The sequence below is a fragment of the Dermacentor albipictus genome, chromosome 5, assembly GCF_038994185.2.
Source record: "Dermacentor albipictus isolate Rhodes 1998 colony chromosome 5, USDA_Dalb.pri_finalv2, whole genome shotgun sequence".
NCBI lineage: Eukaryota > Metazoa > Arthropoda > Arachnida > Ixodida > Ixodidae > Dermacentor > Dermacentor albipictus.
Window position 1 is genome coordinate 91109219 of NC_091825.1, and position 144179 is coordinate 91253397.

Sequence of the window (144179 nt, forward strand, 5' to 3'; positions counted from 1 at the left end):
GTCTAGTGCGATGGTGCATGGCCTACGGGCTTCTTTGACACCTACTGAGCACAAATTCATGATCACCGCTCATATACACGCTTCCCATGGCACTAGCTGTCGTGTTTTCGAGAATACGTGCCCACATCTTGAATTGGTGAGACCATATTTCCTCTTAGCGTCCGGTATTAGAAGCAATTTTTTTCTATGAACATTGTACTATCATCTGTTACTAGGAAGTTGATTAAAAATTAGGAAAACAGTTACTGTGCAAAAAAACATTTTTTTTAATGCAGCCAGTCTTTGCATATTCATTCATAGTTCAGATGCTGTTATATGTTCATTTTTCACTAAATCATTTTTAACAACTTTGTAGTAACCAGTGTTACTAGAAAGTTGATTGCAAATTGTGGAAAGTTACACCTGTCCATGAAACAACACTGTCTTGCACCAGCCATGTTCACTGAATAATTATAACCTTATTGAATAATATTCATGCATGTTTTGTAGCTTGGGTTATGTACTTTAAGAACATAATTATTTTTATTACCTTCCTGTTGAATCGTGTTTCTAAAAAGTTACAATAGTGTGTCTTAACTTTCTAGTAACTTTCTTTTTACATACTGAAGTTAGAAAAGAAGTAACCAACTTACTTTTGACTAGCGTTACTAAAAGTAAAAGTCAATAGGATGTTACTAAAGTTGATAGGATGTTGATAAAAGTTCTAAAGAAAGTAAGGAAGCATTTTTGTATGGGCGTGCTTCACTGTTCAAGTTTCATTTGATGCTGATAGTACGTCTCTCGAGTCTCGTCAAAAAAAGAAGCAATGAACACGTTAGACATGCTTTGCGCCTTGCAAAATTCAGCCCTTTGTTCACCTACGCTGTAGAAAACAGAGTAACAGTGCTAGACAACGCATCGAGACTTAGGTGAAGCGCTGTGACGCAGTGTCTAAAAGGTTTATACATAAAAGATGTGCCTTTCAGCCTCTGCGTCGCAGCGCTTCGTCTGTCTCAGTCACGACCCGTTGTTCAGCGCTGTTAATGCGCTTTCTTCAGACATGTACCAACCAGCACAATTCAGCACGTTGTTGCAGTTTATCACCTACGCTTTACGGTCCCACAAATAAACGCGACACGAATTTGGAATGACGCAATGATTCCTTTACAAGAAAGTTCAAAGTGGCACTCTTTAGCAGCACGAGTAAGGAATAAAAATATTCAATACTCACCCAGCAATGCAAAAAGCTTGAACAACACATGTCACCTTTTACTAGCAGAGGGCAACAATTTGTCTGTGGCTCCCGTGGGGGAGCCGAAACGTAAATAACTCTTTTAAACCATTTTTGGTCGGTGTCCAGACCTCTTCCTTTTAAGTTTGTCTGTAATGTCCAGGTTTCATTGAGCAGAAGCATATGCTCCTTACGATATGAAGCTCACATCCAGCAAGGTGGCGAGTAGAACATTTAAACCGGCGAACGTACTTCTCTTGTTTAGACTTCTAACCCTTATGCAGCCCACCGTTCGTAGATGTGCCGCAATGGGCTTCAATGGCACGGTCATCCACAGGCGGCACATGGGTCAGGTCGGCAGTCCACGAGCCGCCAGAACCTAAAGATGGCTTCACCTCGTTAGCAGAAAAGTTTATGTTCATGCTTAGCTTCACCTACGACTGGATAGCTTACCACAAGATTACCGCTATTTTCCAATAATGCCTCTGACACAAGTAACACAAAACACGACAGCGCGAAAGCGCGAAAGCGCGAAAGCGCACGCATTCACAGCCGAGAAAAGCGGACGAAAAAAGCGCTGGTAGAGCCACAAGTCGTAATTCCCGCAGTCGCCGGTAGAGGCACGCCACTGTTCCGGAAAAGGCCAATTATCCACTCATGTGGGTGTTACCCTTATTCTCAAAGGTGTTGAAGTACGTACTAAAATCAAGACTAGCCAAGTTTCTCGATTAATATGAATTGCTTGCCGATGAACAATTCCGCTGTCGTGAAAAAAAAAATCTACAGAAACAGTTTTACTTATTATCAAAAATAGCCCAGACTATTGACAGGAAGGAGTTAACTCTAGGAATTTTTGTTAGATTTATGAAAAGCATCCGACTCGGTCCAACACGACATATTGTCTTAAAAATTACCCCATTATGTTATTCGAGGGGTAGCTCTACAGTGAATACGCAGTTACTTAACAGATAGGCTGCAGTATACGTATCTTCACGGGTGTAAATATCAGTTACAACCATTAAAATTTGATGCAACACAAAGTTCTATATTGGTCCACCTTTTTGCATAATCTACATGAATAATATCGTGCCCATTACCACGAGCTTCCTCTCTAGTTTTGTAGACGATACCAGCTTGCTTTTTTTCTGGCAGCCGTTTTGGCAACCATTTTGAGCGGACAAGCGCAGAGCATACAATGCGCGATAACGATCGTGTCTGCAAAGTATCACATCGCTACGCGCCGCGGAAACGTATGAAATTTCAAACCGAACGCCGTTTTCCAATTCTCCTCGCGGCCGCCGCGCTCCAAGCCGGAGGTTGATGTTTACGTGCTAGCGACTGTGACTGCGAATGTGACTTCGCTCATGGTGACACGTGATTTTGATTATTATTCAAGGCAACATCTGTTATCTGAGTAATATGTTGCTAGAATAGACGACATAAAAATACATTATAGGCTTTTACGTGCAAAAACCGCTTTCTGATGATGAGGCACGCCGTAGGGGGGGGGGGGGGGGAGGTTCCGAAAATTTGGACCACGTGGGGTTCTTTAACGGGCACCTAAATCTAAGTACACGGGTGTTCTCAAATCACGCCCCCATCAAAAAAATTGGAGGACGCTTAAGCTTCGCCTTCAAGAGTGGGACGCGACAGCGTTCCCGTCGACCCGCCAAGGGGTATAAAACAATGCGCTACGGCACAGCGATCACTTACGATGCGCCCCGCATCGGACTTAGCGCCCACCTATCACGCGGTGAGCGTCGAGCAACGCAGCGTTCGGCGCGGCAACGAAACGTGCGCCTGAGCGAACGGAACGAACCAAAGAACTCGGTGTCTCGGAGGGGAAACGATCTACGCCAGCCAAACGTCGTGATCGGCACGGGCAGAGAGATAGATAGTAATCTAAACCGGGAGCACTGCGAAGCGTCGTCAGGGGAGAGGGAGTCCCGCGACGCGCCTGGCAGCGGTCCCAATGCGCGCGCGGCGCGCCTCCTGTCGGGGCAGCGCCGTACATTGAGAGGAGGGGGTCTTCTGTGTTTGCCGCAAGATGGCTCTGCGTGTGCGGAAAGCGCAGAAGAAATGCAGCGGAAGCGCACTTCGCAACTCGTGTAATTGTGACTTCTGTACGTTACATGTTCATAATTACCGATATACACCGCAGTATAACTTTCCACGGCTCGTTTCGAAGGCAACACCGCATTCACTAGAGGCGCGTTTGCACCGCTTGGAAGCATCGAACTCGTGGCTGAGTGGTAGCGTCTCCGTCTCACACTCCGGAGACCCTGGTTCGATTCCCACCGGGCCAATCTTGGAAGTTGCTTTTTATTTATGAAGCGCCTGCCATGATTTATCGCTCACGGTCAACGCCGCAAACGCCGACACCGACGCCGACGACACCGGCTTTTCTGCGACACGAGCTCCTTAACGCTATCGCGTTAAAAGCTGCCGCCGTGGCCGGGATGCGGTCCCGCGACCTCGTGCTTAGCAGCTCAACACCATAGCCACTAAGCAACCACAGCGGGTACGAATTAAAGATTAGAGCAATTACAAAACTCACAAACCGAATGTCTGAATGTTTTTGGTTTACTTCGCACCGCAGCAAGAGAGATGCACTTCCGTTTCGTCTGCTTGTTCCCACGTCGTGCAGTCATTCGCGCACACACCGAAACTGTGTCATTTTCTACCGTGTTCCAGCGCGGGATCATGCTCTGTAATCAGCTTGCGTCTGCCTAAGTGTTCGTGTAGCACTGGCTTATACCGCTAGTGAGGTGTTCTCGTGCACAGCGCGCAAAATCGTGCGCTTGCCGAGACAACACAATAGCAACCGCTCGAGCGCAATGCCGTCAGCGGAAGTGCGCCGTGCCGCAAAAAAGCGAGGAGAAAAAAATAAAGGCGGGGCCTGGGATGTATGCGTCACGCGGTTCTCGAGGTCCGGTATGGGAGAACGCAGGGAAAGAATTTCGCCTGCGCAGGCTGGACGGGGCAAGTGGAGAGAGTGTCTTGCTTCGCAGTGGAGCTCACCTCCTGAAATCATGGGTTCGCGGCACTGAAATATTTCTATCTCGGCTATTAACCAGCAGATTTGAAAACTTCTTGCAGCAGAACGCTCCCAAGAGGACAAGTAATGACTTCCAACGTATAACCGAAGTTTGCTGTGTGGCCTGGTGAGGCGCCCTATAAGAGATTTGGAAGAAGCAGCAAACGAATGGCTGATTTCTCTTTCATACTGGCTTGACTCTAACGAGCCTCAGTTAAATGATACTAAAACTAAAGACATTTTATTCAAGAGTAGTAATAAGCGCGAAGGTAACACCATTTCGGTTAAATTTAAAAATAATCACCTCGAGCGCGTCCCTTTGTTTAACTTTTTGGGTGTGCTTCATGAACACGTCAGTTGGACACCACAAGTAAGCAGAGTACATGACAGCATGTATAGGTCAATTTCTGTCTCCTTACGAATTTACATCTCTGGTAACAAACTGGCTGAGCTCCAGTTATACTATAGAGTAGTTCATTCTAATCTCAATTATCTCTTAATCTGGGGTACGACTTCAAGAACGAACCTTGAATTGTTATTAATTCTACCAAAGAATTCGCTGCATGGAAAATCTACGACCAACTGAGCATGCTGCTCCGATTTTACAGCGAAGCTGTATATGATTGGCTGACTCGTCAGCCCGTCCGTCTGTCAGTCCGTCCGTCTGTCAGTCGCATGTACGCCCAAAACTCCTGCGGCGCCACCCCATGCGCATGAGCGAAAAAAAAGCGATAACGAGAAGCCCGTGCTAAGCCATCACCACCTAGATAGCACGACGCCCGTTTACTCCGATCCATGACGTCACGCTACCTAACCCAAGATATCCACTCACAAGGTTGGCGTGATGAAAGAGGTGACGTCTAAATCAAAGTCCCCTACTCGGGGGCATTCCCATTACATTATATGGCAACTGGGCCAGGTAACATGACGTGATGGATTGGAGTGAAAGGGCCTTGTGAAATCTAGGTGGTGTTGCATTAGCCTCGCCAGTATATTGACGTCGTTGATCTCCGTCGCAGCCGAGCATGCGCGTCACTTTCTCTCCGGTTCCGAAATGGGTAGGCCGGGCGTCACACGTACTTCTGAGGAGTAGGCAGCCTGCGATCAGGAACGCCGCGAGCAGAACCGGTAACGAGCCCATCTACGCCGTTCAGATGCTGCTGCCCGGGAAAAAGAACAGGCTCGTGCAGCCAATCACACGCAGCAATTGTGAACCGAGGATAAGGTAGTCTCCCAAGCCGTCGTTTAATTAACTGTCGGGATTAAGCCAGTTATAAACATCGAGGCCACACGTCTCAGCTTCGCTGGTTATCCACCTGTACGGAGTGCTTGGGTGGTGATTTTTAACAAGCTTAAGTTACTGACTGTGAACCAACTTTACAACCTTAAACTCGCCCTATATATTCGCAAGGAAATTAGTAATGACGTGGGAAGTTATACGGCTCATTGCAGCCCTCCTGATGCTCCCTATGATCTCCGACACGAGCGATTTAGAATTCGTTTATTCAGAGCCATCGACGGAAATCAAACGTTATTCTACCGAATGTGTTTCTGTACAACAATAGTTATATCCATGAACTTATCGAACAATGTAGTTATAAACTCAGAATAAAGAAAACTGTTAAAATGCACTTAGTCTCTGTTACTGTTCATAAAATAAGATGAGTTAAAAAATACCTTTTATCGTCCTATTATCTTTGTACTTTGCTATATTCTCTAGAGGTTATACGCTGCTACAAATGGTTATGCTACATTCTGTATAGGGCTTGCATCACCTTGTTCTTTTTGTTGTGTCACCGGTTAGATCTATTTCTTTTTTCTTGCGTGTTTTTGTTCCTGAGATGAGTTATTGCTGTTGCATTCTTGTGTGATTCTGTGACATAATTTAAGGATGCCTGATGACGATGTTACTTCAGCATCTAACAATTTTTTGTCATGTTCCAATGTGAAACATCCATTGTTGTTTTTATGACTATTTTTCACCGCTTCTGAACAAATGTATGGGTGGAGAGACCTAGTGAGGCAGACTTGATCATCTTTTCGTACTTTCAAGCCAGGCAATGCCTGTCTCAATAAGCTGAAACTGAAACTACGTAAAAGCCTAGACAGCGAAGCAGTAGAGAGGTCATATGAGTTCGACAAATGCTGTGGCGGCTGTAGAGGCATATTTCGCATTTCGTGCATGCATGCAGACGGCAACTGCTAGGCGTCACGCTGAGATGCGCTGAGCTCGCGCGTGTAATTGTGGTCGCTAAATTGATGAAATGCGGGCTTTCGTACTTGCACGGCGACATTCTATAATCTACGAACGAAACCTTTATGCCTTTTTGTTCCCTGCGCCCATGTCTCTCTTGCTTTACGTTCATCTGCCTACAGGATAGCATTTCCTGACCCGCAATATACGGGCATATGTTATTAACGGGAAAATTGGAGATCCACGCAATCGTAGAGCGGGCAACAAAGGAAACCCATACGGGTTCCTCGAAAGAAATCTTATTTTGTTATAACGCAAGCTTGACAAGGACAACCACAACTCTGTTGTCCTTGTCAAGCTTGCGCTATAACAAAATAAGATATGCCGTATGAACAAGCCCGCATTGCTATCCTCCTCGAAAGAAAAAGCTTCGCACTTGAAGGAGAATTCGTCCTGGTGCGGGACGAATTTCAAGCTATATATGTCGATCATTTCGTTTTTTTTTAATCTGTACCACGACAGCTCTCTGAACTGCTCTCCTCATGTTTGAACTGCAGACAACCGGGAGACGCTTCAGCAAATATTTTCATGTGACGCTTCACTAAACCGTTTCTCTACTCGCCTCGATCAAAAGAACTGTATAATGTTTTGTCCGGCTGTTCGTTCTTGACTTGCGAGTCCGAATAAGGACATGCTTCTTCTCCATAAACACATACTTGAAAATGTGCACAATTTTTTTTATTGTGTTGAATAGACACATCCTGAAACCAGCAAACACTAACTTTCTTTGCAACTACACCATCTTAAAAGAGCGCGATGAGGGTAACGCCTCCTGCGGTGAAGCTGTAGCCACCGACAAGTCTATGGCTTGACAATACGTCACCCTTCGGACGTCCCTTGAGATGTCTTGATAGTTGAGACGTACTTGCGAGTTGAAGTGTCAGTTCGGGCACTCCTTTTTATTAAAGTGGTCGCTATATGTTCTATATACGTACCCTCTATCATCTGAAGGAAAACGATTTCCATAACCTCATTAATCAGCTTCCTGACCCCTACATACTCGTGGGTGATTTTAATGCCCACAACACGATGTGAGGAAAGTCGCGATGCGACACGAGCGATTGATTCATTGAAAATTTTTTTGTGACCTCTAGCGCCTGCCTGTACAATAAGAAGGATCCGACGTATTACAGTGTCCAACACAGCACGTATTCAGCGATGCATCTAGCAATCGGCTAACATTGTCTTCTGCCTCACTTGGTATGGAACGTCACCAATAAACTTTATGGAAGTGACCGTTTTGCTGTAACCTTAAATCAGATAACGCTGCACAAAAAATCTCCTCGTATTCCTTGATGGAAGTTAGCATCGGCGGACTGGGCGCATTTTAATGAATAAACTTATCCACCACAGATTTTATAAATAATCTTCATATAGATGATGCTGTTGTACATTTTATCGCTTTTGTTATTGATGCAGCCGAAACGTTTGCCCGCAAGCGAATGGTGGTTCACTTACAAGACGTGTGCCCTGGTGAAACGAAGACTGTACAGAGGCGCGAAAAAGGCAGAATAAGGCAGGGGCGTATTGCGCAGATCGCGAAATGCCGAAAACCAAATTCAATTTTAAAAAATGAAATCACAGGGAAGGCGGACACGACGCTAGGCAAAGTCAGAAAGCTGGGTGAGGTTCCTCTCGGGAATTAATTCATACACGCATGAGGCGAAAGTGTGAAATGGCTTAAGAAAGCAAAAAGGGCAACAAATCCATCTGTTGCCTCTAGTGAACGACCAAGGTATTCTTGCAAGACCAGGCAGACTCTCTTGGGGAGCATTTGAGCATGTGTCGAGCTCAGTCCGTTATTCTCAATCCATCCTTAAATACAAAAAACTAGAAGAACGTAAGCCAGTCGTACGTTTATGCAGGGAGAACGAACCGTATAACCGGTCTTTCAGTATTGTCGAGTTGAGATCTTGATCACATACAAGAGCTCTGCACCGGGACCTAACAGAGTCATGTATGACATGATCAAAAACTTACACACTGACACACAAGTTACACTACTCGCACTTTTCAACACTATTTGGGCTGGCGGATACCTTCCATCAACACTCCGCAGGGGCGTCTGCGTCAGCAGGCGTTTGGTGTGTTGCGACACCACGTACCCGAGCACACGAGGGTTGGCCCCTCCCGCGTGTAGCCGTGCGCGGCTTAGCTGTCTGGGAAAAGGGTGATCCTGGGTGTTGAGCCGATGCCGGGTGTTAGGACCTTTAAGTCCCCCGGCGGAGGCAACACACCTCTTTGGCCTCTGCATCGCATAGACGGCACCTCCAGACTGACCCACCTGGAGGTGGGTCAGTCTGGAGGTGCCGTCTTTCGTCTTTCTTCGTCTTTCTCTCCCAGTTTTCCATCTTCCCTATCTTCTCTTCACTTCTTATTGCTACCGAATTTCCTGGCGGCAAGGGTTAGCCAGGTGTGCCATATCTACCTTGATTACAACATATGTTGTTATAGTAACAATGTACAGTTGGCATGGCAGGGCTTGCTTCACAACAATCTCTTCCGTGTCCCCTCGTTGGGCTCGGTGGTGGGTGACTGGCATTGATACCGAAGAAACAATTCATTTCATGGGATCCACGTCACCCTTCCTACCTGATCGCCCTCCGAAAAGGAGGCGCACCGATGCAACGTTTTAATTCTTTCTCAAGAAACGAGACACATTCCCGAAGTATATGTAATTCACTGTGAAAACACTAACAAAAAAGCGACAAACATTTCTCTCTTCTTGGTGTCAGAATGCCTCACGGAGGTCATTGGAAGTGACTACAAAGCCACCAAGATGGCCAGTGGGGACCTTCTGATTGAAGTGAAAGACAAACCGCAGTACGAGAAACTAAGAAACCTGGTGGCATTTGGCGATAAAACCATATCTGTTAGTCCACATCGAACAATGAACACCATCAACGGTGTGGTCTCAGAAGACGACCTCAGGGATTTGACTGATGAGGAACTCCTGAATGGTTCGAAAGAAGAAAACGTTGTACATCTACAACGTATAAAAATCAGGCGCGACAACAAAGAACTACCAACCAAACACCTAATACTTACTTTTGGCTCTAGCACACTCCCGGATGCAATAGAAACAGGCTACCTCAAACTTCGTGTAAGACCTTACATTCCGAATCCTCGACGTTGCTACAAGTGTCAGAGGTTTGGTCATGCCTCTCAAAGCTGCCGAGGACGACTAACTTGTGCGAAATGTGCTACAAAAGACCACTCTGCTGACCATTGTACTGCTGAGGCCCACTGTGCGAACTGCGATGGCAACCACCCGGCATATTCCAGATCTTGCGCAGCCTGAAAGAAAGAAAAAGAGATCATTACTATCAAAGCCAAAGAGAGTGTCAGTTTCCGGGAAGCACGCAACGTATTTCACCTTCATTTGCAAGGAAAACGTTGTTTAATGAAGTGGTGCAACAGGAGGCAGCACCGCGACGGACCCTGGCGGCCGCCCAAGGCACGCGCGGCCTACTGAGGCGATCACCACCCGCCCCCACGGTAGGAGCAGCTGAAGCTGCCCTGCCCTCCTTGAAATCGGTCACACCGGAGACCTGTACTAGCGCTATAGCATAACCCTTCGCAGCGCAGAGGCTAAGGAGGATCCATCACCCTCCAGGCACGTGAGGCCACAGCCTTCGTCCCACGAGGCGAAGGCAACGCGACGTACACATCGCTCGTTAGAGCAATTGCCCAGCGCTTCGCAAGAAGCTATGGACACTACCCCAAGCAAACTGGTGCAGCAACCACCTAAGGAGCGGCGAAATTCTTCGGACCACTCCAGAAAAGACAAAACCAAAATTACAGGGCCACAAACGACTCTGTAGGCTAAACACATTCTTTTTATACGCACAGCACCAAATTAACTTCATTATGGACGCGCTGATTATGCAGCAGAACGTCAGAGGTCTCCTCAGAAACCTTGATGATGCTCAAGAACTTCTCTGCAAACTCACTCCAAAAGTGCTGTGTGTACAGGAAACCCACCTTAAATCTAAACACACTAACTTTCTTCGTCATTATGTTATTTTTAGGTAAAGATCGTGATGACGCCATCGCATCATCTGGCGGTGTTGCCATTATACTTAACAAAGGTATAGCGTGTCAACATCTACAACTACAAACGCCCCTGGAGGCAGTGGCCCTTCGAGCCATACTTCTAAACAAACTTACTACCGTCTGCTCTCTGTGCATACCCCCGCATTATCAGCTCCATAAACATGAATTCCAAACATTAATAGATCAATTACCCCAACCCAATTTGGTTCTAGGAGATTTAGAGAGAGAGAGAGAGAGAGAGAGAAAATAATGCAGAGAAAGGCAGGGAGGTTAACCAGAGGTAGTTCCGGTTGGCTACCCTGCGCAGGGGGAAGGGTTAAGAGGGATAAAAAGAGAAACAAAGTAGAATGGGGAGATAGAAAGAAAGGGAGACAAGCACGAACAAAGCGCGTACACTACAGAGCAGTAGGCGGCGGCATTCTTAGAGTCTCTCGTGAAGCCCCGTGGACCGCAAGAACCTTACTAGCGCGAGTACGGCCATCAACGCGGATGTTCTTTCGGAGCATTGGCCTGAAGCTTTTAATTCTGAAAGTGGACGATTGTCCAACTGGTCCAGTACTCTGCACATCACTTGTCTCTCAGCACTGTATCGCGGGCAGACACAGATAATGTGTGCGAGCGTCTCGTCGATGTTACATGTGTCGCACGTGGGGCTGTTGGCCATTCCTATGAGGAAAGCATAGGCGTTTGTAAAGGCAACGCCTAGCCACAGACGGTAGAGCATAGTCTGTTCACGTCGGGGTAATCCAGGCGGGAGGTGCATCCGTATGTCCGGAGACAACGAACGCAACCGACACATTGTGAAAACATTCGAGTCCCACAGGGGCAAAGTACACTCAGAAAAGGCACACAGGCACACAGGCACACAGAAGCCTATGGGGTGACTCTCACTGCGATGTGCGAGGTCGACTGATTGAGCAGTTTCTCTTTTCTTCTGGCGCATGTCTTTTGAATAGCAAGGTACCTACCGATTATAATATTGCACATAAAACCTATTCCTCTATAGACCTCAGTATTGCATCTCTGACCCTCTTACCTGATCTTAAGTGGAATATTATTAGAAATCCGTATGGGAGCGACCATTTCCCGATGGTTCTGTGTACACCGAAGGTGAATTAAGGTCCCCCACAGTTTCCTCGGTGGAAAACTGATTCAGCCGACTGGGAACATTTCCGAAAAATTACTCTCATCTCGTGTGCTGACATTTCTGCTCTAAGCCTGGATGCTGCAGTTGAATACTTCACAGTTTTTCTGATTGATGCCGCGACGAAATGTATCCTAGAAACAAAGGGATCATCTAACAAGCGCCGTGTTCCGTGGTGGAACGAGGAATGTCGTAATGCGCGTAAAAAGCAGCACAAAGCATGTGGTTTACTCCGCGATTCTCCCACACCAGAAAACCTGCTTAATTTCAAGCATATGAAATCTCAGGGTAGGAGAATACGCCGACAAGCTAGAAGAGAGAGTTGACAAAAATGTATATCGGGAATTAACTCTCACAGAGACGAGACAAAGGTTTGGAAAAAGAGTGAACAGAATATAGGTTCGACAACCTTACTCGCTACCCTTAATAAATACTCAGGGAGATAGTATGGAAGACCAGGCGAACTTTCTATGCGCACATTTTGAACGCATATTCAGTTCGTTGCACTACTCTGACACGTTTCAAAGACACAAAACACGAATAGAACGGCAGCCATTAGAACGAAAAAGTGCAAAAGGTGACGTATACAATGGACCATTTTGCATAGCAGAGCTTCAAGCAGCACCAAACGGCTGCAACAAATCTACCCCAGGTTCTGACCGCATAATATATGAAATGTTAAAGCACTTGCCATCTGAAACACACAAAAAAAACTTATTTTTCGTTACAATAATATATGGTCCTCTGGCCAGATTCCCTCAGCCTGGAAAGAGGCCATTATAATTCCCATTCTGAAACAGGGTGAGGACCCTTTCTTGGCATACAGTTATAGGTCCATAGCGTTGAAAGCTGCCTATGCAAACTCTTCGAAAAGATGGTGAACAAACGCTTGCTCCATTATCTTGAAACCAACAAAATATTAGACCCCATGCCAATGCGGTTTCAGGGAAGGTAGATCGACGACAGACCAGCTTCTACGCATGGAAATGTACGTCCGGGAAGCCTTTATCCGCAAATAGCTTGTCGTATCTGTATTCCTTGATATGAAAAAGGCGTATGATGCTACGTGGCACTTTGGGATCCTTCGGTATCTTTCTGGAGTGGGTATACGTGGCAACTTGCTGAACATTATTGAGAGCTACCTGTCTGACAGAACGTTTCGTGTTAGAGTTGGCAATGTGCACTATCGGTCATTCCTACAGGAGACAGATGTACCGCAGGGTGGAGTGCTGAGCTGTACGCTCTTTATTGTGAAAATGAACTCCTTACATACCATCATACCTCGCACGCTCTTTTACTCGGTTTATGTAGACGATGTACAGATAGCTGTTAGGTCGTGCAATCTTAGCATCTGCGAGAGACAGCTACAGCTTGGCCTAAACAAACTCTCAAAGTGGTCTGAAGAAGATGGTTTTACATTTAACCCTCAAAAAGCATATGTGTTCTTTTCTCAAGCAAGAGAAGTGTATCACCAGAACCAGCTATTCAATTTAATTGAGAACGACTATCGGTCAGCCTTGAAAACAAATTTTTAGGTATTATCTTGGACACAAAATTTAATTTCATTCTCCACTTGAAATATCTTAAAGCGAAGTGCCTGAAGACAATGAACCTGCTGAAGCTACTTTCTCGAACAACTGGGGCAGTGACAGGAGGTGTTTGCTTATCCTATATAAGAGCTTTGTACGATGACGCCTCGACTACGGAGCCGTGGTCTACCAATTCGCATCGGATAGTGCTCTCAGAATTCTCGACGCAGTCCACAATCTAGGTATACGGCTGGCAATAGGGGCATTTAGGAAAAGTCCTGTGGAAAGTCTGTATGTCTAGGCGAACGAATGGTCCTTACATCTGCGCAGAACAAATCTAAGCTTCTCCTACTTTTTAAAATGTAAATCGAATAACGGGCATCCCTGTCACTCAACTGTACTTGACTTGTCTTCTGCAAGACTTCACCGTAACCGCCCATCTGTACGAGCTCCTCTGTCTGTTCGCTTAGAACAACTGGCTCATGAAGCCGGTATTCCACATCGAGAAACAGTCCTAATGACTCCCACTAACATTGCACCACCTTGGGAATGGCAGAATATCCAGTGTGATATGTCTTTCGGCGCATTAACAAAACATGCGCCTGAGGTATACATACATTCTCATTTCCGTGAACTCCAGGCCAAGTACTCCTGCGCGGAGTTTTATACAGACGTTTCAAAGTATACTCATGGTGTAGCTTATGCAGCTCTCGGACCGTCATTTTCAACGTCCGGTACATTAAATCCAAACACCAGTATTTTCACAGCGGAGGCATACGCGATCCTCTCTGCTGTGAAACACATAAAACAAACAATCATAATAAAGGCTGTCATATTCACAGATTCATTAAGCGTTGTTAGTGGCATATCTAGTCTACGAAAACACAAGAACCCTATCCTTCATGAAGTCTAGAACCTCCTATGCTCAGCATACATGTCGAGCCAAATAATTGTTCTTTGTTGGGTCCCTGGACATAGAGGCCTAGAGGGCAACATAGCTGCTGACGAAAGGGATACATCTTTAACTTTTTGTGATGCAAACATCAATATACCTGTACCCTACACATACCTTAAGCCATTTTTTACAATATAAACTACGGAAATATTGGCGAAGGCAATGGGACACTTAGGTATCCAACAAACTGCACCTAATCAAACCAAAGATAGGGAACTGGATCTCTGAGAAAACAAGACACCAGGAAGTACTGCTCTGTAGATTAAGAATTGGGCACACCTATAGCACTCACTCGTATATTCTAACTGTAACTAACCCTCCGGCATGCACTAGGTGTGGCAGTAGACTTAGTCATTTATGTTCTCGTTCAGTGCCCATTATTAGAAAAGGAGAGAAGAAAGTTTTTCCCTTTCTTATGTCGTCATAATGTGCCTTCACACCCAGCCTTCTTTTTAGGCAATTACCCTCTACTTAATTTTAAATTAGTACTAAAGTTTTTAGAAGAAACGAATACCATAGAAAATATTTGGCCAGGCTATTTGTAGCACAGCCTTTGCCTAGAGGCTGGAGCTGCAATGAAATCACTTACAGAGCACATGCCTCGCAGCCCTTGCCTTGAAGGGCTCCGGAGAGGCACTGGTGCTGCTATAAATTAACACGGTTTAGTATCTAATCCTTCACAACGTACTTTTAGAACCATAGGACTCACTTCTCATTGACAATACTTTAATGGATACATATTTTACACCATTAACAGCAAATATTTTAGGCCAATATATACAGCCACTCGATTTCCACCATCTTCAACTATCCTCATTGACATTCATCACCAATTGTCATGGCGCTCTTTGGCCATTTCTGGCCCTTGCGCCAAAAAACAATAACCATCAATCAAATACCTTCCGTCAACATGGAAAGAAGCGATTGGGGTCCCTGTTTTGAAGCAGGGTAACGACCCTTATTAGGCGGCAAGTTATCGCCCGATAGCTCTTACAAGTTGCCTGTGTAAGTTTTTTTGAAAAAATGATTAATTGTAGACTCATACATTTTCTTGAACACTATGCTTGATTCCTATCCGTGTGACTTCAGAGAAGAACGGTGCACAACTGATCATCTTGTGTGCACTGAAGGATATATCCGCGATGCATATGTATATAAACAGTTTTTCTTACCGTTACTCTATTTTCTCTGCTACTCTTTATGTCCCTTTCCCCTCACCAGTACAGCCCTGTGGAGGTGTCCTCGCACGAGGGGCAGTAACAGCGCTCTACTTATCTGTTCATTTTCTCTTTTAAAACAACTCTCTCTCTCTTACCGATATTCCTCGATATAGAAAAGGCGTATGACACAACGTGGCCTCACGGGATCTTGCGAGACTGGTAGGGAATGGGCATTCGTGGAAATATGCTAAGCATAATAGAAAGCTATTTGTCGAATCGTACCTTCCGCGTAAGAATCGGCATCGTATTCTTGCGACCTTTTATACAGGAAACTGGTGTGTCCCCGGGAGGTGTGCTCAGCTGTACGTTCTTTATCGTGAAGATGAACACGCTTCGTGCTTCATTACCACCAATCATTTTTTTATTCCGTCTACGTGGACGACATTGAAATAGGCTTCAAATTCGGTAACCTCGCAATATTCGAGAGAGAGGTAGAGCGGGGCTTGAGCAAGGTGTCCAAGTACGCAGACAAAAATGGATATAAAATCAACCCCCACAAAAGTTACTCTTTTATTCTGTTCTCACAAGAAAGAAAGGCCTGGTTCCAGATTCTTCTACAGAGCTGTGTGGACAACAAATGCCTCTCAACAAAGCGCACTAGTTTCTAGGTATTATACATCACTCCAGGCTTACTTTCATTCCACACATAAAATATCTTAAAGCAAAATGTCTAAAAACGATGAAGTTACTGAAAAGTCTAGCCCGCACAACATGGGGTAGCGACAGGAAGTGTTCGATGAATCTTTATAAGAGCCTAATTCGATCACGATTAGACTATGGTGCTGTCGTATATAACTCTAAAGATTCTAGCGCTAAAGATTCTATATCCTGCCCACAATTTAGGTATCCGCTTGGCCACTGGCACTCTTAGAATAAGCCCTATTGAAAGCTGATACGTCGAATCAAATGAGTGGTCCCTCCATCTACAGGGAACGTACATCATTCTCACATATTTCCTCAAAATGCACTCTAACTATGAACATCCAACTTTTAACGCCATTAACTGCATGACATGCGCTACACTTTTCCGTAGCCGTGCCTCTGTAAGGCAGCCTTTCTCGGTGCGGGTGAGGTAGCCTAGCGATGAAATGCATGTCTCACTCCTCAAACATCGATCAATTCATCCAACCAAACTGCTACCTCTTTGGGCGCGGCAGGTATTAGAACGGCGGATATCCTTTTTAGAAGTTACAAAGCACGCTGGAGAGCATGCCTCGAGGTCGCTGCTCATGCCTGTTGAAGCACGTGTCTAAGCACACCATATTGAGAAAGCCGCAGCGTGAACTACAGTTGCTCGCGTGCAGAAAGCACGCTTGGGCGTGTATAGTCACCGGCCACGGGATGAGTTTGGACCGGTAGCACTTTCATGCGGTGGCGCCACGAGTGTAATGGCATGTGACGGCCGGGCCAGACTCAGCAGGCGCTGCCACCAGCTACGTTGATTTAATATGTCCCGTTGTTTTTTATGTTTTGCGTTGCCAAAACGTCACTTGAAACCAAACCTGATGAAATCTGTGCTTTTGGGTGCACAAACAGGTACCGAAACAAGACTGAAGCTGGTTAGGCCTTTCACTTCAGTCATTTTTCATCGCGGCCTCGCCAGATGAAGCGACGTAAAGACTGGATACGCGCGGTCTGTTGGCAACAGTACGTACAGTGCTCAGCAATTGAGACGCGATACTCGAAGCACATGGTCGCTGGCGCTTTTTGCACCGACTCTATGCGCTCAGGACACCAAGCTGATACATCGTGGTACACAGTGAGAGCGAGACAGTGGCAGCCACGCGCTTCGAATATTGCGTTTCAATCGCTGAGCACTGTACATTTCCGATGCTGCTTTGCCATGATCTAGTAGTTCTATCATTAACAAAGAAGCCCTTCATACGCAAGAGCTTCGTGTCCCATGGGAATTGCCTGTCTTCTCCGCAGCTGTAACAGCTCCGTAGCTTATGCTAGGCGAACACACCAATTTTTAGTCGCCATTTTGCCGTTTTATCCGTGCATCAGTCTTCCTTTTAGGGTATATTTTCCTTCCTCGCGTTTCCCAAATCTAGGCCGCTATTTTGTAGCGATGCCTTATGCCTTATTCTATGCTATTCTTATCATCCACCACACACGGCGGCCTGATCCCGTTGATAGTGGGGGCAGACCGTCGCTCTGACCACTGGCTTAGCGCAAAAAGCCTGAAAAAGCATAGAATCGGAAAAGGCATCGCTACAAAATACCGGCCGTAGTTGCATCCGGAACATGACTGCTGTGTATCGACGGCGAACGCAAATGCACCGGCGCGTTCACACTTGCCGGCACCGGCGGCTCTCGTCGCGCTAAGCTGTGTGAAATGAAACATGGTTGAAGATTGGGCTAGTTTGTGAGAGAGTAAGAATGACAAAGCATTGCAAAGATAAAAGTAATTGCAACGGACAGAGAACGGAAACTTGCCGACACATGTGCCATCGGTGAAGCAGCTCACGAAACAAAAACAAAGGAGATGTACGCTTCCCTTTTTTGTCCACAATTTTAGAGCGCAGCTCCTATGCGCCTGTTTGTGCGCTGACCGTCGGCATCGGCGTAGCCGAGTGAACAAGCACAGTGAAGAATAAAAGAGCGAGCGCGCTGCGCAGCGGGGCATGGAAGACGGCTATAGCGAAGAAAGTGCGAGAAAGAAAGCGGAGGAGGGTACAGCGGAACCAAGAGGCGGAAAGCGGAGGAGGACGGCACATGGTGAAAGCGCGAGAAGAAAAGCGTAGTGCAGCGCCGGGCCATCTCTGCGGCGATGGCCGCTACGAGATAGATGGCTCCAGAGTAGTGCGTCGTCGTCTGTTGACCGATGACATTCGAAGAGCGCGTTGACAAATACCATTTCTGGAAACAAAGCGCTTCATGAGTGGAGTTCTGTCTGTGGCGGCTACTACCCCCGTCCCTCTCTCACGCACTGCCTCTTGTGATCTCCCGATTATCGAGGCAGTTGTGCTACACCTTGTTCCGTTTGCAATGGGCCGCACGAGACAGATAGCCCGCACCAGCTAATACATCGCGAGATGAAAACACGCATAAATTTCGCGTTAGGGAGTATCGTAAACGTCGGCGAAACTCCAGAAAGAAACGATACAACCTGGGGCGAAACCGAAGACCGTACAATGTCTCGCAGCATGTTCGCAGCGTTCTGCTACGAGGTAAGGACTGGGCAATGAGAGCCGACCCCGAAGGCGGGGGAGCAGTTTAATGCAGTGTCCCAAAGCGTTAGCTGCCACAAGGCGAGAATGGGACGCACTGACACGCTCCTGTTCGTGACGCAAGGAAGAAAGTCATTAGTCCAATACCCGCGGACACCTTTCTGTGGCAATGAAGGAAAAGCTACGGGCGCGTGGCTGCTGCAGATGTGTTACGGCACCAGGTAGTCCGGCAGCGTTCCCAGTGCTTTTAGTTGCTCGGAACAGACGCTGAATCAACGCAGCTCCCACGTGCCACGGCTTCGCGTTTGCCCAGATGCGGAAGAGAAACGCCACAAAATAAGTAAACTTTTACACTCGGAGGTATGTGCTGTCTTATTTAACTGTTACTAATAAGTTGCTTATGTTTTCTCTTCCCCAGCCTAAACTAACGTGGATTAAAACACCTGACTCGTTTTAGAAGCGCTGTCACTTGTGCGCGCTTTGCCTCCGTAGCTTTCCGTTCATTGCCACAGAAGGCTATCCGCGAGTACAGTGGCCCAATCGGAGAAGGGGGGGGGGGGGAGCAAGAGCGCACACGAGTGCTCTAGATCGTACTATGTGGAATTATTGTAGAAAGCTCTATGCTATGTGGGAGGCGACGTATTCGTGTCAGTCGTGTCAAAGAAGCGTAAAGCTGGAACCGCATGGCGCGTTTCTCGCTCGCGTACACATGACGCGCGGTGAACGCCTACGTCACCTCTGACGCGTCAGCACCAGCATGAGCACGGTGATTGCGCGCCGGCCGCACCGCGTTTTGCCAGGTGTCCCGCCGACCTGTTCGGCCAAAAAGATGATGCTGATGGTGAAGATGTGGCTCACCCCTTTGTATCGGGTGTTCGCAAGTTTCGCATCCTAGCCGATGCGCGGAGATGCGCGGAGAGCAGCACTATCTGGTGGCATTGAGGGAACTGAAGCGTGATGTGTAGCGTGACGTGCCACTCGCGCTGCACCTTCGTTGGTGGGCACGGGTGCGGCAACGCCATGTGGCCTTGTTCTTTTAAATGCGAAGCATTTCTTGGCGAACATTTTCCACGCTGAGAGTATCTATCTAGCCGCGCAAGTCTTGGTACTCTCGTGATCGTTTCGTTAACTTGGTATGTACTAAAATTGGCATGGTATGACAAGAGCGTGCGACAAACATAAGTGACAGGTCATGACATGAATGTCATGACATGCCTGACACGTAGGTCGTGGAACAGCCGCCTACGTCTTGGTGCTTCCATGGTCGTTTCGTTAGCTCGGTAGGCAGTGTCTACTGCTTCGCATAACATCGATTCTTACACTGCGTGGGGTCTGCCCGTTTTTTCTACGCCCGACAGTACCACGCGGCTACACGATTTCCGTGCGCGCGTTCGTCGAAACGACGCCCATTCACCTCCGCCGCACGTTAATCGCGACATAATATCTCGCCATGCGTTCCCAGTTTTATGCAGTCGAACGCCTTTAAGACGAAGTATTTGGGGCGTCCAAAATCCTTCCTTATACAGGTCACTTCATTGAAAAGTCCCGCAGCACACAGCTCCCGCTAGAACAGGTCATTCCGTTTTATAAAGCGGTGTTCGACTGTAGTTAGCGTCGGCATGTGAGAAGCATGCGTGCATGCGTACGCCTTGAACATCGCGTTTCAATCCCACCGGTAACCGCTAGCAGGGTCATTTGCTGTCGAACAATGCACGCGCAAGCCTAAGTGTCATTGCTCATAACCACTGCAGTCACTCTGGCAATCTCTGTAGGCTTCTTATGAATATTTTCTCATTGCGCGATTAACGAGAACATCAGAGCAGTCATCACTCACCGCATCGATAGCAGCGAACGCATCTTAGCTCAATATCTCCCAAAGAAAGTACTTTAGAGTCCGAACGCGATGTTCAAGGTCATATTTGGCAAGAACGCACCTTGTGAAAGTCGGGGGGAAAGAACCCAAAGCGTCGACGCCGACCCCTATTTGCAAGAAACATCGCATTACGTGAAGGTCACCGTGTGGGTGTGATGTGATACTCGCGCAGACCCAAGCTGATGTAGAAGAAGGTTCACTGAAGAGCGGCAGAGGCCTGTTGGCACACGGGGCACGTACCCAGTAGCAGACACCCAGAGGCCGCATGATGTTATGTGTTTATAAATTTTTCATACATCGTCTGTGAATTTTCTTTTCGATCTCTTCCTCTATTTACATGATTAATTGCGCGACATTGTTAACATGCACAGCAAAATAACATCCAGAATACACACGCTGGAGCTCCACATCATAGTTTACCGCGCAGACCTCTGTTGGCCGGGTGCATATGCATCGCAATTTGCACTATTTTTCTGGTTTAAAGATTACCTGGTGCCATGAATATGGCCTGCCTCGGGCAAGTGGCGACCTTTCTCAAAAGCAGACGCATGAAAATGCATTTTCCGGTACGTCAGGCCTTAAAACTTGCAATGTGAAATCACTGGAAGCACCGTGAGCGCCTTGGTCCCGTCGTCTGCTTCACGTGCCATTGCTCTGACTTCGACCATTCGCAGCGGCTTTCCCCACCACGTCGCTGGCGCGTGACGACGGCCGCCCGGAGCCTATTTTGGGAACGAGTGGCCACTATTCCCGAAGAACATTGCGAACTAAAGCGGCACATGCCTTCGGCACTTCCGCTCATTTGTTTTGGAAGCTGCCACCGCTTATAGATGTCGTCCGCAGCACCAACAAATTGAAGATTTCTGAGAGCATGAACACATCGAACGTATGGAAGTATAAGTATGATCTACTTATCTTGATCACTTATATGATTTTATATGATCATATAAGTCATATATATTATGATCATATAACTTATATGATCAAGTTTATTCTTGCGTTGGTACTTTCTTTTGCAACTTTTTGACAGATTTTCAGGTAGACACCATTCAATATTTTCATTCTTACCTCCTTCGCTCTTTTTCCGTTCTATTGGTTATGCATAAATTTGAGTTTCCTGAGCTAAGCATTTAGATGTTTTACAAGTGTATTGTGTCTGTGCAGGCTTGCTGCACCTGATGCCCTTTGCATGCAGAAGAAGTGTAATTTTATTACCAAGTTGTTGCATCATGGCAATTGTACGCAACAGCAGGATCACGGCGACAGGCTTGTAGACCACAACGCAGCTTGTTATGCATCCTGTCGAGGGCATTGAAAACTTGCCAAGTTATTCTGATTTGGGAAGCGCTTATTTATAATGGCTATCTTCGCCTCCACAATGCCTTACCTGCAGCTCTCGGGGCCTTTTTTCTAAACACCTAACTATTCAGTCTCTAGTTCTTGTGCCAATGTTGTTAAAATGTTTAGTTTTTCTCAGTGACTTGTTGGCCAAATAATGCCTGACGGGTAGGGCAATGCAGCTCAAAATTTCAAGTAGGGGTATCTGCAGCGGGTCGCTTAAACAATATATTGCTTGAATTTTGAAACAGCTGGTATATACTAAGTTGGTTCATCTTCTCTGTGCGACGAGCTCCTGTATCTCGTACATCTGCAGTGTCTCATAACTTGTCTTATTCGCCAGTAAACAGGAATTTATGTAATTTTCTCATACACTTAAATATCCAGCGTTGTCATCATGCCGGAAACGAACTATACACATTTTAGTAGGTTTTCATTTAAAAGTGAGCAGAAGCTACTCTCATCTCTCTTACGACAAAAGTAAGAATCTCTCACAGCACTGATTCTTGCTGTAGTGTCTGCATGCGCTTCACTTAATTCCCGCACTTGGCCTTGGTACTCTTGCACTTGGGTGCTCTTGCACATCTTTTTACTGTGGGTAGTCACGTGAACTCCTTGCAAGTTGTAGAACCAGCGGTAGTTAGCTTTTAGGGGCATTTTTGTATTTAAGGTGAATAATCTAAACCTGCCCCTGTGACAGCATTAGTGGATTGCTGTTCTTCTTCCATTGTAGTATTGCTGAAGGGCCTTCGCGTATAGACGCCTGAACAATAATTTTTCTGTCAACTGCGTATTACATCAAGTGTGGTTTAGATGAAATTGCTTAGCTCAAAGAAAGGTGTTTTTGTCGGCTGTGCCACAAACTTCTCAGGTAGAAGAAGAAAGGGTACGGCAAGTCTTTCGAATTTTTGGGAAATAATGTGAGCTCTTAGAATTGTGCCACGGTTGCAGTTAGAACTACCAGTTTTGTGCTTGGAATGCACCATACTGCCTTCGTGCAAGTGCTGTAAAACAGCGAGCTCACGTGTTCCTTTCCTAATAATGCACCGCTTCAGATGTTGCTTGTGGACACAATACATGCTATTACTAAGTAATTATATTTCATGTACTGCTTTTGTGAAGGAGGAAGGAAAAGCGGCCCGTATGTCGTCATGTAGTATGTGAAAAGGCCTTTGCAATTTTTGCTATTTTACGCAGTGTAGCTATATCTTTCCTCTGAGAGAAAAAAACATTTTACTATTCACTACACTACCACGAAAGGTTACTCTTTCAAACGCAAGCGTCAAAAGGCACATACTAAAATGACATGGTGCCTGTTGGTAAGTGAGTGCTAGGTCTACACCAAATCTGAAGTTGTACTAGAGTTTAAATGTGAATAGTGGGACGTTGATTCATTAGTAAAATGTCCCTATAGGACCTGAATGTTGAGAGCTTTGGAACATTACTAAGTACAGACTTCGTTATATTCAATACTGTTTTCTGACCTTCATTGAAAAATCAAATCAAATCAAAACTTTATTTCATATCTCAAGGGAGAAAGGGGGTGGCGCGAAAAAGCTGCATTACTGCAGCTTGACGAAGCCCGGCCCCCTATGGTACGATTCGACAGTGTGCAGCAGTAGTATAGGTACATAACAACAGAAGTCTAGGCACTTTACAGGAAATTTGAAGGAAAAAAAAGTTAACATGGACGTACAGGCAGTAAATTTGTTTTTTTTTGGGGGGGGGGGTGCAGAACAACAACAACAAATGAAGAAAAGAGAGGTGCATACGAAATAATTTTAGAAAATAAGCTTTGACAATGCTGCTAAAAAGAAAATGAAAACAAAGTTGAATACATCAGACGCCTCAAACTCGATATACACAGACGACATACGCATATGTGCATACATACACATATAGATACACTAATGCTAATGTATAATAATATCAATATGCGCAATAATATGTATACAATAATCAAATACAAGTACAGGAATCACACAGCCCGATTTTGCGAGAGGAAATCAGTGAAAAAAGAACGAGGAGACATAGTATTCCGGTTTAATCCAATTGTAGTTAGGGTGTTTAGTAGATCAGCCATGCGGTAGGATACAGATTGCTGTCCATAATTAGTACGACAAAAGCTTGTTAAACAAATATCGGCATGTCTCGTATTATAGGGAATTTCGCGACAATTCAGGTTAAACAAATTTACATAATCAACATTTCCCTTTCTCAATGTTGTTCTGTGCATGCATCCTAGACGAAATGAATAAGGACATTCAAGCGGCGCTATTTTGTATTCGTAAAAATATTTAGACGTGTGTTCTTTTGAGGAAAGATTAGCTACAGCAGGAATTGCTAGTTTTTGACATAATTTCAGTTTAGCGATGTTTTGTTTGGATGTTGTTGCCCAGACTTAGTGACAATAATTTAGTGTAGAAAGAAAAAGTGAGTTATATACAGTTAATTTCACAGTGGTAGGCAAGACATGCCAGTGTCTATGCAACAGTCCAGTTATCCTGTTTAACTTTCCGCAAAGAGATTTCACATGTTTATTCCAAAGCAGATTTTCCGAAAATATAATTCCTAGTGTTTTAACATTGTTTCAAATTTTTAATTGCCTCACTTTATAGTACAACCTGTCTTCAAGATTTAGGGCCATATGCTTTGGGCGACACATGATTGCCTGCGTTTTCTTAGCATTAATTCTTAAATAGTTTCTAACGCACCAGTTTGCGATATCCTGGAGCACAATGTTCGCATAATTGATGAGAGTGTCCGAATTTGTGCTCCTGAAAAAAAAAAGGTGATATCATCTGCATAGCCTGTCCATCTAGTTCTATCTATCCATATTTGACATATCCATCTATCCATATTTTGATCTAGCTCACTAGATCAAAATATTTGGATATGTTGTACCGTGATCGTATGATCGTATGAAGTGCACACTTTCTTTCCCTGTAAATCACATTGGGTTTTTATTGCTTAAAAGTTCTTGGTCTTGCAGATCAGCGTTTCTATCGCACCAGTTTGCGATATCCTGGAGCACAATGTTCGCATAATTGATGAGAGTGTCCGGATTTGTGCTCCTGAAAAAAAAAGGTGGTATCGTCTGCATAGCCTATCCATCTAGCTCTATCTATCCATATTTGACATATCCATCTATCCATATTTTGATTTAGCTCACTAGATCAAAATATCTGGATATGTTGTGCCGTGATCATGTGATCGTATGAAGTGCACACTTTCTTTCCCTGTAAATCGCATTGGGGCTTTATTGCTTAAAAGTTCTTGGTCTTGCAGATCAGCGCTTTTTCGTTCACAGGTTAGAACAGAACACTGCGCTGCTCTCATTTATCTCTGTTGATACAAAATCTGAATGCAAAGCAGTTTCTGAGCAAAGATAACATATGTTACAATGATGGTTTTCTGCTTACCTCCGATGCCAACGTTTATCTAGCTTTGAATGAACTTCAGTTTATGTTAAAGCTTAGACCGTCCTTGTGATGTAGCTTTCACTCCGAACTTATTGCAGGATATGCTGGCTCGGTAACATAACATTATCAGCAAATTCTTTCAGATTGGTCGGAATGCGATCGAACGTGACCGTCGAGATTAATGAAAGCTGCATTTGCCCGGTGTATCTAGAATACTTAGCTTGCCGTCAAGTTATCAGGTGAAAAGTTTGGTGATGGCACACAGTCGAATCACCTGCGAGCGCATGTTTTTCACAAAGTGCAAGTACAAAAAATGTCAGTGCCCTTCCACTCTGTGAAGAACGATGAGCAGCAAAGCTGTGTATGTGGGCCCCTTAGTGGCGAACTGCACCTTATTTCCAATTAATGGAAATTAACTTTTCCAATTTAGACTAATTGGAATAATCTAATTTCAAAATAATAATTTCCAATTAATGGAAATTAAAGTGGATTAAAAATTCAACTTGGCGCAGGTGGGAACCGAACCCATAACCTTCGCATTTCACGAAAATGCGAAGGTTGTGAGTTCAGTTCCCACCTGCGGCAAGTTTTTTTTTTCATCCACTTTAATTTCCAATAATTTATCGTTCCTTTATTTCATTTATTACGCACAAGTAATTTTCCCTATGTTGCCGTTGGTGTGAGTGTTTGTTGGCTTCTTATGATATGACTAACAAAAAACGGGCCCCTCGGTTAACCCCCTTTCTTCTCGTTTATTACATAACGAGGGTCTCGAATCCGGCAACATTGATGCTTTCAGGTAGCATGTGTGGTGAAGGCAACTGGTCAGTTGCCTTCACCCAAAAACATCACGTTCTCTTGACGCCTGCGGCAACAAGGACGTTCCACGTCCGCTGCCAAGGTCTGTTAGTGGTGGCGCTGGCTAACACTCTCAGGGTTCTTTACGAGGAATCATAAATACCCGAGAAAGTGGATGGGGAAACGGCGCCGTGGTAGCTCAATTGGTAGAGCATCGCACGTGAAATGCGAAGGTTGTGGGTTCGGCTCCCACCTGCGTCAAGTTGTTTCTTCATCCACTTCAATTTCCACTAAGTTATCGTTTCCTTATTTCAGTTATTAAGCACAAGCAATTTCCCGTATGTGGTCCTTGGTGTCATTGTTTGTTTTGTGGGATTCCTATGGTATGACCACATATATATATATATATATATATATATATATAGATATAGATATATATATAAATATATATATATTAATATCATCAGTCTAGTTACGCCCACTACAGGGCGAAGGCCTCTCCCATACTTCTCCAACTACCCCGGTCATGTACTAATTGTGGCCATGTTGTCCCTGCAAACATCCGAACGTGTCCGTGGCTAGTCACGCAAAATCTCACTAAATTGAAAGTACGAGCGAAAGTGACCATGCGAGCATACCGCTCCTCGATTCTTTCACGGCCGTTGATGTCGGTTGTAGTCAAGGGGTCTCAAGTTATACGCGGGCTTATTTCAGTAGGGATACAACCCAGAAACGTCAGCAAAATATGTCAAAAGAATAATTAGCATCAGGCAATGCAAGTAAACGCAAAGGATAAAATGGCAGGGAGAAGAAAAAGGTGATCTGGAAATTCAAAGACACGACGGTTCAGGTTTTCATTTCGTTCCTGCGATGCACCTGGTGATGCGGTTTTGTTGCCATTCGTAGAATGGCTCGTGCAGGAAGCCTCATAATGGTTTCTCCTGCGAGTGAAAGAAAGAAAAAAACAACACCGTCAGGATTTAGTGGTTTCGTGGGAAATTAGCAATTAGATAAGTTTCTCCAGAAAGCGCATTCATCGTTTTCTGGCTCGTTCCACTCGTATTTATTGTGTGTACCTTTCTCGCACATATTTACCCGCGTCCCCATGAAATGTATTTCGTTGTTTTTTCTTCCTACGACCTTTCTTCTCATTTTCTAGAGCCATTTCACGCATTAGGAACGCAAACAACGTACATTATAAAATTTAGAAATGCGTTCTTTTCACATCACGCGTTAATTGTTGTTAATGTGCAAACATGTAAGAGTGGAACGCAAGCCTCGATAAAATATAAGAATGTACACTTAAGCAGAAACACGCCCACATTTCTCGGTTCATTATTTCGGTGGCAGGTAGTAGGTGGCGTGTGATTTTCGAACACCAGTCGTGATATATCAGGGTCTACGCAATCTGCTGCTAAGCATAGAGTCCCGAGTACAATTCCCGGTCGCTCGCCGAAAGCCGCTCATGCACGTAGAATCCAGGTACACGTCATAAAACTCAGGCGGTGGAGGTTTATTTGGCGACACCCGTCCTCCTCCTCCTCCTCCTCCTCTTCCCAAGTGCGGCGTGTGTCATAGTCCGCACGTTGTTCCGGAAGGCTAAACTCCATCAAAGAAACATTAGGTGTGCACCTCCGTTCCTCTACAAAAGAGAAAATAAGCGCGGGAAAAAAAGCATTTGATATGATCCAACTAGTATATCGAAAAACAAATGTTATTCGTACACAACTTCTCCAAAGGTGCACGACCACTTGGGCTCATTTTCTGCTCCCAAGCATAAAAAACGGAACGTGAATGCCTTAGTTGTAAAACCTTTCATATTATCGTGGTAATGTGGAAATTATTTGGGAAAGCCCCCTAGGGCTGCGTAATAATATTACTTTCAGCAGAATTGAGCCCTTGTTGAGAAACTTTTTTTTTTTACGCAAGTGTTGTACGCATATGAAGACAACCATGGCAATTGTGTAGTGCTCCGCGCAGATCGCCATCATGAGTTGCAAGAATCTCAACAGCGAAAAAAAAATTGGGAAACGTCTTTACGCAACAGATCTTTTATGAATATGGGACTCTGTCTGATATATAGTGCAATACTCTGCTGACGTTCTCAAAGCGCTCAGAAGCTGCTGAAATTTGACAAGAATACAAGCTCGCATGTACAATGCCACAAACAAGCCATGTCGCAGTTCTTGTTTCAGTGGAAACATTCTTTGCGAAAAATTAAGTTTATATGGGGCCCCATAACGGAAAACTATTCCAATATGTTTTTATTTCAATCTCCTTACCTCAAACTTGCGTAATCATCGACACAAGCACCGGGCGGTCACCCACACAGTTGTCTGAACAGACCAATTAAACGCTCTCCACGTTCATAGGAGGTCAACTTTTCTTTACTTGAAAAACGAATAACACTGCCTACACTGAGCGGCTTGTCCTATCTAATTGGCTGACAAGGGACGAGGAGAACGCTGAAGTGGAGAGGGGTTCAATGGGGCAGAGCCAGTGCATTGAAAATCGATAACTGGATGAAAAGGCCAGTGCTGCCGTCTGCGATTGGTCCGCTTTCCCTTACTTAGCTTGCGGTGGCTGGTCGAAAATCGCGGCGGCATGCAACGGAAGCTTAAGAATAACGCTAAAACGTATCCTCAGCAAACAAAAGTTGGTAGAATGAGGTCGTAAACGTACAGATTCTTTTACTCTATCAGAATAATGGTTACCGGATCAACGCACAACTACCTTCCCTTCCCTCGATCCTATCTAGAATACCAGCTAACCGTCTTTACTATGTCATTTATCTAGCGCACTGCCATCACTTAACGCTCCTTGGCAGAACTAAACACCACTTTGTTCGATAGAGGCGCTGAAATCTGTGGCGGACACATGTTACATGGCCACCTTCTTGTAGCGGTGCACTTCTTCACCGCATTTTTTTCACCCTACGGTTCGCGTTGATCACGCGTGTCCGTTCCTAGCACAAACCTTGTGTTTTTGTGCCTGTGAAATTTTTGCCGCTTTTTACGAGCAAAAAAAGATTAGCGTCCACTACACTGAAGCCTGTCAAGCGTGTGTTTTACTTCCCGGACTTTCAGACTTTGTTCGGGTTGCCCCGTGAACCAAGCGCGCCGCAAACGCGTCCGGCCTTTTCAACCTCTGTCTGCTGTCACTGGCATGTTAAAAACAGCGCTACTAATAACACACTAGCTACAAGGTTCATTAGTGGCGCATACGAAAAGGGCACCAGGTGGTTCTTCGACGGTTGACAGTTTGACACACAAAAAAAGTAATTTCAAGCAGTCGGGGCACCTAAGGGCAAAATACTTTGCTTTAACAACCCAACAGCAGATTATAATGTCATGGGTGCATGGTGACTTGTCGAAGGAAAGTTCTAAAACATTCTGCTGAACTTAGTTTTAATGATGGGAGAGTGCTCCAAATAAAGGGACAAGAAAGAACGTACAAAAGTTCTGACTACCAAGAGAAACGTTTAACGTGCGTGCAAAATATGCACCAGTAAAAATTTTACAGCATACAGGGCAAAAAGTTTACCCAATAAACAAATCAAAAAGACTCTTAAAGGAGCAAAAGTATATAATCCACTATTCAGGATGCTTTCCTTGCTGGTTTTAGTGGTTAAGGGTGCTTTTGCTTATTCCCTTAACATTAAGAGTGTAAACGCTTTTTTTTTGTACGTGCATGTGTAAGGTGGAGCAGAAAGAAAGGAAGGCAGCGAAAAAACGTAATTCAAAGGACAGCGAAAGGTCGCGCGTGTTTGCGAAAGACTTAACGAGGCAACAACGTCGTACTCCTGCTTTTCACTTTTGTGTTCTATACGAAGGCGTGCTAACAAGCTAAAGCTGAAAGGCTTTTGTAGTTTCAAATGCTTCATGCATTTCATTTCAGAATCTTAGCAAACAAGAAGACGTACAAATCTCTGCACCTCTATCATCAAATAAGCGAAATTCGATGATTACTCTCCTGCGAAAAGCTTTTAAACGCGTCTGCGAAATAGTGCTCACGTTATGTTCATGATGCATCTAGAGTCCATAGAGTCAGTCCATAACGCATCAGCGATATGGACTGACAACATTCAGTTGTGTTTCAGTTCTGAAAGTTCTGAAAATTCAACAACAATCTGCTATACTGTCTCGAAGACGTGTGGTGCAAGCATGGTTCACACTAAAGTCTTGACATAAGTTAGGCATGGATCGCACAGAGTTTGCTGATGCATTTTCAAGTTTACTAAAGTAATTTGATTTGACGTCCTATGTTTTTCGCCCCCCCCCCCCACAGTTTCCGAAACAAATCATATCTTGAAGTAATGAAGGCCCCTATACAGTGCAGCACAATGGGAGGCTTTGGTACGCTGAACAGTGGCAACGTTTCCATTTCCAAGTTTCCCCATTTAATGTTCAAAAGTGTGTTGCGACATGTGGCCTTACTACTACTTCCTGGACCGCTTGTGTCCGTGGTGCTTTTTGTAGTTGTAATGACCTGCTAGTGTTTCCTATAAATTGCAGTAAGTTTAGCGGGTGGTAGGTGTTATATAGTCAAACGCCGAACTTATAGTCGTGGGGAATATGACAGGCGACACGCTACTATGCACAGAAACGCGGATGGGGACCAAAAGGCTTTAGAGGAGAGTGAGAAGATAAAGAAAAAGGAAATGGCCATGGCTTAGCTCGGCTATGCCAGGATATACGTAGCGAAAGCTAAGGCATAGCATGGTTAGCCTTAGTTATTCTTGATTGCACGTCCAAGTTAGTCTGGTTGTCTAGCTATGTTGCGGCTTTAGCCAGTCGTTCGGCGCGCTGTTCGTCTGTTTCCTGGGCGATTCGTTTCCTCTTCATCTCGTTCCGATGCCGATTCCAGGTCTCCTTCTGCCTATCAGAATTGTCACCGTCCGTACTGCCGCCTTAACTTTTGTTCCGGCGCATGCGAGCTCTCCTTTTCAATCCTCCGACATGTTATCAGGCATGCGACGCAGCTGGCCAGGCGAGCGAAGGCGAGCGCAACGACGAGGAACGCGGTGTGCTATCTGCCAAAGGCGAATTTTTAAAATTCTGATAACATTTAAAGATAACACATCGTATATATGAGGCATGTGCAGAATAGAAGTGCCCCGTGTATGGCGCTGTCAAGTGCGATTATTCAGCAGAACCAGATATGAAGTCATTTGATGCACACTTCATATTGCTAGCGCCTTCTCTTTGAATAGTTGAATTTTCTTCCGTTTGTCCGATACGAAATCCCTAACTTTGGTTTTTTCCCTCCGTTCATGCTGAGAACTACATATGTGGTCATGGTAAAATTGCCCATTCGTAAAAGTTAAAACCAGCGCCATACCTCTCTTTCTTCCAGTTTACTCTCTTTCTCTTACAAGTTGCCTTTAGCTTTGGAATGTAAGAAAGCTGAAGATATGAAGGTATCATCTATTTTTTGTCTAAAGTTACTCGACCTATACTCCATGCTTTAGCAACAAAGCTTTTTTTTCTTTTGTGATGCACACCAGCATACATTTGAGTGATTAGATGATGACATTTTCATCGATTTTGGGGACACATCGAGTGAACCAGTATTTCCGCATATCATATAGTCTTCATAGCTTTTATAGAATTTGCGCATATCATATAAATGGAATACAGGACATAAATATGTGTATTCATAAAGCCGATTCATATCTTTCCACATTACGATTCTGGTTGACGAATATTTGCCGCATTTCCCAAAGGTATAGCGATCTTCGAAAGGCAACTCATTGAAAGTTGGAACGAACAAGAGTTATACTAAAATTAAACGCGTAACGCATGTGTAAGCTTTCTAATGACCATGGCTACGCAGCATTTTCAAAACTAAATAATACTAATTAAAAAGGATGGCCTATTCGTTAGGTGTGTAAAGACTGCTTTGTTGATAATGTCGAAATTCTAGAATGCGATCCTCAGAACTACGAATACGAGTTATAGAGGGGGGGGGAGCAAAAAATAACGGCATGTCCCGAAAAGAAAGAATTACTTTCATTTACGACAAAACGGACTTATTTCCCTTTAAAATCAGCTCCAACAGAGTTAATACGATTGTCCATTTTTTTCTCTCCCACGGTTCGAAGCAACTTTCGAGCTCCTCAAGCATGTTGTTGTTGAGTAACCGGGGCGACCTTGTCAGCACTTCCTTCATAGTGTAGTGTATCTCCACATCTCCATAATTTGCGGAATGCTCTTCTTTAAATTTAAAATAAATCACAAGAAGCTCGTTATGATAAACAGAGTGAGTGGGAAATGCCGCTCTATTCCTCACAGAATAAGTACAACGTCTTAGCTGGCACAGTGTTAGCTACGGCAATCGCCATGGAGAAACTAATAACCAACATTCCACAATTTTGCTCTTCTACTCAAACATTGTTTTTAAATCTCCGTAATACACCCTAGTAAAATTGTTGACTGACACTCTGTCCAGATGAAGGAAATTTTCGCTGCATAGTTTTGCAAATGACGAAGAAAAAAGAATTAAAAAATAGGATAATCATGTTTGCGCGAGCGGACTTGTGCTTCTTTTTGCCTTCATGAAGAAGCCGTCTTCAAGGGGCAGGAAACTCGTTGGTTTCTTTCTCATGGCCGTAGCACCAGCTTTTGTCACCCTTTATGATCTTCTGAAGAAGGTGATGGTGACTTTGGATCTGATTTTTATATTCCGAACAAAACATGAAAGAACTAAGGGCCGCACGGCGGCTGGCGCGGCTTGCTGCGTGCCGAAAAACTCCTCAAGAATCCTCAAGAATCCTCAAGTTTGATAGGAACACTATCGCATTGTGTGGCATAATTTATGTACGCATATTGCGAAACTGTTGTCATCCAGAGAATTCATTCCATGAAGCCTAGTGAACTCACCCGCTAAATGTCATAAATTACAATTCCTAAAGTAAATAAATGAGGGTATTAAAATATTGCGAATTAGGTCATTACGCAGTTTTACTTCTTGTGAAAACCTCGGCCTGTACGGGTACTTCAACTCCATGAACAAAATTGTCTCATCGGCAACAGGCGATCTTTACGAGTTCTCTTAACCTTACCAAACACCATATGGGTAGCCTTCGCGTCACCAAGAAACATAGTTGAAAGCTTTTGCCGAGTGGGTCTTTCTGTGCTTAGTATTGTGCGTGATGCTTGGTATTGAAATTAATTACGAACTCACCCTTCCCTCCCTTATTCTCTTACACTAAGTTTAGAGAGGCAGTTGCTGAGTAACAGGTACTCAATGCTCCTCCGTGGCATGCAGTGCAGCTCTTGCCCGCCTAACTACAATATCACTATGTATTCTAACCAAATAAATTAATTTGCTACGTGATGAAAATTAACCCTATGTAGCTTTCCAGGTTGCTGCCATGCTAATGATTCACATACCATGGTTTTTTCCCTCTGTGGTTGATTTGGTTGCCATGAAATATGCTACGATGATGAGGCCGATGATGCTCAGCACTAGGACGGCGATGAGAAGCCCGTGGATACAAGGCACTGCGCTGTCGGTGGTGGAACTGGCAGGAAACAAAATAAGCATCCGCGTTTGTTGATAAATAAGAAAATTACAGGGCATCTTCCCAAAATCTGAGAGCATTAATAATATTGGCGATAAAGATGTGGCCGAAACCATCGAAGATGATCGTCAGAGTCGGTGACAACTTTTTTGTGTGTGTTTAACGTGCTGCATATTCTCACGCCTCACGCGAATCACAAAACCCTAAGTGCGCATCAGCGTGCACACGAAGCGGCAATCTTACTGCCAACTACAATGCCAAATCATACGACGATACGGTATCTCTTGGTGCAATCCGAGCACCGCAGTTTAAACTCCGTAGCAACCACTGATATCCCTAGCATGCTGTTGCCCTTCCCTTAACCCCTTCTACTATCCATACAGTTTGTGTCACTTTGGAACATGCATTCTGTGGTTTGGCTAGGAATTGGCCGACATGTATATCCCATACGTAGTGCGGAGGTAGTCTTCTTGGGTGCACACCGAGTGGAGCTATTCCCCCTGACCCAAGTTGTCCAATAAACCGGACGGCCGCCGGCAGCAAGTTGTCGGCTGTCGCACAAGCCCAGCGGCCCATGTTGTCCGCCCGGTAAGACAGTAGCCGTGTTCAACGGTGAGGTCTACCGGCCAATGAATAATGACACGTCGTTCCTACGATATTCGTTTAGTGTTCAACATTCAAATGTGTGCCGACAACAACACAACAACACAACACCACCACCAACAACAACAACAACAGCAATGTGTGCCGTTTTATTTTTCGCTTTTCCTTCATTATGTAGCGCTTTTTACTTGCAGTTTTTCATGTTTGTGCGTTTTCTATAACATTGTTCTATCACGCAGTTAAGAAACATTTTATTTCTACAGTACCTTATTCTCAATGTTATCGACAAGTTATTGCTGCATTAGTATTTATTATTTGTTTGTGGTTTTTATGTTGCCATGCGAAAAAGTGTTCGTTTCTTCTATGTTGTACTCTGGGGAGCTGGGAACTAGTCAAGCTGACTTGTCAGCTTTTTTCCCGCACTCCCTCACTTCATGAGTGAAATAAAGATTATTATTATTATTATTATTATTATTATTATTATTATTATTATTATTATTATTATTATTATTATTATTATTAAATGCACGTTGTACTGAGCTTCTTGCTCATTGTCTGGATGGCGCATACGCAGAGCGTGCTCATGTGGCACCGACTCCTCCCGCCGCTGGTTATGGTGTCACGGGCTGAGCGCCGAAGACGCGCCTCGAAGCGGCAAGCCTTCTTCGGAATACCTTTCACTGGGTGTTGCGCAAGAAAGTGGCAAAGTCAATTTTGAGTGTGGGCCACTCAAGTATTGGGGTTGTGCCAAGTCAATATTGGGAGGGGGCCAGGTCGGTTTTGAAAGGGGGTCAATTCAATTTTCAAATTAGACAGCCAACTTTTTTTGGTTGTTCAATGTGAGATTTCCCAGTGCGAGCCGCAGCAGGCCCAGTGCCGGGTACGTGACTTCCTCACTTGGTCACGTGGGTTTTGGCACTACCGGATGTTAACGCTGGACGTCAAATTTTCTGCTTTGTGGGGCACATAACAATTTCGCATTAAATAGAAATGACGCTTCGCTATTACAAACTCTGTAACACCACTATGATTCCGTTTGGATGGAAGAGGGAGGACAAAGTAAAGCACATCGTGGTCCTTGGTATTTAGGCAAACGCACATTTTCTCGAGGCGCGATTGCGGCAAGAACCATCAGCAAGAAGTCCCCACATTCCTCTTTGGGGACTTTGTCGGCAGGGCAAACGCGATAAAGAAGCTCTCGTCATTTGAGCCCACCACGGCCGCTGTGACACCACTAGTACAGTAAGCGGCAGTGATATCGCGGAGCTCGTGCTATCGGGGAGTACTTCACCATCGTATAGCGTGGCTAGAACGAAGAAATCAGATTCGGCAACCTCACTATGCATAGATCTATGCCATAACTGGACTTATACCATCAAATTATTGCCGTTTTTAAGCTCTCAACTTTTTATTTAGCGGTCGCCGGCTTACATTACTCTTTGAGGCAGGAAGCTGTTATGCTTCCATGCAGAAATTACTAACGATCAAATCTTGCCTCGTCTTTCAGCACATAATAAATGATGAGCCAATTATGCAAAAGTGGCGCGGACCCGACCACTCCAGCAAGGTAATATAGATAAATTTCGTAATTAAAGAGCATATTTTATCGTTCTCGCGTATAAAACTTGATCACCACGATGTAGCAGTTTCGTAAGCCAGCAAAAAGTGATTTCTATTTCAATACAGCAAAGCTGTCTATGGCCAGGATGCGGGATTTTATGGCATCCGCACGGAAAACCTCTAACCTAAGAACTTTTCCCTAAAAATTGAGAGTGAAAGAGCTAACAACAAAAGTAAACGCATATCGCCACTCGCGTTTCAACAGCCACCTGTGTCTAAAACGGCGCTCCGTTGCAGCTGTCTGTAAATTTATGACGTAGTGACTGATGTAGTGCGCTCCTGATAAGGCGACCAAGGGGAATTTTCGGTACCATTTCGCGGTCCGGTTGCTATGGGAAGGCCATGCATGATCCGTATACCTAGCTGAAGAGCAGCGTATCTGCGAGGAGCGACAGCGAGAGCAGCGCCGGGAGAAAGACCGTCGACGTCGTGCCAGCTCGGCTGCCTACGAAGAGCGTGGCCGCGATGCGGTACCTAAGTAAGGAGCAAGAGCCGACGACGCATATAGCGACGTCAAAAAGGCTGAAAAGAGACGTCGATGCCAGCGAGAACATGTGTTCGGGATTCAACGGCGCCAACGCAAGGTTCTAAGGAGACCTTCCGAATCGCAACTTAGGGTCAAGCTGCCGAGTATGTGAGCGCCTATTGTGCGATAACGACCTCTCGGAAATCGATGGCATACGTTCGGAAGAGCGACGGCAGAAGGCGGTTGGTGTGTTGACGCGGTGCATTCCCGGTGATCGTTGGGGAGTCTCGGTTCGGCGGCAAGTGTAAGGAAGCGCCGATAAAGGGTAACTCTGTTCAGTACAACGCGAGTACAGAGGCTTTGCCGATAGGTGCTGTTCAACGTTTCTCGGCGACGAACGGTTACGTGCACCCGCATGTGCCGGCACATCTTCCGAAGCTCAACGCCTATCCGATCAGCTTCGCTGGTCATTCACTTTCGCAGAGTGGAATGGCTCATATATTTTTGTTTCTTTTAAATAATTCCGGCATTTGCAAAGCTTGTCTATGTTTAAAGCGCTTTATACCGGATGCATGCAGAGAAACTGGAGCTAGTTAGGACGCATTAGTGAAGGGATTGCAGCAATCGATGTGTATATAATCAATAACGAGAATAAAAGGGCCGAATCACCAAGAGGTGGGCGTTTGGGGCAACAAATAGGTAAATGAATAACTGCCTTGAATAATTATTGCTTGCATGTCGTGTACACGGCGTCCGTGCAGACTGTAATCCAACAATAAAAGGAACATGCTTGGTGTAACTGGAAGAACCATTCGTTTATTAGGCAGAGCTCGGCTTTTACTGATGCAAGCGCTCGCGTTCTTTATTGCGATAGTAATATGTTTGCTTGTGGTATAAGAAGTAAACAAAAAGAGAAAAAAAAATCAGGCTATATTTGTGGAACGGATGCATTGTCAAAGGTCGGTCATGCTCATGACCTCAAAGGTGCAAGAAAAAAAAAAGGGAACCAAGAACAGTCATCAGGGGCAAGGCTTGCCGACACTCAGTGTCCATAGGCCATTCGTGATAGCCGAAATCAGGAACTGGGTGTTAGACGAAAACAACGATACGCAGCAATTTGTTGCAACACTCACATATCACAAATGTTGAATGATTCAGCCACCGTACCACCGTTTTAAAAAGCTTGCGATACAAGTCACGTTTGTGTATAGTGGAAATACACGCGTGCGCGTGTTGTTGCAAGGTCATGACCACTAGCGCCAATGCGGGCGGAACTATAAACACGGAGCATCCGCCTGCGCCCGTGTGTTACAGCGCGATGCAATAGGTCACACTTGTGCGTTTTCATTGGGCGACCGTGCCAGCACATACGCAATGTACCAAGTTGACTCTCCACCCCGTTTTGATTGTTTGAAAGCGACAGACTTCATCCAAAGTGGGCAAAGTGGCTAAAGAAGTGCAAAGCTGGCAGACATTCATCCAAAATGGGGAAAGTGGCTAAATAAGTTCAAAATTGGCAGACGTTCATGCAAAGTGGGGGAGGTAGCTAAAGAAGTTCGAAATTGGCAGACATCCAAAGTGGGCAAAGTAGCTAAAGTGCGAAATTGGCAGACGTTCAGCTAAAGTGGGCAAAGTGGCTAAAGAAGTTCGAAATTGGCAGACGTTCATCCAAAGTGGGCAAACTGGCTAAAGAAGTGCGAAATTAGCAGACGCTCACCCAAAGTGGACAAAGTAGCTAAAGCAGGCTAGCAGACTAATAAGAATTATAGAATATTTTAATAGACACTATAGGCATAGGAGACTTCGTAGTGACGTGTTATGCATTTATACTTATCACTAATACCGTGTCGGTCGCATATGTGATGTCTAAAACGTGGCGGTCATGATGTGTTTCCGGCTCTGAAATCACTTCCGGTGCATTCAGGCGGCAAAATCACAGCCTTCGACATCCATTTTTGCTTCTCCAAGGCAACCCTTTCGGGGTCTTGGAATTGGACACCACTTATTATGTCCGTTGTTGCCAGGAAGAAAGCCGACTACCTAATGTTATCATTTTGTGGTGCTGTGGCACGCAGCGCACAGCACGCACAGTGACACGCGAAATTAGGAACACCCATGCCGTCTGTTCCTTGTTTCCCACTGACGTCGTGTGTAATGTTAAGGACACCAACAGATACAAAATCATCCCAAAGACAACAAGTGTTGCAATCGCATAAATTTATGCAATGTAACTGTTTCTTATATATGCGTAAAGCACCACGTTCCCGCGTACGAATGTGACAAAAGTGGAACATAGCAAAAATGCTGCTATGGTATTCACACCATTGGCGGGAAGAAAGGATTTCAACGTGACAATTGATCACATTTCCTTTGTAGTGGGTGCCCTTCCGAACTTTGGATTACTTAGTCTAGTTTTCGCTCCATCGTTTCGTAGACACACTCTACAAGTATGCCTGTTCGATGCTAAAAAGAACCGAAGAAATAGTGAAAAGACAAGTGATTTTTTTATAATAGCAACCCTGGTGGTGTTACAAGAGTGAACTAGAACTTTTCTCACTGTATTGCTACCATCGCAAGTTGCCTTCATTTTTTTATTAGATCAATGAGACGAAAGCCATTCATGTTCAATACTTGGCCAATTTGCAATTCAGAGGTAACTGATAAAAGGTTTCTAGCAGTAGTGCGCAACATTTCTCAAGGCAAATCGGTCATGTGGCGCATATTCTTTGACGCTTCGTTTTGTGATTCCAATTTTCGTGTCAGTGGAGTTTGCTGCCGTAACAGCCTCCCGCAGTAATGTCACTATACAGGCCTTGTAGCTGCTAGCTCCTCCGCTACTGAGGTATTCAGGGCGACGAAGTGATGCAGAAATATTGAGTGGTAATGAAACAGGCAGATAACAACGGAGCAAGCTAGGCAGATTGTTATGAAACACTTGTCCCCTCAGGCACCACAATTTTTCAAAAACTAAACAAGCGGCGGCTATACCATCGAAAAATATTGATCCGTGATGCTGCTTCTCCTGAGAGTGTGAGACATTAGAGAGTGCTGTCTCACCTGCAACTTCCGTTTGATTAGAATGTTCGAAGGTTCATGCACAGTTTTCTAGTTACACCGCTTTGCTTAAATGACATGCTGTGCTCTTTCGATCGTTCGTATGTGATGCGGAGTTCCTAACAAGATTTAGTAACGGCTTTGACGCGGGCGCCAGAGTAATTTAAGCGAAAAGTGAAAATTCATTTTTTTTAATTGAGCACACGTTATCTATCACTATCAACTTATGAGCTGAGCATGCATGAACGCATTCATGTACCCTAAGTACAAGCAAGTTATTCGTTTTCTACAATTTATCGTAACAGGAAGCAGCATGTTGAAGTGGAAGCACCACTTATTAACTGTGTTTCCCATCAGTGCGTTCTTCAGTTATTACGAATAAACAAGCAAGTGTTATGACGAAGTCCATATCCACCATACCATACTTCGACACGGTTATTTGGTTATGTGGGAACACAAAGATTTTCATGAAACATTCAGTATCATCTCGTATGATTACAGAGAGACAAAGGGCAGACACAATTTTTCGATATGTAAAAAGTTTCTGAGTCATATGGTTTTTTTATTCCTGCTTTTCATTTCTGGGTTTTGATGGTTAGGCTAGGTGTAAGGTCAACAAACAGCTTGTTTACGCGACGCCCGGCAATCTCATTAGTTAAGAAAAGCACTAGTTGGTCAGATGTATGACCAAATACAAAACGAATGACCGCTTGAAATTTGCCAGGTGAGAAAAAAGTTCAGTTCCAAATGATATTTCTCTGCGCATCTTCAGGTAATATTTGTTTCTGGAGCGCCAATTAACACCACATATAACTTGAGCTCAGGCGGGTTAGAAACATACCTCACAAGATATAGCTGTAGTGTATTGCCGCGATGGCTTCAATCTTACGCCTCGAAGTCAGACACATACCTAATTCGTTAGAGCTCTCAATCGGGTACCTTAGTCACGGTAGCTTATATTTATGAATATTTTCGGTGTGCTTGAAGTTTATAAGATATATCAGTGCTCTCCGCGAAGGTCAAACTGACGCCCTGTCAACAGAGACATAAAGTTTCATGAAGTTTTGAGGCGCGTGAAAAAAAAAAAACGACTGCTTTCTCTCGCGTTTCGTTTTTTCAGAAGAATACGAAAAATTGAAAAAAAAGACGATTGCGCACGTAGCTATGAAAAACACGACACATTGATTTCTCCAACACTGAAAAGAATATAATTGTTACAATATTGCATCACAAAAGTCCCAGCGAAGCTTTCCGGTTCAATATATCAGCACGAATTCACGTCAAGGCATTCATTTCACATCAAAGCATCAAGCCTGACATTTGTATCAATCTGTGTCCGATTCATTTCAACTTGACGCGTCAGTGCGTCGCTGTGCAGTGGACGAAGCCTTCCGGACGTTGAGATTTGCGTGCACGTACGTAAGTTTTTGCACACGATCCCCTGCGAGCCTGTTGCGTAGCTTGGAGAACACATTTCCAAACTCGTAATACTTTCTTTCTCACGCCGCAGAATAAGGTGGAATTGGCAGTATGCGACAGATGAGGGGGCTTAAGGATCGGTTGAAGCAAAGTACTCGCCACCATGCCGACGTATACAGCTGCTTCGCAGACTCCCAAACGTCTTCTTTTGACCAAACTTTAGTTACTTCGAAAGGAGTTGCATCGCAATAGAAGAATTCTGCGGGAAATCTGTTTTCTTTCTTTTTTTCAGTTTTATTCTGGCTGAAAAAAAGTTGTTTTCCAAAATTTGAATGTCTTTTTAAACCGCTTACATTTCTACCTGTCAATTGCATATTCTTCGTTTTTACACTTCGTCATGTTTTACCTTCTGCCACCAAATATTTCCTGACTGATTAGTTGAGCAAACTGGTCCACATGCTGACCATTGCGTAAGGCTAAGCCGGCGCAAAACTGATGGTCACACCCTTAGGCTTTATTAAAGTGAAGGTTTCTTGTCCAATACCCTTCCCCTCTCATGTCCGTGACGTGAATTTTTTTTACGTCACTGAAAAATGGCGCAACTTTTTCCCCAAGGAAGGGCTAGAAAAATGAGCTTTGAACAAACGGTGACCCAAAGGCCTGTTTACTTTTACACCAATGCACCACTTCGCAGGCATCAATGTTTGCCAGTGCGCAACAAAAGTAATTCAGTTATATTCTTTTCAGTTCCTGTGCATGGTAAAGCATTGCAAGCTGTCTAACAATATCGTCAAGATGTTAATTATAGCTGAGGAGGCATTGGTGGGCTAGTTGCTTGGCCAGTATTGTTCTAAAGGCAGCGCAGTTGTTGAACTACGTCCAAACCGTGAATTACAAATTAGCGCTCGAGTTTGGTATGTTCATCCATGTATGCAGAAGTGCGCTGCCTTTAGGACAATAATCTTAAGTATAACGCTCGTGTGTATCTTCTTTAAAGATCTTGAATGGCGTTGGTGCTTGTCTTTATTCCTCGCCGTTTGCTGGATGTAGAGCTTTCGGCGATTGCAAAATACTCAATTTATCAAATAACTTCCAGCATGCAGCTCACACACCTTGAATCTCGTGGGATTCCATGGAGGCCGGACTGGTCCGGGCTGCTAGACAACTGAACGAGCGGCCCCAGAGACGAACTGAAAGTTACGAACAATTACATTAATGAAAGGCGTTCAGTTCCTGAAAGCATCCACCTACCGCTGGTTCATAAGGCAACATAACCATTTCATATCTTGATTCTCACTTCAACTTTAATGTAATTATCTCATTTACATTGCAACCGCAGAATTTATGTCCCTATAGTCACCGGTTTCCGGACATCATCTTCGCCAATGAGCAGCCTGGTCAAAAGCGTGGCAGTTTGGGTGAGTTGGTATGTCATGACACTTTTAGGCTTGTAGCGCAGCTCAGAAAGAGCAAAAAGGAAAGTGGAAGGGGTAATGAAAGGGAGCGGAAAGCAGAGTGAGCGCTGTTCTCTGTTACCTTTCATTACCCCTTCCACTTTCCTTTTTGCTTTTTCTGAGCTGCGCTGCAAGCCTAAAAAAGCCGGGTCATTACTTTCTCTCTGAAATGTATGATCTTGTCAGACCAGTTTTAATGAATCCACTTCTGCAGTTGAAGTGCAAATGGACAATGGTAGACAGGCAGTATTTTTGCTGCACGTCGTTAAAATGTGCTTCCAGAGTTCACCCTCTTCTACTTCTATAGATTGCATAATGTCGTAGTGCACAGAAATATGAGTCAACAGTCTTCGAAGGGGGCAAAATAGTTTTGAGCAAACGCAAATGCAAAAAATAGTTAACTTGTACATGATGTACAAATGAATTGCGCTGTTTTAGTAATGTGCCGCTACAGACGGACATCGTTGAAACAGCATTATAACCAAGAACAGAGAAAGACACACGAATAAGAGGAACAAGAAGCTGAACTTCAAATGACGTTTTCATTTATAACTTGAAAGAGCGTAGGTTAGGGCGTGTTGGTTCATAACTGAGGTTTTTTAGCGCACGAAAAGGGACGAAGGACAATGGCAAGACGCGGACATAGCGCTGTGTCCGCGTCTTGCCATTGTCCTTCGTCTCTTTTCGTGCGCTAAAAAACCTCAGTGTTCATTTATGTCATGGCCCCTTTCTAGTTTTTTTCTTTTTTTGCATTATATAGAGACGCATAAGAGTGTTTTGGTGCGCTCGTGAGTGTGCAGCGTGAAGGTTAAACGTGGACTACTCAAGTGGCAAGGACAGGGGCTGACTAGCAAGTGCAGTTTTATTAATATTTGCACCTAATTTATACAAGGGATTGAAATGGATATCTGAAATACAAGAACAAGTGAAGAAGGAAACCAGGAAAGAAAACCGGCAGTGAGTAGCAAAAAAAAATTGAACAAAGGAGAAAAAACGAGAGGTAGACAAGGCTATGTGTATATGATCTGGTGTTCGGCCCACACAAGCTGCGTCTGGTTTCAAAGAAGACGTGCTCTGGCAAAAATCCCTAAGTGTCCTGCAAGGTCAGGCACAGGACTATGTTGACTGTACACAGAACGGTGTGAACAAAATTCGTCTTTTAATGCTACGCTTGTTACGTGGGGCAGACTGGCTAATAAGTGCTTGCGTGGACAAGCTTGCATTGTGGGCAACGGCAAAAAAGGCTCTTTGGCACAGAATACTAGCACACGTGGCTATGCTGCTTGGTTCGAAAGAACCTCACAACTGGAATGGTAGAACTCGCATCGTAACTGAAGTGGGGCAAATGACGCGTGAACAAAGCGCATGCGTCAGCAAGCCATCCATTGCGCTATCAGATATAGAGCTAGAGTTTTCGGAAAACGTACAGTCGCGGACAGAATAAAATGGACCACGGGATCTCCGAAAACGTTCAATTCCCGAGCAGCCTGTAGCAGTAACCAACTAAACTGCCCACGACAACGTTGTTAGCATATTCTAGTCGAGGTCCAAAATGCAAATACCAGGTTGCGTTGTGAGGTTGCGGAGATATTCAGCTTTATCTTAGATTTCATGGTCCATAATATTCTGTCCGTGACTGTACGTGTACGGTAGGAGCACGTGATGCTACTTCACTCTGCTTTGTGTACGTTTTCTTTGTTCTGCTTCTCCCTTATTCTTTTCTTTGCTTCTCACTTGTAGGTTTTCCTGGCTTCCGTTTTCGCTACTTCTTGTTTTTCAGACAGCTCTTCCAACCCCTTGTATAAGTTGTGCGCACTGGCAATAAAGCTTCATTTGGTGGTCAGCGCATGTCCTCGCCACTTGGCTCGTTGGCGTTTAACCTTCGTGCTGTACACTCACGATTACGAATCCCCAACTTGCCCGGTAAGCCACCCTGCTTCGCCACGCACTCGATGAAACCCATATTGATCGACTTCGGTTTTTGAGCCGGTCGTCGGTCGCCTATTTTGGCTATTTTATTTTATTTTATTTTTTTCCCTTCTAACGGTGCATTCCGGCATTGTCAAGCAAAGCTGTTGTGCAGGCTTCCTGCATTGCTGGCGCGACTCGAAACCCTATTTTAATGATGTTCGCAAATTGCCAGTGGCGATAGCTCATTGGTCTGAGTGTTACACCATGAGCTGCAGCAAATATCTATTGCGTTTTATGGCACCGGCCATATAGAAAAGTGATCATTCCATGGCAATAAAAATAAAGCATTATTAGTTGCCGGAATTCTTTTCGCCGAAAGCTATGTCTGAATGAAATAATTTTCCATTGCTTTTTGTAATGCCACCGTAAGCATTTGAAAGGCATGCTTTCACGACTTCCGGTCAATATGGCTGAAAAAGATCAGTACATTTGTGCTATTCACTTCTTTGCCTGAAGCAACTGCATTTATATGGGATTTCGCTGCCATATATTTGCCATGAACTGGCCGACTAGGCAGAAGAAAAAAAATGAAACAAATAAAACGATACTATGGTTGGGACCGAATGCGCATGCAGTTCTGTTCAATTTCTTTTTCTGTGCATAATTTGTGCGTAACTCTCTGGATAAACGGGTTAGAAATGTCATTGTGCGTTCCTCATTCCAACTTGACTCCACATCAGAGAGCGCAAAGTGCATTAGTATTCTGTGACAGCATGGCTGAAGGTTCATGGCCGAGAGTAAGTGAAGTGTAGGAACGGATCTTATTGCAGGTTATGGCCATGATTTCGCAGGGTTTGCAAATTGCAGTTACTGGCCACGATTAGTTCCCCGCGTTCTCCGGTATTCATTTAGATGGAGTCGCGCGTAATACTGCATCAAGAATTGCAATGTCTTTCTTTTTATTAAAGCAATGCAAGCGTTGCCTACTCGCCTTCGATTCGACATTGCAGCAAGCGCTAAGCACGCCGCTCTCTTCGATTCGAAGCAGTACAATGATCGGTTGTGCTCGAGCTCTCGGCACTTTCACCTCCACTGTATGGGTCGAAAGTGCAGGAAATGCGCGCGGCCGTGCAAACACTTCGTAGCAGATGACTCGACACTGCGCCTCCTGATTCGTGGCATGGGGACGGCACTGTTTGCAGCATTTCTTTCATAAAAGAAACAAAATGGTACATTCGCCCGAAGGGCGATTCATTCAAAGCGGTAGCTTCGTTTAGCGTTGTGTTTAATCACTTCGAGGGATGATGAAGAATAGGTGGGGTGACTTGACTTAGCGCGACGTCTTGGCGCACCTTAACGACGTAGCACGCGAGCGAGCTACCAGCTATGCAGCTACCGGGTGCCTCGCAACAGTGGCGTGATGGGGAGTGTCGCCGGCGCTGTTGCAGGTATCGCTCGCCGATGGCTCATGAGATGCACACTAGCGTTTTCAGCAGCAATACTAGCGAGTGGACGCACAATGCTCCTGTCGCAACGGCGGCAGTGAAATCGAAGCCCTGGCTTCGCCGCAGAGCCGATTGAAGGGACCGTGCCAGTGTGTGCCAGAGGGCTGCTACGGCTTGCCTAATTGGCCCATAGTATTGCCCTTATAGAATTTGACGATCTGGCTTGGTTCAGCGATATACAGAATAGTACCCATTTTCACCTTCTACGCGCAGTCCACGCATGCGTCTAATACCGTGACAGCAAGGTGGGGCGGTGCCGACAGCGCGAACGCGCCTGGAGTGTTCGCATGACTGCTATCGCAATAAATCAGTCGTTATCGCTGCTCGCTGTAATTAGCAAAACGAGGTAGGACATAAAGAAAGGCTCGGCGAATGCAAGCACAGAACATGTTCCTCTATTTGCATTCGGATTTTTCTAGCGCTAATTACATTCGACAGTTATGTAAACACAACTAGCGCAACAGTTCGTTCATTCTGCCTAGCTTTTAGGAAGAAAATGAGCCCGTGTTCCCAACTTGGCAAAGCTGGCAGGACAGGCTTCTAAATAACGGCAGTATGCTAAATTGCTTTCGCTATGGCGGTGTTATTGGGTGCTTCATTTTCTGATGAGCGAGTCCCTAAAAACAATTACTTCTGGGTTTTGACGTGCCAAACATCTAATTATGAGGCATTCTATATTACGGGATGATAGAATAATTTTGACCAACTCGTGTAGTTTAACATGCACCCCACGCACGTTACTAGAGTTGTTTGCGTTCCCCTGGCATTCGAATGCCACCGCTGTGGCCGAGATTGAACCGGCAGCCTCGAGCTCACCAGCGCGGAACCATAGACGCTGGGTTATCGCCGCGGGTACTAGCAAATTAAGCCAATAAATTGTTGCCGCCGTACTACCGCCACATGGGCTGAAGCAACAACGAAATGTAAATGAGCTTCGCATTCCGTCGTGAGAGAGACACTATGTCCAAATTCCCCGCCATTAAGAAGCAGAATAGTAACCAAATTACCACCGAGCAAGTAGCCCGGCAACTTGAACGAGTAGACCACTCCCTCACGAGCGTTTAATAAAATTTGCTGGCTGCTTCTGCTGAGGGACATTAAGAATGTGCTGGGCCAGGTGGGATGCGTATACGACAGAGGCCCTGGGACTACGACAGAACCGTCGGACGGGGCTATATAGTTCCCATGGGAGTTATACGTGTTACTCCGTCCTCTTCCTCTTAGCTGTAGACAACCGATCTCGTTTGCCGCTATACTTTTATTCTACATTTGCGTGCGAAACGAGGCGTGCAGGTGCAACGTTGCACGAGCTTGACGTGCTCGTGCAACCCCATGCACGGTACAGTTGAGAACAAACAGCAGTTCATTCAAGACCTACAAGCTCGCTGGAATACTTCTGCGCGCGCGCAGAACATTAGGCCAAGACCATGGAAGCGTCTCATACCGTAACCAGTATTAGCCGTGAGAGCTTGGAGTGGCGCCCTCTTGCGAGTGACGTCACGGCCAGGACGCCGCTCGCTCCGGCTCGCTCGGCTGCCGCGCGCGCTCGTTCCCTTCGTGTAGGCTTGGGGTATGGGTTGCTCGAGCCGTACTTATTAAAGTATATGTCGGCTTCTTTCTGCTGTCATGCCTGATTGCCTGATTGGATATGACAAGCTGTGCAGCGTTGAAGGGGTCTACTGGTTTTGCAATGCATATATGCGCCGTGTCTGCCCATAAATATTGCGTAAAAAGAATGTCTGCAAATTCAAAACGCGAAGTTGTGTATGATGCTCGGCTAAACACTTAACGTTCCCTTAGTACTTAGCTATCAGAGACATTGCATTTTACATCGCAGAAAAATCGTGGTATTTGGGGTGAACATGTTATCCGTGTTAGAAAGACACTGCCCAGCCAAGCTGTCTTCATGATTCTTATTACCATGGTGAGTTGTTCTAGTCAAATATGACCACCCTATTAATGCGTGACAAAAATAGTTAGGCGCGCACTGCCCATGAAAAAGTTTGCTGCAGCTTTCCCCGCTCACTCAAACACGCCCTCATAAAAGGCATTGCTGATGGCTGCTAACAGACGGCGCGTCACGTAGAGTATTTACATAGTTGACTCACAAATGCCATCGTAGCAATCACCTGAAGCAAACGTTTCGTGGTTAAGATCGGGAGACAGGCAACAGCAAGCGATGAAAGGATTCATGGTGGCCCACAGTAGCCTTTATCGACAATATGGCACACCCCTCACGCAATGGTAGCAACCGACTGCTGTTATGGCGAGGCACGCATTGCATAGGAAACCCATCAGTTCACTACAACTTTGAATTTAAACCATAAAGCAGTTTTTTACAGCGACAGTTGCAATGTCTAAAGTATACTCGAGGTGCTGCAGCGCAACTTAATGTGCCTAGATAAGGAAAGTTCAAGCACCTTCTGCCTCACCATGGCTCGATGCAGCGTTGTTTAATTATACAAACGAAGAACATAAAAGTTATGTCAGTACATGAAAGAGAACGTCGCCAACTTTCGTAAGGAAGGCACCACAATTCTTACAAATTTGAGTTGATTGTTGACCCTCCGCCGGAGAATTATATCTTCAATATGTGTCATACCACTAATTAATGATGCTTCGGCTTATTTCTGGCTGCATCCATACGGTCCAAAAGGCACATTTCACTAAAAAATTTAAGCCAAGCAGCCTGTGTCAGTTCGCCAAACATATTCGTCATGTTTATTCCTCAAGCAACAAACACCAGTAAATTGCTCAAGTGACTTTAACGTGTAGCACGGAAAAGCGGATATATATTGGTAAATTCCTTTTCACATTCTGCAAACCGCTGTAAGCCTCACTTAGCCTTACTTCAAGTTTCCTCACTGAAAGTAAACACGTGAAGAACCGCCTAATTTTAAGAAGCAGTGAAAGAAGCAAGTGGTGCTAATAGGATCTAAACTGCAATGCTAGTTCAGCCCTCGTGTTACTACCGAGCGTTTCGGTGAACAAATGCAAAAGTTCGATATTATCCCATGAACTACTCGTCGCGAGCAAACCTGTTTTATCGGATTAAAATAAAGTTAACTCTTGAAGTCATACATAGCCAGTGTTTGTGATATACTTGTTACACCGCGGAAGGTATGGTAACATAAATGGATTCTTAGATGCTATGTTCTTGCGGTAATGGATCCGCGCATGAAAAAGAAAAATGCCGCCACCGTCTCGAAGACGTTCAAGTAACGAGAGTTAGGTGTTTGGTTTACTAGAATTGATATGAATGAGATTAAAGTTAGGCACACTAATAGAAATACGAGTTTGTACGTTTATTTTACCCTATGATAAACACATTCACAAACATTTCACTTGTACATATTGCAATCAACTATCACACACATCACTGCTCAACATCTTCTTCACTGGCACCTTCATCAAATTCTTCACTTGATTGGATAGACGAACTGTCTTATTCCATAACACTTTCGTCGTCAACCATGGATCCAAATTCTTCTTCTCGGCTGTTCTTGATTAGCACAAACACCGTCCTGTGATCAGTAAAGTCGTTAGGTATGAAACTTATTCGGTCCACGACGAATTCCGCCCCCTTTGCAACGAGGTCAGAGAAAACCAAGTCCAACACAGTTCCCCACTGGGTGATCGGTTCGTTAACGTCGGATTCTAGCTTCAGGCCAAACGTGTATTACATTCTAGCGTGAAAGGTACTTACGAGTAACCTACGAGTAACGTAGGCAGACTTCCATTCGTGTAAACACACTTCGATACGACGGCGATGGCATCTTGAATAGCCACGTTAGGTTTTTTACGGCTCTTTACATACGCCTGCACGCACGTCGCCTAGCGGAGAGATAGATGCCTAGCGCCATCTATCGGAGAAATTACGCTCATGTGATTAGCTTAAGCAACCCGTTTTCCCAATCGATCTCGTCAAGACAAGTCGATTGGCACCGGTCCCATTTACATACATCTACCCGCTGTCGAGTTAGAAACCCCTCAAGATATGTCCGAAATCGGAATTTGCTTCGTTTCGGGGGTCAAGGTATACCAAGTATTCGGCTTTCGGCGCGATCTGTGTACGTTTCAATTAGTAATTCTATGTATGCAATGTTTATCTAATATTTATTCGAGGCTTTATTTATATACCACCACCCATAGGGTTTCATTTACATACCAAATTGGAAATTGGATACGCAACTGTCCCAGGATATGTACCCCTTGTTGTATATATAGCGGAACGAATATATATATATATATATATATATATATATATATATATATATATATATATATATATATATATATATATATATATATATATATATTAAGGGGCAAATCAGACATCCACCCGTTCGTAGAAATTGCTGCAAAGGAAACCCGTACGGTTACCTCCAAAGAAAAGCCTCACAGTTGAAGAAAAATTCGTCGTGGTGCCAACCAGGGACGACCGCCTTTCCGGGGAAGCCGCTCTACCATCTGAGCTAACCAGGCGGCTAGCAGATGGCCGGGCAAAGTCGAATTTGTCGACAACACGAAGCAAAGGCAAGAGCTTGACGTAATAGTTCTGCGGAAACCCGCAAGGTGGAGAAAAGTAATTAATAAAGGGAAAATCAGACATCCACCCGTTCGTAGCAATTGCTACAAAGGAAACCCATGCAGGTTCCTCGAAAGAAAAGCCTCACAGTTGAAGAAAAATTCGTTCTTGTCCGGGACTCGAACGCGGGACCACCGCCTTTCTGGGGCAGCCGCTCTACCATCTGAGCTAACCAGGCAGCTAACAGATGGCAGGCTGAACGGGTGGATGTCAGAGCAGAAGGAACGAAAGAGAACAAACGAAAACACTGCAGGAGGCACCCAGACACCGCCCGAACTGCAGCAGACGACAGGTGCGAGTCCGTGCCCTGACGTCACGCGAGCGGCACTCGCAATGCCCTTGTAGTTCGTTCTTGGGGCTTATAGACAGTCATAGCCTGCTACAAAACTTACTAGAGAGAACTCTGGTTCTGCGATTGTTCAACTCAATGGGAACGCTCGTTAGTATACATGGATTTATATTTCTATTGACGTTGTCTCCAACTAGTAAAATGTTTTTAACAGAGCAAGACAATTACGATCTTCGTAAACACGTAATCATTGCGATGTGTCGCAATTATAACGTAACAGTTTGTTTAATATGGCCAGTTTGGGATATCAGAAGCACCTTGAAGCTGGCTCCTACAGTAACTTCTGCCAGAGTTTCCTACAATATACACACAGTATACAGCAAAATTAAATCGATAATCTGAAAGCCGCACTTTACCGCCTTCATCCTTGCCGAGAAAAATATACTACAGGCCAAGCTTTGTGAAGAAAGCCGCATTTCCTTTCGCACTTCGCAGTGGAGCCATCTCTACCGTGGCGGTGGGCGCATAGCCTGCCAACGTCGTCGCATCTAACAGCGATCTCGACAACTCGAGCATCGCGAGCAGGAGCCGGCTGCTCTTCTACGGAAGCAATATCGGAGCGAGTAGGCGCTCCTGTTCCCGCGCACACTGGAGAAAGGGCAAGTGGTTGTCAAGAGAGGAAAACTGCGGTGTCTCAGACTCTAACGGACGTCCCAACCGCGTTGTTGGGGCGAGGCAATTGGGAAACAATATGAGTAAAAGTAGAAGGGTAAAGCACTGCGGTGCATAGCCAGTGCAACGGCAGGGAACATCGCCGGTGGGAAAGTCAATCTTCACCTAGCACAGTTATTTGGCGTGTGTTTAGGAGCCACTGCGACAGATAGAGGAAAAACAATTGGGTTCGGGACCTTAGACGCGTCTTGGAGTGAGAATAAGTAATAGCATCTAAATCGACCCCATCCCGAGGGTTATGTTTTGCGACATGTAGTTCGTAGACTTCGTATTTCAGCGGCTCTATTTTGAAATCGTGCGTCGAGGTGCGTCCCTTCTTGAGCGTGTGTGGCTATATATTTGCACAACCACCGGCAGCTCGGAATTCCTTTCACTACGCGTCAGGATAGTCCACCACAAAACCACCTCCACCACTTCTGCTTTGTACCTGCGTGCTTTCGGTTCCTCTGGGAACAACCGAAGCTGACGGGACAGGGGCAAGACAATATCTGAGCCGTCCCGGCATCGTCTCGTAACACCTGGCATGCCATTATCAAAGTGGTGACATGTCCGTACTCCGGGTGAGTGAGTACCAGTCCTTCGCTGCTATTGCGTGGGCTACTTCTTTTTAGTTCTGCTGCGTAGGACACTGCACGAATTTGTTTCGCAAGACTTCTTAGTTTCTTTCTTGCCATCGTCTGCTCACCGGATCCATACCCACAGTCCCTTGGGATGACCGACGTTGCAGAAGCCACTGGATCGCGAAACTTTGAGCTTCGCAATAAAAAAAAATGTCTGAAGCGCTGCATTCGCACGACTATGTACCATTGTCTACGCCACTATTATTGATGATGCCTGCTCGCTCGTTTAGCATGATAACACGAGGGATCGATCTGACCACCGCGACCAAATTATAGATAATTCTTGCTACCGCGCTACTGCTTCTGACCGCCGCTACACTTAAGCTGTGGCTATGGCTATAGCAGCTCCACAGCCACCGTAGTCCTCCATAAAGAAAACAACCAAACCCCAATAACGAAGGGCGTCAGGAAGGGAGGTACGATCTCTCCAATGCTATTCACGGCGTGTTTACAGGAGGTATTCAGAGACCTGGATTGGCAAGAATTGGGGATAAGAGTTAATGGAGAATACCTTAGTAACTTGCGACTAGCCGATGATATGGCCATGCTTAGTAACTCAGGGGACCAATTGCAATGCATGCTCACTGACCTGGACAGGCAAAGCTGAAGGGTGGGTCTGAAAATAACCTGCAAAAAACTAAGGTAATGTTTAACAGCCTCGGAAGAGAGCAGCAGTTTTCGATAGGTAGTGAGGCACCGGACGTGGTAAGGGAATACATCTACTTGGGGCAGGTAGTGACCACGAATCCAGATCGTCAGATTGGAATAATCAGAGGAATGATAATGGGCTAGGGTGCGTTTGGCAGGCATTCTCAGATCTTGAACAGCAGGTTGCCATTATCCCTCAAGAAAAAAGGGTATAACAGCTACGTTTTACCAGTACTCACCTACGGGGCAGAAACCTGGAAGCTTACGAAAAGGGTTCTACTTAAATTGAGGACGACTCAACGAGCTATGGAACGAAGAATCATGAGTGCAACGTTAAGGAGGATAACAAAGGAGCAGATTGGCTGAGGGAACTTGCGTCCTCTAAACTAAACCTCTGTACTGTCCATAGATAGCGCCACTGCCTACGCAATACGGCGGCACCCGTGCAAGAAAAAAAAGGTCTATATGCTCAATCGCGATGGATTCATACGCAATGATGTTGCGCGTAAAACAGCATGCATAGCGGCACATCCACATTTAGCCAACCGGCTGGAAATGTTGAAGTCGAGAAAGAGTTCCATAGTTCTAAGACCCCAATAAAAAAACAAATCCGGCTCAACCTAATCAAACGTGAGAGTGATATTTGTATTTGAGACCTATTACCATGCAGTTGTGCAATATATCAAGCCAGTGCGAAGACCCAGCACACGGGACCTGGGTCTGTTTTTCCACCTTATTCGTCCCGTTATTCGTCGTTTTTGTTTTCGTTTTGTTCTGTGTTGTGCGCTGTTTAGCTTGAGCAAGGCATAAAGCTATCAAAGATGGCATGAGCCAGCTGCTTACAGGAACGACACTACTCCAGTAGTCACGCGGATAACTGGGTGTCACCTGTCATGTATCGTTCACCGTACTTCTCACTTGCAATGAGTATGCGCGTATCGCGCCTCCTTTTCCCTATACCGGCGTTTACATGGTTCCTGAGACAGATGACTACATACTGCCTTGCGGCTACGTTACAATGAGGGTGGAATGCAAGAGCGGTCGTGTACTTAGGCGAACGCTAGAGGACACCAGGTGGTCAACATTTTTCCTGAGCCCCTCCCCCCCCCCTCACAAATAGGCTTGACTCATAGCTTGTGTATTATTTAGATACGTTCCAACATAACTGCTGTTTCTTTAGGGTAAAAGCGGCCATTACTTGGTTAAGAAACTGACAGCTGTTTCTTGGTACGAGCTAAGAAACAAATGAATTGAAATGAACTGCATGCGATGCAACATAGTTCCCACGGTAATCAATAGTATGAGATACGTGCAATAGTTGAGGAATGAGGACAGTAGTTAATGGAGAATACCTTAGTAACTTGCGATTCGCTGATATTGCCTTGCTTAGTAACTCAGGGGACCAATTGCAATGCATGCTCACTGACCTGGAGAGGCAAAGCAGAAGAGTGGGTCTAAAAATTAATCTGCAGAAAATTAAAGTAATGCTTAACAGTCTTTTAATTTGCAGGCACGGCATGGCCACAATTAGTACATGACCGGGGTTGTTGGAGAAGCATGGGAGAGGCCTTTGCCCTGCAGTGGGCGCAACCAGGCTGATGATGATGATGATGAGGACAGTAGGAGTGCAATACGGGCTGACCTAATAACCTGTACAACATGATTCATTGGTGTCTAATTTTTGCAAGGGGAATCTAATAGATATGTGGAGATATCTCCCATACAACCTATACTTGCAGTTCTTTTGTGGTTAGAAAGGTATTAAAGGGCAAGAAATATTTTGACATATTCAAAGGGAAGTAATCAGAATGAATTGATATGTATTCCGAACAGCCAACCCATAATATATTTGTCTTTCATTATTGTCGTATAAAATAAAGGTTTCAGGGTGTTTTGAGCGAGAAACCATATCGGAAACAGCGACCCGGTGCAAAAGAAAGGAGTTGTTCAAGTTGGTACGGCAACATATCATTAGTTTATCGCGCAAACGAAAGAGACGAAGACTAGAAGCAGACAGGACGAGTGCTCGTACTGTCTGCTTCTAGTCTTCATCTGTGTCTCTTCACAATATAAACTAAAGAATATGTTACAGTAACCTAATGTGTGATTAGCATTGTTAATAATGTGACGAGGTCGAACGTTTCACGACAGCTTAGTCGTACGTTAGACACTAAAGTACTCGTATTAAGTTAAGATCCAATATTACATTCTTTATGGAAAGCAATCTAGCTAAAAGGCAACGTTAATTAAGATTGAATGTGGTGCTTCTCTATCAGGTCATTACAGGTCCTCAAAGCGTGCCCCTAATCGATTCCTCTCCTACGGACTCAACACCATTTGCCAAATGTAGTAATTAGACTGCTCCCGAAGACCTTGGCGGCGATTTCTCCACTTCCAATACTCTAGGCAGTAATTTAGGCGTCTTCTCGCAGACAATAGAGCGGCGTGGCGAATAGGCAGATAATTGCTGCCGTATAATTATTACCCTGGCAGCGTGCCAAGTGTGTTGGGGTACAAGGCTTTGTTTAACTTCCAGGTTATTTTGTGCGGAAAAAGAAATCGTTTACTTTCTTACCCCCTTCACAAAGTGCTTTACTGATTGGAGAAATATAAAACCTAAACAGCTAATTTTTTATCCTCTAGGAGGATTAGAGAATAAAACTTGTAAAATTCGGCATTCCCTTAAAGAAGGGATACAGTTGTCATCATAGTGTTGGTTTACCTCCCCCCCCCCCCGTCCCCATCCCCACCCACTCACACACACGCGCGCACACACACACCCACACTCACACGCGAAAAAAAAAAAACGCGTTTCTTTTTGTCTAACTGTGCCGCTTGCAGTTATGTCTCTTGAGCTGCGGGATCTTTGGGAATGAAGAAGTACGAACTCTCGTTGAAGGTGAAGGTGAAAGTTTAACAGTGCGAAAGACTAAGCACAACAGGAGAAGGCGACACAAATTATTACAGACAAGCGGCCACCGCAGGATTTCGACTGCATTTTTCTTCTAGACATTGACACCTAGAAATTGCTTCTCTGTTTCAATTAGTGGCAGAGTTGCCATGCTGACGCAGGCATGCGCCATTCGGTTTTGACATTTATGTTGCTTCGAAGATTACTCCAATCCGTTGTCAAAGGAGCGGCTAAGCATGTCTGTATTATATGACAAAATAAACAACCAATGAAGTTCGAAGACGTCCTCGACGGTAATTGTAAACGTGAACATGCCTCCCCCTCCCCCCCCCCCACCTTCAGGTGTCGCCTCGTTTCCCCCTCCGCAAGTGGTAAGCTCCGGTTCGGAGAATCTCTGCGACCAGCTGAACATGTAAAAACAAAATCGGTTGGAAAAATAAATGTACCAGGAAACATTGGCCTTGTCACACAACAGTACGTAGAATTAAACGGTGAATTAAATTAAGAGAATTAAAACGGTGCCGCCACTGCCTCATCTATTTTTTTCTTTTTTTTTGCTTGCTCAAGAAATGAAGTTTTGGGACAGACCTCGTACGTCAGAATACGTCCGAGTAGGCAAGTACTGCCGCTGGTTACTGGGCTAGCTGGTTCATACTTTTATGGAACAAAAAGTGCGAAACCATACGAACAAAAGACCGGACAGCTGAGAGCTTCTGTTCGTGCGTGGTTTGTTGTATAGGCGACATGTGCGATTAACACAAAAAAGCTCCACAAAAAAGAAGAAAGGCTGCCGAATACCAAGACCAAGAGCAACAAAAAGCAGAGCCTGCTAGAGAACAAATGCATATAACCTAATAATATTTCTGGCTGTACTACTCAGCTCATACTTATTATGTCGTAAAAGAGGCGTAACCATATGACGGAATGATCAGGCAGGAAGAAGAGTCATTCCTATCCGGCTGCTCCTCCCATTCCTATCCGGTCATTTCTTCCTACGGTTTCGCGTCTTTTCCAGAATAACGAGTGCAGCTCGTCGTGTTATTTGACGATCTATATCGAGAGCAAGTGCTCCTGTAGAAATCTACCGAATTAAGCTGGAACATTTATTTTAGGCATTTTTTTGCTAACACAGCGGTTAGGAATATAACACGTGTTCACCTCAAAACGAGTTAAAAGGGTACTCACTCTTTAGGTTGGGTCGTAGTCGTTGCTTCGGTCGGCGCCGTTTTCACTAGCGCACTAGTGTCCATACCCGCGAACTCGGCGCTGAGGAGTCCTGTCCGGCTGGAGCTCACGGGCGTGTGAGCGCCATTGCCTTCGAGTCGTTTCTTTTTGTCCCGCTTTTTCTTCTTCTTCTTCTGAGCCTTTCTCTCGGCTTCTGGGTCGACATTCCATGAGGCAACATCGGTATACGGAGGGAGGTTGCCGAGAGAACAGATGTTTATCTTCGTCACCAGGCCAGCCTGCATCGGAGGGTCCCGCGAAATATTTTACTGTTATCTTTTGGTAGCCATGAGGGACGAGCTTAAAAAAAGCTGTAAAATATAATTTCATGTGTTAAGCAGCATCTAGAAAACCCGCAGGCGGCAAGAAACTACACTGCACGTGTTCCTATCACGTGTGTTTTTGCCAGAGAAAGCAGCGTTATCTGAATACAGCTATTATCATCGATGTTCCGAGTAGGGCAATTAGACACATTCTTAACGTCTTGCGCACACGGCGGATTTGAGAGCGTAGAAGCAATGGGAGTGGTACATAAGCCTTGACTTCACTGTGTAAAATAGCTTATCTCCATCATGGAGTTGCAGGTGCCCAAGCGAAAACATGTCGCAGACGTATTGAGCGTTCATGCTGAGACACCTTCGCAGTTAGCAGCAGCTTTGCGTTTGAAATTTAGAATTACAGGGCATGTAAATGCAGGTACCAAAGTCCCACGCAAGTGCATTCATTCAAATGATGTACGAAATGCGGGTAGTGAAGTAACGAACAAGCTTGCGGTAGACACAACATATACATGTAGTACAGACTTTGAGTCGTACAACACATGCGCCCAGACGCATGCAAGTAACACAGAACACATATTTGAATTTATTTTCTCTGTACAAGTGATGCTGTAGAGACAGCGGTGTAAAATAAATAAGACAAACGATAACGTAGGTAGCCGAATAAATCTTTTCGGGCAACATGAGGGCCACTGTTCGCATATGTAATGGGTAACAAATGTTAGTTACAACTTCATATATGTGTAAATGAATGCTGGAGTGATCGCGCTCACAGGCCTCAGGTTACGCAGTGATTCCATGACAAGATCAACAAACTTTTTTCTTTGTCATTATTATGTTGCACTGAGTTTTACGCTGGCAAAAAAATATAAAAAAGGGAACAAGGGCATAAATGTACCTTCGTTCGTCTGTGTTCTTGTTCCCTTTTTGTCTCTCTCTCTCTCTCTCGCTCGCTCTCTTTCTCTCGCTCTCTCTCTCTCTCTCTCACAAACACACACAGATACACACGCACGCACGCACATCAGCGAGGAACTTTGTGCTGATCTTCACTCTTTTGCATGCGTAATTATGCGAACGACAATTAAAATTTGGAGTCGGATATCTCGCAGCACAGACACGCTAGAATAATTCTTCCAGCTAATACTGTGTAAAAACACAACTGCCTCTAACTTTTCAATTCAAACATCAAACTACAATCCAAACGGCAGTCAGCAAATAGTTAATCATTCCATTTGAGGCAATTGGGCTGATGACAGCGACAATTATCATCTCACTTTGTGTCCCCCTGGCCACGTAAGTTTTTTACACAGGTGGTCTTCGCGTGCCTCCCAGTGCCTAACGTTAAGAAAACCATAAAGCTTAAGTTTGAACACTCGATATATATAAAAGGTCCTATAAAAATACCCGTGAAGTGGCTCACATGACTTTTGCATGCTGACCAATTGAATCCACCTCTGTTCTTCGTAAGTGCAACAAGCTTCCTACATAAAAACTGTTCACCTAATGTCGGCTGACAGGTATCTCTAAGGCACATCAATATTTTTTTTTTTGCGATCGTGATTTATATTTACCGGATTATTTGGTTAACTTTATTTTCTTTGATTTAGCCAACCATGTGGCAGTGGGTGTGACTGCTCGTTCATGGCCAATACTCCAATATGGGAAGGTCCCACTATAACAACTATGCATGAAATTCATCGAACCAAATCAAACCAAACCGTTATTTGTAGAGTATCAAGTAGACATTAGTGAGGCCTATTTATTCACCAATAAACGAAGCTTCACTTCACATAGATTCCAGTATGTACGTTTCGACTGCATATTTTTGTTATTACACTTTATTACTAACTTTCACAGTTTACCAAGAACGACAATGTGCCTATTATGGAGTTGCAAGTGTAATCATTGCGAAGTGTCATTTACAACGCGATGTGTTGTTTGAAAATCATCTACGTGAAAAATAACAAAGCCGTTTAAAGCCAGAATGGAGACATTTAGGCAAATCCACGTACAAACAATCATTGCCGTGCTGGCTGAAACAACATGCTTTGAGCCAGCGCCAGCGTTTCCTCAGGTAACTTTTGCAGGAAACTCCTTGTAACAGAAAGTAAACTGTTTTTTGCTAGGCCCGTTGATAGCGGCTTTCGAAAGCGTATATTCAGCCGTTATGCAGTTCTTTCTAGCCATGATTAGTCGCCACGGGGGCGAAAAAGCAGACCTGCAAGAAAATAGACAATTCCGTGAATCTATTTAGGTAATAGATGCACAAACACGTGGTGAGTTAGTGGCTTATTAGGTGCGTTTGCTGATTCTCTGCAAGCTCGATCTCCTCGAGAAGCGAGTCTCGTGCTTCGAGATGGTTTTGAACACGTGCGCTGTCACTGGCTGCGAAGCACGGGCACCGGGAGCGGGCGCGCTGCTTGGCAGTGGATCGATGAAAGAAGGACGCTGTTTTCGAGTTGCAGAAGCCTTGCGTCGCTTCTCGCGACCGTGCTAAAGTATTGACAGCACTAATCTTCTTTCACGAGAGGTACTATTCAACCATTACTTTTGTTTCATTTTCTTTACTTTCTTTTTTGGATTGCCGGATAACTAGTCAGTGAATTTCTTTTTATTTCTCTCTTTTTCTCTCTTCGTAGCCGGGGACAGGCAGACCAAGCAGGCCGGCCAGACCGGCTTGCGGGCAAGCCCAAAATGCCGGTCGCACTCCTTCTCTGACGTCATGCCGCATGGCGAACAAGGGGCGCTGGTATACGGCTCAAGACGTATGTGCAAACTAACGATTCGGAACTGTTTTCCAGTAGACGATATGCGGAATTCCGTAGGCGGGCTTTTCCACATACCTAAGTTACCCTAACCAAGATGACCGCGTTCCTGCCAGTAACGCTGCTAAACCTGAGACACGCATTTTCATAGCTTGGATGGCATGAGGGAGGGAAGACAGGGGGAATGGTGTCTGCAGCCGACATGTTGACACCTTAATTGAGATTCTAACCCGAGCTCCACCACCGTGGTTAGGTCGAACAAAATGTGTGGAGAAGCGCACTGACAGTTTTTCTTATTGCGTGTTGCTCCGCCTATTCGATTCTTTGTTCTAGGGGTAACAATTGTGCTTTCGGTGATTTCTTGTATTACATTGGCCAGCTAGGTTTTTGGTAACAAATGAACGGAGATATTAACACTTGAAGTTACCGAGATAAACCCGTTCAGAAGCTGGCATGTAGGGTCGGTTAGGCTTCGCCAGCATAACTATAGCGCCTTCATGGGTGTTAACTTGCCAGCACGAAAGTTCTTGCCGTCTTTATCGTGGTTCACTATACCCATACTTTCTTAATGCCGTCCCAATATAAGTTCCATTAAGCAAGTGGGATATGCTTGCAAAAGAGGCTCCTTGAACCTGCTATACTACAGTACATAGCACTCTTAAATCTCGCTTCGCACTAGTTTCACGTACTGTAACATATCAAGCTATTTCCACATAGGTCCCTGCTAGTAGGTAAAACATTTACTTTTTTCAGTAATGTTATGCTGACGTAGAGGAACTTATGTAGCAATGCAAAAATGAAAAAATAATTTTGTTATTACGCTGATCGCTATCATGAGCGGCGGGCCCTCCGACGCCTCCCGTGTATCGTGCGACAGCGACCAACTTGTATGGCAGCTCGAACATAACTATGTGACACCGCTTGCTTCAGACTATGGCCGACAACAGCGTGCGCAATGTTATCGTTGGCTTGCGTCGTAGCGTTTCCTCAAAAAGTTACTAGAGGAAACTTTGGCACTTCGATCCATTAGCTATAACCTGTGAATTATTAGCACATTATTTTTCTCATCATCATGCTTGTGCGTGGCTTCAAATATTCTTGCGGCTTCACTGAATGCGCTTTATCTCCCTTGAATGGCATAAATTAACAAGCAGTTTTGTCATGTTAAACGCAGCATTTAATAGTGCTGTGCGATCACGCCGAATTACTGCCAATTGTTACAGTTGTACGGCAATATTTGGTTGGAAAAGAACAATTTGCAATGTGGCAAGGCCGTTTGAAGCCAGAAGCATGAAGTTTACGCAAGTTCATGTACTAACCATCATTCACATATGGTGGCAGAACCACCGTGCCTGCTGCTCCCATAGACACTAGCGCCAGAATTCTTTCTAGTGAATTTTGTACGAAACACTACTGCTTGCGCGGTAATAGAGCCGACCGCGGTACATGGAAACCTTTCGCCTGTGCCTTATCACATGCATTGTGCTCCCTTCTCTGTTGGGGAAAGGCTCGCTTAGTAGCCGTGACGACTTCACGCTTTAAGTCAACCTCGAGTCGCATACGGGAAACTTCGATCGGGCCAGGCGCGTGAATGGCAAGCTTGAAGACGGCGTAAGGAGACCATAGACAGATTCGTAATGGCGTTTACACACCTTACGTACGTTAAAAGCAAGCACCTTTGCTTGACGTCACGGTTAGTAAGACATTTAGTTTCACGTACGGGACGCAAACGTAAGGAAAGCGTTAAAATACAGGGCACCGTCTGGTGCATCGTGCCAAACGTAGTGCCAAGTCAAAACGATCCACAAGCAGCCATCCTGTTGTTGCTTTGCGGACGCGTCTCGTTAGGCCTACGTACGTCGAAATCGCCAAAAAAACCTCAGAAATTAGACACGCTATGCGCTCATAACTAACGTTTCAAGTCGCTTTAGAGGAATCGAGAGCTCATTTCCATACTTACTGGCGATCAACGATAGTGAGCGCTTAGCCATCACGAGCATTCACGCTGAAGCGGCAGCCTTGGGTGCCGCCATGTTCTACAACGCAGTATCTTAGTGCTCCTAAACACGACGAACCTTCAACTCGCGAAATAAAGTACGTTATCATAGCGCACGTAAACGAACAAAACCAATAAGGTTCAGAGCATCCGCGCTGAGGACAACGCTATTTCTTGACGTAGGTAATGCGTTTACGTTTGGATGCAAACACTATTACAGAACTGTCTAAAAGCGGTACGGGGCCATATTGCGCCATGCTAAGTGCAGAGGTATACTCTACTATCTCGAGCAAATGCTCTTCCTTCTGCAGCCAAACGATAGGCGAGAACAGAGGGAAACACTCCTGCCGCTTTCTGAGCTTGCGGCGATGCAGCCTTGCTTTGGTCGACAGTAACCACTTCACGCTTAATCAGTTGCTCGAACCAGTATCTGTTCAAAAAATAGGCCTCGAATCAATTCTTCTCACAATTAGAAAAGAAATACTGACAGTATGCGTCAACACGGCCGAAAACGCAAGAGACAGTGGCGCCTAACAAGCGGGTAGCTTGTTGTCTTGTGTGCCGAATAGACAGAAAAACGCCGTAGTTGTAACAGAGGCAAAACGCGGCGCTCGTTTTCCAGTGATGTTCACCAGGGATGGTTGGCGTAAAGAACAATGAAGCAGGGGGGGTTTGCCTTAGATAACGCAGGGGTAGACGGATGCTGATTCTCAAAGAGTTTCCTTATCGGGCGCTGCAGTTCTTCAGCATAATATATAAACCATGGATAGTATATCGTTTCGTTTATTTTTCGTGCACGCGCCTTCAGGCATTGCTGTGGCGCTATATACTCTATTTGTTTTTTTAGGTTCCAGGTGATCATATACCTATGAATACAGCGATGCAATCCTAGACAGCGCACGCCAATAATTGTTCTGAATAGTTGCACTTACAGCGCAATTGCCTGTTGCAAGTAATAAATCTGCAGAGTCACGATGCCATTTGAAAAAAAAAAAGCATTTATGAATTCATGTATCGACTAAACAGCATTTGCATGATCGCTGAACATCTACTTTAGACCCATAGGTTTCTCTGTTATTTCTGTAGGCATTGATATGCATACTTCAGTCGGGGCTTAAGTTCTTCGGGTTTTTCAGCAGATAACTAAAGGATGCTACGATGAAATGAATTCTCCGCGTTTTGTCTGAGCACATTATAAACACCGCGCGCTCATGCTTTTGATACAGCAGCATTATGCGACATAACCCAGAGAGCGTACGAAGTATATCTTAAAACTCATTGAGCGCAAACAAACATGGACAAAGAATAGAAGAAACACAAGGACGAGCGCTTTCTAACAACTGGTTTTATTTTTGAAGAACCACCTGCTTAAATACCCACAGATCTACGCGATCTAGTCAACAGAGCAGGTCTATAGCGCATATAAACACACAGATCTGCGCGATCAAGTCGCTATATGCGCTATATGCGCTATAGGCGTGCTCTGTTGACTAGATCGCGCAGATCTGTGGGTATTTAAGCAGGTGGTTCTTCAAAAATAAAACCAGTTGTTAGAAAGCGCTCGTCCTTGTGTTTCTTCTATTCTTCGTCCATGTTTTGTTGCGCTCAATAAGTTTTAAGATGAATCTGTTCCAACTAGGCCGACTCGCAGTCTTGCTGAAGTATATCTCGTATCAAACATCACGCGTTCGCGGAGCATTACAGCGGTTTCCTTATCTCGATTTCTTCATGCTGTGCAAACGTAGTGCAGGCCTCTATGCCGTGCATGAGTTTATAGGACCATCGCATAATAAGCCCGTGTATTACTTATTCTTACGCTGATGTGCGTTGGTTGGGGCTGCACTGAACGTATTCCAGGAAGCCATGACGCGGGAGCGTGGGTCTTGCTCTTCAGTATGTTTTCTCATTTCCGTCGCAGCCTGAGTGACTCGCGCTGGCGGCAGCATTTGTAACAAGACTAAACAACCGCGGCGCCCTCTGGCTAGTTATGCGGTGCCCATGTATAGTGACGCCGTTGCAACGGAAGTTTTTTTTTTCCGCACTTCTGTGACTCGCTCTAACGCAAGGGGTCTTCTAACTAAGGAAGTTCTTGGAAGGAGGGAACATCGCCACGGCCACCGCTAATAAGTTTTCGCGCAGCGGGATGACGCACGAGAATGCGGCTGGGTGGTGGGGAGGGGGCAGTGGGTGATGAACGCTCTGGGGGACGTCATTACATACCCTGCTGCACACGCAGTAGCACACTTAGGTAAATATAAAAGAAACTGCTGCCAGCACAGGTCGATAGCAGTGAAGGTGGGGAGGTTCGCATGGAAAAGCGCGTATACGGTGAAGTTCGTGCCCTGCTCTTTGCTTCTCTCGGACACAATATATATATATATATATATATATATATATATATATATATATATATATATATATATATATATATATATATATATATATATATATATGGATGTGCGGTTGTGCGAACGTATTGGTTTTCTGCACGCGGGTGTGCGGACGTGTGTGCTTGTGTGAACTTTTTTGTTTTGTGTACGCCGGTGTGCAGACGTGTGCGTGTGCATGTGAACCATTTTTTTTTGTTTTGTGTACATGGGTGAGCAGGCGTGTGCATGTGTGTGTGAACTTTATTTAAAAGCGAAAGCTTTACTGGTCGCGAACCTGTGATTTCCCCGTGGCGGTGCTCCGAGGAGGCACATGACGTCACAACGCGCGCCTCGCTGGGGATATTTCTCTCTCTCTCTCTCTGGCTCTCTAGTCACTACTGCGCATGCGCCACTAGTAGCACCGAACCAGAGGTGTTCCGCCGCTGCCCAGCACACCGCCTTTCCTCCGCCGCCGTTTGGTACGACGTCACACGCGTTCCTCGTCGTTGCGCTCGCCTCTGCTCGCTTCGCCAGCTGCGACGCATGCCTGATGACTTGTCGGAGGATTGAAAAGGAGAGCTCCTGTGTGCCGCAACCACAGTTGAGGCGGCAGTACGGACGGCGACAATTCTGATAAGCAGAAGGAGACCTGGAATCGACATCGGAACGAGATGAAGAGGAAACGAATCGCCCAGGAAACAGACGAACAGCGCGCCGAACGACTGGCTAAACGCCGCAACATATCTAGACAACCAGACTAACCTGGACTTGCAATTAAGATTAACCAAGGCTAACCATGGTACGCCTTAGCTTTCGCTATGTATATCCTGGCATAGCCGAGCTAAGCCACTGCCAATTTTTGGTTGGTGTACGCGAGTGTGCGGATGTGCGCGCGCGCGCGTGTGTGTGTGTGTGTGTGTCTGAAATATTTTGTTTTGGGTACGCTGGTGTGTGGACGGATGTGTCTTTGCGTTAACTTTTTGTTTTGTGTACGTGAGTGTGCGGTCGTTTGTGTGTTTCAACTTTCTTATTTTGTGTACGCGGGTGTACGGACGTCTGTGTCTGTGTGTGTGTGTTAACTTTCTTGTTTTGTGTACGCGGGTGTGCGGACGTGTGTGTGTGTGTGTGAACATTGCTTTTTGCGCGCGGGTGTGCGACGTGTGTGTATGTGTGTGCGTGAACTTTTTGGTTTGTGTACGCGGGTGTGCGGACGTGTGTGTGAACATTTTTTGGTTTAGTGTACGTGGGTGTGTGAACGTGCGTCTATGTGTGAACCTTTTTTGTTATGTGTAGCGGGTGTGCGGACGCGTGTCTGTGCGTGTGAACGTTCTTGTTTTGTGTACGCGGGTGTGCGGACGTGTGTGTGTTTGTGTGCGTGAAATTTTGTTTTGATACGTGGGTGTGCGGACGTGGGAGATATTCGAGCCCTTGTCCCTGCTTTTCTTCGAAGTCACATGTGTTGTGAATTGCATCCTCGTGCTCTTCCCATTAACATGCGAATAATAATGGTCTGCATCATTCGCATGTTTGCTCCACGTGCATTTCGTAAACGTTTCTGTCCGCCAAAGAACGCAATAATTTTTTTCTGAAGCAACAACTGTTTGATTGTCTGACGAAATCAGAAGGAATCGACGTCGTCTCCTCCGACAGTCAGGAAACACGTAATGCGCTCCTCACGACGTTTATCAGGGGCCCGTAACTGAAGCCACTGACCTGTCTGTTCACCTCCCTGTCCCACTTTCCATCTGCAACGCTTGAACTGAAGTCACTGATGGAAGATATGGTGCTGCTTGAATTGGGCTCGTAGCGCCGGACGTAGACCTTTTTGCCAGCTTTCTTCATCCTGGAAAGCGGAAAGCTGGTCATAATCTCTCACGGGCACGCTTTAGTTTCAGTGACCTGGCTTATCAGTGAATGTAATGCAGCAGACTGTACAGATGCGAACGGAAGTTTCCAAGGTAGCGCTCAGAAGATTGCATGGTATGCATTCTGAAGGAGTGAAAAACACTCATAAATTACTTGCATAAAAATGTGAAAAATTATATGCGTCCTATTATGAGATGACAAGAAACAATGAAGCTGTGCCGTCGTTACGGCAATGAATATTTAGAATGGTCTCCGCAAGTTTTTTTCTTTCCTGCGTTGTGACAGCACAGCTGTCAACGATTTCAACTGCGGCAAAATCCTGCCAAGTGTCCGAAAAAGACGGCCACACTTATTACAATAAGCTGCAAAACAAGAAGAGGATGACATTGAGCGATAATGCAAGCGACATTTTATGCAAACGGCAGGAGAAGACGTAAGACAAAGCGAACACTAGCATGTCGCGCAAGCAACAAGCAGTATAAACAAAGCAATAACGAATAAGCAAATAGAAAGTAGGTCAATATGAAAGCTTCAAGTAAACCAAGCGTTGTTTGGAATATCCAAAGCAAAGTTTTGAGTATGAAGGTTTAATAGGGGAAGCTCTCAAAGTTGACGAGTAGCTGCGAGGTCCCTCTAGAAACCATTACAAAACGGTGAATGCCAAATTTAACTGTCACTGTAATCATGAACATAATTCTTTTAAATGAAACTTTGCACAAGCATATGTGAATCGCTCCGGAAAAGTCAGTGCATATTAAATATTATTTGAAATATGGTTAATATAAATTAATTACAAGATTTAATCAGAGCCGGTTGCACTTGATGGTAGAAGCAGGCGATGGCGGTGGAGAAGTCACACGAGCAGCACAGTCATTGGTGTGACTATGGGCTGTGAAAAAGTCGGTAACCTCAATCAGCCACCGCTAAATATTGACACGTGTACTTATCTTTATCGGGCAACCACGTTTCGCCGCTTAACAACTGTAATCGCAGAGCGAGAGACGCGCCTGCATGTATCCGACTTTTCTGGAAAGTTATCGACGCTTCTATCCGCGTGTCTGTTGTCGCCGAACCTTGTGTTATCAGATTTCATCGCGTGACACGAATTGTGTAGAACTTTGTGGAAGACACGCGGGTCCCATCAGTTAATCTGGAACATTCGATGACTGATCTATAAAAGCCGACGCGCTTGACCCGCTGATCAGATTTTCGACGATCGCCGACCGTGTTCGCCGCTATCGTTGTGCTATAAGTGTAGCCTGTTTTGTGGGCACAGGTTCGCCCAATAAAAGTTAGTTTTGTCTATCACAGTATTGCTACTGTGTTCTTAACGTCACCACCACGTGACATCTGGTGGAGGTGCTTGTGCGTTCATGTACCGAACGCCCCCGCAAAGTCGCGACCCAAGCCCGAAGCCCGAGGACAGAACCAACATCGCCGAAGACCAGCGTGCTAGCCGCAGACTGCAAGGACTGCCCCCAGAGCACGGACTTCTACCTGAGACGACAAAGAAGATCGTGGTCAGGACAACGCCAATGGCTGCCCCGGCGTCCCCTGTTATCCTACAACAACCTCGGGACCCACCAACCTTCCATGGAGCAGCGACTGAAGACCCGGAATCATGGCTGGAGACCTACGAACGAATCGCAACATTCAACAACTGGGACTCCGACGAGAAGCTGCGGCATGTCTACTTCGCCTTAGAAGACACCGCCAGAACTTGGTTTGAGAACAGGGAATCGACCTTGACAACGTGGGACCTGTTCCGTAGCGGCTTCCTACGCACCTTTACAAGCGTCGTGCGCAAGGAAAGGGCTGAAGCTATGCTGGACGCCCGAGTGCAGCTACCAAACGAGAGCGTTGCCATTTTTACGGAAGAAATGAGCCGTTTGTTCCGCCACGCCGACCCGGATATGGCCGAGGAGAAGAAAGTCCGCCTACTGATGCGTGGGGTAAAGGAGGAACTTTTCGCCGGGATGGTAAGAAGCCCACCGAAGACCGTCGAAGAGTTTCTTTCTGAGGCCACGAACATCGAGAAGACACTCGAAATGCGGAACCGGCAATTCAACCGCCGTACAGGCTCTACCCACTACGCAGGAATTCAATCGCTGGCCACGGACGATCTGCGCGAGACCATCAGGGCCATTGTGCGCGAGGAACTGCGGAGGGTCTTGCCTTCGTCGCAGCCTCAAGTGGCCTCGATCGCCGACATCGTAAAAGAAGAGGTGCACCGATCGCTTGGAGTTCCTCAAGTGCAACCAGAACCGCCGCAGCCTCAGCCGCAAGCGATGAACTACGCCGCCGTCGCCCGCCGTCAAGGTCCCCTTCCACGACCGCGCCAGGACCCCGTAACGCCGCAATTCCGTCGACCACCACCGCCGCCAGCACGCCCACCCGTCGCCCAGCGCAGCTACCCGAGGAAGACAGACGTTTGGCGTGCTCCTGACCACCGCCCGCTCTGTTACCACTGCGGAGAAGCAGGTCACGTCTACCGACGATGCCCGTACCGAGAGATGGGACTGCGAGGTTTCGCCGTCAACGCGCCGCGTCCACAGCTTGGAGAGCGCCCACGTGACATCGCCGACTACCTCGCCGCCACTCAGTGGAGCCCTCGACGACCGTCCCGTTCGCCGTCACCAGGCCGCTACCTGTCGCCGCAGCGCCGACCGTACACCGGCCCAGCCCGGGGCCGCTCTGCGAGCCCATATCCGGAAAACTAAAAGCAGCAACCGATGGAGGTGCGGTTGCTGTTCGTCGAACTGACGAAGATCCTCCGCCGACGACGAAGACGACGAAGAGACCATCTCGACGACCTAATGACGACACGCCGCCGTCCCGAAGAAGTCGGGAAGCCAAGACTACACCGACGAAAGACGACTTGACGACGCAACGTTCCAGCTTCAGTTCAACACGACGCAGCCGTGATCCGACGCCAAGACCCAACTGCAACGCCAGACAAAGAACAACCGACCTCGACGTGCTTCTCGACGGCCACGCAGTCACTGCCTTAGTCGACACAGGGGCCGATTACTCCGTAATGAGTGGACACATCGCCGCCCAGTTGAAGAAAGTTAAGACCGCATGGGAAGGCCCTCAGATTCGAACCGCTGGAGGACACCTCATCACGCCGACTGGGATCTGCACGGCAAGAATAACCATTCATGACCGGACTTACCCTGCCACCTTCGTTATCCTCCAACAGTGTTCACGAGACGTCATTCTCGGTATGGACTTCCTCAACCAACACGGCGCAGTCATCGACCTGAAGTCGAAGTCAATAACACTGTCGGAAGATCATGCGATACCGCCGGAGAGCCCTCGTAGTCACCACGCCTTGAGTGTGCTCGAAGAGCAAGTGAGCATCCCGCCTCGCTGCAGCATTGTTATTTCGGTCAGCACCGAAACACCCGCTGACGTAGAAGGCGTCATCGAAGGCGACCAACGTCTACTGCTAGACCGTGAAATTTGCGTAGCAAGAGGGATCGGTCGACTGCATGAAGGGAAAACTGAAGTGTTGCTGACAAACTTCAGCCAGGAGTTCAAGCACATCAACAAGGGCACGACGATCGCGTACATCGAGGAAATTCTGGAAACAAGTAATGCGTTTGTCCTCTCGGATTCCGCCGCATCTACCCCGACGACTGTGGTTCCCGAACCGGACTACGACATTAATCCAAATCTCCCTATGATTAAGCAACAGGAGCTCAGAAGTCTGCTCCGACGATACAAAGGCTGCTTTTCGACGTCATCGAGGATTCGACAAACACCAGTCGCCAAGCATCGCATAATCACCGAGGAATGCGCTCGACCACTCCGTCAGAGCCCTTACCGCGTTTCGCCGCGAGAACGCGAAGCTATAAGAGAACAAGTCGACGAAATGCTGCGCGACGACATCATCCAGCCGTCGAAAAGCCCGTGGGCATCCCCTGTTGTCCTGGTGAAGAAAAAGGACGGAACCCTGCGTTTCTGCGTCGATTATCGTCGTCTGAACAAAATCACAAAGAAGGACGTATACCCCCTCCCACGGATAGACGACGCATTGGATCGGCTCTGCAACGCCAAATACTTCTCGTCCATGGACCTCAAGTCTGGCTATTGGCAAATAGAAGTCGACGAAAGAGATCGCGAAAAGACCGCCTTCATCACCCCAGACGGCCTCTACGAGTTCAAGGTTATGCCATTCGGACTGTGCTCGGCGCCTGCAACGTTCCAGCGCGTGATGGACACGGTTTTAGCAGGATTGAAGTGGCAGACCTGTCTCGTATACTTGGATGACGTCGTCGTCTTCGCCGGAAATTTCGACGTTCACCTTAGGCGGCTTGCAACAGTACTAGAGGCCATCAGGTCATCAGGACTTACTCTGAAGCCGGAAAAGTGCCGCTTCGCTTACGAGGAGCTTCTATTTTTAGGGCACGTCATCAGCAAATCTGGAGTCCGCCCCGACCCGCAGAAGACAGCGGCCATAGCAAAGTTCCCGCAGCCCATCGACAAGAAGGCAGTGCGTAGATTTCTTGGCATGTGTGCCTACTACAGGCGATTTGTCAAGAACTTTTCGCGCATCGCTGAGCCGCTGACGCAGCTAACTAAATGTGACGTCGGGTTCAAGTGGGAAAAGCCGCAGGCCGACGCATTTCAAGAACTCAAACGACGCATGCAGTCGCCGCCCGTACTTGCGCACTTCGACGAGCACGCCGATACCGAAATCCACACTGACGCCAGTAGCCTAGGCCTCGGTGCCGTCCTAGTCCAGAGAAAAGATGGACATGAACACGTGATAGCTTACGCTAGCCGGTCGTTGTCAAAAGCGGAAGGCAATTATTCTACAACCGAAAAGGAATGCCTCGCCATCGTTTGGGCTACAGCGAAATTTCGCCCTTACCTATATGGCAGGCCATTCAAAGTCGTCAGCGATCACCACGCCTTGTGTTGGCTAGCGAATTTAAAGGATCCCTCTGGACGGCTGGCACGGTGGAGCCTCAGACTACAAGAATATGACATCACTGTAACATACAAGTCCGGACGAAAACACTCAGACGCCGATTGCCTATCACGTGCCCCCATTGACCCGCCGCCGCAAGATGACGAGGATGACGACGCCTTCCTTGGAATAATAAGCGCGGAAGACTTCGCCGAACAACAACGAGCGGACCTGGAGCTTAAAGGCCTCGTCGATTATTTGGAAGGGCACACCGACGTTGTCCCCAGGGCATTTAAGCGCGGATTATCTTCCTTCACGCTTCAAGACAGTCTACTCGTGAAGAAGAACTTCTCACCAGTCCGCGCCAATTACCTTCTTGTTGTCCCGTCAGGACTTCGTCCAGAAGTATTGGACGCCCTACATGACGATCCGACCGCTGGACACCTCGGATTTTCCCGGACACTATCGAGGATACAAGAAAAGTATTATTGGCCGCGCCTGACCGCCGACGTCGCCCGTTATGTCAGAACATGCCGAGACTGTCAGCGACGCAAGACACCGCCGACAAGGCCAGCCGGATTACTACAGCCAATCGAGCCTCCTTGCCGACCATTTCAGCTGATCGGGATGGACTTGCTGGGACCCTTTCCGACGTCAATAACCGGAAATAAGTGGGTCGTCGTGGCGACGGACTACCTCACCCGCTTCGCTGAAACAAAAGCACTGCCGAAAGGTAGCGCAGCCGAAGTGGCGAAATTCTTTCTCGAAAACATCCTGCTGCGACATGGCGCCCCAGAAGTCCTCATCACCGACCGAGGCACGGCCTTTACAGCGGAGCTCACCCAAGCCATTCTGAAATACAGTCAGACAAGGCACAGGAGGACAACGGCCTACCACCCGCAGACGAATGGTCTTACGGAGCGGCTGAATAAGACCCTCGCCGACATGCTAGCGATGTACGTCGACGTCGAACACAAGACCTGGGATGCCGTCCTGCCGTACGTAACATTCGCTTATAACACGGCGGTACAAGAAACAACACAGATCACGCCGTTCAAGCTGGTCTACGGCAGGAACCCGACGACGACGCTTGACGCCATGCTGCCGCATGTAACTGACGAAGAGAATGTTGACGTCGCTAGCTATCTCCAGCGCGCCGAAGAAGCCCGACAGCTCGCCCGCCTACGGATCAAGACCCAGCAGCGTACCGACAGCCGACACTACAACCTCCGACGACGCTTCGTCGAGTACCAGCCCGGCGACCGTGTTTGGGTATGGACCCCGATACGCCGGCGAGGACTCAGTGAGAAGCTGCTGCGACGCTATTTCGGACCCTACAAGGTCATCCGACGTATTGGCGCACTAGACTATGAGGTCGTGCCAGACGGCATTTCGCACTCACAGCGGCGCCGCGCACGATCTGAAGTGGTCCACGTGGTGCGCCTTAAACCATTTTACGGACGCTGATGAACTTCCTTAGTTTGTTGTTTTCTTTGATACGAGTGCTTTTCTTTGTTACTTTCGTTTGTTTGCAGCATCGGGTCGATGCTTTTTAAGAGGGGGGTAATGACACGTGTACTTATCTTTATCGGGCAACCACGTTTCGCCGCTTAACAACTGTAATCGCAGAGCGAGAGACGCGCCTGCATGTATCCGACTTTTCTGGAAAGTTATCGACGCTTCTATCCGCGTGTCTGTTGTCGCCGAACCTTGTGTTATCAGATTTCATCGCGTGACACGAATTGTGTAGAACTTTGTGGAAGACACGCGGGTCCCATCAGTTAATCTGGAACATTCGATGACTGATCTATAAAAGCCGACGCGCTTGACCCGCTGATCAGATTTTCGACGATCGCCGACCGTGTTCGCCGCTATCGTTGTGCTATAAGTGTAGCCTGTTTTGTGGGCACAGGTTCGCCCAATAAAAGTTAGTTTTGTCTATCACAGTATTGCTACTGTGTTCTTAACGTCACCACCACGTGACAATATCAACAGTTCCATTGCACACTGCTTACGCAAGCAACTGCAGTAGGTGTATAGATTATAGCCGATGTCCTGTTGGGCGATATATGCTTTTAAAATAAAAGAATTAAAATTCAGCCCCCAGACATATAGCGAAAGTTTCCTGAAGAGAATGGCACGCTTTCTGGCGTGGCTTGGTCATGAAGGTGTGTTTCAAGTTCTTTCTGCAAATTTGATTGTGTCAATGCATTGCGACCGAGAGTCGTAGCACCGGCATTTATGCGGGTGCTTTTTCATGTGCTACCTCTTCTTTAGGTCACCGTATTGCAATTACTCTCATGTATTGCAAGAAAGCTGTTTCTTACGGCATAGATAACGCATCGTGATTTCAGAGGTAGTTAGATATGAATGGCTCTTCGATTGCAAGAACTGTTCCCGCCTCCAACTTCTTCAGCCGACGTGACCCCACAAACATTCCTTTTTCACGAGACAGACTCGTTAAGTCAGCCATGCCAGATAGTTTATTACGCTCATAGATGACGAGATAAATATCAGCAGCGCTTACAATATCAACATGAACTTGATGTTCTCCAATCAGGCGAAACGCGAAGATCACGAAAGCAACCAGGGGAAGATGGCGAAGACCAACTCACTCTGACAAACGCAACGCATTCTTCGGCCGACCTTCCACTGAGTAGCCTGCCTTTGTCACCCGATGGAAGACGTCGTCCTTCTTAGGACGACCACCGGCGTTGGCCTTATCATCACATTCGCATGACGATCCACGCACAAGGCTTGTACGCGACCGCGAGGGCAGTAGCCCAGCGATGATGGTTGTGAGACCTGAAGAACTGTGGTGCATACCCACTATGGCTAGTAAAATATTTGTAAATTTACCTTCGAAACAGAAGTACGAAACTTTTGCAGAAAGAACGAAGAAATCTAAAGTCGTCTGACAAATATGAAAAGAAGTCGAGATAGAAAAAAAAGTCACAGGACTGCGCGGTAAACTCAGCAGAGTCATAGCGTAAGGTGGAGGAGCAGCTCCATAGCAGCTCCTTTTTTGGCATCACGCACTGTAGGGTCTTCGCGGCGAAGTCAGTTTCCGTCGTTTTCACGAGAAAGATCTGAAATGTCCGCCCGGCGTATACAGCAAGCTGCCGCTTGTCCCGCTCTCTGCACAGCGGTCTTCAGAGCCCGATGTTGCCTGGTTGCAGCCGCTCGCGTAGCTCTACGATTGGCTTCTTGAGCAGTGGTTCGTACTTTGCGAGGAGATGCCATAACGTGTACCGAAGGGTTAACACATGTATCCAGACTACATGGGGCACATATCAGATCCCTTGACCCATTGCACGGTAAGTTGCTGTTGATGAGGATGTTAATGACGGTTTATTGGCATCCCCTTCGAAACAGGATGGTGATAAATAGCCACCTAGCCTGCTTGAGTTAACCAGGTCCTGCTATGCGAAGCATGCAAGTTTGTGAGTAAGTTTGTAGGTATCGACGATACGCGGCGCGCATCTCACATCTCAAGGCAAGTGGGACAATATGAATATAATGGTAATAATTTATTGCCATGGAGGAAGGAAGCTGAGCAGAGAATACCCCCTCCGCGCGCTAGGAGAAAAGTATGGAGGAAGTGACGTAGAAGGTTCTCCTTTGTCTTGCTGTTTCTTTATATTTTTTTTGATATAGTGGCCACGCCTTTCGGGCCACAGTGGCGGCTTTGTTATGGTTCTATGCGCTCACACGTGTTGCTCCGTAGGTTTCATACCGTGACCAAGGTGCTATGCGGGCAGGTTTGCGTTGGTCTTCGTGTTTTGTTGCGCTGTGTTATCTGGACCATGCTCTCCCGGATGTTGCTGTGACCAGGTGGGACAGAAAGAACTAAAGTACGTAAAATGAACGCACATGGAACGCTGTACGCAATGTACCGCACCACGGCAATGACAACGGACGAAGCAACACCCGCGGGAAATTTTGCCCCCTTTGGTGGAATCATGCTAACGTGCCATCGCAGGCCGAAACCAATGCGCTTCAGAATCTGTGCAATGAACACCTTGCAGGTCAGAGATTCCTGCTTTTGACAGCGCATGGTGCATTTGCGGCACGTATAACGTACGTTATGAATGCATAGTTCGTGTTCAGTAACAACTTGCTTTTGTGCATATTAAAACAGATGTTTCTAAACTGTTGCTTGTTGCTCGCAGTAGTCGCGAGAGTACGAAGTCTTTGAAGCAGAGCGCGTTCGAGGTTCATGCACACCTGCACAGGTGTACCTCAATGCACGTGCTGATAGAGCGTTACGCAGAATATGTGCATTTTGCTGCCCTCGACACCGTACGCCGGCCAGTCGACTCTGCACCCGGAAAGATGGGAAAGAAGCGGCTGCTTTTACTTAAGGAACGAATCCTCCCTATCGCATGTGTATCTTATCTGTGCACGCGAGAAGCGCAAGGAAGTGAAGGTTAGCGGATGCACTCGAAGAGTAAGCAAGGCTCCACAGAAAGTACGCCCGCGAACACATCAAACGGCTGTTCCACGGTCGCACGTAGGCCGGTTCTATGCGCGTACTGTTCTGCAACGTGCGCCGGTTTGTTGCGTGTGCGATACTTTATATTGTAGTCAGTGTTCATAGCACAGTTGTACACGTACCTACGGGCGAATAAGCTTTCTTGGGATCTCCGCGCAGCCTAGTGTCACTATCAATCGTATTGTAGCGCACTACTAGGTTCCAGAGTGATCCGACGAAAAAGGACGACGACGACACGCCCAGCACGCTCTCGGTGCGCGAGCACTGGAACCGGCCGTTGCAAGATAAAAGGCCCGCGGCGCTTGCTCCCGCTCCCGCCTGATTGATTAGGTCCTGCTAAAATATAATTTGTGGACAACAGGTACTAACGTCCTTCTCGGTAAGTTCAGTGTTTCGGAGTTGAATTTCATCGGCCATCGCGTCAAAGCACACGGCATTCGTCCACTACCGAGCCGCGTCGCAGCCATCCGTAAGTTTCCTCAGTCATCCAGCACTAGGCAGATGTGCAAATTTCTTCGCCTCGCTAACTATTACCGCCGCTTGATTCCTTGCTGCGCCACTATACTGCAGCCTCTCCACGACCTACTCTCGGGCCTCAAGACACCGAATACTCCCACGCCATGGAACAACACTGATGGTGCGTTTAGACGCTTCAAGGAACCCATTGCCGGCACGAGGCTGCTCGACCATCCCAAATGCGACGCCTCAATACCTACCATGATTGACGCATCGGACACTGCTGTCGGTGCAGTCTTCCCGCAGTTAGTTGCTGGTTCTTGGCAGCCCATCGCGTCCTTTCCAAGAAGCTTGAACCCCCTGAGCACCGCAACAGCACATCCGGCCGAGAACTGCTCGCAATCTATCTGGCTGTGAAGCACTTTCGACATTTGCTCGAGGCGCGCTCCTTTCAAGTACTTATTATTATAAACCATTCTCGTCCACCCTAGCTTCAAACAGTACCTCCTGCGCTCCCCGCTAAATCGGACAGCTCGCCTACATTTCTGAATACACCAGCGACAATCGTCACATTGGCTGAAAATGCAACGTCGTTGCCGACGCACTATATCGCACCACCATTCATGCAACAGATCACAGACGACCAGTCATCTACTTGACGGTCATCGCTGCCGCCCAGAGTATCGACACCGAGCTCCAGCTGCTTCGCACGAGCGGCACCTTTCTGGTGTTTGAAGATGTCTTGCTCCCTGAGTGCGGTGTGCCCCTCGTTTGTGATACGGCGACCGGACGTCCTCGTCCCTACGTGCCTCACCCATACCACCGGACTCTCTTTGATGCTCTCCATGCTATGGCTCGTCCTGGCATTCGCGCAACACAGCGACTCGTCACTCCTCGTTATGTGTGGTATAGTATCAACGTAGACTTTCGTCACTGGTCACGCACGTGCCTCAACTGCCAACAATCTAAAGTGCATCGCCACACTGTGACTCCTCTTGGCACATTCCCGTCCCTGGACGCCCACTTGAGCCATCCTCACGTCGGTATTTTCGGCCCTCTTCCTCCCTGCAAGAACCATCGCAGCCTGTTAACCTGCGTTGGCAGATTTACCAGATGGCCTGAGGTGATGCCCCTCGTGAGCAAAAGGCCGAGTCAATAGATCGAGCACTCATCCCTCTCCGGTTTAGCCGCTACGACGTACCTTCCACCATTACGACCGACCGTGCTCGTCACTTCGACTCAACATTGTTCGCCAATCTATCTCGGCTCCTCGGCGTCAATCACATCAAGACTATTTCGTACCACCCGATATCCAATGGGTTCATCGAAAGTTTTCACCGCCAACTGAAGGATTCACTCATGGCTTTTCCTTCATCATTGATTGAGCGCCTTCCTTTCGTTATGCTTGACATCCGCACCGTCCTTCGTCGTGACTCTTGCGGGACTGCCGCCGAGCCTGCGTTTTGCACCACTCTTCGAGTCCCTGGCAAATTTTTCGACAAAACACCTACCATACCTGCTGACGTTTCCGACAACGCGTACCGTCTACCCAGCGCTATGCGTACTGTTGTTTCGCAAACTCGCAATTTTCCTTATGTCTGCAATGCTCCAAGTCGGCTCTAAATGTGTTCCTAGAGATGGTTTTAACGCTAAAGCGTTATATGCCCCATTACGCGAAAATCAAGCGTTGTCAGCGGTGGCGTGACCGAATGATGGTAACCGTAATGGCCGACGGCGCGAAGAGAAAATACATATAAAAAGTCATCGGATTGACGTCAAATTGGTCAGGCCGATTTCTGTAAGCAAAGTGAAATAATGGAATTCAAAATACTTGGTACATTTCTGTTTGTGTGGGAATCGAGCCCAGGCCTACGAGGCGCGAGACAAGTGCGCTTCCCCGACGCCACGGCGGCTGCACGGTTACGGTTGACTAAAGTTGTGCCTAGTGCGTGCGTCATTGTACACGTCACGTCACTGCCTCCCACGTGTCACTTGTTCTTCAGATTTCATCGGTGCTGTGTATATTGCGACGTGCTCTCAACGCCAAGTAATAATGGTATAAAGTGAGATGTATGCCTGCGTCATTGCACACGTCACGTCGCTGCCTCCCGGACGTCACTTGCTTTGCGGATTTTATCGGTGCTGTGTCTACCGGAATGCAGTCCCAAGCGTGTATCTCAGTGGCATCTGTGAAACGTGCTCGCCCACAGAAACATGCCGCAGAATACGAAGCAAGGGAACACAAAAAGGAATGACGTACAAGTTTACAACGTGCACGACGACATAAGGATGATTACCTAAGCGAAAACATTTCCCGAAAGCGACTGAAATGCTTTCGCATTCCCACACGCAAGCAGCCTTAAGTGTGTCTGCCGAACTTTTTATTCCACCAACAGCAAATATTTCAACAAAGGCTTCATAAAAAAAGTCCTCTTTTGACATTTGTTTTGTACCGCCGGTGCAACGCATTCGTATGGTTCACCTTCTCCAAGCACGGGTGGGTAAGAAGTCTGTCATTCTTTTCAAAGTTCATGCAAGAACGCTTTCAGCAAAGGCAGCTTTGAATGAAGAGACGTATTTCTTTTTACCGTGGGGAACACTTTCTTTAATCTGTAAACAACCCGAGATAATAGGCCACATTTTCTTGCATTGCTGGGAGCAGCAGTGCAGGAAAACGGATTTTTTGGATTTTGGGGATTTTTTAGATAGGAGGGTTAAACAACTCCCGCTAGCGTTCGCGCTGTAGCGCCGACGCTCAACCCAGGAACGGGCGCGTAAGAGCTGCGCTATAAAAGTGAAGATGACTGTATAGGTCGGCGTTCCATTACTATGTGCTCCGGAAGAAGCCGGTCGTGTGCCTGTGTGCGCTGTATCGAGGACAAACAGCAAAGAACGTGCTCTACAATTTCCTCGTGGTCACAGTGGTCACATGCAGAACTATCTTCCCTGTTGATGCAGAAAGCAAATGATTTGGTAAAAGTGACGCCAAGCCACAGTCGGTAAAGTCTTGGGTCGGGATAGTGCCGGTGGAGGACCAAGTCGAAAACAGGAGTCCAGTCGTTATAGACGTATGTACTGGAAACTAGCCGTGTTCCACAATTGTGTGGCGTCATTCACAAGCACTCTAAGTTTCGCTGCTGTATCTATTCGGGACAGCGGGATTAGTTCTTGCGTGAGCCGATCGAGAAGTTTCATCGCCATGTTCATTGTGGATTTCGCCACGCCACATTGGCTAGGGAGCCACTGAAATGTGATGCGTCCTTGCTCGATGAAGTGGTGAAGGATCTCTCAAGTTTCTATAACTATACGCCATAAGTACCTTGCAGCACTCCAGAGGTACGGCGCGCATATAGGCAATATACTTGCACAGTGGTATGTAGTTCCGGGCGTCACTGGATGATTATGGGCTGCACTAGAAAGCTTTATGTTTTCTCGGGTCATGATATATATACGGTGCCGCGATATCCAGGAAAAACACGGGGAAGGCGGGAGATTGATATTCAAGACGATGAGCAAAGTGAGAACAAGGTGAAAGCACGAGCCAACGTTTCGACAAGTGTACTTGTAATCTTCAAGGCCTTGAAGAAGACAAGTCCATTTCTCTATACCTTGGCTTCTGCTTTCAGCTTGGCACCATGAGATGTCACATTATATGGCTGTTGGTCGTGCCCGTCATACACTGAGAACTCCTGTAGCAGTTACCACCAGTAACGGTAATAGCCATCTTAACCCTGGTCAACTATAGCAACATGGCAGTGTCCTTAGAGCGCCGACTACCTACTTCTGTCTTAATACGCGCTTGTTACTGGCTCTCCACCCCGTCAGCAAGAAACAACCGCTGAAATCCTTCATCGCCAAGTCTCATCTCAAGCTCAGGTATGCATTAGGCATTAGGTATGTTTTATCGTAATTATTGAGGTCAGCTGTTTTTTGAGATTGAGATGAGCACTATGCAGACACGGGGCCAAGCCATAAAACTGGTTTGATTTCTAGTTAGCAGGTGGCGCCTTAAAATTGCTGATGCGTTGACGATGCGCGACACTATAAAGGCCAGATTGTTGACTGGATTATCAATTTACTACTCCGCTTTAGCATGGTACGATATGACGGTAGCGAGGAAATGCCAAGTAGGCGCTGAGCAGACGCTGTGCTGCAGGTGAAAATATATGAGGGCGTTCGCCCTTACTACTTGCTGAGGACGCTGCAAGGTAACTGCACGGAAAACTACGGCTGAAGCGAAGCCTCAATGTCCCATCCATGGAAAAGAAGCTTATGTTTATGGCGTCAAAAGTTTTTAAAGCAATAACTCTACTTCTTCTGGTACAAATCCAGAAAACGACGGGTTCCGTAAATCTGACCTTCAAGCTCAGTCAAGGTCAAACTGATATTTGGCCTGCCACTACCGCCGGCTGCTGCTGCGGGCGCCGCGTGGGCGACCCTATCGTGAAAGCAATCTGCGATGTGGACAATGTGGGTGGTCGCGCGGTCTCACCTTCAAAGCGATCTGCAATGTGTACGAAGTGCGCTGAGTGTGGGTAGCTTCGTATGCGCTGTGCTTTTGACGCTTAGTTCATGTTGAAGCGAGACGTAACATGAAAGTCAATTCGCTCGCTGTTGCTGCCACGCCGAGCAGCGTCTGTGTTGTCTTGTGGTGCAATTGTAGGTGCTGTACTTGCTGACGGCGCCGAACAGCGTCTGTGTCCTTTCCCAAAGCAAGGAAAACGGTGCTCTTGCTCGACTAACCTGGGGGGGAGGGGCTGGGGTGGGGTATACTGTAAGAGTCCACCTAGTGGACTATCCATTTTCGCTGCTGCCGCTTGGATGCAACTGTACGAGCGAGGAGGAGACCAGCGGCCCCAGCCAATCAGCAGTGGCCGAAATGGACACTGTGTGGACTCCTACAGAATACCTCCTCAGGCGTAGCCGCGTTCAACAGCGGCAATTTTTTGGTCAACCCACCAACCATGGAGCATGTACCGACAGCATGGCAAGCAGACGCTGAGTAGACGACGCGGCGAGGATGAGCACATCTCGAGGGGCATTCAGCCTTCCTATTGGCTAAGAAGTTATGTAGCTTCCGCAGTTCTGCAAGGAAGTATTGAGATAGAGTATAGCTGTTCGTAGAGTCCATGGCGTAAAGCGGAAAACAAGCAGTTTAGAGCTGCCTTCGAGTGACTGATTACCGCGCCCATTGAGTGCCATAGGGAACAGTGAAATCAGTCACAAATAGGTTCGCGAATGCATGTCATCTAAATGTGCATTAACAATAAAATAAGTGCACATTTTGATAGCAGGGACCAGAAGGCGAAAAAAAAATTTATTGGTGAAGAAATCTGCCGTGACCGGCGCAGACGCCACGAAGCTCTCGCCCTACAGTACGTAGGTCTCGAAGAATTATAGTTGGCGTTCGGCAATTAAGTCGATTGCCCATTCAAGTTCGAGGACGGCGAAAAGAATTCAATAACTCTATTTGCTAGAGTCACCAAAGAAATGAATATGGTTAATTAAACGAACGACACGTTTAAACGCGTATAATTGAGGCAGTGATGACATCTAGGTAGCGTTCGCTGCTTCGTTGCGCAATTCCGTAGAGAACAGAGCCGCCAACCTCCACATTTGTAGCGCAGCCATCGACCCGATATACATGTATGTGCGTGGTCCTGTATTAAAGCATGGACGTTAAGGGCCCAGGGGCGCAAAAAAATTTGTTGTTTTCGTCGGAGCTCGTTGCGCGGAAAGTTATTCCAAAACACAACCACACGGGTCCTCCGCGTGGCGCAGAGGCGTTACTGAACTAATTGAATTCCTCCAAGTAAAGTCCGTTATCAAAATTACGAGCTAAATGCAACCTACAGACACGATAGCGTCGGAGTTTAATTTGAATATGCCAGAAAACATAATTCTGTCACGCGGTAGCTCTCATTCCCTATCATTCACAGGGGGCTCGGTGCCCGCGCATCCGCATCCGCGCATCCACACAAAAAAAAAAAGCTGTGGTTACCGAGAAGCGTTACAAGCAGTCAGGGATGTTTATATGCCATGGCGTTCCCGTCTTAAAGCGGAAGCTTAAGCGTGCCCCACTTTTTCAGCCACGTAGTTTCCGTGTAACCCAAGTATGCGGGAGACTTCAAGAAAGAACTTCTGCAGTAAAAGACGGTAAGTGATAAGAGTTTTACGTACATCGATAGAAATACATATATAACGATTTTGAGTAGTTGTAGCCACACAAAAATATATTTTGTTTTACTTGCCCAAACCGCGATATGATTTGAGGCACGTCACTGAAAGGAATTCTGGTTTAATTTCAATCACCCGATGTTCTTTAACGTGATGTAAATCTAACTACACGAGCGTTTTTGCTTTTGGTCCTCATCGAAATGTGGCCGCCCGTACTCGAATTCCCACCTCGTGCTTAGCAGCGCAACGCCGAAGCCGCTACACCGCCGCGGCAGGAAGTCGTGCACATAGTAGTATAGTTGTAAAAATTAGTGACGTTTCATTTCGTGAACGCGGGTCACGCGCAAGTGTATGGGTGCTATTTTCTTTTCGTATACTGCGCGTAGAATGTTGACCTTATGGTAAGATGCCTAGCACGTTCCTCGGAGTCTGTTGGACGCGCCAGCCCACGCCTTTTGCCGGACTTGTTGACCTAGAGCCCGGCACTCGCCCTCGGTCTGCCGCCGCTTGCGTCGCTGCTGCGGTCTTCTCGCGCGGCGCTCAGCCTCTCAATCACGAGACGAACATGGTACGTCCATAGCACACACAGAACCCGCAGCAACTGCCAGATGAGGTCAACCCAGAGCACGGCCGCCTACGCTCTTCCTCCACGACGCTTCGCTTCCTTTCTCCTTTCCTGCTCCGCTCAATTTAACGCCAGCTTGCCTTTCCACTGTTGCTTTGCCGAGCGCATACTATTGCACATGCAAAGAAGCATGGAGGAAGAAAAAATATTGGAGGCAGCATTGCGTCACGCAGCCAGCGTTGGCAAGCGAACGCTCCGTCAAACACGTACATTTGCTCAGTGGTGGCCCAACACATGAGATTTTGCGTCGAGTTTACGCATCAAGAATCAAGATGTGCTGAGACGTTTGGCTCCCACTAGCCAGTAGCTTTAGAGCGCAGCTCTTTGGCGCTCGTTCCGGCGTTTCGCGTAACCGTCGGCATCGCCGTAATTAAGGTCATCATCCGCGCTCCTGCTGCCATCTCTCGCGCGCGGCGTAAGTCTTGCTCTCCCCTTGTCATAGAGTTTCAGAAGAATAATAGAGGGAACTACGGTGCCAGTGTCTACGGTAGCTGCAACGGGAGTGGTTGACCCAGCATGGGAATTATGGGAAGTACATGGATTTGGCTAAATTTCGTCCTACTGGCTTCAAACGGCTTCCTGACCTTGTAAACTCGTCATTTTCAGCAATGTGCTCCGTAAGAAATAATTAAATAAACATCATTAAAATTGTCCGGCAGCAGGATTTGAACGTGGGACTCTAGCACAGAAGCCGGATATTGAGGCAATTAGGCCACGGACGCATGTATTGACAAGCGATGTGAACGCCCTTATGAGTTCATTGCGAGCATGAGGCGGCTTGAGACGCTTAGCGCCTTTCAATTTTATTTGGCCACCTCCTCTCCGGAGCGGTGACGGCGCGATGGCGCGTCGCCGGAGCGCCGGCTCGATAGCGGCGGATCGCAGTGTGTGCTGCCCAATCTGAAAGGCCGAACCGCCTCCATTCGGCACTGCGTGTTCTGTATGTGGTTGCCTGTTGTTTAAATCAGCTGCGCTCGAAGACCGCACTACCAAGAAGCGTAATCGTCGGCCAATTTTTTTATTCAGTGCCCGCTTATTCAGTTGCCTTGGCATGGCGCCACCTGGTATCGCGACACGCCGACTCTCTTCTCCGACACCAGGCCCCTTCCTGCTCCAGCGCTCGCTTCCCTCGCGGGGACAAACCTAATATGGCCGCTTCCACAGACGGGCATGAACGCTTGCGCATAAAAGTCGGGTCACGTATGGAATGTATGGCGTACCGCGTACGAAGCAAGAAACGAGAGTCAGAACACGTGCTGAGCGACTGGATGGAGCGAATCACGAGCCGCAGCGACTGAATTACCCTGCGAAGCCTCAAATCAGATGTGAACGATGTGTACCGAGCAGCCGCTTCGGCTGGTGCTTTTCTCTAGCGGGTGACGGGAGGTTTCCTATGTTTGCTGCGACGTGAGCCTAATTTGTAGGCTAACGGGTGAACTAGTTGTATTTTGTGTTCACTTTCATGCGCGGCCTTCTGGACCAGGTTAGCCTCGCTTCCATAATATATGTTTTCAAGGAACACGGTGAAAAACACATGCAGTGTTAGAGGTCACCTTGTTCAACTGAGCGTATTGAGTTCATGCTATCTTATTGTTAAATGGCCGGATTTTATCACCGACCCCACCAAATGTTATTTTTAACATGCGTTACCGTGGTAAAAATTTAGACCATCGGGGTACGCAACCCATAGAAATCATTCTTCTGACACGACAAGATATTTCTCAGAATTCCACATCAGGCATTGCAAGCATACTCGCCTAAAGATGGTGTTTTTGATTGATGAAGACGCATAATAGGAATGATAACCAAAAGCCCTTAACCACATTTAAATACCAGCATTTCTTAAAGTCTTTCGGCGGAAGAACTTTGCTGTAAGAACTTCGTCGATGCGTCATGCGACGTCTCTGAGAAATTTTGTGATTATATCTTAAACTGTCGACGCAATCTTAAGCACGAACTGACCACAACGCAGTTGTTCACCACGGCACATATTAAAACACTTAAGCCATTTGCGCCCTTATATCGGCAGTTTATGAATTATTTGTCTTTGTACTTCGTACGAGTTTACAAGTATTGTGATTTCAATACCCCGAAACACCCTCAGCGGTGGGGTAGCGGCCATGGTGCTGCGCTGCGAAACACAAGATCGCGGGATCTAATCCAGCATGCGGCGGCCAAAATGCGAAAACGCCCGTGCACCATGCATCAAGGGTACGATAAAAATTTCATGGTGGTAAAAATTATACTGGAGTCCCCGATTACGGCGTGGCTCGTAATCTAATAGTGGTTCTCTCATTTAAAACCCCAGAATTAAATTCAATTTATTGCACTGAACAATTAACTGAAACACAAATACAAATTGGACAGCTTAACCCGTTATGGTTGCCATTCCTGAAATGTTTATTCAGTCTTAGCGGATCATTCAGGACATTTTCATTATTCAATAAACCAAACATCTATTCCACCTGCACACTGAGAACAGACAGCCGCTAGAAAGGCTAAATTTGAGCAAACAAACTTGCGTGCGTTCGAACAATCCGTTTGCGCACAATGATGTAGAGAGTTCATTGTCTTCATCCATGAGGGGCTGCCACCTGCAACGTCCAAGACCCCACTTGGAATGCTGATTACTGCTGCTTTATATTTTGGCGACATTACGGGGCGCAAACTCATCGAAGCATTTGACTAGTAACGTTCACTCGTACTCCTTCTATTTTGACGTTCACTGTCAACGCTTTTCTTCCAGTGCTTCTCAACTATTCTTTTCCTGTCACCTGCTGCTTCAAGCATCCGTAACTTCACAGTTTAAATGTGCAAATAGCATGAGCTGTGATGCGAGCACCTATACTGCCTACTATTGCTTCCGAAGTATGTGCGCAGACGTACGTCACCACTCTTGTGGTCAGCGTCAGGAATGCTACTAACCTTTAATAAGTAAAAAAAAAACGCGCAAATTATGCAATAGCTAATGGGCTTGCTGGTGGTTCTCACACGTTGTATACCACACCGTGCGAAAATAAATGATTTTGGTTCATTTATCAGCGGGCCGTCCAGGAGGCCCACGAAGCGGCGACTAGGCAAGGCCTGTACGTCCCGACGTGGGATCCTTGAGCCCGGGTCATCGATCTCCAGGATGCTCAATAAAAGTTTTTACCAACCAACCAAATTTATAAGCAGTCGCGTTAGTTAGATCACCAGTGGCACGCGGTGGGCGTTCCTATCAGCCGTAATGTGAGCACCACGTCACTGCTACGTCAGCGGCGGTCACGAGCCAAGGCGATGGTGCCTATTTTCTCCAAGCAACCACGTGGACCCATTTACCTGACTGTTTTTTTTTCTTTGGGAATAGCACTCTTTGCCTGAAAAACTGTTTGTGTGCTTTGGTGCTCTTGCTTGAAACTATATTTCTTGAACGGGCCTCAGCGTGCCGCTATGTAATCATTCAGACGTGTCTCATACTCAATGTTTTGTACTAATATAACTCATTTGGAACGAAACAGCACAAATTCTTTGATATAACATCCTACAGTATCAGATACAATTTTGTTACATTGTTCCTTCTTCAACAGACCTTGTTGTTTGTGCATCTCACTGGGATAAAGTAGGTTATGAAGCACAGTAGGCGTGATAACCCTGTACAGATCTAAAGATGCGGGACCTAGTCTGACAATTACAGCTGACAACTTCAATGGGTTTACCTAGGCTGATTGTATATGCACTGGAAAACAGTTCACGTCATTGCTAGATTGAGTGAATGATCGCAATATTTGCACCATTCCTCTCCTGTTATTGTTGTGGATTTGACGTTCTTTTTGCTAATGGAACTAATTGCCTGTTTATTATTTATTGTTGCTCTCCTGTGTCATGGCTTTGTAGGACCATGGGCTAGGAATTGATAAATCACTATGTATTTGACTTAAGTGAATGCTACTATCTCTCGGTATCTGGAGCTTGCGAACCACAAGCAATGCGTTTAAAATAGGATGAACTAGTAAACAAAAAAAATAACTGATCCATGTAGCTGCCAATGGCGTAGAACACTTTGACTCCGCTCATTCCATCCTCGGTCATGTACTACTTCACAGGTATTCTTGTTGACGTCAAAGAATAAATCTCAGGTACAATTTCAAGATTTCGAGCATGCTGTGAAAACTTCTATCTCTCGAGTGGAACTACAACATATATGGCGGGTATAAAGTGCGTTACAAAATGCCACAGCGTACATAGGTGAGCGAATCATCATATCAATTACAGATTATGCATTCAAACCACTTATTTACCTTCAACCTATCCGGACACTGTTATACACTTGCTGAGCTCACAAAAAGAAAGGTGATAAACACTTTTGCCCACAAATCCATTTGTACACGGTGCGCGGACATGAATAGAGACACCAGATATCGGTTCCCTACCGGCAATTTTTTTTTCCTACGCTGAAATATAATCGGGATACGGAGATTTTCTCAACACGAGAACCATTAAACAAATAGCACTGAGTGAGGCACTGATCCACACATTTTCTGAACTCCCAAATTAAGTACTGCGTTTCATATCCACTCAGTGGTTTTTACAGTCCACAAAAGAAAACTTCTACAGAGAAAGGGCACAAACCATGAGCAGTCACTTCAGCGCTTCACGCCAAGACACACGAAGCGAGCGTAAGAACCGGACTCGTTGTTTTAAGGCTGACATGACCCGTACAGCCTACGAATGAAACAAGATTCACGAAGCGAAATAAAAGTCTAAAATATGACATCAGTATCGGACAACAAAGACCAACGGATAAAACTGAAACCAGCATAAGATGAGGCATGATTAAGATATATATACATATGACGTGTGAAAATATTACCATTACATTGTATGTGTAAAGGTGCCGTACCACCTGTAGCGGTAATGTTTTCGGTGAAGAGCCGCGCGCTTCAATTGTAAATTTCATGTGAGGGAGAGGCGAAGAGCAGGGCCTGCCATCTTATCATAAAATTGTCGTTGTGCAGGCGAAGATTATTCTCGATGTGGGGAATGATGATGTTTTTGTACCCTGACGACCTTAAGTTTGTTATGCTCTCTGCGTCGCATGATCTTCGTGGCCCCACCGAAAGAAACTGATATCGCACAGTAATTGCGGGCGATACCAATGTCGCGTGTACACAGTTCATATGGCATGAGCTCATCCCCAGAGAATGGCGCCGACGCAGGGAAAGATCTCGTCACCGTACAAAGCTGGATTCACCTGGGAGCAACCCAACGTTCAATCGTCCATACACACAAGATAGCGTTTCATTACGAACACGGAGCACGCCAGAGCACTAAGCACTGTTCTTTGTGATCACAGTTCCTGGGACGCGTATCGCGTTGAGCAAAAAAAAAAAAAAAACACGACCCCCTCGCCCCCGTCTTGCATTTCTATTTGTATCCAACTCGCGGCAAATGTCAGTGTACGTTGCACGTCTTCTGCTCTCTGAGCTAAGTCCACAACCTGACACAGCTGGATTCGATGGATGAGCGCCGGGGCTGGCGACGTTATTGTGATTAGGTGAGGTTACACTCCTTCGTCGGCTATCACACGGACTCGTCGACTCTTAATCGCGTATGCGGGGACCGCTTCCACTTGGACTTGGTGGCCGTTGGCGTCGCTGGTAGGAGCGGCCTGGCGCTGGAGTTGGAACTTCGCACATCTTTCGTGCCTCTGTGTCCATTACGAATGGGGAGCGTCTTCATCTCTTCCAGCACGGGCTGAGACACCTGAAACAGTGAGCAAAACAAAAACTGAATATTAGTATGTGGAACAACTGCAGCTGCGTTTGACCTTTCAGGCGCAACGTCAATAAGAAATCACAAAATACATTCCCGACAAAACATGAAGTACGTCCAGTATTATTATTTTAGTTGTGAAGAGAACATTTCTGGGCCTACTTTGTACCGTTAAAGGTGGGCGAATAAAATTTGGGCCCCCTGGAGTTATGTTACGTGCGCCTAAATCTGAGTACACGGGTGTTTTCGCATTTCACCCCCAACAAAATGCGGCCTCCGTTTCCGGGATTCGAACTGCGATAAAGATAAGTCCTCACAACTTGAGGCGATGACATGGTACAGCGAAGAGCAGAGCTAGTTCGTACGACACCGTTATAACTACGCTATTATGAGGTTAAGATGCACGCGAATACAAAGGAACACAGGAGTACAGAAATTAGAGCAGATGTACACTCTGAGCTCAAACCCGCCGCGGTAGCTAGCGACCGTGATGTTACGCTGCTATAGGCTCGAGGTCGTGACTCAACTCCCAGCCGGGGTGGCCGCATTTCCATGGGGGCTACGCAGCAAGGCCATCGGTTCAGTGAAGTGTCCTTCGTCGTCTTGGTGATGTTAATGCTGTTTTACGTGCCATTTTATCCGACGCGACCTTCTGCATAATGTGCCAATAGGTCCACTAGATCATGCCATTAAGTCAAATTAGACCAAAACATTACGTACCGAAGATGAAATAGGCATCTCGTGGATACACCAAAAAGGGGGAAAAAAACATTCCAAGTGAGGACGTTAGTCATTTTGCCGTGTGCTTCTCTGGGCGCTTTACTACCCCTTCGCATATAACCCTCCTTAGTGATTCCACGATACGGTACTCAGAGCAGGCGATGCCCTAAATGTCACTGTAGTAAAAACGGCTGCTTAATTTTGCTAGGAAGTGCTTTCTGTGAAGTACGCTGTGACGTGAATGATCGCCTTCAGTCGTTACCTACTTAGTGGCGATACTGAAACTGACTTGGGCCGGTCGCGCCACGAAGTGCCAGAACAGTAAATGAAATCGCAAACGACATCTTAGTAGTTATCACGGGACAGTCTGTCACTAACCAAAAAATAGCGTGCAGACCATAAGAAACTTGCTAAACTTCTTGCAGCTGACGACACAGCCACGACCAGTGAACGCTGGCGTGGCAAGCACGCGATAGGACACTGAGCGCTAGGTCCTGCAGCTCCCGACAAAAGGCGGCTGACACCTGAAAAGCACCCGAAATCGTTGACGCAAGGACTTTGCTAGTGCTTCGAGACGGCTGGCACTTGCGTCACATCGCCTATAACAACTCGCTGATGAGTTCGCGTTGATTAGGTAGCCTGTTCTTGCGGTTGGATTCATAGTTCAAGGCCTATTCCACATTTATATACGAGTGAAACGCTGATGCGCATATATAAGACAGCTGTTGCAATGACATGAATGAAAGTTTTGAACTTGAAAGAAAGTTTTGCAAGTGTCGAACTTCAGCGAAAGCATAGAAGGTAATTTTTTTTTATACCTTACTTGTCATAAAACCGGCCTACGTCGGCAAGCCTAAAAAAGTTGAAATACGAAGTTTAGGCATTCAACACTCTATATTAAAACCTGACAGTGCAGTTCTAAACAGGCTGTGTTAGAGCATCTAAACGAGAGAAACTTCATATATGAGCTTTAGCCCCATTTAACAATGTTTACAAGCTTTTTGCAAAAGTGCTACTCGCAAATGAGTGGTGGCTGTAGTATACAATAAGAAGCGGCCGCTCACCTTTTCAACGCATGACTGGCTTCCACGTAGTGGGATTAGCGCACAATTTCGCAGTGAGTAGCACACAACGCCCGCCGCTCTTTTCTTCCCAAAGGTGTTCTGTGACAAGAAAAAAAAAGCTCATATAGATTATTTACTCTCACAAACAGTGCATAAAGTAAAGCGAGAATCTATATGTGTGACGAGACCTCCTCAATGCACCCAACGATGATTACGATACATCAAGAATAATGACGATAGCACGTAATTGATTGAAAATTAAATGAAAAATTAAGAACAGAAATAAAGAAACATAATAAATACGAGACCCCACCTGAAAGGGTAGAGGAACAGTAAACAGAGCAAGTTTCTGTGCCATAAGGGGAACGAAATGAGAAGGCGAAGTACGGCAGGCAAAGAAAACTCAAATCTAGCTTTTGCACATCGATGCAGCGACCGAGGGACAGCTACTTGCCTATCAGTTAATAAGCTTTTAACTGAGAGTTTATTTTCTTTTGAGCATTACTGAATGAGTAGTACTGTAATTTTCCTTGATCTCTGCTGTTGTGCAAGCAGTTTTTCATTACAAATTTGTACACGACATTCGTGTCAGAATTGCTGGCCGAGAAACAGGCCTAAGAGGGCAATATTAATCAGTGGTGCCTCTGTCTCAGGGGTGACGAAGCCAGGAGCACTGTACATTATTATTATTATTATTATTATTATTATTATTATTATTATTATTATTATTATTATTATTATTATTATTCATACATTATACACTTGAGAGGAAGGGAGTGCGAGGGAGGAACAGGCGGGCAACTGGCACAGGAAGGATCCGTTCACAGGCATGAAAGCAGCGACAAAGCACCATACCGTAGCGTGCACATGCAGGCGTGCTTCGAGAGTTATTATGTGCTCTTTTCCCGCGCGTTTTTTTTTGTTTTTCTTTGATAACGTTAGGTTGACAACTAAGAGTGATCCTTTTCCCTTCTATCTGCCTTGATAAATGACCGCCAGCACCGAGCAGCTCGAGTTTACTCATGTGGCTTTCTTTTAGTTAAGATTTCTAATAAGGAGAAGCTTCTGTAGTGCAATAAGTTCGCTTGGTGAAAATTTACCTCTTAGCGCACTACGGCAGCCTTGCTGCGGTCAAGCTAGGGAAACGATGGAAAGGGGGCAGCATGTTTTATTAGAACGTGAAGATATCTGCCCAGCGGTCGATTTAGGCACCACTGGCCTCCTTGAAGCGCTCGTGTTCAGCGAGAGCAGTGGGAAAGTAAACATGTCCGCAGTGGAGATTAGTAACAGGCGATTGGAAGATTGGTGGAAGAAACGTACGGAAACGACAAACAACGGAGGCGTACAAAAACAAAGTTCACAATAGGGGTTCAGAAACTTTGGTTATGCGAATTCATCGCAGGATTTTTTTCCCTTCTTTTTCTTCTTCTTTAACGTAGGTAGGACATTAGGCATTAAAATAACAAGTGCTTGGTGGCACAACCCACCGCCTCGTTCAAAAGGAGATGTTCATAGCATCCATTTATTTATCCATCCATCCATCCATCGGTCCGTCCGTCCGTCCGTCCCTCCCTCCCTCCATTCATCCATCCATCAATCCATCCATCCATCCATCCATCCATCCATCCGTCCGTCCGTCCGTCCGTCCGTCCGTCCGTCCGTCCGTCCGTCCGTCCGTCCGTCCGTCCGTCCCGTCCATCCATCCGTCCATCCGTCCGTCCGTCCGTCCGTCCGTCCGTCCGTCCGTCCGTCCGTCCGTCCCGTCCATCCATCCATCCATCCGTCCGTCCATCCGTCCATCCGTCCGTCCATCCAACCATCCATCCATCCATCCATCCATCCATCCATCCATCCATCCATCCATCCATCCATCCATCCATCCATCCATCCATCCATATCCGTCCGTCCGTCCGCCATCCATCCGTCTGTCCGTCCGTCCGTCCGTCCGTCCATCCATCCATCCGTCCGTCCGTCCATCCATCCATCCATCCATTCATATCCATCCGTCTGTACATCCATCCATCCAACCATCCATCCATCCGTCCGTCCGTCCGTCCGTCCGTCCGTCCGTCCGTCCATCCATCCATCCATCCATCCATCCATCCATCCATCCATCCATCCATCCATCCATCCATCCATCCACCCGTTCGTTCGTTCATTCGTTCGTTCTTACATCCATCCATCCATCCATCCATCCATCCATCCATCCATGCATCCGTTCGTCTGTCCATCCGTCCGTCCTTTCATACGTCCGTCCGCCCGTCTATGCCTCCATCCATCCATCTATCCGTTTGTCCGTTCGTTCGTCCGTCCGTCCATCCAACCAATCAACCGTCCGTCCATCCATCCATCCATCCATCCATCCATCCATCCATCCATCCATCCATCCATCCATCCATCCATCCATCCATCCATCCATCCATCCATCCATCCATCCATCCATCCATCCATCCATCTATCGTTACTGGGAGCAAACTAAACACTGTCAGAACCAGCATTACTCTGGCAAGGATTTACGACATGTCCTTAGATTTCCAGCCGTGAAGACTTCTTCAAGCGGCACTTCAAATCGACTTATTTGACCAAATAATACTCAACCTAGTAACACTCTTCTCCAGCATATCTCAACGTTTGTATCTTTCTATCTGAATCTCCTTACACACTGTCTCATATCGTTCATCAATTTAGTTTTCTTTTTCCCCATATTTTCTGTCATAGCTTTGTTACCAAATAGCCATAATGACAAGCTCACATGAAGGAACAAAAAATTTGGAAGACGCTTCAGCTTCGCCTTTAAGAGTGGAAGGCGACAGCGTTCAAAGATCCCTGACTGCTTCGCATGCTTCCCGGGAACTGTAGCGTGTGTAATCATAATGTTTAACTGGAAATGTCTGTCGCGAACGCTACGCATGAAGGCGAGCTTTGTGGTAGAACGGGTGGAACCACAGCCTCTTGCATGGGCAGCGATGCTGCAGAGGCGAGCCCCAGCTGGAGTTATTGCAAAGAACTGGGCGCGCCGCTGCGTGGCCCCCCAAGACACCCATCGCGCCAGCGCGCGCAGAATGGTGGACGCCGCGGCCGGTCTGTGAACGGCGCGGCCGGTTTGTGTGTGTGAAGGGGTTCCTTTGAGTTTTCACGCCACAGAATTATGTTTTCTCGTATAGTCAGATTACAATCCGAGAGCTATCATGTCTGCAGGTTTCGTGCAAGTCGTAGTTTAGTTTAAATGAGCCTAAAAAGCTTATTATTTATTATTATTATTTAGGTCCGTAAATTTTTTGCATCACATGGAAGGCCTGGATATACGTGGTTCGAAAATTTGTGTGTGCAATGTCCGACGCTAAATGCAAGACGCCGGTGCCGGTATTTCTGCGACACGGGCTCCTTAACACTCTGGCGTTAAAACGGGCAGGAACGAAGCACAGCAGGTTACTCAAGTATGTAATCATGGGTCGTCACAAACAATATGAGTTAACATTACAGCACTAGTCTCTCTTCCTTTTTTTATAGGTCATGTTGAAATACACATTGCCGCATCTATAAAAAAGTATCTTCTCTTACCCTCTGTTGTTTCTCCCTACGCAACCAGATCTGAAGTGGTGCGATCGTTAGTGGCGCGTATTTTTAGAAGCGTATGGCAAATACGATTGCTGCGTGTTCCAGCGTAGCTTTTCAAAGCCGCTTTAAGGTTATCCTCTTCGACTGACTATGGATTGCTGTAGCCAAGCAGCGTTACTTGACTTTATAATGAATTACTGATGAGTAAAGTACGGGCTCTTACATCTGACAGCGAAGTGACTAGCGTCTTCTTTTGACCTCGCATCGTGGGCAGCGATGACCACGACTGGCCGGACTGCCCGGACTGCCGGTCTGAAGGAACGCGTTCGCATTGGCGCAAGTTCCCAAGGAACCTGTTCAGCTGCTGCTTGAACATCCGTGTGGTGAGTGTGTACAGGACGGGGTTCAGCGCCGAGTTCACCGGCAGGAGGAACACTGCGACCCATGCGTACAGCGTCTCGTCGATCTTTGTTCCTGCAAGGCACGTGAACGAATTAAAAGATCATGAGACGAAAGCTGGAGCAAAACAAAAATATCAGATGAACTTAGCTCTGCGAATTGCAGTAAGGCAGGACGTTTGGGTAGTTGGATGAGTGCATACTTCAAATCAGTGCGGATGAGGACCGAAAAGCGATGCAAAGGACGCACGCAGCGAGACTGCTATGTAAGAACTGAAGCCTATACTGCTTCCATTCGTGTTGCCGTCGTCTTCCTTGGTTGGTGATTTAAAGTGTGTAGCTCTGATGGCATTCGAACTATCTGACTAAGGTGAACATTTTGGCGTGCGCGTGAGACCGCACTGTGTATTACATAGTGTCCCAGCTAACTTTAGCCAGAGCTTAAAATATGCAAATGCCACGTAGCTGAACCGAACAAAGGTAATGTTGTTTGCAGACGCATGGAGATACTCAAACCATTTTTTTTTCATTCCGCCTAGTTAGACAATTAGTGAGAAACTCCTGATACAGCTTTCTGTTCCTCAATGCGTGCTACATAAAACTGTTTTTTCGAGCGTGAAAGAAGCCCGCTAAGGTACACGCAAGGTGCCTCGGGCGGCCAGTCGCACGCCAATTTTGCGTGCATTTGTGGGCTTCACTCACGCTCGTAAAAAACACTTTTATGTACCACGTATTGAGGAACAGAAAGCTGTATCAGTAGGTTTTCATGTCGGTCTGCAATATTCTAATGGAGACCTTTCATCTAATTATCATATTTGAGAAGTTCATTAATTAAGATGAATTATCTCATTAGGCGGAATAAAGAACATAATTTGAACAACTACAAGCGACGGCAAACAACATTACCTTGGTTCTGTCCAGCTATGTGGCCTTCGAATATCTTTAAACTCTGACTGAAGTTAGCTGGGACACCTTGTATATATCCCTGATCCGCGAAGATCCCTGACTCGTCTCATTACCACACTATGTGTCACGGTTTCTTGATGAAATCACTCGCTGCGTCTTCCCTGTCTACATAGAACTTAAAGCCTGCATCAAGCTAGATGTTGAATGTTCCATGTCTACACGTCCTTAGCTCTAGATTGAACTTTCTATCTGTGCATATGGAACGTGATGAAAAGCTACAAATTTTGGCGCATTAAAAAGACAACAAAGACAGACAGATAGGTCGAGCTCTTTAATAAACGACCCCTCTGCAATACAAAAAAAAAGAACTTTTGCCATACTAGGAATCTTGACAAGCCAAAAAAGACACAAGAATAAAAAAATAATGGTAAGCGACCGTAGCCTTTGACGCTGGTGTCTCTTTGTGACACTCGCACCTCGGCGTTGGTGTTCTTTAGCTTTTTAGGCGAGCGTAACGCACGAACCGAACTCGAGGACGTCATAGCCTCCGCGTTGATTAATTAATTATGGTCCCATTAGGTGTCATGCCACCATATTGTGTTCTACGTTTTTAGTGAAATGATTACTTCCTCTTTCTACTTCCGGGTTTCCAGGAATTCCGCCAAAGTCGTGCAGACGTGGCAGGTCTCTAAGGATTCGGTCACCCGCCGTGTTTGCTCAGTGACTATAGTGATAGGCTGCTGAGCACGAAGTCGCGGGATCGATTCCCTTCAATGGAGGCGAAGTGTGAAAACACCCATGTACATAGATTTAGGTGTACGTTAAAGAACCCCAAGTGGTCGAAATTTCCGGATTCCTGCACTACGGCGTGCCTCATAATCAGAAAGTGGTTATGGCACGTAAAAACCCCATAATTTAATTACGATGCTTTGGAGCGTGGTAATCAGTGATTTCTCATTAATTATTCTAGGCACTTCAGTAACTCAACTTATGCCCTGATTTCATATCTATAATGAAACCCAGAAATGTGGTGGTGTGCCATTTCTTGACTTATTTTCAATTTCATCCCTGGTCGTCTCCGTGATATCTAATTAATTTTCATTATTCCAGAGTCTTCAGTAACTGAACTTGTAGCTAGACTTGTGCTCTGATATCATATCTATATTGAAACTAATGAATGTTGTATTTTTCTTGTACATTTTTTTTTATTCGTTTTAAATATCCCCCCGTCGCCTCAGTTTCTTCTAGATTATCATAATTATTTCAGACATTTTATTAACTCAACTTATGCTTTGATATCGTAACTACAATAAAACCCATGAAATTTGTATTGTACTACTTGTTCTATGTTTGTCTCATGTATTTTGAATTCCTTCCCTGGTTGTCTCAGGAGGTGAACCGGAAGTGCTATGCAAGAAGCAATAGTGTCAATCGATGCTCGGGCCACAAAAAAAAAAAAAACGGTAGCGATGCCATCATCAAGTTTATGTACCTGCTCACCGTAATGCCATACACTTTGATGGTGACCGCTAGGTCACAGTTTCTTTCAAAGCGAAAGCCTTAGGGGTGTATGTCGGCGGTGGCCTTGACGAAACAACGCCGTGACGAAAAATGTTCTACGCCACAAACAGTGAAAGGGGCGCAAGAAAAACGCTAGGATTGACGTCACATTTCTCAGGGAGGTTCCTTTAGGCAAAATTAATTAGAGACTTTCAAAACAAAATTTGACACATTTCTAATTGGGTGGTAATCGAGCACGCTTCCCTGAAGCCACGGCTGATCCACGGTTCTCGCTTACTAAAGGCCTGCCTAGTGCGTGCTCGATTGCCCAGGTCACGTCGCAGCCATATCGCTGACTATGGCGTGCGTCACTGGGTAGCGCACGTGACAGCGCGGTAAGAGGCGATCGGAGGATTGGTGGAAGAAAAGTAGGGAAACGACAAAAAGCGGAGACGTACAAAAGCACAGTTCGAAACAGGGGATCAGAAAATTTGGGTGGGGTAGTTGATAGTGTTTTTTTATCTTTTTTTTGTTTAACCTAGGTAGGACATTAGACAGTATAATAGCAGGAGCTTGGTTGCGCAACTCACCGCTCCGTGCCAAAGGGGACGCTCATAACATCCATCCATCCAGGAGGGGGCGTCACGTGACGAGTGTGTAAAATGAGTGCGTTGATGACGTTCCGAGGTCTACAAACGGTATTATGCTTACGCATTCCCACACGTAAACACTCTTAAGTGTCTGCCGAGTATTTACTTTGCTGTCGCGCCAGCTGTCGTTGCGAAGAAAATTGGGCGCTCGCGCTCTGCGCAATGACGTCACAGTCGGAGCCGTGGCGGCGTGCGATGGAGGAGCGTGCAGGCTCTTGCGGCCCGCGTGGGCAACCGCGCAAGTACGCCACTGCGGAAGGAGCGCGTGCTGCTGCGCCTTGCCGCGGAGGTCGCCTAAGTGCAACACGTGTGCTTCCCGTCGCGGCTCGTTAGGTCTTTCAAGAAGTCTAGCCGAGATTGTATGACTTAACGCATTATCAATGTGTAGATCACAAGTCTAACCCCGATTGTATAAGTTCATGTATTACCAAATATGCAGCAAGCTTTCGTCGTCTTGTGTTTCAAGAGTGTGACACCGGCCGAACTTTTTTTTTGCGCGTAAGCATGAATTTCATTGTATTTTAAAGGGAGTCTTGGGCCATATGTACATATCTTAACGCATTTTTGCGGCATCACGACTACCAGAAAATACAAAAACAAAGAAAAAGAATCAATGCGTTGATTTCTGTGTCGTCTCACTGCATCGCCATCAACTTCAGAAAGTGGAATGTTTGTCACCATATTCCTTTCTTGTAATCAAACTCTTACTGTAACATTACTGAAAATGCAGTTTGTCGGAGTGCTTATTAGTATAATGTAGTTCTATGTTTATCTTACGGACCACGACAACTCGAAATATTCCCTCTTGCCCTTGATGTCCCAGAAGTTTCCTCGATTCTGCGCGAACAAAGAAGAAGAAAAAAGGAAGACAGCCACGTGATGCCTACACACGTACCGGCTATGGCGATGATCTTAATGAAGACGATTGGCATCCAGCAGAAGAAGTCAGTGCCTACGATGAAGGAAAACCGCTTGGCTATGGCTCGGTCCTGCAGCTGCTGCGTGGAGCGCAGCCCCACTTTTGAATGCGTGATAGTGACGAACATGGTGAGGTAAGCGTAGGCGATGAACGCGAACGCCACGCTGTTCACGATACAGAACACGAACGCTGAGTACTCCCAGCCTGTAAACGGATGGAAAAAAACGACATCGTACTCCATCCTGCCTTCGCACATTGCTGTGTGTGTGTGTGTTTCTCTTTTCTTTCTTCCTCCTTTTTTTTTTTTACGGCGATACTGTTATTGCGAGTAAAAGCGTTAAAAAAGCGTTCGTATATACCTGTTTCTACAGTTTTATATATTTCGAGGACATGCGGGGAACGCTAGGGGTGGTGTGCGAAGACAAATGTTTTATTGTGTGTGTCAACTGGGGGCTAGATGAAAATTGCTAAACCCTCGTTTCTGACCCGCTTAGATGCGTTACTTGAAATGCTTTGAAAATTTGCCCGCTCCCTTGACGCACCAAAAGCGGCAGAAATTTCATATTTAGAGTGAATAGGGAGAATCGTATGCAATACGTGTACTGAAATATTGAGCAGTCTAATTTAATTATGTGCTTAGAAAATAACTGTTGAATGCTCGTCTCCTCTATATTTGCATGCATTATACGAGGCATGTAGCTTGCTTTCGCGGTCTCATTTAAAACACATAAAACACTCTCGCGTTCAAAAAGTTCAAAAAGCATTTATCACTGCATTTCCGGCAAGCACGCGCCATTTCAGATTGGCGCGAGTCTCGCTCACCCTTCGAATCCGGGTCGTGGATGTGCAGAGGCAGGCAGACGCCGTTGCTGCCGTAGAATTCCTCACCGTAGTAGTCAGGTCGCATCATGGGCACCGCGGCAAGCAGCAGGGCCACGAGCCATACACCGAGCATGCAGAGCCAGGCGAAGCGGAACGTGCGCCGTTTCAGTGACAGAGGGTACGTGATGGACGCGAACCGGTCGACCGTGATCACAGTCAGGGTGAACACCGACGCCTCGCTGCTGACCTGCGGGGCCACGGGTGGCGTAGGAGGCAAAGCGAAAAGTGGAAAGTTGGGCGAGGTGATCAACGTTCAGATTTGATACAGCGCAAGCAGGACGAGAACAGGGAAGTGAAAAGGACAAAACTTCTTTCGGTCACGGTCAGTGGCGTAGCAACAGGGGGGGCCGGGGGGCCGTGGGCTCCGGGTGCAAGGGGCCAGTTTGGGGGGGGGGGTGTCATATACGTCTGAAGACACCCCTCTCTCTGCCGGCTACACCCGGGGGGGAGTGACAGAAGACTTAAGGGCCCCGGGTGCCAGACGACCTAGCTACGCCACCGGTCACGGTGAAAAAACAAGAAAATAAACGCGTTTCGTAGCCGGTGCGGCTTTCTTGGTCACACTCAATATCGAAAACCCTGTGAGACACCACTTACACCAAGAGTGACGCTGCTAAATCCTCCGGCGCTGCCGTGGCTATCGAAAAAAAAACGTTATTTAAAGGTGTCCCGAACCACTTTTCATCGATTGTGAGAAATGCATTTGACGCTAACAGAGACGATTTCCGAAATACTTTGCCGCATGAGAGTACACTTCAATGCGTTTAGCACATACGGAACTCAATGCGAAGCGAAGTCTGCCAAGGAGCGGTCAGCCAGGAGTGGTCAGGAGTGAGCGCGCGATGGCACGCGTACGGCTGGTCTGAGCTTAAGTTTCGCGCGGTTCCGGGCTAGTTGAGTGTTCAAAACTCATTGAAATGAGCAAGACCCGGAAGCTATGACACGGACAGGCAGTGTGGCCAAAGCTTCATTCCTACACTGCGGGCGACGCTAAACGTTAGCAGACAACAGTCGGCGATAGTACGATAATCGTACTTATTGAAGTAAGTAATTCCTATTAAAGAATGTAATTTCTTATTATTGCCTGCGTTAATAAATATACCCAGTAACAGTAGGAGGAAGCGCTTTGATCCAAAGAGCCTTCTTGACTGATGTCAGCTTTTGGCCTAGTAGCTGCGTATAGAAATCTGCTATATGACGAAATATAGCTGCCGGAGAAGAGTGAGTAGAAGGCTTCTGTTGAAAAGAGAGCGATCGAGAGAAAGCTGACTTCACGGTCCGCTTGCGAGCTCCACGCGACGCACACGACCGGCAAATGTGGATGAGATGTTCTCAGCAGCCTGCGTTATCCGCGGAGGGAGTTTTTTCACCAAGCCCGGTTTCCTCAGGACTCTCTTAATTATGAACAGTAGTGGTTCCACATTACGGCAAGTTGCGTTTAGTGCAAGAAGAATAGAATAGAATACCTTTATTTCCATCTACTTGATGGAGGAGGCTGCAAGTAAAGCGGCTCCAGTAGGCAGCTTGACGAGGCCCGCAGCCCCCTCTACAGAATATTCGGCAACAGCATACATGCAAGCACATATGCATCATACATACATATATACACATACACATATACATATGTATACATATATATATATATACACATACTCGTATATACTCTCATGAACCCACATACTCGCATTTACACATGCACACCCATATCCATACAGAGCCACTGGTGATTAAACAAGAATACTTAGGGTAGCTTGTGTGGTTCTCGTGGTGAATACAAATGAGACAAGAATACGCCGCTGAACATTATATACACACATATATATACAAATACATGCATTCATATACCCGTATATGCATACACATTCGTATGCATACCTACACACACACATATATACAGAAGCATATATACACACTTCATATGCATACTAGCCGAGAGGATGTACACTCAACCAGTAATTTAAAAATCATGCATATACAAGTCTCTCAGTTGTTGGGCCGTTATTTGGGTGATATCAACGCCTAGATTATTATATTTATTTAGAAGCATTGGCATTGTGTGTGACAGCTTCTCCCTTAGATAATTTGTTCTGGGTGTGACGACCCGCCATATCTCTTTATGACGGGTAACATAAAATTTGTCATTAAGTTCAAGGTTAGAAAGTTCTCGTAGAAAGGAGAAGTTCAGTTTTACTTCCCGCCTAAATGCAGTTGTTAACTTGTACTGGTATAACTTTAACACAGAAATTATGATGGCTTCCTGAATTAAGTTTATAGTATGGGAGTTGTAGGGGACATTAAAGAGTAGCCGAACAAACTTCTTTTGCAAGACAAGTAGTTTATGCAAATTAACAAAGGTAGTTGTACCCCATACCAATAAGCAATAATAGAGGTACGAATAAAAAAGCGAGTTATAAATGAGAAGTTTAACTTTAAACGGCAATAGTGATTTACATTTCCACGTCATGCCAATGACCCTAGATAACTGGATTGTGACTGCGTCAATGTGTTCGTCCCAGAGCATATTACTCGAAAAAGTTACGCCGAGAGTTCTCATACTAGTAACCATTTCTATCGTTTTTTCCCCGTACATAATGTTAATATTTGAATTCACTGGCTTATTTTTGGGCCTAAAGAGCACAGCTTTGGTTTTGTTTGTATTTATTTCCAATTGGTTCATTATTGACCAGTCCCTCAGCTTAGAGAGCATGAGGTTCGTTTCATACTCTATATCTGTACAGTTTGTCCCTGAAACAAATATACTGGCGTCATCAGCATACAGGACATATTTCGCGTTTAGGTAAATATTAGTTACATCATTGATATAGGCGTTAAAAAGAAGGGGCCCCAAGACACTTCTCTGGGGAAGTCCTTTTGAAATAGGCTTCATACTTGAACAATGCATATCTATCTGAACAAATTGCTGCCTGCTTGCTAGGTAAGATTTAATTAGTGCTAAAGAGTGACCTCGAATACCATAGCTATAAAGTTTTTCAGTCAATGTTAAATGGTGAATATTATCAAATGCTTTGCTAAAATCCACATAGACGCCAAGCACAAGCCTTCTTTCTTCGAACTGGGATAAGATGAATTCCTTTTGTTCCAACAGTGCATATTCGGTGGACTTAAGCTTTCTGAAGACGAATTGGGCAGGTGATATTATATTGTTCTTCTCGAAAAAATTATGAAATTGGCGATGTAAGATTTTTTCCAGGCCCTTAGAAAAGATGGGCAATATGGATATAGGCCTATAATTTTGGATGTCATTTCTGTCTTCCTTTTTAAATAAAACACTCACTTTAGCGAGTTGCACTCTTTTCGGAAAAGTTGCACTGGACAAACATAAATTAATAATATATGTAAGGTACGGTGTGACATTATGTAACACGTACTTTATCGGTCTAATTTGCATGCCTTCAAAATCACACGCGGAACTATTTCGCAGTGACGTGAAAGCAGAGAAAACTTCATGTTCAGAGACAGGCTCAAGAAATAATGAGAAGGGGCTAGCAACAGGCTTCAACTTAAGCAATGTCCTAGATGAACTGTTTTGATTGTTGCTAACAAAGTGATCATTAAACATAGTGGCGAGAAGGATGCCAGATATCTCATTGCCATTTATGTTTAGTTTTTCTATACGAGAATGCGATTTATTACGATTAAGGACAGTATTTAACCTTTTCCATAAGAAGTCAGGTTTTGGTGCAGAGCACTCAAATTCAGACTGAATGTGTCGCACTCTACTTAGTTTTATTTCTTTATTCAGTTTATTTTGATAAGTTTTGAATTGTTTCAGTGTATCTGGGTCCTTATTTTGAATAAATTTATGATACAATTCGTTCTTGCAATGTATTTTTGCAAGCAGTTCAGGCGTTATCCACGGTTTACGAATTTTTTTGCCTAAGGTAATTCTTTTTTCGGGAAAGTGGTACTTGTATATACCAGAAATTATATCTATGAACTTTGTATATGCCTCTTCAGCGTTCGCGATATGACCGATAACTTCCAGGTCACAGGTTAACATCTGAGTTCAAAAAGCCTCAAGGTTGGCTGCTGTGATTGGCTGATAAGTGAAGCATCTCACATCCCTCTTGTCTCGAAAACTATGTTTAGGTATCATAATAAATATTGGAATGTTGTCGCTTATGTCGTATGACAGCACACCGGCGGTTATGTTGTCGTTTTGCATATTTGTTATGAATAAGTCGAGTAGAGTTTCACTGCTGTCTGTAATTCGGGTTGGCGAAGCAATCAGATTTTCAAAACCATTTGACGTTATTATAGTGATCATTTCTTTCTGGCACGTGGAATTTACAGACAGATCTATGTTAAAATCACCACCAGATATCAAGAACAAGTTATTCGCGGAAACAAAACGCAGAAACTGCTCATAGAAACAGAAAAAGCTAGGAAGGCTGCCATTTGGGGGCCTATAACAAACAGAGAACACGTATTTGCCAGCACGTGCCGGAAGTATTTCGAAGTCGTCACATACACTACAAAACGATGGAAGCAATTCGCGATTCATTGCATCTTTCAATAGCAACATAACACCGCCCCCTCGACGATTTGGACGATTTAAAAAATGACAGTGATAAGGAGCAAAGCTAAGTTCGTCGCGGTCATCTTTGAACCACGTCTCCGTGACCATGATGACGTCGAACAAAAAGGAAAAACTGGAGATGAAATCCGCGATATCTGTTAGTTTAGTGCAGAGAGAGCGCGCATTCAAGTGCAGGCATTTCAAGAAATTTTTATGTTCGGTTATACCAGCTGCATCTAATTCTTGCGGAAGAAAATATCTGTGTTGTGTCATACTGGACATTTAACAAAGCAATGTGCAATCATGAAAGTACAAACTAAGCGGGAAGGTCATGTGCATTTCGTATCACAAGTGCTCGGTCGCGATCTGCCCGCCTCAGAAATACCTTGCCATTTCGGTGCCACGCGTAACGATACCCTTTTTCTTTGGCCCATTCTTTCACCATACCAAGTAAGTGCCTATTGTGACTGGTCAAGTGTTCTAGTACGAAGACACTGGAGTTACTTTCCTTTAATTTATGTCTGTTCACAAACCACTGATCTCGTGCCATTTGCCTTGTGATCCTAACGATCACACCGGGGATCTTGCCAGGCCTTGCTGGAAGGCGATGTATGGCACTAACGTCTAGTTCCGTGAGTTAGGGAACCTCCATCATGTTAGCAACACTGTTCACTTTGTTTAGAAGATTTTCTTCCTCAGAGACAGGAATTCCATGAAATTCTAAATTTTGCCTTCGATTCCTCCATTCCAGTTCATGTAGCTCCAGTTGTATTTGAACAGTCTCGCCAGCTGTGTCTTTGGATTTTTGTTCTAGCATGTCAACTCTTTTCCGAAGTTCCTTTGTTTCCCGCTCTTGTGTGGCCACCCGTTCAAGAACTTCGTCGTATTTCTCTGACATCATTTGAACTGATTCTTCAATTTTGGATACTGTTTCTTTAAGGGGCATAAGTTCGTCAAGCTTTCGGTTAATGCTGAGCAACAGGGATCTAATGCCCGTAATCTCATCGTCACTGGTTGCAACTTTTTGGCCTTCTTTCGCGTTCTTCGAGGCCTTACAGGTGAGACACGACCACTTTTGTCTAGCAGACGCTGATTTGCTCTTGTACTGCTTTTCTGTGAGGCCAGAGCAATCTCCCATGTGAAATCGGTGCTCGCAGTCTGCGCATACTATCTCTGCCTCAGTAGGTTCAAACTCGGCCCCGCAGGAAGAGCAACAAATTTCTTTCGTTGTCATTGCTACGTATGCAACTTAATACATTTCTACAAAAATACAAGAAGAAGGAAGGGCATAGAGGCAGACATGTAATACATAAGCACTGGTAGTAGTCTAATGGCAGCGGCAGCAGCAGCAATAGTATATACTCAGAAGACAGCCGTACAGAAAAGTACCAACCTGCAAAAAGCAGAGCACAGGCTTAAATTCGGTGTTTCCGAATCTCACGCAGGCTGTAATCTCACGCAAATTCTGTTTGGCCAAGTGACATTGCTGCGATGAACTTTCTAGAGAGAGTGGAGTCCTCGGCAACTCAATACTACTGGATATCTAACCCTAAGGCACTTCGACCGATAAATCTATATTGCGTAATTTCCGGGCGGGACGCTCATTGTCAATTGATCAAGAGTACTCAACGAAAAAATGTCTCCGTCTCCAACCAACGCTTTGACAAGGAGATCAGTCCTCGTCAGGACTGATGTCAAGCCTCCAGCCTGAGACATCCCTTGTTCAACCGCTGTTGATGATTTCTCCTCTACATCTTCCTGCGAACATTTGTCCTGTTTACGTTGCCAGCTGGGTGCTTGACGTTCAGACGTGCTTGAAGCATCATCGAAACCCATTGAAGGCTCACCGCAGCATTTTCCTTTGTAGGTAGCAACGACAATAATAGTCCGTAGCATGTTTTCCAAGAGCGGAAGATAATCCTAAAGTCAGGGGTTTTAGCATCACGAAGCTACACAATGGGATATGAGGGACGCCCTATATTGGAAGGCTCCGAATGAATGTTGACCACCTGGTGCTATCTAAAGTTCACTCAAGCGCGGTATGCACCAGCATTTTTGCATTCCGTCATAGCAAAATGAAAATCCTGGATAGGTTTCCATTATGATCAATGAACAAAGTGTAGTAATGTTGCGAATGTATCCTTTCTTTAGCATACTATTTCCAGGAATGAAATCGTGAGGCAGCTCTAAGTAAGAGGAAAGAAATATGTCCGACATATATATAGTGTATCAGTCTATGCTAGCCGCGCGCACAATTTCCTGAAAGCTTGCTGCGAAAGCAAATGTATTCAAACTGCATCCTAGAGCCTCTTTTTCGTGCTACAGCTAATGCGTTAGAAAACCTGACGTGAAGGAGGGCGATACAATATCTTTATATGACAAAAATGTTTGGTTTTTGGCTATAAATTTTCAATTCTGTGCACCTTCCTGCGTTTCAATTTTTTCTTGATTCGTTATGCATATTAGGTAAAAAGTGCCGTTCTTTGTTGATCATGCTCCCCTCTTACGTAATACCCCATCAGAGGCCTTTATGGGTAAAATAGATCGAAGCCTTCGAAGTAATAGATCGAAGTAACATCGAAGCCTTGCAGAACCGTGCTGCGCGATTTATATTTTCAGATTATTCACGTTACACCAGCGTCACCTCGTTAAAGAATAAAGCTGACTTGTACAACTTAGCACTTCGCCGTAAAATGTCTCACCTAACATTTTTCCATAAGCTTTATCACCATCCATCACTTCACGATGATGTCTTTCAGTCACCAACAGTTATTTTTCCACGCCGTGACCATCCATACAAAGTCAATCGCATTAACTGCCAGTCATCCCGTTATGCATATTCATTCTTACCACGCACAATAACTGAATGGAACGCCTTACCATTAGTCATTGCCACGGAACCAGACATTTAATTTGCTCACGAGTTGTCGACTAATCATATTATTATTCTTTTTTGGGACTTCTACAGTGTTTTCGATGTTTGTTGGTGTTTTTCATTGCAGTTGTCTTATGTTCTCCTAATGTGTACTAATGTTTTCTCTGTAATAATTGCGACCTGATTATCTTGTATATTACCTATGTTTCACTGTATTATTACTTCTGTTACACTCTCTTGTTTTTAGTATGTAAAAACTATGACCAGTGCTTGTGATTGCCCCCCCCCCCCCATTTAATACCCTCGTAATGAGGGCCTTTGGGGGTATTTTGAATAAATAAATAAATAAATTACGATGACGACGAGACTAGCTCCCGATTCCATGCCTACGCTGTTCAGGAAAAGCGCGCTCACCGTTGACAGGAAACCCGAGACGCTGCAACCAACCGAGCGTCGCCAGCGGAGGTCGTGGCGAATGTACTCCCCTCGGAAGGCCACGTCGTGCGAGGCGATGACGAATAGGTAGACGCCCATGATGAGGTCGGCCAGCGCCAGGTTCTTGATGTAAAACGAGTGCACCGCGTTGGGCTCACGCAGCACCAACCTCCCGACGAGCACGAGAAGGTTGCCGAGGCAGGCAACCAGCGCCACCACCCACACGGCCACGCGGAGGACCACGCTGTCCAAGAGGTGCGCCAGGCTGCTGATGCCGTCTCCGCGTGGTTCACAGACCCGAACGTGCAGCGCGGAAGAGCAGAGGCTGAAGTCGCTGAAGTAGCTGCGCCATTGAGATGAAACCGGATAGGGAAAAAAGATAGAGGGGAGCGGGGTAGGGACGAACGTGAGATGAATTTCTACATAAAAATATATAGACTTTAGACACTAGAATAGAACTGATTTTATTACCGGTTAATACTGGCACACTAACACAGTCAAGATCTCAGTGACATTCTTTGCACTTTTTATATAACTGTTGACGTTGAATAGGAATGATATTTTCTTCTTATACATATAAGTTTGTTTGTTTGTTTGTTTGTTTGTTTGTTTGTTTGTTTGTTTACTTACTTACTATATAATAGTCACGATGAACTTGTTCTGCTAGCCTTTTCTGCTATTAACATATGCCTTCTTTTCAATGTCATTTTAATTTCCACCCACTCCATGCAATGGAGTTGGTGTGTGGGACTTTAGGGTAAGTAACGAAATAAATTGAGTGAACCGAGAGCGACGCTGTAGCATGATACCCCACATGGCGCCACAAAAGTGTTCGGCGTTTGCAGCTATCAGTTTGATAAATGTCGAAGTACTCTTCATTAATGTGACTATCGCATTTATAAAAAAAAACATGACAGTCTTTGCTTGTAAGAGCCCTTAATACGTATAACCTGCCTCAGTGATAGTTAATTCATGCAGCACAGTATTTGGCAACCCTGGGTTTTCTGCTCTCGTGCAGCAATACCAGGTGCAGTTTCGTCCATTAGCGAGGTGAATACTCGTTCTAATGCTTGCGCAGCATATTAAGGTACTGACCAGCTGATGGGCTGCTTAACAAATTACATGTAGATACTAATCTTGAAGGGACACTTGTCACCGTGTTAATAGAGTGAGTTACCAAACCACTTCAACTACTAGGATGGCTGAGAATACTTTCCTCGCAACATATATTCGCGGATGCAACGTTGAAGAACACGCGCCGTATATATTCATGACTAGGAGATATATGTTTATTTTTACTGTCTCTCTATCCTTCAGGGTGGAAACATTAAAAAGGTACAACAAGTTGAAACACTTTCAAAAGGGTTTTTTTTTGCTGTATATTGTGACTGGAAAATATGTTTAAGTGTTAAGAGCTTCGCGAGCTCTTCGTTCCAACTCGATATTGCCGCGACGGGTTTACATTCTTAGAAACATTTAAATAGATGCGACAAAATCTCTGACATGGCTACGACCATGCTGATACGCGCCTGAAACGTTGGCGGTATATATAACGGTCAGCGCCGTTCACCACAACCATGCGGATGTACTATGCGACAAGCTTCTTTTCTTCCTTCGCTTACTTTGTTTTCTTTTTTTTACCTCGAACCTCGAAATTGGCTTGACTAATTAAGTGAGTGTCTCTTTGCGCGACCGTAGTGGCGCCGTCATTGTTATCGCCATCGTCGTCAGAACCGCTTCCTCCACCCCAGCTTCACCGTCAACATAGGACGAAGAAAAGCAAACGTTCTCTAGTCACCGAGCCTGGGGATCGAAGTCGTAGCCCTGCGGCAATATGCAGGTGGGATCCAGGCACGCGATCTCCTGAGCTGCAGCACAACATTTGCAGTTGGCAATTTGTGCGGGTTTGCACGCACCATCTCCGCAGACTGTTACGGCGTCTTCCGGTGGTCGCTTCGGAGCGCTACAGAGGCACCCAGAGACCATCGAGAAAGAGCGCTCCGACTGCGTTCAGCTGGTTTTCCATACGAAGCCATTCCTTGCCTCATAACGGACCTTTTTCTTCGGCATGTTGGTGCGACTTGGAAAAAGTGAATTTAGGGCGCTACATAGACACACGCAAGAGAGACACACACAGACACACAAAGCGCCAACTGCAAACTGGTTTAATAAAATAGAAGCTGGGGCACGGTAATTAAGAAGGTACATTGCTAAACTATAGTGAAACAAGAAACCGATAGCGTGCATTTACGTTTGACACTTCGAGCCGGTAAAGCACGAAAAGAGATCTTGCAAGTCCCTCTAATCGCAGTGTGCCCTAAGTTGACAGTATTGCCTACCTGCAACGGTGGCTTAATATGGCGTTGTCCTACTAAGCCCGAAACCCGTGATCGAATTCTTGTCATGGCGGCCACATTTTGACAGTGGCGAAATGCAAGAACGCCCGTGGTAGTGGGCGTTGGGCGCACGTCAAAGAACCCCAGGGAGTCAGGATTAAGTGGAGTTCCCCACTATACGGCGTGCCTCATTAAAGAAACATGTTTTCTTTTGTCTCGATTATCAATTCCACAGGCAGTTAGCACCATTGATACGATGTTTTTTGCGTAAAACGCATTTATCGGACCCACTCAGGAATATACGAGAGTGGGTGCCATAAATGCATTTTACAAGATAAACATCGTATGCAGTGGGTTTAACTGCCTGTAGATTTCACTACTGAAACCTTTTAGTAAAAGTGATTAGATTACCTGGTTTAGTTAATAATGTTACGAACTCTACGGGTATCAAGCGCAGTTATATGAAGGTATACGTCACAACTAGTTATTAACAACAATGGCCTTATTACTTTTGAAAGTTGTGCGGTAACCAAGCAGCGTCCTACGCGTGTTGCCACCTTTACTACAATGTCATTGGTGCCGTTCCCCAGCATCCTAGTGCAATACGTACCGAACGCGCACACAGGAAGACATAATTCTGGGTATCGGCACGCAAATGGCAAATATGACAATATTTAGCAGTACTAGGGCCGAGGCTCGATTTTCCGGTCAGCGTGACACCCGGTTGACTTGGTTATCTCGCACATAAATTTGAAAACCCTCGCCTCATTGTCGGCGATGCGCCGTCTGACATTGCTACGCGGTTCGTTCTGGTTGACACAGAGACATCGCTATACACTCGGCCGGCGAATAAGGTGGCCGCTGAAGATGCGGTGATCCTTTGTGGTCAACATTTCACCTCGCTGTCTTTTGGGTATGTGTAGGGAATATGCCCAACGCGTGCCTTTTAGTACTGAACCGTCAGCATCTGTCAACTCTGGTGGACAGCCGGGTGGAGCACTTAGTAGGTTCCCAGTGATCAATATTGACGTGTGTGCACAGCGAAAAAGACGAGGACTGAAGGAAGAACGCAACACAGGCGCTGTGTTCTTCCTTCAGACCTCGTCTTTCGCGATGTGCGCACATGTCGATATTTAATCATCAGCGCGCCCTAGCTTCCACCTTCCCAGTCATCAGCCGTTCTCGACTACGAAAGGTTGACGTTGACCGCATGAAAAAAAAAAGTATTCTTTTAAAATTATTTTTTTTTGCTACCTGTAGCGAGGGGCACTGAAGAAGGAATGGAAAGTTTCAGCCCAAAGCTGGTGCATGGTAACCAGGGAAGCAAAAGTGCTTCAGTGAAGTGGATTTCATCTCAAAACCAAACCGACGAATCAAACTCATAAACTGAAGAAGGCTTGAGGTTTAAAAAACGGCACTGAAAGATTAGCACTCAAAACATACAGGTAAGAAAAAGTTTCAGTGAAGACGGGTGTTCAGTTACATTGAACGAAGCGTGAAGCAAACTTCCCACGTGTAATTTTTTTATCGTTGCAGAGTGACACCTACCACGACACAAAGGGGGCAAGCCTGTGAATATCGATCGGTCCGCGCACGCCTCTGGGAAAGCCAGGGGTCTGTGCGGCAGCGGCCTGGCCTCGAAACTGTTTAGAAATTGGTGGTCAAAGGAGACCTGTCACGTTTCAATGACATCCGCTGCCATTCTTGTGGCAGGCGGCGCAACGGACTTTCGTTGCAGCAGTGTTACTTGCTGCAGGCGTATCTAGCCTTGCGAAAGGGACCGTTGGATGGATGGATGGATGCTATAGGCGTCCCCTTTGAAACGGGGCGGTGGCTCGCCCCACCAATCTCTCGATTGCTTCGCCCGAACGAAAACCTACAAAACACAGTAGTATTATCTAAAGCCCGCCCCACTACTTCAGGTAACAGCAACACTCGGTACGACAAATAACTTGAACCCGGAGTGCAACACATGGCGGCACGTTGTGCAAGTCACGTCCACCCTAACGGATCACCACTGCCACTCGAGCATCCTTGAACAACTCTTGGAGGAGCCGAAGCACCTCTCTCTTAAATATCAGATTTCTTCGCGGGTACAAAATGCCCCTTCCACTTGAGTTCGGAACCATCTGGCGCTTAAATCCATTTATGACGTATTACGCTCTGCGCCAATAAACAAGGGTTGACAAAGTGCTTAACTTCGAACGGCTCGCGGATCTTCCTTGATGTAGGCTTGGAGCCAACAAAAAAAGCAAGAACAAACGTGCGCGTTCGGTCAATAACGTAACCAGTGCTATATACAAAACCAATAAGACTATCTGACATGTTTACCCGGTGTTCCCGTCATCACTGCTTTTTATAACGAGATTCGAAAGATAACCGTATGCGCATACCGTGACCTTTCGCATGTCCCGATAAATGCAGTGGTGACCAACCTGCTCATAGTAGGCTTGTAGTATAGTGGCTCTTTAGACCATGTAATATCGGAGGGTGCTGGCTCCCCAGGGGCCAGGGAAAAGATTGACAGTAGAGAAGCCTGGGAGGCCTTGCTACAGGGCGAGGCTGAAGTCCACCAGCGTCCACCAATCCGCCTGGCCGTTGAGGCCGTGAAGACTCACCGACCTAAACGTGCGGGGACTGCTACGTCCTCCCCCCCCCCTCCCCCTCTACCTGCGCTTAGGGTAAGAGGCGGGTACCCCAGCTCGGTGGAGTAATAAAGTTTTGAATCAAAATTTAGGTTTTAATGCGAGCAGTGCCACTAATCTCTTGGGGTGGGGGGTTGGGCGGTGAGCGTCGCCTTAGTGATACCGGAGACATCCCACAGTGTCTTCACCAATCGTAGCCACTCAGGTGTTCTTTCCCGTGTACCACGTGCCCCACGTATATACCCTTTCCTTTTCCGAAGCCTTAACAATATCTTATTCTGTAGTCCCATTCACAGCGACGAAGGCTGGTTCCCAGCCTCACCGTTACTAAAATTTTTATCTGTTTCCGTTACATTCATTAGTATTCTTCTATAGCGACTATATATATATATATATATATATATATATATATATATATATATATATATATATATATATATATATATATATATACCTTCTCTCAACTTTATCTGTATTTGATGAAGTCCACGCCGAACAACAGCAATGTATATTTCTATTATATAGCAGTATGGTGGCAGCTTGCTATTGTACGAATTATAAGACACATGCGTGCTCTATGCGCAGCTAACCAATAGAAAATACGAATGAACTTACATGTGAGTGATGTTGCGAAGTGGAGTGAAGAGAGCCGGGGAGCATGTTCGAAACACGTTGTTTCTCAGGTTCCTGTGCGACATAAAGACAGATAGATACAAGTGTATTCATTGTAAAAATTCGTTGAACATGTCCGCAGCATTCGTGTAGACGTCAAGTACACGGAAAACGTAAATAGTTCTTTCAAGCGAACGTTTGGGCCCCGCTATTTTGTTCGCAGCTGTAGTCATTGTAGCATGTTTTGCTTTTTAGACCACATATTTTCTTTTTTCTTTAAGTTGCCTATGGCAGATAGCGTAAGCCTGGTCCCTGAGCTGAATTACTGAAAAAGCAGACATTACTCGCACAAGCAATCAAAATTCCTAATCGACTAGCCAATAAAAAAAGTTCTAATTAACTTTTCATTTAGTTACTTTATGGCTCCCCCCGCAATTTATGAATTGAACCTGATGAGTTCCCAAGGCGTTTCCACTTGGAACGAGCTTTCAGAATGATTGCGGCTTCAAGATATTCATTCGAAAAGTTCGCGAGGAGATACCTGGGTGTTCCAAACACTTTTGTGCTTCAATTCATGAAACGATGGCGTGTCAAAAAAAAAAGTTAGTCGAGCAACACGAATATTTACCGCAAGTTTCACGGCGCATATCGCGAAACACGCGCAATCCTTAGAATCCATTTCAAGTAGGAGTGCCTTGCAATTTCACCAGCCGCAATTCGTAAACGACAATATCTGCCGCAAAGTAAATATATGGAAATTAATTTGTCCCTCTTGGCTGATTACTTGATTACCCATTTCGCTTTGTGTGGCAAGCAGTATCCGGCGCTTTCAGTATGCAAGTCGAGGACAAAAAATACAGTTTTCGTCACTGGAGAATTTAAAAAAATGACCAACGCTTCCCCTACCGGAACATGGGAGTAAGCGAAACTTGTACTGCGTGCGCTTGGCTTTCGTCACGCTTAAGTAGCCTACGGCTAACGGTGCTCGATTGCTTCGGCATCCCGCTCCCTCCAGCTCAGGATCTTCTTCTCGCTGCTGTCGGATAGCCTGGCTCGGGCGGCTCTAACGGCTGGACTGGCGCGGCGACGGCGAACCTTTTCACGGGCGAGATCTCACTGCCGCTAGTCGGAGGCGGCCAGTTTCTCGGGGGAACGCCCAACGCGTGTGGCCCTCCCATCCGTTTTCCGAGAATGAATTGCACAGAAACGAAAGCGGCGCAGCGCACACAAAACCCTTTCCCACCCTTTATCTCCCCGGCGGAAGCGAAATGACTCTGATTGGTTGTACGCGTGGCGTGAGCACGCGCCCATGCAGCTGAAACCTTCGCTAATGACTCCCCCTCCGGCGCTATGCCTGCCAGCTGCTCTGCTCTGGGAGCAAGTAGATTGTAAGCCAGCTTGGTTTTAAGCCAATGCAAGCAAATTGTAAGCCAATACAAGCTTCGCTTGAAAATTCTCATGCTCTAAAGAAAATCTCTGTACACGTGTCCTCGTTCACTAAGTTAGGCAGTATACAGATATGATTGGCTAAAATGTCGCAATACAGGTGAAGAAAGACCACGCATGAGCAAAGCATCACAGTGACAAAATTTATAAGAACTGATTGCAACAAGGGCGCACTCCGTGAAACTGAATCATCATCATGATCATCTTCATCAGTTTATTCTTATATCCACTGCAGGATGAAGGCTTCCAGCGGTCTCCAATTACCCCTGTCTTGTGATGACCGATTCCAACTTACACCTGCAAATTTCCTACCTTCATCACCTTGCCTAATTTTCTGACGTCCTCTACTGCGCTTGCCTTTCCTTGGCACTCAATCTGCTACTCTAATGATCCACCGGTTATCTGCCCTTCGCATTAAATGGCCTGCCAAGCTCAATTAATTTCTCTAGAGAGAGAGAGAATGAAGAGGAAAGGCAGGGAGGTTAACCAGTTATGAGTCTCCGGTTTGCTAACCTACACTGGGGATGGGGGATAGGGGTTAGAAAGATGACAGAGAGGAAAACGCAAAAAAAAAACGAACGCTCACACATGGAGACACACACCCAAAAGGCGTTCCAGTTAAAGTCATTCACACAGGCCGGTAGATCGCAAGAAGCGCAAAAGCGCTTGCACGGCCTTCTTCTGTGACGGTAGTTCCTTTCGATGTTGCAGAATTCTTTTTTCGGATAGCGGTTGGTCGTCCAGTTGGTCAAGTTCGTGGCTAAGGCATGCCCTCTGTGGACTGTACTGCGGGCAGGTGCACAAAATATGGCCAATTGATTCTTCATGGCCGCAGTGGTCACAGGTTGGGGTGTCGGTCAACCCTATGCGGAGTGCATAGGCTTTAGTAAAGGCAACGCCCAACCAAAGTCGATATAAAAGCGTGGCGTCTCTACGGCGAAGCTGTGATGGCGCTCGAAGACTTAATGTTGGATCAAGTGAGTACAGTCGCGGATTTCCTAAATGTGGCTCATTCCATTGCGACGCGGTGCACTGCCGAGCAAATAGGCGGAGCTTCCGTGCCGCGTCAGTTCTAGAAAGAGGAATTGGGACGTGGCACTCCTCGTATGGGCTGAGCGGGCAGCGTGATCCGCCCGTTCATTGCCGATAATCCCGCAGTGACTAGGAAGCCACTGAAAGGTTATTTCGTGGCCTGCATCACTTGTATGGTGTAATGTCTCTGTAATATGGAATATTAGTTGTTCGTGCGGTCCGCGTCGGAAGGGTGACCGTAGAGACTGCAGTGCCGCCTTCGAATCGCAGAATATTGTCCATTTGTGTGGCGGTTCATCACCAATGTGATGAAGAGCAGTAAAGAGCGCTGTCAACAAGAATATTGGCTATCCCCGTTTGCTCTCTGATCCACACCGCTCATTGATGTCTCTTAATGTTGCCCTGAACAATTCTCGCTCGTTGCGGTAATTAACTTATTCTCGAGCGTCTTTGCCAGCCTGCAAGTTTTTGCGCGATCTGTTAGCGCCGGTCGAAGGCAATGATGGTACACTTTATATATATATATATATATATATATATATATATATATATATATATATATATATATTTATATATATATATATATATATATATATATATGTGTATATATATATATATATATATATATATATATATATATGTATATCTATATATATATGTATATATATATATATATATATATATATATATATATATATATATATGTATGTATGTATATATATTACTATGATGTTTCCCGTAATAAAACTACGATCTCATTATGAGGCACGCCGTAGTGACGGATTACGGATTAATTTTGACCACTTGCGGTTCCTTAACGCGCACACAATGCACAATACACGGTCGTGTTTGCATTTCGCCCCCATCGAAATGCAGCCACTGCGGCCCGGCGTTTCACCTTGCGACCTCGTGCTTAGCAGCGTAACGCCATAGCCGCTAATCCACTACGCCAGTCAAGATATTTGCGCAGCGGCTGAAAACTGCTGGTGTACGCCCAGCGAACACGTCTGCCGCCTGTATTAAGCGAAAGGTGGTGTTTACAAGTTCACATCGACGCCACTTTTCACAAAGTTTCGAAACGTGCCCCAAGTGCATCACATGATGATGCTGTGTTTCATGTACCACACAAGGATTTGACGGTGCGTCATTAAAAAGGCCCGTAGAAGAAACCCAAAGCCCAAGAAAGTGATAAGATGAACTTGCTAGTGATGCATTTTTTAGACCTACTTTATTTGAAAAGCACGCAGACAGGTAAGCAGGCAAGCAGCGCTGTTTATGTCCGCTCTCTCTTTAATTCAATGTACCCGCACTCCACGTCTTATTGCCTCATTTTGTCGTCGATTGCGAAAGCTCAAGTGCGACAAGATGTGTGTTTGATAAACTGGCTGCTGCCAGTGCAATAATAAAATTTGAGTTTGTATTACACCTTCTTGTGTCCCATACAATCAAGTACGAACATTCGATAGTGTTTCAGATTTTTTTTGTGTATTAAATATGATGTGAGAACACCACTCTTCTATACAGGAGCTACAAACTACTAATTGACGGTATTGCTGCAGACGTATGTCTGCTACAAACTACTAATTGACGGTATAGCTGCAGACGTATGTCTTTCAGATTCAAAAGCTTATGATTCCAAAGTGCCTCAAACGGCCAGTCGCGCGGCAATTTTGCGTGTATTCGCGGGCTTCTTTCCCGTTTGGAAAAGCACTTTTATACAGCACGTATAGAGCAACGGAAAGCTGCATTGGGAGTTTTATATGTTGCTGTGCATTTTCTCATTGACGCATTTCATCAAATTTTAATATTTGGAAGTTGTATAATTAATTATAGTAATGAGGTCTTTGGCGGAATTAACAAAAATACACTCAATATCTCCAAGCGACGGCAAACAACATTACCTTTGTTCTGTCCAGCTACGTAGCATTTGCATACTTTTAGATCTTGGTGCATGATAGTTGAGACATCCTGTATACTTAGCAATGAATAGGTTGAATGGGTACCTAAGGTTAATAAAAGACTGATAAGATTAATTTCGGTAAAATTTTTTAGCCTATATTATACTCCTTAAAACCAACGAAGGGCAAGGAAGCGCAATGGTGATTTATTACGATGGAATTGCTCAAGCGCAATGATCGTTATATTAGGGTAATTAAGACTAGTAAGGCTAAATAAAGTTATTTTGGCTAAATTTATTAGCATAACCAAAATTAGTGTTAAGTTAACCAATACTAATGAAGACTAATTAAAGGAACTGAAGATTAATTGAACCTAATTTCGACTGACTACCAATAAATTACTTAAGGCTAAGCACCATTTATTAAGACTAATGATGATAGCATATAGGCCTGAATAAAAGTAAGTGACAAAATAATTTAGTTGAGATTATGTACCTCAAATAAATACATAATAACATAATTGGGATTAATTGGAAAATGATTAATAAGATAAAAATGCAGAGATTAAGGAAAACGTCGCCATCATACGAGCAGACGCGCTCGGACAAGCAGGTGACGTATGCGCACAAGGCGTGCCACTGAAAAGAATGCTCACGCGCGACCTGGCAACTCATAGGGGAAAGTTTCTGCGGGAAACTTTTTTTTTCTTTTTCTTTTTTTTTGCTGCGATAGTTATACTAAAGGGCCATTTATAGTCCGACGTAACGCACGCGCGCGCGCACGCTACGTCACATAGGCGAAAACGACCCCTCTATAGTCGGGCGCACCGGCGGCTTCCGACGTGCCCCGACGGGCCGGCCCGGCGCCGATATGGCTCCCGAGCCATTCGCGCGTCAGAGTCGGCGGAACTCTCGCACCACAATGCTTTGCGCGCGAAGAAAAAGGCGCCAACACAACTCTGCAGACGGCTTTTGCGGACGGCGCGCGACTTGGCGAACGTTCTGCGCATTATCCGAAGATAGCAGCCGGCGGCGCGCGCGTTGAAGTATAGAGGGGATGGCATCTCGGCTAGCGCAGCGCAACCGACGCAGCATGACTGATCGCGAACGACGCTCGTCCGCGCACCGATAACGTCGGACTATAAACGTGCCTTAGGTCGTGGCGGTGGGACAACCTCAGCGCTTTTATTGGTTGAAACGCGCTGCCAGAATGACAAGGGAAGCACAGAGACAAACTCGGGAGGAGTTTGGAATGCCTTGAATTTCGCGGTTATACGTGAGCCCCCCCCCCCCCCCCCCCCCGCACACACACACACACACACACACAAAAAAAAAAGAAAACGCAGAACATGCAACACTGGCCATGTTTCTAAGATTATTCCCTGCTTTGTGAACACACTCATAATTGCAGGTACACATCCGCCCTTCTTACAGAGCATTGAAAAGCACACGTGACGACTAAGGTTACGTTTAAAAGCTCAATCAGCATTCTCTGCATTTAATATGTCGTGCAGTTTCTGCGTCCCTCGTATACTCGGTACCACTGAAAATAGCAGTTTTTGGCGTAGCCTACTTCCGGACAGCGTTATATATAGGTTACATAGACTTTAATGCCCTGTCAGACCATCAGTATCCAAGTGTTCACAGTTTCTATAGGGTGGAATTACAGGCTTCATGTTATGCATCAAGTACCATAGATTTACGTGAGATGTCATGTATGCATGTTTTTTTTTTTGTAGAAGATATATCGAAGTGAGGATGAAGGAAATACTAATGAAGGTGCTTAGGCTACGAGTGTGCAGCCCTGTACGCGGGCTTCACCTCAGCGCCTACATGCACGCGACAAGAGTTCCGCTTATTCCAAGAAAAGTAATGAAGATAGGTTAAATTCTCACAGGGATTCGATGTTGGTGAGAGGCCAAAACATATCGTCAGCCATGGCGTCGATCTTGTTGCCTTCCAGGTCCCTGCGAGAAGCAACCTAAGCGTCAACTATAAAGTCATAGAAGTGGTTTATTGTTTCCAAGGAAATAGTCAGTTTTGATACTACAATAGGCATTAGAAATGCGCAGTTCCGAACTCTAAAAAAAACACACAATTTTTGTCAGTAAATTTTATTGTTATTTTTACGAAATGTAAGTTTCCTTTTCATTGCGCAATTTTCATCGACTCTGTTCCGCGTACAGGATGTCACGGTATATGTGCTTCTCTGTAATGGTTAATTTCTAATGTTCCGACCCGTACGCAGGGTGGTCGCACTCTTACATAAAATAAAGTAAAGAGGACAACATGCTGGGATGACTACGTCACCTCGTCTTGATCGCGTTTTACACTTCTACGTACTGTGTACCATGAAACGTATTTTGAAAGTGACGGCAAATTGTGTCCGTGTTAAATGACTTACAGTGTTCGAAGGCTTCCTAGTGCATTGAAGGCCCCGGTCAGGTCAGACAGCTTGTTGTAAGCCAGGTTCCTATGCGCAAGGAATAAGCAACGCGGTTCTTAGTTCTCTGCACAATAAAAAATGAAAGATATGTTACAGGACGGGGCCAGGAATGGGCAGACATGGGAGGCTGGTTCCCAAAAGTGCCACTTCGACGGTGCGGCCGCGTACCCTGCCGTAATTGTGTGGGAAACAGAGGAAAAAATCGTGTCTCACCAACAAACTTAGGTATTGAAAACCACTCGCAAGTACACATGCTAGATGACAACACGAACATTCTAGTGAAATTCCAGTACCGTGCCACGTAGGTTCCGAGGACATTTGAATATTTTAGGACATTTGTTCCGAGGACACTTGAACACAGCTCATGGTAGTTTTATAGGCCATTTTCTTTCTAGTAATGTTTTATAATTGCTTATTTTGTAACCTGGGTATATTGAACAGGCTTATGTGCTAAAATAATTCGATACATCATGCCAACTCGGGATATCAGAAATCGCCCTCGAACGAGCTTTCCTGGGGCGCTTGTCATAAACGGATTAGTCAAGTGCATGGCTGAAAGAAAGCCAAGAGATAATTAACTTATCGAAAACCAAACTACGCCTATTACGCAGTCATTTGTGCCTCTGCCTCTAAGTGCTCCGCAGAATCACTAAGAATGGCGTTCTCAATTCGCGAGATTGCAGTTACAGACCTGTTCCAGTCCGCTTTCAGAAATTTGGGGCACAGTATACTGGCGCAGCGTACGTAGCGCAGAAGTGCGTCCTAAACTGGCGGGAAAGGCGGTGCTTCTGTTAGCAGCGGCAACTCCAAGTTCGGTATATCCAACGTCCAATGCATAACGAGGATTACATAAGTAGTTTCGCGTGTCCGATATCTAGAATAATTCATTTTAACCGGATTTGTTAAAGCCGGCATTGCTTGCACTTGGTTCTCATTGCCTGGTCGCCTGCCAGAACAACATCTGCTATATCGGTACCCTGGCCCTTGCTCTATAGCGACCGCTCCCCCCCCCCCCCCCCCCCCTACGATGACTAGCACCAAAATGACGAGTGCCAACGAGTCCATTTTGGGCCTGGCTTGTCTCGGGAGCTTCGGTGCCAAAAATAACGCTAAACTATTTCACAGCTTTTCGATGTCAGAGCGACGCTATTTCATACCACTAAGCATTGAACGACATACAAGTAAATGTGTTCGGAGAAGTCTTTGAGGAGCGGCAGGCGTACGTCTAAGGACACTTTTCTCCACAGATGTAGCAAACCAGAGTACGCTTTGCAAATGTATGTGCATGCTAAACACTGCACGTCTTGCCTGTTTGCCTGTGACATAATGGCACATACTTGCGCAACCAACAGTATAGTTTCTGTTTATCAAGTCAATTTGCATCCGTTGTGCTTGGGCACCCGTGCCCTCCCTTAAAACTAGGGACTGCAGTACTTCCTACAGGAGTTTGTGCTCAATGGAGCTGTGGTCATAATACCCGGTCACTAACGAGTTTTAATAGAAACTACCCGGGGCGTATTAGGCGCTCTTTGGTTGTGCGAGCACAAAAATGTCGCCTGTATACTGGTGCCTAAATCTATTATTGCGTGATGTTGTTTTAATTAAAAAAGAACTGTTGAAAAGACCTTTGTGCAAGAAACTGACTAAATTTCTAAAAGCACAGTGCACTCGTTAAACATATCGATGCCGGCAGCTGCGCTGACAACTATGCGCTTACCCATGTTTTGGCGTAAGGCGTGACAAGGCTACTGTCTTTTCCTGTTCTTGCTATAATCGAGTGCCCTAACGGCGACATTTTGTGCTAGGAGATCTCGCAAGCCATCCTTGCTATGGATTCCCGGAAATACCTTTAGACCGGCGAAGTCATACCCAGCTGCCAAGCAAGGAGGGGCACGTACAACACGACGCACATGCGGTCAACTTCACAGTCAACAAGAGAAAGAGATGGCGCCTATGTGAACAATGAGAAGGAGTGGGGAGGTTGAGAGTGTAAGGCAGTTGCGCGCAAAAACTGTGATCGAGCAGTGTTTATATCATTCTGTTATGCTGCCAAAATTGTTGTAATCAAGTGGAAAGGGCAGTTAATTGCAGAAAACTTGTTTTTTTTTTCAGCTGTATCTCAAGCTGTATGGAACTGAAGTTACTTCCTTTAGCCGTAAAAGGAGATCGCCGAGCTGCCTTCGCCAAAACTTCCATCAAATTCCCTTCGCAGGAGTGCAATAGCGTGACACTTATTGCATCTCCCTCGAGAAGAAAGGCGCATGAGTTAAAGGGGTCCTGAACCAGCCATCGGGCTGGGTGAAGTGACATACACTGTTAAAAAAAAAAAACTGAAATTACAGGAACATCCTATGGGGCCTCAGCTGCACGAACGCTATACCTGCCGCGTCCTGTAACGGGCTTCAATGGCTCCGAACCCATTTCACTATGGAATCCTATTTTGGGGTATGATAAGCGGTTATGTTTAGTGTGACTGATGGGGTGAGTGCCGTTATTTTCTGCGATAGCCAGGAAGCCCATCCTACATGCGTTTCGTTAATGCAGCCCTAAAACTTCAATCGGACTAACTTTTTGCTCGGAACTTGCGCGACGACGCCACCGCGCGGAAGAACACGGCCAGGCGCACGCAGACGTGGTTTCTGTGGCGGCTTCGTCCCGGGTTTCGTCATTTGGCGCGTTTTTCGCTGCTGCAAAGTCCAACCGTGCAGCATTGGGGATTGTCCGGCTGCCGTCAAACGATTGCACGGTAAGTAAGTCTGAATGAACTTTAATTCTTTGTTGTGTCAGAAAGCTGTTCGTCTACACTGATCAACCGCCTGCCCGCGCGCTTACTTTTCTATATGGCTCGCTTACTTGTTACAGGCTAATATTCTAGACCTCATGCGAGTGCTTTTGTGACGTTCAGCCGTCGCCACTCTTTCTGTGCATGAAACTGAACGGCGTAGCTTGCTCTATCGCGCCTATAGGAATTTAAAATTTATCGCCGAATCACCGGCCTGTGCTTGCTTGTCACTTCGTATAGCCGCTCACAAGGTCGATATATATAGTTGATGTGCCTGTGCGGTAGTGATTTGCATAGTGTATCGCGGCGCTAGTTTGTATCAGCTTTGACGGCGTGCTCACGTCTCCTGCGTGTTCCTTACAAGTGCTAATAATATACAGCTTCAGCTGGGCGTGCGCGAGGTCGTGCGTACATAGCGAAGCGCGCGAGCATGAAAAGGCAATAGTTGGCCGGACGCGAACGTTGAAAAGATGATTGATGACCTGCATTGATTGATGATGCCAAAAGCGTGCTACTCAGCGCGGCGGTATGTCGGTTTCTGAAACTGTGTAGCCGATATCAGGCGCCACGAAGTCAAACCACAAGCCGGAGTGATATCTTCAGCTGGAGACATGCGAAAAAATGAGCTCTCGTGGATACGCGGGCACACGCGAGAACGTCACGCAAAAGCGTGACGTGCTCCTGCGTACTGCGCATGCGCTCTGTCGCTTCCGCGGATATCCTGCGTACGCAGAGCTACTCCGGACGCCCAACTCAATCTGTCTGATAACGCGCGAAAGCGCGGGAAGGGATGCCATCCGCGTCGTATGCACTAGCTCCCCGGCGTAAGATTATGCGCCGCTGCCCAGGAAGCGTTAGACTAACGCTGGAAAGAAATTCTCAAGTCAGCTGCTGTTGTCACAGCACGATTATCTTTAGTTGCGGCATCGTACATCTTTTCCAACGCTGCCGGCAAACGAGGCGCTGGTAAGACAGCGAGGCTTCGACGAAAACACCACTCGTAGCCGCGCGCCAGTCGGCACGGATCAGATATCTTGTTTATCTGTTTTTCTTGTTTATCCTGATATCTTCTTTTTTTTTCACACATGCGCCTGTGGGCGTAGTTGTGCACAAAGCGAAGCGTAAGGGAGGAGTTACGAAGCGGCACAGCACGCGTGCATATTTTATAGGGAGCGCGGTTAAATTTCATGACGTCACGCGCAAGCTGTCACAAAGAAAGAAGACGAGGAAGTGGCATGGCGTTTCAAGGAGCTGGCCAGCTATGGAACGAGAGATGTATGCATGGGATCTTGGCATAATGGTCACATGACCGGGAGGCCATGCTCGACGGCCGAGGTTCGATTCGACCGTGGGTCACCCATTATTTTCATTGTGCGTGCGCCTGCATAAGGAGGCTTCATCAAGACTGAGAGAGAGAATGAAGAGGAAAGGCAGGGAGGTTAACCAGATATGAGTCTCCGGTTTGCTACCCTACACTGGGGATGGGGGATAGGGGTTAGAAAGATGACAGAGAGGAAAACGCAAAAAAAAACAAGACGCGCACACATGGAGACACACACACAAAAGGCGTTCCCGTTAAAGTCGTTCACACAGGCCGGTAGATCGCAAGAAGCGCAAAAGCGCTTGCACAGCCTTCTTCTGTGAGGGTAGGCCCTTTCGATGTTGCAGAATTCTTTTTTCGGATAGCGGTTGGTCGTCCAGTTGGTCAAGTTCGTGGCTAAGGCATGCCCTCTGTGGACTGTACTGTGGGCAGGTGTACAAAATATGGCTAATTGATTCTTCATGGCCGCAGTGGTCACAGGTTGGGGTGTTGGTCATCCCTATGCGGAAGGCATAGGCTTTAGTAAAGGCAACGCCCAACCAAAGCCGATATAAAAGCGTGGCGTCTCTACGGCGAAGCTGTGATGGCGCTCGAAGACTTAATGTTGGATCAAGTGAGTACAGTCGCGGATTTTTTAAATGTGGCTCATTCCATTGCAACGCGGTGCACTGCCGAGCAAGTAGGCGGAGCTTCCGTGCCGCGTCAGTTCTAGAAAGAGGAATTGGGACGTGGCGCTCCTCAGTATGGGCTGAGCGGGCAGCGTGATGCGCCCGTTCATTGCCGATAATCCCGCAGTGACTTGGAAGGCGCTGAAAGGTTATTACGTGGCCTGCATCACTTATATGGTGTAATGTCTCTGTAATATGGAATATTAGTTGTCCGTTTGGTCCGCGTCGTAAAGGTGACAGTAGAGACTGCTGTGCCGCGTTCGAATCGCAGAATATTGTCCATTTGTGTGGCAGTTCATCACCAATGTGATGAAGAGCAGTAAAGAGCGCTGCGAGCTCTGCTGCCGTCGATGTTGTCGCGTGGGTCGTCTTAAATTTGATTGTTGTAGCTTTCGCTGGTATGACGATTGCCGCCGCGGAGCTGCTTGGAAGGACAGATCCATCAGTGTAAATATGCGTAGAGTCACGGTAGTTCTCGTACAAATATAGTAGCATGAGCTGTCTAAGGGCTGGTGATGACAGATCAGCTTTTTTCGTGATACCAGGTATTGCGAGGTTGATTTTTGGCTGAGCGAGGCAGCATGGAGGGATCGAAGGTCTCGCAGCCGGAGTGAAACAAGTTGGCAATGATTCATCATATACAGTTATCGTTTGGCTGAAAGATGTGTGTGGCCTGTCCGCTGGTAGAGAGGCTAAATGGTGACGAGGAGTCCTGGCTAGATGCCTCATATGGGTCCTGAGTACTTCAATTTCAATATGGGTCTTGACAAAGTGGTCTCTAGCGATCGCTATCGTAGCCACTGTTGAAGCACTCTGAGGCAGGCCTAGACAGATCCGGAGCACTTGACTCTGAAGACTTTGTATTGTGCGTAGATTCGTTTTGCCTGTGTTGTTTATTGCTGGCGAAGTGCAGGTTGGTAGGCTAGTAGGGATTTCATACTAAAATGAGCCAGGAAGCTATCTTCGTTCTTGATTACTTGCGTCGTTCCTCGATATTCGCACCACTTTCTGTAAATCTACTAGCATATTCAACAAAAGTACGACCGAATATAATGTATTTCTGGCCAGTCTGGGTCCGTCGGGTCTACTCAAAGCCCTACACTTCTATTTATTTGTAACGAGTGTTTATACTACAGTAGCGTGTCCTCACAGACTCACCACTTCGAAATAAGACACAAGATTTCGAAGTTTCGTTTTTATATTTCAAGTTCTTCTGCTCTTAACCTCCAATTTTACCTGTACATCGCCACTGCGCCATTGCGCATTCATCGTAACAAGACTATATCTGCCGCACGCACGTACTTCTTGGTACCTGAAGTCGTCCTTCATTCAGACGGCCAGGGACTGCATTGAGCTCGCCGATCAAACCGGGCACCATTTCAAGGCCGATGTAGAAGAAATTTTTCTGTATCGAACTGAAGAAGCCCACCTCTCATGTAATACCTGGACAGGAGTGTTTGAGGAATTATTAAATTATTTGGATGAAGTAGATAGTTTGAATTCCACAGAGCTAACTCGCATTACGGCTATGTATTGCCATAGATATTATATGTATTGCTGTTTGCCGCGTCATGCTTCTGTGCGCACATCTCGACGCATTCACAACACACTCGCAGTTACATTTCCTGCTTTTTAATTTTGAGTTTCTATGATGGCACAAGACAGGCTGTTCATGTTCCTCAAATACAGTACGACTGAAAACTGACCATCTTGCTTGTTTTATCCAAAGCTAGTCCTGAGTATTCATGTAACCTTTATGGAGCATCAATTATTGCTGCATGAAAAGCATTTACTGAAATTATACAGAAAAGGAGAAAGCTCACCATGAAAATTCGGCTCCTGATACCCACACAAGAGCCAAAAAGGTGGTTTTATTCAATATTCTGGCTAACATACAGGGTCCAGAATATTTGGATGCGCCGCAAAAATATTTTGCGCTCATCGCTTCACTGTTCGTAGTCAAATATTGAAGAATGATCGCATTTTGGCGTCGACTTCGTTTAGTAAAACACTTGGCACGATAGTCGCCTGCTTTTAAGACAAAATCGAGAAACTTTTTTCGTCTATGGGAAAAATTGCGTCTGAATAGCCAGCCCTGGCACAGACATGTGTCGCCACCTGCCATAAAAAGCAGCGTTTCAGGTAGTGCTCCCGCTCCTGGAACAGGCGACTGCACGCCCTGAAACGCTGCTTTCTGCAGATGACAACAGGTGGTGACACAAGTTTATGCTTGCGCCGCCGCGGCAGCAACTCCTATCCACATAAGCGCAGGCGAATTTCCATTTTTTTCTTAGAAACCAGGCAATTAATTATGCCAAGTGTAATACTGAACGAAGTCAACGCCAATATGCGATCTTTCTGCAAAATTTGAGCAACAGTGCAGTAGTGCGCGCAAAATATTTTTTGAACATGCGCAGCCAAATATTCAGGACCCTGTATTTCTTTTCTAGTGAACTCTTGATTGAATGAATTTTGCTTTAATTAGACTACCTACCATATGGCTACAACACTAGAGAATGCTGCACAACATAGAAGGAAAGGAGGCACACACACAGCACATGTAGCAATCGCTGGTGTCGTAATTGCTTTCCTTCCATGCATTTGTGTTGCAGTGCTTTATGATGTTTTCATTATCAAAGCTGCTGTACAGCACAGCAACGATACAAATCCCTTACAGTCACTGTTTCACACGCGACATCCCCCACGCCCCAGTTACGGTTCCGACTCTGAACTTGCATGTTACATATATATAACCGTTTACCCATGGTACGGAGTCGACAATATCCGTAGGTAACTATAGGATAAACGTTTTGGTTCGTGGCACGGAATTGGCAGGGTTGGGAGCCACTACGGCTTCAATGGTAGTTTCTTGTGGCACGGCATTTGAAATGTTGGCAAATAAGTAGGGCTTCAGAGTAGGTTTCGGCCTGTGGTACGGCACTGGTAATGTTAAGGAGCACTGCAGCTTCAAAAGTTGCAACTTGAGTAATGGCATTGATAATATTTATTGGTAACTACGGCCTCAGTAGTATCACGTACCATTACGGAAACTTCCTGGTGCCAAGAGTTTGCAGGTTATTATACCGTAATATGACCGAACTTTTTTTTTTACAAGGCAGTTCACGAGTAGCCTACGCTGCTGTGTACATGTCAGCCAAGAACGACAGAAAGCTGAGCTAGATCTTCAGAATTCATTATACAAAAAAGGTGCTTCACCTTCTTTGCATAATGTCAGCTAAGTTTTGCTGTCGTACGCGGTGCGTTGAGCTCGCAAGCGGAGCGCGATGTCACTTCTCTCAAACAATCTCCTTTCAACAGAAGCCTGCTCCTCATCCTCTTCTGGACGCTTTATTTCATAAGAAAGTGGATTCCCATACACGACTGCTCTTGGTAGCTGCGGTCTGCTACGTAGCGTTTGGCTTGCGTTCAACGCCTCTTAGGCACAAAAATCGGAAGTCGTGGCCTCTACCTTAACATCCAAAGTCAACTTTTGAAGTGCGCGCTACGGTGACATTTAGAAGGCGCAGCGTTGTGGGCACGGCCCATTCCGCCGTAGCTTTCGCAGTGCAAGGCATTGAAGAAGGAACAGGAGCACAGCGGAGGCCGTGTTTGACTGCAAGTAACTCCGCTTCTGCTGAATGCATTGAAGTATTTTTTGCGGCAAAGTATTTCTGAAATAACCTATTGAGAGGAGAACTTTAAGTGGCTCATTGCAATGGTTCATACGTAAAAAACGTCGAGTTAATCGAGTGGTACGGAAAATATCATCAGGCAATGTCATTCGTTTTGATACAGAAGTGACATCCTCTTAACGATAACCGTGTTTTATTAGGCTTTTCAAACAAGGCTGCGGGTTACTGCCTGATGCTAGCGTCGGCGGTTACGTAAATTTGACGTCAGGAGTTTATAATAAAAACAGATTGGAATAGCTTTACGTTATAGGGCTCCTAGACTCAGAAACATAGCCATGTCTCGAAGGGGCGCTTTCTTGTGCTTTATTTTCTTGAAGCTTACGCTTCATTCTGTAGTTACGTTTCTTAACGACCCCGTTACTTGCGCCCGCAAAACCCAATAGAAACTGCATAACTTAAGTCTATGCACGAAACACGTTCCCAATGCTCGTACGAGTTAGTAACCCCAAGACAGCCTTTTGACTTATACTATGTCTAAATTTAGCGTGTTGCTTGATGCGTGTATTTGCGTATAGGTGAAAGTTTAACGATGTGATCTATCGTTTTCATACCTGATCTTGCTTATCCGGATCGGTATGCAAAGGCTGTAGCTCGGCTTCTTCTCATCTCGCTAAACACAATTTCTCTCTCTCTCTCTCTTTTTATATGCTTGTGCATTCCTGCGACAGTCGAGTGCCGTGGCTTAGAGAAATCAGGAGTGGTGTATCTGACTGGTACCAGCTCAGAGCCAGCGCTGTGAGCAGTCGGCAAAGAGAACCCATGAGCTCTAAAGGAAGTTTCTGTCGACAGGCGCTGAGTGCCTGAATTAGGCGGGGTCATTTTTGTTACCAATTTATAGCACGAAAAGTGAATGGTTGCTTCAGTCAAGCCACATCGCTGGAACAAGCCATTGTTTTCCGCAGTCGATCGATGCTGAGCTATGTCATTGGTTCCGCGGTAGAATACTGAAAAGCAATTAATAGGAACCCGCTTCAATAGTGTAGTGTGTGCCGCGTTGGTGTTGGCAATTGGCCACGCCGTGCTTCAAGGCTCCTTTCTTTATTTTTTGTGGGTGTGTGTGCACCCCAAGATGGGTTTTCTCATTTAAGTTTCATGTTTATTCCAGTATCGAAGGCAATGAAGAGGACACAGGCAAAAAAGAAAGCAGGAAATGCTTCACGATGGCGAGCAGAATAGAAATTTCTGGGTTATCTGATGCGCGAGATTTTAAGCTAATGTGAAAAAAAAATACATCACTATAGCACGTTTTCATAGCTGCATAGGCTAACCGAATGATTATATGTAGTCGTCGATTCTTGTTCTGTATTCCCAAAACAAATGGAAGGAAAACTTCTAGAAAGGTTGTCAAAATGCTCAAGCTGCTTTCGTATATAGTGTTGCTATTTCAACATTATATTTTAACTCCCAGCACCTAGTTTTTAATCGAATAATTTATATCATTATACTTTTTGAAAGTCCAACAGTCCCTCAGCAATCACTGCTTGAGCCTCTTTTGTCTGTGTGCCTGACGCAGTGTGAGATGATGCCGAAAAAGTTGCATTTAATTAGGCCTGATCATGTCGACCAGTCTATTTCTAAAATAAGTAAGGCTTTGAATGAAAGGAAGCGTGTAGTACGCACGGGTTCCACATTAATTAATTAATTAGTTGGTTAGTTGAATAATTAATTCATTGCCTAATGGTGTGTGACATCAGGTAGATTTCACTGCGAAGAAAATATTGGCACGAGCTAGTTACGCGAGCTGTCGAGGAAGAAGAAGTGTGCGTGGTAGCTGCTGCGAAAACAAACTGTAAACGGCCGTTCGCTTAGAACTGTCTGACTGGCTTTTCCTCTCGTGACAAACTGGTGGACGTGCTGGGTACGCATCCATCGTATGCCTACGGGTCCTCAACCAGAAGCTACCGACGCCAGTACCTCGGGGACGGCAGAAATCTATCGAAGCAGCCGTCGCCTCCAAGGTCTTCCACCGCAATACAGCCCCCTGGCAAGCTCCGTGAGGAAGATGTCAACAACTACCGCAAGCCAAACCGAGGGGATGCCAAATGCTGCCGTACCATGCATTCTCAACGCGCCTCGCACGCCTAACCCGTTCCATGGCGACGCCTTTGAGGACGTTGAAGACTGGTTGGACCATTTCAACCGGGTCGCCGCCTTTAACGACTGGGACGATCGCCGTAAGTTGAAGAACGTCTACTTTTCCCTTTTAGACGCGGCGAGAGTATAGTACGAGAACCACGAAGCCTCATTTACCAGCTGGCAGGAGTTTTACCGACTGCTTTGCGAAGCCTTCAGCACTCCCGAAAGGAAAGGAAAAGCCGAACAGGCACTGTCTTCGAGGTTCCAAATGCCAAACGAAACCGTCGCCATGTTCGTCGAAGACATGACGCGATTGTTCCGTCGGGCCGATCCACTAATGCCAGAAGACAAGAAGGTGCGTCTGTTAATGCGAGGCGTAAAAGAACAGCTTTTCGCGGGCCTCGTGCGCAATCCTCCTACAACAGTCTCTCAGTTCATTCGTGAGGCAACAGTCATGGAACGTATGCTTCGGCAGCGGCTCTCGCAGTATGAACGCCAGACCACCATGACTGTTGCATGCTCTCTCGTACCTGCAAATGATGACAGGGAGTCCCTTACCGAGCTAATACGACAAATCGTTCGAGAAGAACTGCAGAAGTCCTATGCATCAGCTCCGGCACCTCCCAGTGCCGCGGTTCTTACGGATGTCATTCGGGAAGAAATCGGCAAAGTGGTTCATCCCTCGCCGCCAACACGACCCGAACCTCCCACGTTCTCGTACGCGGATGCTCTTCGGGCTTCCGCGCCGTCGACGGGCCGTTTTTCGCAGCCGCCTGCTGGGATTTCTCGACGCTCCCCAAGTCCGATCCACCGCACGAACCCGCAAGCACCTTTTCATCCTGGTCCGCGCAAATCTACAGTATGGCTCGCCCCCGACAACAGTCCGTTGTGCTATCACTGCGGAGAGGCTGGTCACATGTATCGCGACTGCCAGTACCGACGGATTGGTCTGCGGGGATACCATCCGGACGCCCGTTGCCCGCGCTATGGCGAACGCCCGCACGACATCGAGCAATACCTAGAAAGTAACCGGCTTCCTCCTGCCCAACAGCGAAGACAGTCACGGTCGCCTTCACCTCGTCGGTACGCGTCACCAAACCGTGCTCGACCCGCCTTTGATTCCGCTGGAGTCAACGGTGGAAGCCCGCGCCGGGGAAACTGAAAACGGCGACCTCCGGGGGTGAGGCCACTGTCATGCGAACCGTCAAATATCCTCCGCCGACGCCATCCCCTCGCGACGTACCGCTGACGCCTTCATTCGAAACTGCAAAAAGAACTTCTGCTGTTATTACTGCTTCAATCGACGGTTATCCGGTAACTGCACTTGTCGATACGGGAGCTGACTACTCGGTTATGAGTGCCTCACTGGCCACTCGGCTACGCAAGGTGCTGACAGCGTGGGACGGCCCACATCTGATTACGGCCGGAGGACACCTCGTGTCACCCATTGGACGATGCACCGCCCGACTTGCAATTTCTACTTCGACTTTCGTAGCGTCTTTCCTTGTGCTGCCCAAGTGTTCTCGACTAGTTATACTGGGCATGGATTTTCTCCAGGAGTATGGGGCGATCATTAACCTTCGTGACTTGTTCGTGACTTTTTCTAACTACGTTTCTTCGGATTCGAGTGTGGAGGATGAACATCACCGCGCGGCTTTACGCGTGGTCGATGACTGCGTGACGTTACCGCCTCGAAGTAGCATCTTCGTCCTCGTTGAATGCCCCCAAGAACAACTAGGAATAGGCATTGCCGAAGGTAACCTCGCCATATTGCTGGATCGCGAAGTCGGCGTCGCACGAGGTCTCGTAGAGCTCCAACATAGGCAAACCACGATTCTAGTTACCAACTTCAGTGGCGAATACAAGCACTTTGCGAGGCATACCACCATGGCCTACTTTGAAACGGTGGCCGATTCCAACGCCTGTGCTTCGGTAACGACAATCTCGATTCCGGAACCCAGCGATGTGGACTTGACCAGTCACATCAACGTCAACCCACAGCTAGACCAAAATGAGAAGCAGAGGCTCCTCACTCTGCTATCGTCATTTAGCGACTGTTTCGCCACCACGTCGAAGGTCAAACAGACTCCTTTAATCAAACACAGAATCATCACTGAACCGACCGTCCAACCTGTTCGCCAACACGCTTATCGCGTGTCGCAAAGAGAACAGGATGCTATTCGTCATCAAGTTAAACAAATGCTCGACGATGATGTCATTCAACCATCGACAAGTCCTTGGTCTTCACCTGTTGTATTAGTTCAAAAGAAAGATGGTTCACTACGCTTCTGTGTCGATTACCGCAAACTGAACAAGGTCACGAAAAAAGACGTTTACCCACTTCCTCGAATTGACGACTCCTTGGATCGCCTGCGACATGCCCGTTACTTTTCTTCAATGGATCTGCGTCGTGGGTACTGGCAAATTGAAGTTGACGAACGGGACCAGGAAAAAACGGCGTTTATAACACCCGACAGTCTCTATCAATTTAAGGTCCTCCCTTTTGGATTGTGTTCCGCTCCGGCCACATTTCAACGCATGATGGACACAGTTTTATCTGACCTCAACTGGAACTCGTGTTTAGTCTACTTAGACGATGTAGTTGTTTTTTCCACCACGTTTGAACAACACATCCAGCGGCTTGAGGCGGTTCTTCAAGCTATCCGCACCGCCGGCCTCTCCCTGAAGCCCGAAAAATGTCACTTTGGCTACGAGGAGCTCAAATTTCTAGGTCATATTGTCAGCAGCACCGGTGTGCGCCCTGACCCTGACAAAGCCATGGCAGTCGCTCTGTTCCCGATACCGAAGACAAAACACGATGTCCGCCGATTTTTAGGGCTTTGCGCGTATTACCGGCGTTTTGTACCCAATTTTTGTGAAATTGCCGAACCTTTGCAACGACTCATCAAGAACGACGTCACATTTGTTTGGGGCCCGGCACAATCCGACGCCTTCCACGACCTTCAGCAACGTCTCCAGACACCACCGATCCTTGGTCACTTTGACACCGAGGCTGACACAGAAGTGCATACTGATGCTAGTAACGTTGGTCTCGGAGCGACACTCGTACAGTTTCAAGCTGGTGTTGAGCGCGTTATTGCGTATGCCAGCCGAACCTTGTCTGCTGCTGAAAAAAACTACTCAGCAACTGAAAAAGAATGTCTGGCAGTCATATGGTCTCTCCAGAAGTTCCGCCCATACCTGTACGGACGCCCCTTCCGTGTCGTCAGCGACCACCACTCTCTCTGCTGGCTGGCGAATCTCAAAGATCCTTCAGGCCGTCTCGCAAGATGGAGCCTTCGGTTGCAGGAATTTGATGTGACCATCGTCTATAAGTCTGGCCAGAAACACACTGACGCCGACTGTCTCTCTCGCGCACCCGTCGAACCCGCACCACTAGATACTGACGACGATTCGGGTTTTCTTTGTACTCTTCCGTCTTTAAACCTTGCTCAACAGCAACGCCAAGATTCCGAGCTCCAGCCCTTGATTGAATACCTTGAAGGAAGCCGCCCACAACCCCCACGGCAGTTCGCGCGTCACTTGTCATCTTTCTGCCTACGTGGCGACATCCTATACAAGCAGAACTTTCACCCTACGGCAACCGCTTTCCTGCTCGTTGTTCCCGCTACTCTCCGCGACGACGTTATACGTGCATGCCACGACGAACCAACGTCTGGGCATCTTGGTTTCACGCGTACTCTCGCGAGGATCAAGCAGAAGTACTATTGGCAAAAACTCACAAAAACCGTGAAGCAGTACGTCAGAAGTTGTCGAGATTGCCAGCGTCGCAAAGTTCCACCTCTGAAACCAGCCGGTCTGCTTCAGCCTGTCCGACCTCCTTGCTCACCTTTTGAACAAGTTGGGATGGATTTACTCGGCCCATTTCCCAAGTCTTCGGCTGATAACCGCTGGATCGTCGTCGCCACCGATTACCTCACTCGATACTGCGAAACACAAGCCGTTCAGCGAGCTACTGCTTCAGATGTTGCTAACTTCTTCATCAAAAATATCGTCCTTCGACATGGTGCTCCCGCTGTCGTCATCACAGACCGTGGTACGGCCTTCACTGCCCAGTTGGTCCGAAATATCCTGCAGCTGAGCGGGACAACGCACCGTACGGCAACTGCGTATCACCCGCAGACTAACGGTTTAACTGAGCGTCTCAACAAAACGATCGCGGATATGCTTTCCATGTATGTTGCCACGGACCATAAAAATTGGGACGAACTGCTCCCGTATGTGACATTCGCGTACAACACTGCCCTACAAGAAACCACCGGGTTTCCTCCTTTTCGTCTGGTCTACGGACGCGACGTCACCACTATGCTCGACGTGATGCTCCTACCAACTTCGTCGCAACATACCGCACCAGATACAGACGCCTTTGTTCAGCGTGCCGAAGCAGCGCGGCACCTTGCGCGGGAACGAATTCTATCCCGACAACGTCAAGATGCTCGTCGATACAACCTATGTCATCGAGACGTCACATACAACCCGGGAGATCTTGTAAGGGTTTGGACCCCTATACGTCAAAGAGGCCGGTCAGAAAAATTATTGCGCCGATACTTTGGACCCTACATTGTTTTGCGTCGTCTAAGTCCTGTCAACTACGAAGTTATTCCAGCCGACAGTTCGCACCACTCCCGTAGACCACGTTCCTCTGACATTGTTCACGTTACCAGGATGAAGCCCTACCATTCGCGCTGACTCTCATCCACAAACTTTGTGATTCGGCCCCTGTCGTCTCGTCCGCTGTCTTTCTCATTTCTTTTATTTTTTCCTTGTGGCATTTCACATCTCCCCAACTCTATTTATTTATTTATTTGTTTGTTTTTTTTTCTTTTTTTTTTGGAGGGAGGGGTAATGGCACGAGCTAGTTACGCGAGCTGTCGAGGAAGAAGAAGTGTGCGTGGTAGCTGCTGCGAAAACAAACTGTAAACGGCCGTTCGCTTAGAACTGTCTGACTGGCTTTTCCTCTCGTGACAATATTATGCAGTGGTAGCAAAAGGCAGGGCAGGGAAAGGTGTGGTCAGTTCAAAGCAGGGAATAAGTGTGACGCAAAGCTCACTTGCATGTTTTCCGTTAGCCAAAGAGCCTATGAAGTGTTTGTGTCCACGTCTCTCACCGTTTCTCTTGAAATGAAGGAAATGGGAAGTGTAGTGGGCCATGTGAAACGTGCATTTGAAATACATCGTTCAAAGTTCAGTTCTCGTTAAATGTTGCGAGGTTCTGACTACTGGAACACTAATGAATTGGCCCTTGAACCATCTGGCAGGCAGTGCGTAATTACTGCGCACAATGTAGTTCCCACGTTTCGACACGTTCGTTGAGACAGTGACTGGAAATTTCCCGCATCAAGCAGCAGGGTTAGCATAGTTACTGAATGCAGCTGGGCTTGGCGGTGAATTTCGAAGGTGTAGATAAAATTATGAGACGCGATGAACGATAACAAACAAGAAGAGAGTTTGACTCGTGCTTGGTGATCACCCTACGCAATCTTTGTACACTGAAGACGCCCCCCAATGCACAACCATCATTACAAGGGCAGTTACTTTAAAACAGAACTGGCAAATCATTTCTTTGAAAGGTGGGTAGATGTTAGCGCTTTCTTACACGTGTTTCCTTTGTAGCGTCACGCTGCCGTCGAGTGAATGACAAATCACAAACGCTATCGCGAATATTTGACTCCCTCAATAATTATTCACTGGTATGAACGTCTAAATAACCAATAATTATGCTTTAATATACATACGATGTCGGCTTTATTAGCCCTTCTCGTGAAGTCAGACATTTCGTTTAACGACTGCAGCATAAAATAAAACATCAGCGATGTCGTGCAGTAAAAGACGCGATATTTTAATTACATTATACCAGAATTGGGTGCCATCACAGGTATACCCAAGGGCGCCTGGATTTCCGGATTCACGTAACACGATATGCAGCGTAATGTTTATAAGCGAGGCGTCTCTGTTTGAGCACACAAACTGCTTAGTATAGAAAAATGCTTAACTGTAGGCCACGTGGTGCGTGACTAAAGGAATAATTTTATTAGCTTTCATTCGCGTAACAGAATATAATTATACGGCATGGACAATCTGTGGTAAACGGTTAGATAATGTTCACGCTTTTTGGCCGTTATAGCTGGGTTAAAAGTAAAATGTAACTATTTATTTTTCATGTCGTTCAACAGTGCGAGCTTGTTATGGGTTGCACATCAAAGCTCCATTTAAATAGATCAAAGTGACACATGCAGCTGTGATGAGACGCTCGCACACATGATCCGTGTCTGTCCGCGCTATAGTGCCGAGAGCCAAGTGATGTCCAGAGTGCTGGACCAATTGGACAATCGACCACTATCAGAAATAAAAGCTCTAGGCTAGTACTTCTAAAGGAACTCCGCGCAGAGGACTTTGATTGTGCTACTAAGGTTCCTTCTGTCTATGGGCCTTCATGATAAACTTTAGGAACGCCGCCCCCTACCGCTATATAGTGTATGCAGTTTGTTTGTGCTCATCTATCATTCTCTTTTTCCCTTTCCGCTCTCTTTCTCTTTCACCCCTCCCACCTACCCTAGTTTAGCACCCGTGCTGGGAAGGCAACTGCAACTACGTCTGGTTAACCTCTGTACATTTCTGGGCCTCCTTTCTATCTCTTGACGCTTCCGAGGAGAATTTAGCGCTCAGTGGTGCGATTATTCACCATATGACGTAACCGAACTTAATTTGACGTGACCGAAACATAATTTTTAATCCAGTGATATGACCAGCTGGTCGGCTGTCTTTCTACACTCTTGGGCAAAATTACGCCCTTTTGCCACACAACAATGTTCGTCCTCTGTCTTGTCCGCGTTTCCTTTCGTTAACGCGGCGAGCCCGGTACTTCCCAGTAACGAACGGCCTGCGCGGTATCAGCACGACATAGCATTCCCGACAGGAAAGTAGCGGGCGCGGCGTTTTCAAGAAAGCAAACGCAAGCAAGGCAGAAGACGATTATTGTTGTGTTGCAGAGATACACTCCAAAGGGTGGAACTTAGCCTAAGAGTGAAGCAGCTAATACTCTGCACTTCTTACAAGGATGCGGCTTATTTGCTCGCCCATGGCATTAGCAACCTCCCAGTAATTCTGGAGCCTGTTAATCAAGGAAAATTTTCTGTCGTCTGCTGTGTTCAGCCGTTACCTGTCGTTGCCTTCATTATTACCGCGACTTTGACTGTTCTAAGCGTTGCATAAGCTGTTCCACCAACCATGCTGCAAGAATTTTGACCAAGCGAACATTCGGATTTTCTACGTAGATTACATCAAGTTCTTGTGTTTCTCGTTTTATTTCTTCCACTGGAACATTGACTGCACTCTCATTACTCTCGGCAATGTTTTTTTCTCGATCACTGCAGCGTTAACCGAAGACTCTCAAAACAAAAATTATTTATTATTCCCTAAATAATGGAATGTGCAAAGGTCACGACGACCAGATGCGATCGCGACGGTGTAAGAAGTATTAAGACTCAATGTTAATGGCGTAAAAGAAATCTACGGGTGTCGTGAGCTGGAAATTTAAAGTGGCGTAGTTGCAAAAGAAGTTTTTTACAGCTGGTAATACACGGCTCAAGGAAAACAACCAATTGCTTCGTAGTATAGGCCGCTTTGAGCAAGCAAAACGCGCGGCTGTATAAAGCGTAGAAATAAAGGCGCACTTGCGACCCAGTGTGCGAACTCCCCGAAGAATTTTGAACGTCTCAGCAGGAAAGCTGCTTGTCCTCTCAAGGATGCATGCTGATGTGTACACAGTGCACTTTCTTCCAACGCGTAGCTCAAAGTGGGCAAACATTCTCGCTCGCCTCTGCTCGCGCAGAAGGTGCACAGTGTTCATCAGCAGTACCCACAATGCACCCCAAAAGAACGATTGCAATCGATGTTAAGAAGCGCTGTCATGATCTATTTGCATAAGGAAGTATAGAACGACTGAAGCTTGAGCAAGTTGGTGGCACACGGTAAAGCAGGGGAGTTCATACAAGAACACAAGTGCAAAACGGTGTTTGTGTTCCTCCTCCTCGTGTCTGTGTTTGCACGCCTGAATTTCAGTGCAAAAAAGCATCTTGCCTGCGACAACAGGCGGCACACTTTAAGGACGCTTGCACTCAAAGTGGAAAAGAAATTACATTTCTTTTCGCCGACGAAAAAGATAGGACTAATAAAAAAGGCGCTGTCGAGACAAGATAAAGCTTGATCGACTCCATCTGCCGAGTCGCTTTTGGTGACGATAAAAGTGAGTTGAGCGTGGAAATGTTTACCATCTGCAGTTGCCCAAATGCGAACAGCGAAGCGCGTTGTTCTTGAGCAGCCCAGCGAAAAGCAAGAGCCACGGAGGCAGCGGATATGTCCGATCAACTGTGACGTGGCACAAGCAGTGTCCGCTACACATCGGAGTTGCTCGTACATCTCGGCAAGTATTCGCTTTTCGCCTGGCTGCGCAAAACACACGCGCTACGCGGCTCGCATTTGGACGACTGCAGGTCTACCTACAGGGCCGTAATACGTGAAGATTTCATCCTATTCTATCTGTCTCATCTGTCCCTATGAACGCCGATGTCGGTGATAGCGGCAGGGGATGCGGCTTCACTCAAACGAATCAGGAAGGAGAAAAGGTACAAACCATGAAAGGAATGGATATGACACGAGCTCTACTATGTAAACAGAATTTTTGCAGAAAGATGGCTTCTTTTCTCTACAGTGATTTTACCATATTTCTTGGAGCATTAGCGACATTTTCGTGCGTTTTATTGCGCTTTGTCTTCATAAATGTATTGGAAATGTTTCTGGTTCAATTTCGTTTGTATAACTACCAGCTGTTATTTCTTACTGTACAGCCGGGGTATTACTTAGTGACATTGACCTATATGAATTCCTTGGTCACTCCAGCGAATATTGCAACCGTACAGACACTCCTAGTAGATGCTCTGTGTTTATTTTTTCTGAAACATTTTTGTAGAAAAGACGTCACGAATTGAGTTCATACGTCAAAAAATGCAAATCCGTGTGGGTCGACATGTACTCCTCGCTCATTTGTTCAAATGGCCCATCCGGTAAACGCATATCAAAGTTGTCCGTTCAAGTATGTTATGAGGTGGAGTACACAGAACTACGATATCTAGTTTCAATTCTGAATTTCGTGTTCGTAAACATTGCGCTTCAGTGCCCTGGAAGTCGCCGATGTGCGGAATTTTTTTACAAAATATTTGTGCTCCGAAATCAAAATTGAGCTTGGTACTGTGGGTATAATTTTGATTTCACTCATATTTTAAACAATATTTATTCACACCATTGAAATGGTTAGATAAGGAGAACACGTCTGCGTTTGACATGAATCTGAAAAAAAAATCGGACCTTATCTGACGGTAAGACTTCCTCGCAAGAGGAAGAAATTTAGTTGGGCAGGCTATGTGATCTGTAATGCAGAAGGAATCCGTAGTAGAAAAAAAATTGAGCGCGTCTGAAAGTATTGTAGTACGGTGAGGTTGGTGAACATACAGGCAATGTATAAAGTCAGCTCGGGAAAGACAGGCTCGGGAAAGACCGCTGGGGTAGCATGACATGACGGATCGAACTGCACCTACTTCGTGCTATATATAGGAGGCGTTGGCCAAGCGCCTCAATGCGCTCGCTCGTCGGCGAGGAGTTCATAACTCGAAGAACCGCTCAGCGGCGTTCAACTGAACAAAAGTGCTTTCGCATTCACAACTCATAACAAGTGCTTGGGTGTCCTCGGACTTTTTGTTGTACCGTCTACAGGAAGTCTCCGCTACGGCTTCTGACGCCATAACGGAGGCGCTCCGACTGGCCGAAGGTAATATGGTTGCCCAGTAATGAAATTTCTGACTTCCGGGCCCCCTGTAAACTAATGTCCGTGGGCTTTATTGCGCACTCAAACTCCTGAAGAAGTTCGCTTCTAGACGGCACCCAGCACGATCACGCGCATTCGGCTCTCGGACCATATTACCGATAACAATATCTGCAAGTATCGGACAAGGTAGCAGAGCTTTAAAAGCCATCTACGATTCTCCCATACTCTTCTACATAGGATGCTGCTCTACATTCTATGCACTATACCTTTCCCACCAAAGCCAGGGTGGTTCCTCTCAGCCCTAAGAGGAGAAACGAACGTACTTAGCTTTCATATGATAATTACCACTGCGGCTTAAAAAACGATACCATTGAATCTCTGTTACATTTTTATTACTTTCGCGAAATTGAAAGCTGGTTATCTCCTAAAGTTCTTCATCCGCTGCTTTTGCCATAAGGTTCTGCGAATTTGCCTATGTACCTTTGAAGGACACAAATGAGTAAAAAAGAATGAATAATTTTGGCATGGACCAGCAGCGAGAAAGTTATTAAATGGCTAGGCATAATCCGTGAAGAAAAAAAGAAAAAAAAGAGGGGCAGCGTAGCATTCATCTTTCATTCTGCAGCATTTCTTTTTAACGTGGTTGGCGAGTTCGTTTTGCTAATGAAGTATTCCAGACCAGGAAGGCTTCATAGACAAAACATTTTTTCGTGAAACTTTAAGAATACTAACACTTGCAAACGCTCTTCGAAGCTGAAACCGACACTTACAGTGTTCGCAGAGATACAAGGCCCGTGAAATCCTTCGGTGACAGGCGCACGAGCTTGTTTCTTGTTAGAGACCTAGAAATGAAGCAGAAATTAGGAATCCCAGCACGAGATTCTTAAGAGGTGGAGTTCCCAGAACTGCGATGTCTAGTTTCAATTCTGAATTGCGTGTTTGTAAACTATGCGCTTCATTGCCCTGAAAGCCGCCGATGTGCGGAATTCTTTCACAAAATATTTTTGCTCCGAAATCAAAATTGAGCTTGGTACTGTGGGTAGAATTTTGATTTCTCTCATATACGAAACAATATTTATTCACACATTCGTATTCTTGCTACGCCGCTGCAAGGGGTTCTGAGCATACAACGGCCACCATTGGAGAGTTGCAATTCAGGGATGTATAATCGAGCGTGTTCTAGTTATGCATCTCACATGCGGAACATGCTTGCAGCCGATTCCCTGTTGTGCCGCTGATTTTTATTTTTTTTCCTCCCTGAGAAATACATTGCCCGATGCATCTTTCACAAAACATGTTGTTCGAAATTCTACTTCAATGAAACGTTTGAATTAAATTGAGAGTTGTACGTGCCAAAATGAGGATATGATTATGAGGCACGTCGTAGTGGGGATCTCCGTATTAATTTTTAGCAACTGGGGTTCTTTCCCGTGCACCCAATGCGCGGTACCCGCATCACGTGACCTCGTTCTTGGCTGTGCAACGCCAAAGCCACTAAGCAACCACAGCGGTTATGTTACCACCCTAACGCAAAAACATGCGTTAAATGACAAAAAATCATGTTCTGGGCCCTTAGATTTCTGACCGGTACCGCTCACGAATATAGGAAGTCGCAATTTGAAACTTTCAATACACTGATTGTGCGCTACTCACAGAACTTGGAGCCGCTTTAGATTCTCAAATGCGTGTGGTCCAAGTGATTCAATTTCATTGCCATCCAGCCACCTGTAAATAAAAAAAAAATTAGATCGGTGTCTTCCGAGATAAACATTGCAATCTCCAGCGGTGACTACGGTTTCTTTTTGTCTTGTTTTTTTTTCTTTCTGTTTACAGGAGGTGCTCTTACTACATAGTTTCGTATTTACATGAACGTGGACGCCGTTCGTTTGTGTAGGTTTAATGAGTGAAGTTGGCCAAACAGTCTTTCTGCAGTAAGCACAATAGATCCCCGGAACATCACAAAGGTCTGACGGCCCATTTACGGTGCTCTATTGCTCAACGTTATCCCTGGCGAACATTTACCACTTTGACAGCATCTATCAAGCCGCCTACATCTTTGTGCTCTCATGGTCGTTTGGTTCACTTGTTGGGTACGCAATTGGCATAGTAAGAGTGTATGCCCAATATAATCAATAGGTCATGACATGAATGACATGAATGACATGTCATGACATGCCTGTCATGTAGGTCATGAAACAGCCGCCTACGTGTTGGTGCTCTCATGGTCGTTTCGTTAACTTGGTATCTATCAAAATTGGCATAGTAGGACAAGACTATTTGTCGAACATAAATGATAGGTCATGACATGCGTGTCATGTAGGTCATGAAACAGCCGCCTATGCCTTCGTGCTCCATGGTCGTTTGGTTTACTTGGTAGGTACCACAGTTGGCATAGTATGACAAGTGTATATGACAAACACAAATGAAAGGTCATGACATGAATGTCATGACATGCGTATCATGTAGGTCATGAAACAGCTACCTAAGTGTAGGGGCTCTCATGGTCATTTTGTTAACTTGGTAGGCTCCCCGTGTACTGCTTCGCAAAACATCCGTAGAGGGCATCGGATCTGCTCTCTTTTTTAATCGGCTATGGTATTCCATAATTCTTCGCTCCAGCTTGTTCTAGGCTCCCCGTTAAAGCTGTAGTTTGATTCACGGACTTAGTACCTCAGTGAGCGTCTCGAAAAAAAAAAAAAACGTTCTTGAGTTACAAACACTAAATTCTCAGGCTTTGGTTCGTTTCGTTCCCTTACGTTTTTTGTTGCTTCTGTTGTGTACTACTATATCTAAATATTATCGCAATAGTAATCATACGAGCGCTAATACCCTCATACTGAAGGTTAGTGTGTGTTTAGAAACGCGGAATTCGTTTGGCTAAACGACAAGGCGAAGTAGACGAGCCCCGTCAACGCAACGCTCAATCGCCTCGGTGGCGGAGCAAGGACAGTGTTCCGCCTTCCGCGACTGCTGGCATTAGTGCTCTGCGCTCAAAAAGAAAAAAAGAAGAAAAATCATCCGCCATCCCGGTCGTGCGAAAATGTATGTTCAGCGAAGCAGTTGTAAAGCACCACTAGAACTTGCCGGGGAAAGAGGGGGGGAGGGGACGTATGCGGCGCTTTATTCCTCGATTGTTCCTGCGGTGCATGATTAAGCTACAGGAGAAGGCGGGCGTGCGCACTTCGCCTGTGCTGGAATTCCTCGACGATACCACCAGCGACGTCATGCCGCTGCTGGTCGCGTTGCCGTGTGTTTTGCCTTTGCCGATCCTCGTATTCACGCTGCTCCTCGGGGGGCCCAACTACGCGCTGCGCACCCATAGCGGTGCTGCAGCAAGGAAATCAGTTGCTAGGCTGGTTTGTTTACATACGAAATGCTAGTGAAATCAGTACCCACATCGCAAGCTGGCGTCTCAGCAGTAATTTTCACCCGGAAACGTATGCGGGGAGCGCTACATGCTTCGCTTTCATAGCAGCAGCGCCTTATCATCAATTATGTGGTTTGGATGCTTGTTTTGGACTTGTTCTATCTTGAAATGAATGTTGTGTGGCAGGTTGTATACGCGTGAATCACTGAAGGTAGTTATTTTCTTCCTCTTTCCTTTCTTTCTTTTCTTTTTGTGAGAGCGACGCCTGAAAAATAATGATCAACTAGATTCTAACAGCTTCGTTGTAAAATAAATCCTGGGATCTCATGTACCAAATTCACGATGTGAATACGAAGCACGCCGTAGTGGAGGACTCCGGATTCAATTCGGCCACATGGTGAGGGGGGGGGGGGGGGGGGTTCTGACGGGTGTTTTCACATTTCGCCCGCATCAAAATGCGGCCGCCGCGATCGAGATCTACACGGAAATGCAGGAAGCGGAAAGCGCTCAAGCCCCGAATTATTCAACCTGAGATGCGCCTCACTCGTTATATGCGTTCGGGAACAGACGCTGCCATGAGTGCTATACGGATCTTCGCATATATGCGCAAATTGTGATTCCTTCTCTTTTTCATTAGTATTCCTCGTCCTTAGCGAATTACCAACGCAGTCTAAAGAAAGATATCCGAGCGGTGCTCATGAATGCTATTTCTACGGAGATATAAAAGACATACTTTTACATTATTAGTTTGTGCTGTTATTTTTCTCAGAGACAAGATGCTTGAATTTTAGAAAACTTCACGCAATAAATGAAAGCGAGAGAAAAGTGGTGGCAGTCGCTTCAAATATTCCAGCAGCAGGATTCGGCTGTATTAAAAAATAGGCCCGTCTCTCCAGATATGCCCAACTGTTTATTGCAAAGAACGAGCGGACTTTATGATCAAAGTAAGTGAAAACGGCAACTGAGAGCTGCTGACGGTGACATGAGCACTTATTGTATATATATATATATATATATATATATATATATATATATATATATATATATATATATATAAATTATTTCTCGTACTTTTGTCAAACCTGTTTCCCAGCTGTGTTTTTGGGAACGCCAGCCGGCCGAACTTCCGCAGCTTCACCTCTTCGAAAGAAATCTTGGTACTGTTCTTTTTTTGCATTTAGGTAATTCTAGCATATGAAAGCGCCACATAACCTTGCACATCACCCAAGGCACTATTGGAACTCGGTTCATGGCAGGCAGTTTAAAGCCGAGAGCGCAGAAACCTCTTCCATATT

The 144179-nt window shown here is 46.1% G+C and overlaps 2 protein-coding genes and 1 non-coding gene across 7 annotated transcripts in view; 1 reads left to right on the forward strand and 2 right to left on the reverse strand.

The window, feature by feature from the left end:
• Positions 1 to 26197: 26197 nt before the first annotated feature.
• TRNAS-UGA (transfer RNA serine (anticodon UGA)) lies at positions 26198 to 26270 on the forward strand. The gene has a single exon. It is a non-coding gene; the product is annotated as a tRNA-Ser (tRNA).
• A 562-nt stretch (positions 26271 to 26832) lies between these two features.
• LOC139060531 (uncharacterized) lies at positions 26833 to 73582 on the reverse strand. The gene is made up of 6 exons (XM_070539696.1): positions 73386 to 73582; positions 65700 to 65829; positions 56540 to 56817; positions 41809 to 41886; positions 33404 to 33534; positions 26833 to 26950 (listed from the first exon to the last, which is right to left on the reverse strand). Exons 2-6 carry the CDS (start codon positions 65826 to 65828, stop codon positions 26856 to 26858), a joined length of 711 nt encoding a protein of 236 aa, XP_070395797.1. The 5' UTR covers position 65829; positions 73386 to 73582; the 3' UTR covers positions 26833 to 26855.
• Positions 73583 to 84899: 11317 nt separating this feature from the next.
• LOC139059937 (relaxin receptor 1-like) overlaps positions 84900 to 144179 on the reverse strand; it is a 227199-nt gene continuing 167919 nt past the window's right edge. For all 5 annotated transcript variants that reach the window (XM_070538568.1, XM_070538567.1, XM_070538566.1 and 2 more), the window contains exons 11-21: positions 141171 to 141242; positions 140288 to 140359; positions 119097 to 119165; positions 118588 to 118659; positions 112321 to 112392; positions 106704 to 107067; positions 98815 to 99061; positions 97969 to 98196; positions 93843 to 94093; positions 90062 to 90160; positions 84900 to 88268 (exon numbers count right to left, since the gene is read on the reverse strand). In XM_070538568.1, coding sequence (XP_070394669.1) covers positions 88086 to 88268; positions 90062 to 90160; positions 93843 to 94093; positions 97969 to 98196; positions 98815 to 99061; positions 106704 to 107067; positions 112321 to 112392; positions 118588 to 118659; positions 119097 to 119165; positions 140288 to 140359; positions 141171 to 141242 — 1729 coding nt within the window. In that variant the 3' untranslated portion in view covers positions 84900 to 88085. The remainder of the gene's footprint in view (positions 88269 to 90061; positions 90161 to 93842; positions 94094 to 97968; positions 98197 to 98814; positions 99062 to 106703; positions 107068 to 112320; positions 112393 to 118587; positions 118660 to 119096; positions 119166 to 140287; positions 140360 to 141170; positions 141243 to 144179) is intronic.

Excerpts from the sequence above, each read along its gene's own strand:
- LOC139060531 (XM_070539696.1), bottom strand. The coding sequence starts at position 65,828 with ATGAAGAAAGCTGGCAAAAAGGTCTACGTCCGGCGCTACGAGCCCAAT. Across the intron at positions 33,535-41,808 it reads GGAATCCCACGAGATTCAAG|TTCCACCACCGACAGCGCAG; the intron begins GTGTGTGAGCTG and ends GTTTCCTGCCAG. Across the intron at positions 26,951-33,403 it reads CACAGAGGGAAAAAACCATG|GAGAAACCATTATGAGGCTT; the intron begins GTATGTGAATCA and ends TTTCACTCGCAG.